At 34.2% G+C, this 143990-nt stretch overlaps 13 protein-coding genes and 2 long non-coding RNA genes across 18 annotated transcripts in view; 11 read left to right on the forward strand and 4 right to left on the reverse strand.

Annotated features, from left to right (window-relative positions):
• LOC141689598 (uncharacterized) overlaps positions 1-986 on the forward strand; it is an 8799-nt gene extending 7813 nt beyond the window's left edge. The window contains exon 4 of the mRNA XM_074493943.1: positions 103-986. Within this exon, the coding sequence (XP_074350044.1) occupies positions 103-771 (669 nt within the window). The 3' untranslated portion in view covers positions 772-986. The remainder of the gene's footprint in view (positions 1-102) is intronic.
• A 1587-nt stretch (positions 987-2573) lies between these two features.
• On the forward strand, positions 2574-3692 carry LOC141689599 (putative membrane-associated kinase regulator 6). Its single transcript, XM_074493944.1, has one exon. The coding sequence runs from the start codon at positions 2868-2870 to the stop codon at positions 3525-3527; it is 660 nt and encodes a 219-aa protein (XP_074350045.1). The 5' UTR covers positions 2574-2867; the 3' UTR covers positions 3528-3692.
• Positions 3693-10073: 6381 nt separating this feature from the next.
• On the reverse strand, positions 10074-14628 carry LOC141690031 (S-type anion channel SLAH2-like). The gene is made up of 6 exons (XM_074494605.1): positions 14483-14628; positions 13544-13716; positions 12267-12773; positions 11132-11902; positions 11003-11034; positions 10074-10909 (listed from the first exon to the last, which is right to left on the reverse strand). The coding sequence occupies exons 2-6, from the start codon at positions 13694-13696 to the stop codon at positions 10519-10521; spliced, it is 1854 nt and encodes a 617-aa protein (XP_074350706.1). The 5' UTR covers positions 13697-13716; positions 14483-14628; the 3' UTR covers positions 10074-10518.
• Positions 14629-27544: 12916 nt separating this feature from the next.
• On the forward strand, positions 27545-34482 carry LOC141689925 (uncharacterized). Its single transcript, XM_074494452.1, has 16 exons — positions 27545-27954; positions 28718-28839; positions 28939-29027; positions 29114-29149; positions 29375-29459; positions 29728-29770; positions 29845-29942; positions 30383-30447; positions 30529-31025; positions 31126-31213; positions 31326-31460; positions 31891-32456; positions 32995-33130; positions 33212-33280; positions 33394-33519; positions 33968-34482. The coding sequence occupies exons 1-16, from the start codon at positions 27548-27550 to the stop codon at positions 34079-34081; spliced, it is 2676 nt and encodes an 891-aa protein (XP_074350553.1). The 5' UTR covers positions 27545-27547; the 3' UTR covers positions 34082-34482.
• A 7125-nt stretch (positions 34483-41607) lies between these two features.
• On the forward strand, positions 41608-46117 carry LOC141689926 (F-box protein At5g52880). Its single transcript, XM_074494453.1, has 6 exons — positions 41608-41804; positions 42401-42555; positions 42845-42932; positions 43156-43355; positions 45270-45415; positions 45586-46117. Exons 1-6 carry the CDS (start codon positions 41608-41610, stop codon positions 45718-45720), a joined length of 921 nt encoding a protein of 306 aa, XP_074350554.1. The 3' UTR covers positions 45721-46117.
• Positions 46118-47466: 1349 nt separating this feature from the next.
• Positions 47467-49996, reverse strand: LOC141690004 (reticulon-like protein B2). The gene is made up of 5 exons (XM_074494566.1): positions 49693-49996; positions 48505-48685; positions 48281-48422; positions 48037-48106; positions 47467-47915 (listed from the first exon to the last, which is right to left on the reverse strand). Exons 1-5 carry the CDS (start codon positions 49904-49906, stop codon positions 47746-47748), a joined length of 777 nt encoding a protein of 258 aa, XP_074350667.1. The 5' UTR covers positions 49907-49996; the 3' UTR covers positions 47467-47745.
• A 9801-nt stretch (positions 49997-59797) lies between these two features.
• LOC141689346 (membrane-associated kinase regulator 5) lies at positions 59798-62001 on the forward strand. Its single transcript, XM_074493622.1, has 2 exons — positions 59798-61290; positions 61592-62001. Exons 1-2 carry the CDS (start codon positions 60390-60392, stop codon positions 61687-61689), a joined length of 999 nt encoding a protein of 332 aa, XP_074349723.1. The 5' UTR covers positions 59798-60389; the 3' UTR covers positions 61690-62001.
• An 8984-nt stretch (positions 62002-70985) lies between these two features.
• Positions 70986-72030, forward strand: LOC141689468 (uncharacterized). Its single transcript, XR_012562392.1, has 3 exons — positions 70986-71293; positions 71682-71764; positions 71887-72030. It is a non-coding gene; the product is annotated as an uncharacterized LOC141689468 (long non-coding RNA).
• A 97-nt stretch (positions 72031-72127) lies between these two features.
• LOC141693625 (uncharacterized) lies at positions 72128-75578 on the forward strand. Its single transcript, XM_074498777.1, has 11 exons — positions 72128-72279; positions 72373-72576; positions 72666-72749; positions 72832-72954; positions 73072-73194; positions 73282-73500; positions 73575-73631; positions 73752-73842; positions 73932-73988; positions 74226-75137; positions 75234-75578. The coding sequence occupies exons 8-10, from the start codon at positions 73800-73802 to the stop codon at positions 74636-74638; spliced, it is 513 nt and encodes a 170-aa protein (XP_074354878.1). The 5' UTR covers positions 72128-72279; positions 72373-72576; positions 72666-72749; positions 72832-72954; positions 73072-73194; positions 73282-73500; positions 73575-73631; positions 73752-73799; the 3' UTR covers positions 74639-75137; positions 75234-75578.
• An 8077-nt stretch (positions 75579-83655) lies between these two features.
• On the reverse strand, positions 83656-84420 carry LOC141691969 (late embryogenesis abundant protein At1g64065-like). Its single transcript, XM_074496717.1, has one exon. It carries the CDS (start codon positions 84418-84420, stop codon positions 83656-83658), a length of 765 nt encoding a protein of 254 aa, XP_074352818.1.
• A 3660-nt stretch (positions 84421-88080) lies between these two features.
• Positions 88081-88410, forward strand: LOC141691970 (uncharacterized). Its single transcript, XM_074496718.1, has one exon. The coding sequence runs from the start codon at positions 88081-88083 to the stop codon at positions 88408-88410; it is 330 nt and encodes a 109-aa protein (XP_074352819.1).
• Positions 88411-91335: 2925 nt separating this feature from the next.
• On the forward strand, positions 91336-93102 carry LOC141691971 (uncharacterized). Its single transcript, XM_074496719.1, has 2 exons — positions 91336-91945; positions 92003-93102. The coding sequence occupies exons 1-2, from the start codon at positions 91336-91338 to the stop codon at positions 93100-93102; spliced, it is 1710 nt and encodes a 569-aa protein (XP_074352820.1).
• A 26188-nt stretch (positions 93103-119290) lies between these two features.
• On the forward strand, positions 119291-120961 carry LOC141691972 (uncharacterized). Its single transcript, XM_074496720.1, has one exon. It carries the CDS (start codon positions 119291-119293, stop codon positions 120959-120961), a length of 1671 nt encoding a protein of 556 aa, XP_074352821.1.
• A 7276-nt stretch (positions 120962-128237) lies between these two features.
• LOC141691973 (polygalacturonase-like) lies at positions 128238-129387 on the reverse strand. The gene has a single exon (XM_074496721.1). The coding sequence runs from the start codon at positions 129162-129164 to the stop codon at positions 128238-128240; it is 927 nt and encodes a 308-aa protein (XP_074352822.1). The 5' UTR covers positions 129165-129387.
• Positions 129388-133299: 3912 nt separating this feature from the next.
• LOC141693783 (uncharacterized) lies at positions 133300-138902 on the forward strand. Of its 4 annotated transcripts, none has more exons than XR_012563248.1 (4): positions 133300-133736; positions 135102-135167; positions 135296-138438; positions 138560-138902. It is a non-coding gene; the product is annotated as an uncharacterized LOC141693783 (long non-coding RNA). The 4 variants fall into 4 exon arrangements; XR_012563249.1 differs by having other exon boundaries at positions 138573-138902; XR_012563250.1 differs by having other exon boundaries at positions 135296-135726; positions 136941-138902.
• The last annotated feature ends 5088 nt before the right edge of the window (positions 138903-143990 follow it).

Raw genomic sequence — 143990 nt, forward strand, 5'->3', positions numbered from 1 at the left:
TTGTATATTTTTATCTAAATAAAGCCAGATATTTTCTTGAGACTAAAGTGAAGGGAAAGCAAGAAACTTTTAAGAATAGAAATTACATCTCTGATGTTGCAGGTAATGTTCCTCTGGGTTACCACTTTCTGGTTGGTTGGCTCGTGGGTAATTCCATTTCTAGCTCATACATCAGGTTTCAGAAAGGACTCCCTAACATACAGAGGTCAAGCATTATACAGTTTCCTGACGGATTTAGTTGAAGGTGTTGCTGGTATTGCGATCCTCCGCCACTGCCTGGCACGCTTTTGTCCGCTTCCGTCAGACTGGTTTCGATTTAGTCTACGAGGAAAGTGGTTGTTTGAAGTAGGCTTGGGCTGCTTGATGTTCCCCCTAGTCAATCGGCTCTCGCAGGTCAACTTAAGTTTGTTGCCGATGCTTCCTTCTACGCCGGTCACTGTATCTAACGTCGAGCAATCAATTTTTGCTCGGGATCCAGTGGCGATGGTCCTTTACTTCGCAGTAGTCTCAGTCTGTGCCCCCGTCTGGGAGGAGATTGTTTTTCGTGGCTTTCTTCTCCCTTCATTGACCAAGTACATGCCTGTATGGTGCTCAATCTTAGTCAGTTCGGTGGCTTTTGCCTTGGCACATTTTAGTGTGCAAAGAATGCTACCACTTGTATTCCTTGGGGTGGTACTCGGTGCAGTTTTTGCAAGATCGCGGAATCTATTAACATCTATGCTTTTGCATAGTCTTTGGAATGCCTTTGTATTTATAGATTTGATGAAGTAACATTGTGATGTATTTTATAATTAATATAGTATCAATTTCTGTTATTCTAGTCCTTCAACCATTTTATATAGAGATATAGTGCATCTGTAGGAAATCACAGTGGCTGATGTGTGGCCCATATTTCTTTTTGCAGTTTATGTTAGGAAATATTTGACTCGAGTATCTACTAAATTTTTAGAACTCTCGGTTGTCAAGGTCTTACATTTTTTTGGCTATTATAGTCTAAATCAGGTTAGCAGCACTAAGTAAATTTCATTTAATATTGAGGCCTGTTAGTGCCAATGATATTTCAGGCTGTTTGCGGTGCATATGGTTTTTTTTCTTTTTTGTTTTTTGGTATCGTCAATCACAACAATTTAATACTCATTTACCTCTAGTCAGGCTTGTCACCCCCCACAAGAGAGGGTATCCTCTGGGCAAAGTCTTAGGGTTTATGGCGTGTTAGAACTGACACTTTAGTGCCATATAAAGCCGGTCTTTAACGTTCCAGTTAAGTTACACTTAATTATCGCGTGGTTCTGCCGTTGCTAATGTAAAACTAAAATCATTGTGTAAATGTTCACGTTACCTGTGATTAGTTAATATATTGTATACAATTATCTTTGTAATTCTTAGTTTGTTATATTTATTCTTTTCTTCAAATTTTTTATCATTCTGTTAAATCTGTGTTATTATCTTGCTTATTCCGTTAAACCTGTGTTATTATCTTGCAACTTTCTGCATGACCTAATAAGTTGTTGCACAATCTATACATTCTGTGTACAAGCTAATGAGTTATTGCACATTAGAAAACATGTTGATTACACCCCTAAAAGTTACTGCACAGTAGAAAATATTCTCTCTGCAACCTAGTTAGTTATTCCTCAATAGAATAATTTTCTGTTTGAAATGAATTTTTGAATACTTTACATTTGTTTAAGTCTTTGAGGGGACATTGGGGAGGACCATTTGGTTGCTAGTCATTTTCCTGTTTTGGTGTTTGCTCCTGGAACCTATGCTGATGTCCGTATCTTTCTCCGACAACAATGGGACCAATGTCTTCTACTTTCGTTTCTTTAGATTGTTCTGCAGATAAAAGATAATTTATACTTCAGAATGAAAATGAGATAACTTTGTTTGAGATTTAACGTGAATAGAGTTCAGCTTGCCACCACTAAGATAGTTCGTGGATGCAAATGCCTGAAGTTTCCTTACCAAGCAAAGACTGATATTTTTTTGTTAGATTTCAGACTTCTCGACTTTTACTAATTGTGCTTGTCATTGATAGTTTTATATGAAGGTTGTGATGCTAATGTCCATCCGCGTTCTCTTATACCAATTGTACCTGTCATTAGTTGTACATGGAGTGAAAATAAGATATGTGAGTAGAAACTGAATATACCGTTTTATGAGTGTTAGGTTATCTTGAATTCTTCATCTTCTGGCATTCAAATTGGCCATGCGAGGAACTAAAAAAACAGTGCACGTGATAATTGCTCATTGAATATGAACACCTATACAGGGTTGAATTATTTCAAGCTGCGTAAAGTTCTTCCCCTTGCCCATATTATATTTGTCTCGTACCTTCTCCATGCTGGTGAATGCTGCATTTTTGCACCTATTGCTTAAAATTCCAAGGCCAAAAAAAGGTATGAAAGCACAGGACTAAATTCTAATTATCAACCTTTTTTTATATTTTAAAAGTAGCTTGGATTGTATCAAACTTTTGTTATAATGTTGTTTCATGAAGTACAAAGAAACACTACTTCTATTGGGTATTTTTTTTACAGGTATGAGAAGGATACTGAGTTAAACTGAAGATGTAACAATACATGAGAGGGTTTGTGGGGTTCACATTTCTCTTTCTGTTTAGCTTTTTCTTTTATTGGCAATTGTTTATTATTGTTGTCTGTATTCATGCAACCACATACATGATTGCTAGGGAGGATAGCAATGCAAATGTAGATAGATTCCCAGATCTATTTGTATATAAATAAGAGAAATATGCTCTTAGAGGAATGCATTCTCTTATTCCTATTACCCACCCTTCTTTACATCTAAACTAGAGAAACTCTTGCACCCTCTCCTCAAATCTTTGAATAGAATATACTGACATCATGGAAACATCTCAAACTCTGTCTATTGAGAGCTTTTCATATAGTTGGTTAGCAAACTTGAAGCCATCTTTGGATAGCCCGGGACATTCTTTCCGGGCTTCACTTGATATATATGATGAAACTTTATTCATTGAGATAGACCCAAATTTGTCTTCCTCAAATAGGTTCATTAGAGTTTCTCAGGAATTTAATTTTCCTATATCACAGGCTCCCACAACTCTTGTTCATGCTGATGAGATGATTTCTAATGGTCTGCTAATGCCTTTTTTTGTCAGACAGTTAAAGGCAGATGCATATGATCATGGTTCTGATTCAGCTAAAACTTTACCATGTCCTTCGTTTTCCCCAGAAAAGTTTAATTCAGGTAACAGAATTCGTTGTTCATCACTGAGGAAGTGCCGGAAGTTAACAAAGAAAATATTTCAGAAGTACATGGATTTTCTTAGGCCACTTTGCCAAAGAGTGAGAGGACGAAGATCAGGCTCTAGAGTTGGAATTTTTTCTTCAAGGATGCATGGAGAAAGAAATTGGGACTGTTCAGCTTCAACATCTCCACGAGTAAGTGTAGCTTACTCAGCTGATAATTGGCGGATGTCCTGTGACTCCGAGAGTTCCATTCATGAAGCTGTACTCCATTGCAAAAGAACAGTTGGTATGTAGGTTAGAGTATTTCTTGTTGTTGAGGAGATATAGAAGTGGTCACAAATTGGAATCTGTGTGTTTCAAGTTGTTTTGTTTTTCTTGTCTGTTTCAAATTTTTTAAGGAAAATCTATCTACTCTCACCTTGACGAAAGTTGGTTGTTTTAATATATAATCTTTTAAAAGCTTGTGGAAATTAGTTTATTTATGTTCAACTTTCTGGTTCTGAATTGGCAGCATCAGATATCATATCCAGCATCTAGCTTGCCAATCATGCATGCCAGTAAAATTGATAGATAATCATGAGGATCTGCATGATTATTTATAGCTTTTAAGTAATGTTTGTGAAACTGAAACACAGGGGTACTTTTACTGTTGCTTTTGTTTGTTCTGATCAAGTATGTTTAGTTTCCAATTGTCTCAATTATATTTGAGCACTGATTGAAGAAACTACTGAATGAACCAGCCAAAAGACAACTTTTTTCATGTTTCAAGAGTTCAATTTACTTTATGATTGAAAGTTTCTGTTAAGTGTAGAAAGATTAGCTTACATTTAGTCCAAGCAATGTATGAAATCTTTTACCATCTGCTTTTGTGTGGAAACAAACAAAATTTACCGGCTTTTGGCAAATGGAATCAGAAGTGAGTTTGAAACAAGTTGTTTGATGGACGAGTTTGAGACAACTGAAGTTGTGATAAAGGACCACCAAACCATGTTAATCAGCCGGCGAGAGGATTGTTCTTAAATTTTAGCTACGATCGTAATCCGAGTCGTACATGTCTGAATGCGATTTGGTAAAAATTTAAACTCAGACTCGTACTCAACGAATACAGCTTCAAACAAAAATAGTTTAGTTCCACCCTTCCATATAATTTTGAATACAACTCCACTATTTTGGTTTGACAAGTCAACTTCTATATTGAAAAACCTGAGTTTCTTAACTCATTATATTAGTTTTTGAGATTTATATTATCAATTTCACTTAACAATTCACTCGACTCGGCTCGATTCAATTTACGCGAACACGTGTGAATTGAATGCGGTATAAATTTGAAAACAGTGGTGTGTCGTCACACTTACTATACAATCACCGAGGATAGTTTGACCTAAGAAAAACATCAATAAACATGAGCATAAAATTCCAGGTAAGCTGTGATTAGTACACTCAAATCTTGTTCAGTAATAATGTGCATAGCTGTAAACTGTAGAGCGTAGTGAAGCTAGCTAGTAGTGTTAATCTATTAAGACAGGGGTGTTGGATCCCTAATCTAGGTTTTGTTGGTCCTGTAGTATAGTATAGTAGTAATCATGTTGTGTTAAGAGACATGAGAAGCTTAAAAAGGCGTATTAATTTACAGAAAAAGAGGGGGACAAAAGATAACGAATGAAATGAATAGATAGTATAAGTTAAAGGCTGAAGGGGTTGCATGTAATAGAAGGCTATATATATCTCATCACGTCAAATTGAAAACATCCCCCTGCTACAGGACCACCATGTGATCTCCCCAATCCCTGCTATTTTCGAACAGTATGGGATATCCCTTATCCCTTGTCCGTTAAATCATGCTCTCTCATTATTCACCTTCCCACTTTTTCCTTCTTACAATGTACTATCACATTCACATCAGTTCTTGCAAAATTCACTTCCTAGTGCAACATGCAAAAGCTTAACAAAATAATATTATATTTCCAAATTATATTTCATGTTTCAAACTAGACAGAATTGCATTTTGCACCCCTTAAAAAATTAATTTTGTATATTTATTTTTAGAAATTGCAGTTCGCATCCCTCTACTTTGAAATTCGATTCAACATGCATCATTTTTGCCTAAATTTTTAGTCTTAATTGTTGTCTTCTACAATATATCTCGTCTTTTCTCTTCATAAATAGATTATATATGTTATTAAAGACAAAAATTTGGTTTAAAAAATTGACAAAATTTGACAAAAACGATGCAACATGAATCAGGTTTCAAAGAAGGGAATGCAAACTATAATTTCTAAAAAAAGTATATAAAATTAATTTTTAGTCAAATTTAAGGGTGCAAAATGCAATTCTCTTCCAACTATCATAACTATCATTCACTATACATGGTGAGCACCATCAATCATTCATAAAATTTGAATTTTTGATTTCTAGCATAAAAAGGGGAGTGGTAATCGTTGAACCGCTCTCGACTCTCGCATAAAGAGATGAATACCCCCTGTTGAATCGGTCGGTAAAACAATTATGTTTGAACTTATTTAACAATTTGTTTGGTAAACTTTCAATTAATGTGTTAACAACTAATGTGTCTGCGCCCATAGCCCATAGCCACTTCATCTAACAACAAATTCAGCTGACTTACAATTAGGGGTGACTTACAAACACGGGTCAGATCGAATTGATTTTGGGGTAAAAGTTGAATCAAATTATGAACAACGGTTTTAAAAAATTGTCATCTACAGCCGCAACCGCAAATGCGGCTGCGGTTAACCGCGTCAATTGCGGTTGTGAATTTACGGTTATTGCGGATCGGTTTGCGGTTCAACTACTTATTTTAAAATGATTAATAATTTGCAAAAAAAAAAAATTGGGAATATTAATAAATTCAAGTTTAAGAATAAATTTACATTTAAAAATAAAATACAAACTAATGCTCCATGTGGAGTCAAGATATTAAAAACATACAAAAATATGGAGGCGAGAGAATATAAAAAAGAAAAGGATTAAAAAAATTCCATGTTGATTACATTTTTCATTTGTTTAGTTATATATCTTATAATGATTGTGAATCTTATGAACGAAGTCTTAACATGAACCTAAAATTAGTTAATAAATATGTATATTAATTAATATATATGATATCAACTACATTTTTGGAAATATATTTTATTATAAATATATGTTGCGAGTTACGGTTGCGATTTTATGATTTTCAAGAATTTAAAACCGCATCCAAACCGCGAATGAACGGTTTTTAAAATTTAAATCCGCAACCAACCTGCGTTCCGCGATTATCCACAAAATGTGGTTCGGTTACGAGTGGTTGAGCGGTTCGTCTGTAGACCTATATTTACGATATTAGACTTACATTTAAAATTAATTATGTCACACCTTGACGTGTAGTTGTACACTATACTACTGTACCTCCTTTTTATTTGTCAATAAGTGAACACAGACAGATACCGAATTGTATATCTCCAGACATATTTACTTAAATTCAGGCAGCTTAATTTACGTTTTTTCAGGAGTACCTTGCTTTGATTCATGAATCTTGACCAATTTAATGTTGGTCATACACCACCTAATTCATAATTACACTGTTCATAACAAAATTGGAACAAAAATTCATTTTAGAAAAAATATCGTTAATGTTCATCCTAGACTTTATATCATCATAAAGAAATTATCATTTTATAAAATATTTATTTACAAGGTTCTACTCTTAGTCCCATGATTATAGAAATCGGCCGCTATTTTCAAAATGGCTGATAAATTCAGAACAATGCAGTTAAAAATATTTAACCAATACCAATAAATCACAAATTGGTATTTTGATTGTTTAATTTTATTTTTGAAATATGGAATCATGATACATTCAATAATGAAAGAAATTGAGCAAACAAATTGGATTTGCCATGCATATTGGGGCCAAACATAAGGCGTACATAAATGAAATGACCCAGCAAATGTACAAGTCCAAGTAGAACGGTGTTTAAGTGAATCAACCAACCCATGTTATTCAATCATATCATAATTAAACAGTGTATTTAGAGCTCCCAGCTACGTGATAAGATTTTAAGTTTGTCACCATTTAATTCCGGAGACAAAAAGACAATACGTACAATCACATTACTCTTATAATTTAAGCACTTGTCTTCTCATTATATACTTCTTTTTGTTCTTTCATTTTTGTCTTTCATTTATACTTGAATATGTAACATTACTTGTGTGTCTATTATTTTCCTTAACCTTGTTGCTTTTAGCTGCGTGTATAAATACAAAATGTCCTCTCAAATATTCTACCAATCACGTTACATACGACTGTATTATACCCTATGAAGCGACTACTTAAATAGTACCCCCTCCGTTTTATTTGGGGTAACGAGTGAGTTCTGTTTGAAAAATAGGTCAAATTTCACTTTCAAATTCAAAACAAATCAAAATATTTTGGTTCAAATGTAATTAATGAGAGTACTTGTGACATTTTCTGCATATTAAGTGAATAGCTCGTAATAAGATCAGTTAACTTTGATTCTCATTCGATTCTCATCCGGATCTATATTATAAGAATAACGTTATTAATTTTCGTGTTCTTGTCTTTGATTACTTGAAATATCAAATTTTGGAGAATTGATTTTGATATGTATTGATTAAAGAAATATAATTTTTTTTTATTTAATGAATTAGCCTATAATTCACTAGCGAAGAGTATATTAACACATACTTATCGGAATGAATCATAATTTGTTGATACATTATGCAAAAAAATAGGGATACAGGCAATGACTAAAATATTGCCAAAGATTAAAATATTTAATATTCACCTCAAATGGCTATATTTAATCACATATGCTTGGAATGGCCGAACTTATTAATATTGCGCCATAAGGCTTTATCAACTATCCAAAAATAGGCCGAACCCGATCCGATGAACAACCCACAAACTGATTCCATTGCTTAAGGCGGTCAAAAATTATTATTGTATCGAAAACTTTTTTTAAGAAGAATCTGAATTCATGAAAGTACTTGCTCCCAAATAAATAGAGCATAGGATGAGCTTAATTGTAGAAGAAATGTAACCCTAAATTTTAAGAGAAATCCCAAAAATTCCAACTTTTTAAATGTATTTATGTAATTACATCTTTTTTATCATCTCTATTCAAATACTCAAAAAAAATTCAAACGTGAAGTTTAGTATTTGACGAAAATCGGCTTCAACGTTAACCCTAATTATGTTTATATATTTACATATTTATTCTTATTATTTCTATCTAAATACCCAAAAATAAATTTAATCTTGAAATTTAAATCTTTGCTGAAAATCTGCTTCGGCAATATGAATCGTATTCTATTTTTGAATTTAAAATTAACTCCAGAAATCACAAAACATGTTGATAAATTTAGTAGGAATATTCGTACCAAACAAAATATCTTAATATTTTTGACGTCGAACTTACACTTTATATTATTTTACTTAAATAATTTTGATTATATATGGAATAACATGTTTTGAATTTTTTTTTATCGGATCATATATCAATTGCAAAATTATGTTCGCGGTAAAACAAAATTATCAATTGATGGACGAAAATAATGTAAAGGACACTGATCATATGATCCAAATTTGTTTAGATCTGCCATGAATCGGAAACGATAATACACACACATCATTTCAATAATCTCACCCAGATGTCACAAAATATCTTATAAAAAAACAATGAATCTAGATTGATACAAAGGACATGAGCTGTAAGCCTTGTAACACACAAACGCAAAAAACGAACTTAAAACAAGAGCAAGATGGACTGAATGTGGATGATAAATATCGCACGAATGCGGGTAAGAAAATAAATGAAAATGAAAATGGAATGTTTGAAAAATGAGGAACAGTACGAGACCCCAGACAAACGCCCCTTCAATTATGCCGTTCCTTAAGTTGAAGCAAACACTTGGCATTTACATATAACAACAAGCCTCATTCTACAAACAAGACAGGGGAACAGTTACGGGGTCTTTCCACATTTATTTCGACAACACAATTTGTAGTTTCATTACATATTCTTAGTACCAACATTTTCTTGATTGTCTATTTCAACGCGTTTCTTAGGCCTTTTTGTCTTGTGGCTACATACATGCATTGTACAAGGAAGGGTTTATGATTATCAACACATTCTCCAGACAAAAAGAAACCTATTGTATGGGAGGAGGAAGAAGATATGAAAAGGTGTATATGAGTGTGGGCCTTTGGCATCAAGATTTGTGAACTATATTCAGGGTAAAAAGAAGAATATGATTGAACGACGTAGAGTTCGTTATAAAGTTGTGAGTACGTATATAAAGTTGTGAGTACGTGTGGATCTGGATATTCAGCGGATAATTGTTACAGCATATCTTAGTGCATTTTTTTGTTAGCAAGATTGAGTTACACTTGTTTTTATGTGAATCCCGAGGCACATTCATCCTTACAAAAGTGTTTGTGACAGAGTTTTAGTGATTTAATCTTACAGTACTTATTATGCGCAGAAAGTATGTAGCACAATCCCTAAATACACAGCTTGTCAGCTTGAAGATATAGTAATAGAAAACTAAGCTCGGCGCTCTCATGATAGAAACTTAAGTTTACATGTTTTGTTCAAAGATTTGCATCTCCTTAAATGTTATGATGATCTCAAACAAGATTTAGTAGAATCTTTTTGCATGCAACTTATGATTCTTGTTGTCTGATGGAGTGGCTATAATTTGTTTGTATAATGGCTGAATATACATAATTTATGTCCTGGAGGGACAAGATTGACAAGCAATGGAGGATACTATAATGATGTAAGACCATTGTTCAACCAAATTTGCAATCTCAGTAAGTAAACAAAAACATAATTATGTTCCACATATATAAATTGATGAGGGCTATGATATTATAATCTGTAGGCTGCTATAATTGTGGCTCAACATAACATTTCATTAGACACTCGAAATGCTCAAATCAACAAACAACAACCTTCTTCAATACACACAGGCTTACATTTCAAGTTCTGAACTCTTATTATTCTGATAGATTATAGATTAAAGGTAGGTTTTACTCAAAAACCTACTCCGGGGACACTGAACTCTTAAGGTTCTCAGTGAACAATTTTCGCATTCTATACGCCAGTTTACAACGTCATTGGAACTTCAAGAACCGTAAAATCAAGTTCCTCTCTTGTCTTAGCAGTAAGATGTTTTAACACCATATTTTTCCTCGTCATATGGTTGTGAAGATTATATCAATCTTCTTTGGGATGCACTGGATTGCTATGAGATTATTTTTCTAGAAAGGTGTAACCGTTGTATTCTCCTCATTTGTATCAGGACTCGAAGATTTTACACAAGCCTCAATATCTTTGCCATTTGAGTCTGTGAACTTGAGGTAGTGTTCTACATTATCCGAGCTCCCAGTTCTCCGATGGTACCATTTTCGGATTGCTTTTGGCCTTTTGTCACTAATAGCAATTGCAATGTCATTAGGGAAAAGGTCTCGGCGCACAAAAGCGTGGAAAATTGTTGTCATGAGCAGGGCAGTCACTGTGGTTGTTGAGATGATACAAAGTATGATAGACAATGATTTAGTTGCCACAGTTGGGACCTCAATTGAGTACCGAAGGGTTGCAATGGCAGCACCAGTCATTGGGAAAGTGTATGCCCACCAAGCCAATGAAAACCTATATATAACAATCGAATTTAAGCTTAGACATTGGAATTATAAGACTAATATAGATTATATGAATTTAATAGAGTTCAGAGAGTTAAGTTACCTGAATCCTCTAAAGAAATTAACTCGAACAGCCTGCATATTAGAAATAAAATAAGAACTATGAGTCATCAGGCTTCAAGTAATATTAAGGTAAGCAGAGGATTATATTTAAACTGCCAAGAGAACTAACCAGTGAGAAGTAAAGGAACAAAGCAATGAAGAATGCAATTCTTGCCCCAAAATCAAATGATCCCTGTATTTTTGCCCATGCCATAGAAGCAACACTAGGTGCAGCAACAAAAAGGAAGAACACGGGGTGGAGTTCCTTTGGGAGTGTTTCATTTGTTGGAAGCCTCTGGTAAAGTGTAACAAACAGGACTGTGTAGTGAGCCAGTCCAACAGCGAAAAAGAAAATTGGGCCTTCTTTTAGCCCCATCGATGCACCCAGTAATGCACCCACAAAATTCCCAACAACTGACAGATGGTTTGAGGGATTGGCCACCTTTGAAAGTCGTCTCTGTCCTCCTGACATCCATTGTCCATATATCTTAAGCTCGAGGATTAAGATAGGCGTCATTAAGGCATACCACAAAGCAGCATGCAGGTCTTTTGTTACAGAAGGCGGAACTCCAAGCGCTAAGAACAACAAGGCTATCCATGGAGCAAAAAAGAAGTTCACACGTATGGGATGGTAGTACTCACGACGAACAGCCTCAAAGTAGAATACAATCTTCAGGATGTAGATGAAAGCAACTACGCAAAATACAGCAATTGATAAGATCCACAGAATGAGGTTTACTTTCAGGCTCACATTGAGGAATTCCATAGAAGTACTTGTGGCTAAATTTTTCCACATTATGGCCTGGCTGCTGATACCAAGGCATAACCCAAATGAAGAAATTGGATAACGAAGAAGAAATGGCCATAGTTTATCCTCTGGGAGCAGTATCTCCTCTGAAGGCTGTACATTAAAAGAAAGTTCAAATAACACATTATCAGTTTCTTAATATGATTGGAACTATATGATTTTCAATATCTTTACGGGGCAAGAGCCCACTTATTCACCAATTCAATTATGTCCAGCAAAGGATAATGCTTCATCCTACTAAGAATTTGCTATCATTTCTTTGTGTAGGTTACAATCGCATGACAGATCATGAAGGTTATAAATCCTCATAAAAGAAAAACAATATTATTTGGTCCATGTATAAAGTTTTTATGTTGGAATTTGGCAAGTAGATCTTGAAATTGTGGCATGCAAAATGTCCACTATATTGAGTGGGCATGAATGACTTGGAAAAATATCAGCAAAAAATTCTATGTACCTTCAAAGTATCCAACTCTGGTCCTTCCAAGGCATCAAAGTATCGGTGCACAGGTACATTCTCCTTCCTAGTAGTTTGTGGAAGGTCTGTCTCTGTCTCATCCACCCTTCCGCGCAATTGGGACAATTGTCTTTCAAGTTTTCCAGACCATGTTTTGAAAGAATTGTATCTGTCATCTGTTAAATTCCTGCCCACAGGATATTTAAGGGAATGAACTGGTCGGGCAGGTAATTTCCCACTTGCAACTGCATCATTTATTGCGGTGCCTTTGGGTAATGGCTGGGAATGAAATTTTGGATGTTTAGGGTGGTGATCACTGGTTGAAAGTGGAGAATGCGAAACACCACTGCTGGAAATAGTTTCACAATCATCTTTGAAGAAAACTCTTTTCTTTCCCTCTAAGTGGACTGCAGTAGGAGAAAGTGGCATGCTGATGGAAATTGAATGCGTTCTCTGGTGGGACTCAACACCACTGTTCTGAAGCTCGACTGCATCTATCTTGGTTTCCTAGTGCAATCAAACACAAATTATCAATCCAACATGCAAAGTTTCCTCAGTGGTGAAAAGCATATAAGAGAACAGTTTTACACTATCCACATAGATGCTACCAGCAATTTTAGGATATTGTATTTATATCAGATACAAAACACCAGAAGTCGTAAAGTTGCAAGAAAAATACTTAATCACATTATAAGTTAAAAACAAATTTGAGATGTCAACTTGGATTTAAAGAAAAAAATTTACCAGGAAAGACTTTTTAGTTGGATTGCGAAGTTCAGGGCAAATAAGATGTTCTATGTTATAGGCTTATAGCATCCATGATTTTACCAGCTTACGGAACATGTATGTTGACATATATGTTAATGGAAACAGTATATGACTATCAAAGATAAGCAAAATTTTAAGTTTGATGACATTACGATGGTTTTTCTGCAGAGATTCTAGCAGTTTAAAATTTTTAATTTTGTATTTTCACTACAATATCCCTCCAAGGTCAATATTCCCGCATTCTTAACTATAGCTAATAAACATAGATAAATTTAACTCACTCTTCGCGTATGTCCCTTAACTAAACAAGTTTATTGTTGAAGCAGTGGAGGAATGATTATGATACTAGAGTTTAGCAAACAGGCCATTGAAGGTTAAATTAACAAGATTACATGAAACAATTGACATGAATTTTAAGAGGCAACAATGAATTAATACAAAAATGCCTGTAAATATTTAGTATAGATGAAGAATGAACCAAATTTTAATTAGAGAACATGTTGACTTACAGTGAGTGAGGGGCTGACTAGAATAGTTTCTAACGCAATGTCTCGATTTACAGTATCGAAACAGTCCAAATCTTGAGAAGATATCCGCTGAATGAGTGATGGAAGTGGTTCAGAAGAGTCCTTTGCCAAACTCAGATGTTTATTGTCTTCCATTGTGCACCTTAATTATATTCCTGCAGGTGAACATGTTCTCATACTAATTACTTGCAGTAACTAACCCAAATGTTAATACTTTAAATTGAAGGAAATTGAAAACTAATGTTAAATACATAAGATTATTCCCTTTGTGAGGGAATTTTTCTATAGCTTACTAACACAGAGAGGATATCAAAGGACAGAATGCAAGATTTCTCGCGAAGTGGATGAAAAGGTTACTCTTTGCAAGAAACACAACCAGGTGATATTATCGATTTTGTCAGTTTATTCATCAGCTCAAAAGTTTGCAGTTAAGTTGATGTATACAAATTGAAAAGTAATAGGTAGAGATTAAATATCTCAAATCCTTCAATCTACCTTAAACTATGAACTTACAACACTCTAATATCAAAAACGAAACTCTTTGAGTTTTGAGCCTGACAATTCAATAAACGTGAGGTCGTACTCTGTACACAAGACTCTTGCGTCCAAAAAAAGCCTCACCCTTAGCACAAGGCCCTTAAATCTATCATATACATATATAATTAACTTTTTCCCCCTTTTTCTGGCAGTTCATCATTTATCAGGCATGTTTGATGCTTGAAAGGGAAAAGCTAAATAAAAACACAACCCCATGACATATAAAAGTATAAATCATAAACAACACAAGTTCTGAAAGAAACCAACATCATATCATCTCATAATAAAGTTAAAATGAATTGCATGAAAATGAGCACTATAAATTAAGAAAACATGGACAAAAAAAATCAGCAATCAATGCAAAAAATGTGAAACAATTCGTACCTTGAAGAAGTTGAATGAGCAGAGGCAGGGTTTAAAAAAGATAAACCCTGTTTTGGGGGGGGGGTAATGAAGAGGAAATGTACAGGGAGAAAAAGAGAGTAGAATTTAGTTGTTTTGCTGTATAAACACCGCAAAATAGGAATGAAACAAAGAATGTAGAGGTGTATGTGTATTTATAGGGAATATCATGTACATAAAAAGACAGTGCATGTACATTCATGGACAAATTGCAGCTGCATTGTGTGAGAATGACTCGCACCAGTCAACACACAACTTGCCCTATTACAATTATTATTATATACTTTTACCAACATCTAACTCGTTTCTTCTTCTTCTTATCGATTATTCTGAGCTGTTTTTTTTAATTTTCGGAATTGTTTTTTTAATTTATTGAAAAATACTAGTTGTATTAGTATATGATTGTAAAATTAGATATTCAAAATTTATGTTTTTTGACAGGACAAAACAAAACCTATAATATTAACTAAATATAAGCTGGTTAAATATGTTTATTTCTTTATATTTATTTGGAGCCACAAACTGGGAAACAGCTGGCACATGTCCTATTTATATGGGTCAACGACGTATGAGAATTCTCATCTACAACTTGACCATATCTATTTTTAAATTGTTTTTCTGGAATTATATATTTATTTTATTTTGTCTATTTTCCGATATGTCCTTTTTGTACAGCTTCAGTATGATTAAAATAGTAGTAATAGCTTGCCTTAATTAAAAGCCTTTATTATAAATTATTAGTCATATTAAGCTGTCAAAACTTATGTTGGCTACGACAAAACCGCAGCCATTTCGCCCACAGTGCATTTGCATTTTTCAGAAATTAATGATTTTCATTAATTTTATATAAAAATAAGTTAAACTTGTCATTAATGAGAATTGAGTGAATATCAAAAAAGATCGCGCAGAAAAAAAGGAGATAGAGAAAGCTACGGTGCCCAGAGTTTTGCTGAAAATAAAAGATGGGGGCGTGTAATAAAAGGGACAGCTGACAGCTATGTATGGAAACAAGACAAGAAGATTAGGTAAAGCACGGCAGCGTTGATCGAATTCGAACCTACCCACACAAGAAATTTATGCATGTGCGAGAGAGACGCACAACCATATTAGACAATAGTCAATACTAGCTCCATGGTTTATTCTATACAATTACCTGCAATTTGCACTCTTAGCTTTGTTACAAAACTAAATATATGTACTATAAAATTTTAGAGAAATATATTACGCCCCTTAATTTATATTTTCATATTCATTATACACCCTTTATGGTTTTTTCATTAAATTAAATATGCGTAAAATCGGAATTTCAGCAAAAAATTGTTTAAATTATTATATATATTTTTTAAATAATATTTAAAATTAAATTTTGATACAAATGGTAAATTTTAAATTTTGAATAATTTTAATAATTTTTATTTTATTTTCATTCCGTAATATTAATGTCAGTATTTTATATTTCTACTAAAAAATAATAATTAATTTTGATTAGTTATATACTTAAACTAAATTTTAGTGGAGTTATAAAATTTTAAAATTAGTCTATAAAAATGAACAACGAAACTGATGTTGATAACAAAATTTGAAAGTTTAAAACTTATTATTATATATTGGGTATAAAAATTTTAATTTTTAATATTATTTAAAAATATGTATTTTTTTGCCCAATTCAATAAAACTATGATAAACGGTCTACAATGAATGCAAGTTTGAAGTTGCAACTGAGTTTCCCAAATTTATGGTATAGATTTATTTCTTAAAAAAATAAAAGAGTGCATAGTGTCTTTAATTCTATTTTATAATAAATACTGGACCAAAATTATATTTCTCATACATTTGTTTAGATTGACCATTTTTTTATTAAAAATTAAAGTTGTCTATAAATTATTTCTTAAATCTGAAAGTTATATTTTATTATAAATTAAATATACTTTTGAACAATAAATTTTTTATTGCTTTTTTTTATGTAAAGTTAGTGCAAGTACGGTAAAATTTAGGGACCGAGGAAGTTAAAAGTATCTGTGAAGAAAGGCAAGTAACTGAATGAATTCATTGAATTGATACAGTTGAAGACGAATGAAAATTATGAGTGCCATCCTAATCTATCAGAAACGAGTTTGATAATAATGACTTTGCATGCCCTTGTGATCCTGCTAAATGCTGGATTAGGATTCAGATTATAGTTGTTTTTTTTACACATAAAAGTTTCTTTGATATGTGTTTGGCAAGTTTTTAACTTGATTTAATTTACTAACATTAGGTACAAATAGTCTACAAAATTACATTAGGTACAAATGGTCTACAAAATAGAGGAAATTCTGAGTTGAAAAAGATAACAATATTGCCCTACATTTTCTGTTTTTATACTTTTCTTTTGAGTTGGGATGACAGAAACAATGTAACTGGCTTGTTAATATTATAATTGAACCTTAATTAAGTAATAATCGTTAAAGTAATAATTTTGTAAAATAATATTATTTTTTTCAGTGTCAATATAATAAACACAATATATTTTTACTCCCGATAAAATAATAAATTCGTTAAAATAATATTTTTCTCAGTCCCAAACCTATCATTTTAAAGATGTTTAACTGTATTATTAGTTTTTATGGTATTATTTCCTAAATTTTATTGAAGTTAATAAAAATTAAATATTTATTAAATTAAATTACTTCTAATTAAAATTTCAAATAATAAATGTAATATATTACTGATTATTCAATTAAACAATCCAATTATTGGATTAATAGCTGAAAATTACCTTTATCCAATAATATATTTAAAAACAGTGGTAATTGTGTATCACTCCCCGCTAATAAATCAAATACAGTACTGGAGAACATACACGCACAACACACAGCACCCACCTAAACAACGATGGGAGGAGTACAAGTACTGATGTCTGATAATAATTACATGTACGGGCAAATGTTACCCATATATCACGATGATTTAAATGGATGTCAATGTTGTGTCTGTGGGGGCCACCACGAAGGTTCCGATTTTTGTCGACTTGCAACGCAACACCAAAGCATGGGATGGATTATGGAGTAGGAACATCTACAACACTTTGTTAACGCACAAATAGGCCCTATAGAACCGTGTGTATCGAGTTACTTGTTCTAATATTAGTTGAACTTAAATAATTTGTTAACATGTATTGTTTATTTTAATAATTTAGAGAATATAAATTTTTTGTTAAGTTTTAATCAAAAAAAGTTATATGATTAAGTCACTACTCTTTTCTCAAAAAAAAGTCACTATTCTAAAATCCTTCACCCTTATCAAAATATGGTTTTATTTGAATGTAACTTAAAAGTTACCTAAAAAATTATCTGTAGATCATAAATGCATTCATTTTAATATTTTAAATTTCTTTTTTATATTTCGTCATGATGTGCAATGTAGATATCATACAATGAAATTTAAATTTCGTCGGTGCAACAGCAACCATATTTCCAAATCAAGGTAACGAAACTGTAAATTAATTATTCTTATTGTCTGGTCTAATAACTTTAAAATGGTGTGGAAAATACGGGTACAGATGCACAAAGGTCAAAAATCGGACCGGACCGGATACCGATTTTTTTTAAAACTAAGGACCTAGGACCGGACCCGTTCTATCCGGTCGGGGAACCGGACCGGATCGGAAAAACCCGAACCGGCTTGGACCGGTTTAATTAATATTTATCTATAAAAAATTATTTATATAATTTTATTTTTAATTTTTATTTCAAATTTATTGAGATTAAAAAGTTTCTTACTTGGTACGTCAATTAAAATTTAAAAGTAAGTGCATATTTTATTATTTTAAAAGTAAATATTAATTTTTAAGTATATGAATATCGTTGTTTTATCACATGAATTATGAAATTATTAATTTAAAGTGTAGTATCGATTTATTTTATTATATTAATTTATTATCTATTAGTTTGGATCAATAAAATATGATATGGGTAAATACTTAATATTTTTGTATGATCTTATAAGAAATAAAGTAAAGATAAATAATTATATATATAAATTCAGGTCCATTCAGGTTTGTACCGGATTTTTTCAAATCTTGGATCGGACCGGACCAAAGACCGGATTTTTTTAATTATAAGGATCGGGGACCGGACCGGGTATGTTTGGTCCGGGTCTTGGACAGGTAGACCCGGTCCGGTCCAGGTTACAGGTCCAGACCGGAATTCTGTGCAAACCGTAAATAAGGGAGCTCGTCTCCAATCCACCTCTATTTAGGCAAACCCGTACGTTCAAATGGGAATGGGGCAGTTAGCGGGACTAAATTTTCGCTTCACATATATATAATGGGACGGATCTGATATTTATGGTGAAAATCCGCTCTGCCATATATATATATATATATATATATATATATATATATATGTTACAATAAAATAATTATTTATTTATAATTTTCAAATTATTTTGTAAATATTTTAAAAGATATTATAAATTTTCAAAACTAATATTATATTTAGTAATTACTTGTAAAGTGCAAACTTTTAATAAAAATTTATATATTGACTAAATAAAAATTTATTAGTAAATAATTTATTAGTTAAAAAATTTTTATTAAATGGGGGGGCTAAACGGACGGAGTAAAAATAAATATCACTACGGAGTGAAATTTTTTGGCTCAATTTAGCTTGAGTTTTTTTCAAATTTTGTTGAAAATAAAATTAGTTTGATTCGGTTATATTGGTAGAGCATTGCTTCAATTTTATTCAAATTCATCGAATTATTTGTACACGTATATCTGTAAATTATATTTTATAAAGAATTTTGTAAATATTAAACAAAACATGACGAGATTACCCAAGTAAATCAATCTATATTATATACTCCCTCCGTTCCTAAAAATATTTCATAAAAGTATTTTCTCTTTGTGTTAAACATGTTTGCCAATACACACTTTTAATTGTTAATATCTTTAATTTTTTTATTAATATTAAATATAAACTTTATTGTATTAAAGTACTTATAAATACGAATCCAACAAAATCATGACTATGTTTGATCTTATATATTAGACGTTAATTAATAATCAATCGCTTACCATGAACTGTACAAAAAGTCAAAATGGGAAAAATAATTTGGGACGGAGGGAGTATTAAACATTTGGTTGTTGGTCCTTGATCACTTAATTCAGAGCCGCCAGACCATCACTTAATTCAGAGCAGCCAGACCAAATTAATTAGAACCGTTAGATATAATCTTAAAATTATTATACAAAAAATTTAAGGTCGAATCCTAACGGTAATATATTAAAATTATAATGATAAAAATAACTGTGATGTATTGTAAAATTATTATAATATGGGTGTAAGCTTCGAATCTCAACAACAATATATAAAAATTATATTTTAAAATTTATAATGATAAAACAACCATGTATCACACATATTTTGTACTATTATCTTAAATATAGACTCTCATGAATTTGTACCATTCTACTCCCTCTATCCTATTTTGATTGTCACGTTTACTTTTATCGAAGTCAAATTGATTAATTTTTTACAAAAAATTAAACATTAATCATATATTATTTCAAAGAACTAAAAATTATATATTAAAGCAGATGAAATCTATTTTCAGGTGATATAATTTTTTATTTTGTTTAATTATAAAATATTAATAAATTTATGTTAAATTTTAGTTAATTTAACTGGATCAAAATCAAATATGACAATTAAAATGAGATAATAAGAGTATTAAATATAGACTTTTGAATACTAAATGATTGTTCGATCATGAATATGCCATGTATGCTCGAGTTTTATTACCGACACATTCACATACAAACTTTTTGCCTTGCTACTTAACGTTTTCCAAATTTGAACGCGATGTAGAAACTTGCGGAAGCAGGGGAGGAACTACGAGGGGACCAAATGGACCCCGTTCCCGTCAACTCTGAAATTACGATAATGTTTTGTGTCATTTACAAATATTTCGTATACTTTCGTATTTTCGTATTTTAAATCTTAAATCCGAACCCGATCAGGATTTACATTTATATATCAATTTGATGACATCGACCCATAACGGATATATTTGTGTTTATTCGTTTCAGTACACTAAAATAAAATATACGGATTATATACAAAAAATATTAATTGTTAAAAAATCCAATAGATAATTAAATGGTGAAATATTCACTCACGTAGTTAAGGAATAATAAAATATATTTTAATATTTATAATTATATATATGTTATTTAAAATAGGTAAAATTCACATTTTAAATCCAAGAAGAAACAAACTATTTACGAAAATGAAATACAATCAACTCGTACTGATACCTCGGTTGAAGTCACCGGAGATGGAGACCATGTATTCGAGCCTCAAATTTTTGCCCGGACAAACAACAACTCTGAACAACATGATGTTAATAAAGGTATTGACTTTTAGAATATTTATGAAAATATTGATTTTAGTTTATTGATACGTGATCCTGGTTTGTGAAAACGAATTGAAACTTATGATCCAAATAAAAAAATTAGTTAAGAGGATATATATTGATCTTGGTCCATATCAAACTGTGCAACTTTATTTTTTCTCGAGTCCAGGATATTTTAAATGTTATGCATCTGGTTTCCACTACAAAGATGTTGATTCAAAACTTGAGAAATGATGGTTGGGAGAGTCTTTTAGAGAGCGTGAAATTATTTTGTGAGCGGTATACTATCTTGATTACAGACATGAATGTTCCTTGCTTTAATGTGCTTAAATCTCTTTGTCGGTAAGGAAAACAAAAGTAAATGGTGACAAAGGAATATCATTACAAAGTAGAAATTTTTACGGCTGCCATGAATCAACAATTACAGGAGTTAAATAATAGTTTCAGCGAGCAAATGACAGAGCTTCTTATTTTAAGTGTATCACTAAATTCTATAGATGGTTACAAGTCTTTTAATATAGAAAATGTTTGCAAGTTAGCTGGAATATTTTATCCTATCAGATTTTTTGAGAGATGAAAAAATCCCTTGAACTACAACATTATGGCTTAGATGTTCTTATTCGTCCAGATTTGAAGAATTTGTCTACTCTTGGTGATTTATGTCATGGATTGGTAACTACGAGAAAAACTGACATATATCCATTAGTTGATAGACTATTAAGGCTTGTTTTGACTCTTCATGCATCTATTGCAACATTTGAACGAGTTTTTTCAGCTATGAAAAATTGTGAAAACATGTATTTGAAATCGAATGGAAGATGAGTTTTTCAGAGATAATTTGTTATTATATATTGAAAATGAGATTGCGGAGAATATTTATATTGACGAGATCATTATTTAATTTTATTTAATAAAAGAAAGACGCGCACATCTCAAATCGATTATATTTTTTATTTGATTTTGATTTCTTACAATATTTCGATTCAATTCAGTTCGGTTGCGATTAAAATTTTTAATTTTAATTTTCGGTACAATTCGATCAGAGACCGAACTGATCAAAGTATCGATTCTAGTTAAACTTTTCATGATCTATAATTGTATATGTTGTTTTTGTGTCATTATCTCATAAATTTTGTTTACCACGCCTAAGTATTATGTTTTATAACTTCATATTCAAATTAAAATCGCATATATCCAGGCATTTTAACAAGCTGAGATTGAATTTATTTCATATTCAAATTTGAATAATTTTTCGGATTTAATTATCAGGTCACAAAAATAAGACGGTCTTTCAAAAATTAGTTGAGGTAGATATAACATGACTCGAATAAGCAGTTAAGAAAAATAAAATCGCAATAGCGATGGAACGAAACTCGATTTATAACCAAGTACACATTGTGCATTGTGGTTCACATATAAAAATATAAAAAAAAGTTGAAACTTAAAGCGGAGTTGCCCACATCTCAATATCACACAACCAAAATATTTATAAACACGTAATGATAGATACCTAACATTGGTGGATGTGCAGGACGCAGGACCGCCTCAATCCATGATCATGACATACTTCAAAGTCGTGACCAATTTCTTTTTCAAGTCGGAGATGAAATGATTTGCCAAAGAAAATCTAAAAATTATCACAAGCCTTAAAATTAGGTACCAAAGAGTGAGAGTGGACGTGACTAGATCGCAACCTTTTGTGACTGAGGGAGAAGCTATTGTTTTCTTTTTGTCAAGTGAAAAGTTAATCAAGTAAGAACCTAATTTGTATCCACTTTTTTATTATTTCATTCTAGGCTTTTTCGCACTTTCGAAACTTTACAGTGCATGACCTAACTTGGACTTCGATTTTGATTTGATTTTCAAAAGCCGAGTAGATATCATTTTGTAATGGGTGCCGGGTGGTGGAGTTAAACAACATTAGTGAGTAAGTTGAGTATTTTTAGAATGAATGATTAATTTGATATATTTGAATTAGACTTGACAATTTTAGATATGATACGAAATTATATAAAAATTTAATATTTATATTTATTTTTTTAATACATGATATTGATAAAATATGACAGACATTAAAATACACGAAAACCACCAACACACGGCCGAGAATTTTCTGTTTACAAAATATTATACACGTGGCGTAATTACTAGGATATAATGGTGCAATTATTGTTGGTCATAATTTTCCAAATTTGTAAATTATAATTTTGTCAAATACCATAAGTCTGGAGTCGACCAAAGTTGAATAGTTAAAGCTCGTATCATATAATTTCAAAAAAATCGTGATAGGAAAGTAGATTTTATAGATTCCTAGGAAAATATCACTAGCGGAGCTGAGTGCGAGGCTGCGAGCAAAGTGATAACGTGAATATCCACTTCAATCTTGTTTCTTGTGTTTGAGGATGACGACGATGATGTCTCGCTACTTTTGTAAGTTGCTAGAAAAATGATCACAGTCAAGAATAGGGGCTTCACACTTTGGTTTGGATGAATATAAGATAACGATCTCGATTTATTAGGTTATAGTTATTTATACTAGCTTGATCTTAATATATATGATAATCTTGTTCCATTTTTCCACAAAAAACACCCTTAAGGAATAATAAACAACATTACACAATCATACATAAAAATACATTTAAATTCTAATTTTCACACCAATTTTATTTTATGAATAAAGATGAGATTTAAGAAATAATTATGATCAAATATAATATTACTATGCATATTTTCGTTGTTACAAAAATATATAAAATAATCTATAATAAGTTCTGCATTGGATTTTATATTACACTTAATTATTAGTTTTAGATGAGATTAAATTTTATATTCGATATGTTAAATTTAATGGATATTAAATATTTTGATTCTAATATTAATAAATTATTTTTTATAAAAATAAAGTATTTTGATGGTATTCTCTATTGTTACTTGAGAAAAATATTTATTAGATTACTTTATTAAACTTTCCAGAGATACAAGTATATTTTAATATAAAAATTTAATGATATTATAATAGATGTGTATAAAATCATGTTATTACTATAATAAATACACTTGTATATTAATATGAGATTTATTTTTAATTTTGGAAAATATATTTAAAATAATCTCAAGGAACCTTTTTTTCAACTAAAAGTGAAAACTTTCGCTAAGAAAATATATCACCCACGATACTTTTCACTCATGCATCACGAACAGACCACCCTACCGAAAATACGATCAACCCTTTACAAGCTCATGAGCAGCAGTATACAGATATTTACAAAAAATCCATCAGTCCGGACTTTATCCGAACTTTAAAAATTTTGTTTTTATAAAATGGATCGAAAAATCGGACCGAGCTTTATTAAAACGCTTCGTTAAAATCGTTCGATTCGTTCAAGTTTGAGTTCGAGTTCAATAAACGCGCCAGATAAGTTTATCGAACTCGAGTTCGAACAACATTTTTTGTTCGATAATCTTAACGAATCGAACCGAACTTTTAAGATGTTCGACTCGAGTTTGGTTCGTGTTAGGTTCGAGTTCGGTTCGAAGAAAATAACATATTTATAATATTATATGTATTTTTAATAACATATATTAATTATATTTTATAGTTATTTTAAATAAATATTTTATATGTGAAAAAATATTTCATTAATAGTTTTATACAATTTTTTACTTAAAACAATATTTATTTATTTAGAAAAAAATTACAAATGATTGTGAACAATTCGTTTTCATCGTGTACGGTTCGATTCGATATGTTCGCGAACAGTTCGTGTTTGGTTCGAATATTACCGAACTCGAGTTTGGGCAGGAAAATTTTGTCCGAAAGCTTATCGAACAATGTTCGCTTCGTTAAGAATTTGTCCGAGTTCGTTAAAAGTCCGTACGAGGTTGTCCAAGTTTAGTTCGTTATTTATTCACGTGTAGATTACTGTTAAAGATCTAAATTCGGAAAAATATTATTTTAACAATTTTATTGTTTAATCGAGAGTAAAAGTATAATATTTCCAATATGAGACTATAAAAAAATATTATCTTACATATTACTCTCTCCATCTCATTTTAATTATCACATTTTTTTTATAGAAGTCAAATTGACCATATTTTGACCAAATATTAAATATTATGCTTATATTATTTAAAAAAACTTAAAATTATATATTAAAGTAGATTAAATCTACTTTCCGGTGATATAATTTTTTTATTTTGTTCAATTATAATTATTAATAAATTTTGGTCAAAATTTTATCAATTTAATTAGGTTAAAATCAAACGTGACAAGTAAAATGAGATAAAAATGAAATAAAGGTAGTATAATTTTAACGGTCATTATTTTAATCCAGGTTCAACCATACTTTTAGATGTTTTCTGAGAATGACATAATATTTTTATATGCAGAAATCAAAGATCGGAGTCCGTCAGTTTGTTTAATTTTAAAATCAAAATACAAACCTTGCTATCTGATTTTGACAAAAAATTATATTATAATATAGCATAAGGTTTTGAATGCGAAAGTATTTGAAAATACTATTTGCTTGGAGCTAGACACAGGAGGTAAATTTTAAAAAAATGTTATTTTCGGTTTCGTTTAAGTTTAGTTATTATTTCGTATAAATTGTATTCTTTGAAGCGATCTTGTATGAATTTAATGACATATAAAGTATATATCTACCTTATACTAAACAAAGTACAGCTAACATCATATTACCTTGAGGTCGTTTGATTCAGAAAATTTGGGTTTTATGAGTTTTATTCATTCCAAACTTATATGTGATATTTGGTTCATGATTTGTATTTTCACTTGAAATCAGATTTGATATTTTAGGGGAGAGGTGTATGAAAAAGGGATATGAGATATCAGATTTACTTTAATTATTTATTTTTATTTTTATGATTAAATACAATTTATGTACACATATTTTAAATTTGATATATTATTTAATTTTAAATAAAATTATAATATAAATTCAGTAATGCTAATTTGTAAGATTTAATTTATTAAATTATTATTTAATTGGATAAATTATATTTTACTAATCATATATTTTTTTAATAAATTTTTATTTATAAATTGTGTAAGAATTTAATCTCAATGTACAATGTATACTTTCATATAATATTAGAATTAAAATTGAAATATCGATTATATTTAAAATAAAACAAATTCATTACAACCCTGAACCAAACATATAATATTAGGAATCAATTCTCATCCCCATACCAGTCTATCCTGATTCCTGATTCCAAAACTATATCAAACGACCCCTTATTATGTGTCAAACTTTTTTTTAAGCGCTTATATCATCAAATCATATGTGTCAAGTTCTCATTAATTTTGCTGATATCATATTACACTAATAATTCTCTCATCATTTAATTTAATTTCAATCTCTCTCTCTCTCTTTCATTTATTATCTACGCGAATTCTCTCATTTACCCATTTATCATTCTCTCTTACTCATTTCTCATTCTCTTTTTTTTCTCTTTTTTCTATTCTTAAATTAATAACTTTTAATAGTTTCATTTTCTTCACTAATTTTATCTTATTTAAAATTAATTTTAATTACATAAAATATTAATTATTATGGTTTTTGTATTTAATAAAAGTTAATAATCAATATTTGTAATTTCGGCCATGTCATTTTTAAAATTTTTAAATTTATATTTTATTCTATTCTTATTAGTACATAATAAAAATATTGTATTAATATATATTATTCAAATTAAGCTAATTCAAAATAAATTTTTAAAAAATAATAATAATATAACCCCCAAAACTAATTTAGTAAATATCAATAGCAACTTGACGACTAACCAAATAATTGTTCGGAAACCGAGAAATAGCCGATACTACTGACCGGTTAATATATTATCTCTGATTCTCCGTCCTTATATGTGTGTATTTTGAGTTTTGATGGTCAATTTGATCAAACTCTGACCGAAATTTACATGAACTATATGATCGAGAAAAATAATAAAAAAATAACATTGAAAAGTATATTTAGTCTATTTGAAAATATAAGTATCAGATTTTAGAAAAAAATAATCAAAACTTTCTAATGAAGAGTAAAAAGTTGATCAAGCATAATCTTTTTAAATGTAAGTATTTCTCCATAAAAAACTAAAAAGAATAAAAAATATGAGGCCCTTCCTGTTTGTTTGAGGGAGCTTCATGTAGAAGACGGTGCTTCAAAAGGCTGATGGGTTACATTTTCTCAACATCGTTTTATTATGAGCCCGTTCTTTCTGCAACTGGCCCATATTCTTGAACAAAAATTCATTTCTTGATTTATTTCATTTTGTCAGTAATGTTCTAAAGCTAGTGTATTTATTATAAAAAATACTAATAGATCTGAGATTTTTTCTTTTATTACTAATCCTAGCATTTACTCAAGTGCTTCATATTAGTTATGATTCATGTTCACGATTTTTACCATGTGCCCGTTAGTAAAGTTAATAACTATATAAAAACGTGTACCAAACAATTTTAGCCTACGTTAACACAAATAACATTTGAATTATATTATGTTAATAGAGAAAAAAAGAATCTAAACTAAAACTCAAATTATAGCTCCCCCTCTATATATAGATAGATTAATAGATTAAAGATGCATGAGAAAACAGGGTTTGATGCTCTCCAAAAAAGCAGACCAACAAATGTTCTCAACCTGTCCGTGTCGTTCGGAACCAATCCACATTTCTCTCTGTCTCCAATACAACCCACAATTCTTCACCTTTAACTTTCAAGTCTTAATTATTCATTTTTTCAGAAAAAAAACATATAATTTATATAGGCTAGGCACAGGCACAGCTATCTACATACATGCAGAGAGAAGACAAGGGAAAGATATGGAGAATAAGCATATTCTTATATCAGCATTGAGCGTAGGTGTAGGGGTAGGTCTTGGTTTGGCCTCAGGACAAACTGTGAGTAAATGGGCAGGAGGAGCTAATGCTCCCCTCCCTGGAGTTACTGCTGATCAGATTGAGCAGGAGCTTTCTCGGTTAGTTCAAGATGGTAAAGAGAGCAATGTCACCTTTGAGGACTTCCCTTATTATCTCAGGTTCTACTTCTAACGATGTTCGCCTTTCGTAAATGGTTCATCTTAAACCTTAAGGTGTCACCTGACCCCGAAAAGATCTTTATCTATGACCAAACATATAACAATACCAACAACAAATATTTAGATTAAACCGGTAGGAACACTAAATCTGAGACATTCCCTAAACCGAGTTCTTATACCATATCAGGTAACCAGTCAATCTAAGACCTTAAGGTGTTTTAGGAAGGTTCCATGATATTATGTTATACAACAGTTTGCATAGTTTAGCTTTAATAGGATTGTTAATCTTGCTATGAAATTATAGGCAGTGGCGAAACCAGAGGGCAGGGCTGGTCCTGAGATTCGAGGGGCCCTAGTCGAAATCAGTTTATGGGGCCCTAATATAAATATATCATGGAAATTCATATATATTTACTTGAAAAAGTTAGAAATTTTTGGGCCCCTTGAGTGTCGGGGCCCTAGGCGCAAGTCTTGCTCGCCTATAGTCAGGCCACCCCAGCCAGAGGGGGTGCTTGAGATCCCCTTACCTCGGAGAAACAGTAACAAAAAATATATTTATACTTAATTACTTAGCAGCACCCTGTGAAAAAAAAAATGGATTCCATATAAAAAAATAAGCACCCCGTAATTTTTTGTCCTGGTTCCGTCACTGATTAATGATTATAGGTCATTTGATGCAAAGTAATTATAGGTCCTTTGATGCAAAGCATTCATGTTGTATACGAATAATATTCTGATGTTGTTTTGTTGATGGAATTGACAGTGAGCGGACACGAATGTTGCTAACAAGTGCAGCATATGTTCATCTCAAACACCTGGATGTTTCTAGGCACACCAGGAATCTCTCCCCTGCCAGTAGGGCCATATTGCTGACAGGGACTGCTGGTATGCTACTATGCTATATGATTCTGTAATCAATCTTTACAAAATTAACAATTTTTCGCCTGATTTGGTTTTATTGCTTGATTATGTCTTCTATCGTAGAAATTTACCAGCAAATGCTTGCAAAAGCGCTGTCACATTATTTTGAAGCAAAGTTGTTATTGTTAGATGTGCCTGACTTCTCTATGAAGGTATATATAGTAGCCTAATAGTTGTCTGCAGGTTCGGTTTTTTAACATATGATTACTCTAATTCTTATAATGGAATCTATCTGCAGATGCAGAGCAAGTATGGTTGTTCTAAGAAAGAAGCTGTAAGTGATGTTCCAGTACCCATAATTACTTTTCTGCATTCAGTTCAAAAATTTGAAAAGCCAAAATGAATCTCAGAGCTCTGTTGTAGAGTAGATAAAATGATCAGGACATACTTACTGGAAGATTAATTGCTTTTATTTGCGGATGTTGCATTTTACCTACTAAATAATAGTTGAAGTATTGTCTTGAGTGAATACATTTGAATCATCTTATGTTCTTTGCAGCCCTTAAAGAGATCCATCTCAGATGTGGCTTTGGAGCAAATGTCCAGTTTGTTTGGTTCCTTCTCAAAATCTCCAGCAAAGGAAGGTACCCTATTCGACATGTTTCCTGGATTTAATATTAATTCTGCTTTTCGATAAATTAAAGGTTCTCTCAAGTAAAAATTAGAAATTACACAATATTACTCCGGTATGATTCATTGCAATTGTCAAATCATTTTACTAGAAAATCTTTTATGTCTCTGCCGAAGGAATTCCTTTGTAGTTTATGTAATTAATTCTCTTCAAATTTTCTTTCTTCCACTTGAAACTTTTCCCAACAATCTTATGTAAAGTGTTCATAAATTCTGCTGCAGGAACACTGAGTAGACAAGGGAGTAACCTGGAAGCTAAACTGCGGTACAGTAAACTGGTCTCTTTTTTTCGGACCATTAACATTCAGCTATTCAACTTAGATTCCTTTTAATTTCCAGGAGTATGGAAGGCAGTCAAGGTCCTCCAAGACATCGTAGGAATGCCTCTGGATCTTCGGATTGGAGTAGCTTTAGTTCCCAGTCTTCTGTAAATCCAGGTACTTTGTTTTGACATGTTTCATTAGTTGATAACAAAATAAAAAACTAATCTAATAACCTACTTCTCATTTTGATATAAAAGGCTACATCATGTAGACCATAATGTGTACTTAAGTTGCTCCAACAAGGAATTAATCATTTCTCTTATTTCATGTGCACACTTTATTGTATCTGTTAGAATACTACTAATATAAGATCCCAGAAAGGGCCTTCCCCTAAAACCTCAAGGTATTAGAGGAAGGCCCTTTCCAGGATCTTATGTTAGTAGTATTCTAACAGTATCTACAAATCAATTGATGAAAACCTCAGGTGCTTTGTGCACAAATTGGACTTATCTTACCTTTTGACGATCTAATAACAAATAATCCTTGAAAGAATATTGGATAGTTTTTTATGAGAGAAACTAATATACTGATCCTTGAAAGTTATTTACATTTAGGTGCTTCAAAGCGCATCAGCACCTTGTCCTTTGACGAAAAAGTTTTCTTACAGTCTCTTTACAAGGTTTACATCAGTTATTTTAATCATTGATTGCTTATATCAGCTTATCTCTTTGAAATGCTGACAAACAGTGTCTCTTTACAGGTTTTGGTTTCTGTTTCTCAAAATAGAGCCGTAATTCTTTATATCAGGGATGTCGAGAAGCTTCTTCTTCAGTCTCCGAGGCTTTACAACTTGTTTGATAAAATGTTGAAAAAGTTATCTGTACCAGTCTTACTTCTGGGTTCTAAGATGTTGGAGTCAGATGATGATTTCAGCGAAATTGATGAACGACTAAACTATTTGTTCCCTTACACCATTGACATAAAGCCGCCTGAAGATGAGAATCGCCTTGTAAGCTGGAAAACACAATTAGAAGAAGACATAAAGACAATTCAGTCTCAAGATAACAGGAATCATATTGCGGAGGTACTTGCTGCAAATGATCTTGAATGTGATGACCTAAATACAATCTGCCATGCAGATGCAATGGTTCTCGGTAACTACATTGAAGAAATTGTGGTGTCAGCAATATCTTACCATTTGATGAGTGTTAAAGAGCCAGACTATCGAAATGGAAAGCTCGTTATATCATCACAGAGGTAGATACCAATTTTTCTGTCATTGAACACTTGTACTGTTTTAATTATTTTATTTGTTGATCCTACTAATTCATAACTTACCCTTTCTTCCGTCGTAAAGTTTGTCACACGGATTGAGTTTCTTCCAGGAGGGAAAGGTCAGTGGCAATGATACTCTCAAGTTGGAGACAAATGCTGAAGCTAAGAAGGTGCCAATTCTTATTCTGTTTTAATGTTTCCTTTCTGTACTATACAATCTCACTATATACTGAGTTTTTGAGTAGATCAAGTCACTTATGCGCATTTGTTTTTCAACTTTAGAGACTTTTAGTGGAAGAAATAATGGGGTCTATGCCTGAACCTAAGTCTGACAACCCAACAACAACTGAAAGTAAAACTGAGGTGGACAAATCCAATCCTGCACCAAAGAACGAAAATCCTGCTCCACCGAAGATGGTAAGTCGTATTTATAAGTATTTAACAACAGAGTAGGATGAATATATTTTGATTCAATTGGAAGAGACAAGTGCGGCACTGGTTGCACAATGAGTCCAAGCCTTGGTAAGTTGAAGAAAAAAAATCATGTAATGTCTTTAGTTGCAAAACAATATGATATATTGTCTTCAGTTGCATCATTTTCTGTTAGTAAGCTCATAGTTCTTTATTTTTCTTGCTTGGCTGTTTTTTCTTGTGAAAATTTGAAAAGGAAGTTTGTAAATTAATATTTTAAATCAGTTTGGTGGAAAAATTGTGAATACTTTACTTCTCTAGTATTATCTATCGCATTTTACCACAACGAGAGCACGATTGCAGAAACATGACAATAGATGGTGTAAACTTGTAGTTATAATTTGTTAAACTCTAAACATGTCATGTGTGCTACCAGGAAGTTCCTGACAATGAATTTGAAAAGCGTATAAGGCCAGAGGTGATTCCAGCAAATGAAATTGGGGTGACATTTGCAGATGTTGGTTCCTTGGATGAAACTAAAGAATCGTTGCAGGAGCTGGTCATGCTTCCTCTTCGAAGACCAGACCTATTCAATGGAGGGCTCCTCAAGCCTTGTCGAGGCATATTACTATTTGGGCCTCCTGGCACTGGAAAAACTATGATGGCCAAAGCCATTGCCAGGGAAGCTGGAGCAAGTTTTATCAATGTGTCAATGTCAACCATCACTTCAAAATGGTTTGGGGAAGATGAAAAGAATGTCAGAGCGCTGTTTACACTTGCAGCAAAAGTCTCACCTACTATTATATTTGTGGATGAAGTCGATAGCATGCTTGGGCAGCGAACAAGAGTTGGTGAGCATGAGGCTATGCGAAAAATTAAGAATGAATTCATGACACATTGGGATGGGCTCCTATCAAAGTCTGGCGAGCGCATTCTTGTTCTTGCTGCTACTAACAGGCCATTTGACCTTGATGAAGCAATTATTAGGCGGTTTGAGCGAAGGTATGTGTCATGATTTTACCACAATAATGTCACCAGCAAAAGTTCCAATATCTAGAAAATAATTGCTTGTCCCTGTTTCAGTTTAACTTTGTCTATGCTCCAAATCACATTTAACTTCAATTTACTAGCCCTCAGACCCTGCATCATCTCCCACCTCAGTAGCCCTCGGCTCATGTGTCATCTTTAAGCATAACTGAACGAAGATACTGAAATAGTGATCTTTTTTGTTTAAATTATGGTCTCTCATATCATTGTTCATCCTCAAGCTTAAATATTCTGAAAGTGATTCGAAATAGATTCTATTAGATATTTAATATTTTCATTAACCATCATTTATGGCTGCTCGTAGTTACAGCGTTGATAAAATTTTACCTTTACCATCAAGGGAATTTCTGGAAGTTTGGACTTTTTGCAATTGCAATTTTCATCTACCTACTCTTCCTTTTCTAGCCTCTTAAAAATAAGACAGCAGGACTATTTTACAGATGAATATAGATTTTTCTAAGCATTTAATTTTCATTGTTTTTATTGTGAACAGAATCATGGTTGGTCTTCCATCTGCGGAGAGCAGGGAAAAGATACTGAGAACACTTTTATCAAAAGAGAAGGTGGAAGGCCTTGACTTTAAAGAGCTTGCAACTATGACAGACGGATACAGTGGAAGCGATCTTAAGGTTTGTGTACTTCGACATTATTTATAAGTGTGATTTTCACAATCTATATATAAGAGACCTGACATTAACTATTAAAAACAGAATTTTTGTTCAACAGCCGCTTATAGACCCGTGAGGGAGCTGATAAAGCAAGAGAGAGAGAAGGATATGGTAAAGTTTATTAATCTGAGCTCTTGACATTCTCTCTGTCTTTCTTTTATTTTTTGGTTGGTCTTTTCTTGTTGATCCTTATTAAATTGTCACAAAAACAATTGCATCTATAGGAAAGAAAGCGGAGAGCAGAAGAAGAGAAGAATTCTGAGCATTCTTCAGAGGCAAGGGAAGAAACTGAAAGAGTAATCACTCTGAGGCCTTTGAACATGGAAGACATGAAAGAAGCAAAGAAGCAGGTAACTATTGAGGTTCAGTTATTCACAGGATAAAAAAAGAAGAAGAGGTCATGTGTTTCATTAATCCTGTTATATAGCAACTGAAGACTGTGGGAAAGTGAATGAATGATCCCTGCACTGAGTTTGGTTGTTGTCAGCGTTCTAAAAACAGTAATCAGATTCAGACCATAAAGGGCATCGATTTATATTAAGCGCGTGATTGAGCATTTTTTAGGCCACTTAGCGGTCAAGGAGATGCTACGCTGATATATTTTACCTCTGAATTAGTAATGATAATAATAACTAAAAATTGAATATACCTAATCCCCTTACTTAGCTTACTCCCCAGAGTCACGCTCTCGCTCAGGTCGATTAGTGCTTTGTAGAGCACTAATCGTCGTTTAAGACCTGCTATTTAAAATATACTGGCCGTGACTTTAATAAATGGCTTACATACCTTTCTTTACAGGTTGCTGCAAGCTATTCTTCCGGGGGAGCATCAATGGGAGAGTTGCAGCAGTGGAATAATTTATACGGAGAGGGAGGTTCGAGGAAGAAGGAACAACTAAGTTACTTTCTTTAACTTGTTTACGAGTGTTGACAATGCCATATATGCATTGGCATTTTGTAGGAGAAGTGACATTTCTGAGAATCTGGAAGCCTTACAGGGAACCTGAGCCCTGCGAAAGCTCGATGACTCTGCATCTGCTACTAATACACATGTCATATTAAACTAATTATATGGTGTTTTTATGTGGTGCTAGAAAGATGTACATAAAATTAAATACTAGGGAGAAACCATATGCTACTGTTGTGTTATTAAAATTTGTATCATTTGGTTGCTGGGAAGCTGGATATACAAATTAGAGATATCTATCTCGCATACTTATGTAGCATTATGTATAAATTATAATCAGAGGAATAGCTTGATTTGATACTGTTGTATATGTTGTTTGCTTATGGTGTCCTTGTAAATTATAAAAAGTTCAGTTACTGCAATGTATGCATATGTTCAGTAGTATATGTAGTAATCAATAACTTGAAATGAAACTATGTTTAGATTGTGGTTGCGGATAACTGTGTTTTGAGATGATCAAATCCAAGAATCTTTCAACTGAAACAGGACTAAGAATTTTAAAACACTAGGTCGACATGAATTACACATGACATGTTAGCTTACAAAATCAGCACAATCTCTGCTGGAAAGAAAACATAACTTTGATTATCACAGTCGCTATACAAACCACCTTTACAAAACTTAACATAAGCGGCACAAAGTTTGTTAATTATACTAATTAAGGGCTCTGTCTGATAGTGTTGTTGAAAACTGCTGGGATGTGAGAAAAATTGTTGGTGAAAAAAGTGTAAAATTAGATGACTGTTTAGTATTTTTTTTTTAATTTATGCATATTTTGAGATATAAAATATAAAAATAATATTTTTGAGAATGTTTGATGTCGAAACCGATAACTACTTCCTACAAAAGCTGAAAACATATTTTTCATGCAAAAGCTGAAAACAACTTTTCCAAAAGCAGGAGGGGCATGTTTTTTTTGCTAACATCAATTTTTACACCAACAACTTTTTTTTCGACAACATTTTTTAAAATTTACCAAACATTTTTTTAATAATTTTTCAGCAAAAAACTGTTATACATATTTGCAACAGCAATACCTTAAATTATATGTCGTATTTAATATTTCATAAGAGATAATTATTATTATTTTATATCATTTCTATGTCATAGCAAAGCGGGCAATATTGACAAGTAAAAATTATTTGTTGAACTATTATTTGAATTAAAAATAAATTACAGTCTTACTTTATTTTATTTCTAACGTGTTTAATTTTGTAACTCCAATACGAATTAGATAAGATTAATGTGATCATTAACATGTGTAAGTTACATTTTAGTTTACTCGAATACGAGGAGACTTTGTCTTCTTTGATTTCTATACAAAAAATCCCTTAAACATTTGCATAGTTTGTTTTTAGTCCAAGTTTTGTGAGATAGAAGGCCTAGTTATTTCAGGTATTTAAAATCATCTCAATTTATTATATTATGGGAGATGGAAGTCAATATGTATTCAACCACTGACATCACGAGATAATGCAAAATAGAAAGAGATTTAGATATAAGAGAAAGTTTAGAAAAAGAAATAAAACAAAAATAGCAGATTGTAAATGTTGGAATTGTAATGAAAAAGGACATTATGCAAATAAGTGTCCTAAATTACAACAAAAAAAATAAAATACATAAATACTACCGAATTAATAATGAAATTAGAATATATAAGAGAAGATAATAATAACTGGTATGATAAAGAGGTATTCTATATAAGTGAAACAAAATCAGAAGAAATAAATTATATAAATGAAAATGACAGTGATGATGAAAGTTTAACTATTTAATATAATAAAATGGTAGCGATATATATTGAAACACAGGTAAAATATAAACCTACTAAATATATAAAACAAAAGATATTTATAGATAGTGGAGCAGATATTTGTTTAGCTAAAGAAGAAGTATTTACCCAACACAAATGAAAACATACTAAAAATAGAATAATAGTAACAGAATTCAATAACCATAAAAAAAAGATAGATATAATAGCAGAAAATGTAAGATTTATATTAGGAAAAATAAGATTTAGGTTACCTATAATATACCAAGAAAATAATATGAAACAACAAATGTTACTTGGAAATAACTTTTTAGATTCTTTTAAAACTCAAATAATAAAACAAGATAGGATAAGTTTGTTAACACCTTGCGAAAATGGATAGTATTAAAAAGAATAATACATGTAAAATCAATAGAAATAAGTAATATTAAAGCAGAAAGAAAAACTAATTTAGAACTATTAAAACAAAAATATTTAAAAAACTTAGAAATAAATTTTAGAAAACATCCAATGAAGCTATGGGAAAAAGAAAAAATATACGCTGAAATAAAACTGATAAAGCCTAATGATATAATTAGAAACAGACCAATAAGATATAGTCCAACAGACCAAAAGGAGTTAGAAGTTCAAATAAAAGAATTATTAAATTTGGGACTAATACAAGAAAGTAAAAGTCTGCATAGTAGCACAGCATTTTTAGTAATAGTTATCGAGAACTAATTAAAAAGACTATATTTGATGGATATTTCCTACCATATAAAAGAAATTTAATAAACCAAACAAGTAATAAAAAATGGTTTAGTAAATTTGATTGTAAAAACAGATACTGGCAAATAAAATTAACTAAGAAATCTAGATGTTTAACAACATTTAGCGTACCACAAGGACATTATGAATGGATAGTACTACCATTTGGATTAAGAACAGCCCCACAAATATTCCAAAGAAGAATGGATAAAATATTTAGAGAAATGAATAATTTTATTCTAGTATATATAGATGATATATTAATATTTAGTGACAATTTAACAGATCATTCAAAACATCTTGATATATTTATTCACACTATTAGAAAACATGGAATCCTATTATCATAAAAGAAATCAGAAATATTTAAACACAAAATAGAATATTTAGGATATATTATAGATTTTGAAGGAATTCAATTACAAGAACATATATCAACAAAAATAAAGAATTTTAAAGAAACTTTAGAAAACAAAAAAGAAGTACAACAATTCTTAGGAATACTAAACTACGCTTCAGATTATATAAAAGACCTACCAAAATCAAGAAAACCACTACAAGATTTAATAAAGAAAAATAAAACTTTTGAGTGGAAAGAAGATCATACAAATGCAATAAGAGTACTAAAAATAAAGGTAGAAAATTTACCTAAACTACGATTACCCAAAGATACTGATCAATTAGAATTATATACAGATGCTAGTGATATATGATGGAGAGCAGTATTAGTAGCTTTTAAAAAAGATGATATTGATAAAGAAAACCCTTTAATATGTGGATATGCAAATGGAACTTGGAAACCAAATGAAAAGAATTATCATATTAATGAAAGGAGTTATTAGCGGTAAAATTAGGAATTAAAAGATTTCATTATCATTTACTACCTGTAAAATTTGTTGTAAGAACATATAACACTCAAGTAAGATCATTTATATTCAATAAAATTGACCCTTTACCGGAATTAAATAAGAGAAGAAATTGGCAAACATTATTTAGTTGTTATGATTTTATTATTAAAAATATATCAGGTACTAAAAATGTTCTTGCAGATTTTCTTAGTAGAGAAAATGGACAGGGATAACAAGAATATTCAACCGATGAAAATGATACTAGAAGAAATCAAGAGGAAAAATGAACAAATTGCAACCTTGACCCAAGAAGTTAATAACCTTATAAAAAATCTTGAAGGAGCTATAAAGCTTACCAAAAATATTACACCCCAAACTTTTGTATCAAGACTAGCTACAACTCCTACAATATCAACCCTTACCCAAACAGTATTATCCAAACCAGAACAACCAAAACCTCAAGTTTCTCATATCACACAGAATTACATATCCAAAAGAGTATATAGAAGCCTTTGAAAAGATAACAAAATTCTATGACTCCAAGTCCAATAATACCATCCTCAGAACTGGAAAATTTAGTAAATATCCAAGGTATATTTGCAAAGAAGACGATGATCCTAAAGTGGTAGAAAACTTATTAATGTTGGGATTTATTGACAAAATCATGGTTGATGAAACATTAAGAAGTATATCAAAACTTCCACCACTAATAGTTGAAAGCGTTAGTGCAATGATGCAATCATATGGACCAGGAGGAATATATAGAGTACAGGTATTTGATGCTTGTACCAACTTTGTAGGAAAACCAATAATAATATGTCAGATATTCAAGTATGGTAGGAATACTATTATAGAAGGCGATAATACTAGTCTCAAGTCTCCTATGCCATGCACAATAGAAGGATTTCAAGAATGGATGTCAGATAAAAGAGCAATTGGATTATCAGTTCTAAAATCCAAACTTGAAGATCTTATAAAAGGGAGGAAGACATGTATATTAGGAACAGGTATGAAGGGAGACGTAGAAGAAATACTAATATTATATTATAATAATGATGTTTTGAAAACAGATACAAGTGATTTAGCAGGTATGCATAACAGGATAACAGGTGGAAATTACAATCATGCACCAAAAATCAATGAGTTTTTCAAGGATATTATTACAGGACAAAGAAAGAAGACTGTAGTAGTTTTAAAACCCTTAGTAAAGGAAGGAGCATGTTCTAATCCTTTCGAGTAAGATTGTAATAATTCCTGTTATTTCAACATGTAATATTAAAGTAATTTTACGGCCCAAACAAAGTTTGGTGACCATAACATATTAGAAAATGTTTTTACGACCCAATAAAAATTGGTGACTGTAATATATGATTCTACGGCCCAATGAAAATTGGTGACTGTAATATATGATTTTACGGCCCAATAAAAATTGGTGACTGTAATATATGATTATACGGCCCAATGAAAATTGGTGACTGTAAAAACAACCAAAAATTATGGAATTCCAGACAAAGACAAAAGACAGAAGGCATCAAAAGGAGTGAACAAAATAAAAAGAGAAAGCAGGAAGAATAAAAGCACAGAAGAAAAGTTGCAAAGTTGAAAAAGAAAGGCAGAATAATTCCGAAGAAATGGACACAAGAGAAAGCAGGACAGAAGAAAAAATTGCAAAGTTGAAAAAGACGACAGAAGAAAAAGTTGCAAAAGTTGAAAAAGTTGACAGAAGAAAAAGTCAGAAAAGTGGAAAAAGATAGAAAAGTGGAAAAAGAAGACGGAAGAAAAGGAAAAGGAAGAGATGAAAGAAAAAGAAGAAAAAAGAAAGAATATTATGTCGGAAAAGGATATCATGTAATAGAAATCTCTACCTATATAAAAGATGAGAATTATAACAAAAGAAGTATCAGTGTTTTTATCAGTTTAAAAAATCCATCACTTGCTTAGTTATTTTCTCTCTGAGTTTTTTATACAAATTTCTTTTTTATATACATTTATGGCAAGCTAAAAACCTCACCTCTGCAATCTATAACAATATAACATACAGTTTATATATATATATATATATATATATATATATATATATATATTTAAGCTGAATTTCATACAGATCAAGTACCCAATAAACATCTACTATTATAATAATTATAAAGATGAAGAAGTAAAGAACGGTAGATAGTTCGTTGAGACGCCTGAAGTTGCAAAACCCAAGATGACAGGGAAGTCGATAAGGGCATAGCATTCACCAGGGACTCCGGTGAACTGTTCTTGATTCATCAACTTTATAATTGTTTAAATGGTTTTGTTTATTTGGTATGCGATTAATATGGTAGGATGCTTAAATATATAGAAATAACTGTCATGTTAAAATTGTTATGGATTGTAGAGAAATTATAAAAATATGTTTTATGATTTATATATCTGTGTGCCTTCCCTCTTTAGGGTTATCAGATATAGAAAATGATCCCCAATCAATCTGGATATAGAAAACGATCCCCAAACAATCTGGTAAATTTTTATAAAAAAAGTAATCATAAAAACACATTTGTATTATCTTAATTTTCTTTTAACGCTATATTATCTTAAATTGACGCAAAAAAATTTAACATATGCTTACAAACAACATAAAAATTCAAAAGTAGATTTCAACCCAAGGCCTAACGAAAATAGGAATGGCATTGGGGTCGTCCTTCGTATTTCAAATGGCAGCATGCTTAACTGTATAGAATGAGTCATCCCACACCTCACTTTCTTTGGTTGTCAGCTCTGGGCTATCTTCATTGGCCTGAAACGAGAATATATTGAGGGGGTGTTCAATGTCATTCCGGAAACAAACAACCTAGAAGCTTTTGGTGCTATCCAGTTTGCAAACCAAAACAACCATCATGTGTACATAAATTTGATTCAACAAATCCTAATAAGGAGTTGTGACCCGTTTTGGAGCTGCTCTTTCAGGTTCGTTTTTCCAGAAAGGAACCGAGCCCCGACATACCTGGCCCTTCTTGGCGGTGAACTGTTCACTAGACTTTATATCTTTTATGAGCCTATTGGTGCTCTTGAGCAGATTCTCGAGCTTGACATCGGTCTTGGTCCTCATGATGATCAATTCTTTGAAGCCTCCATGGTTCAAGAGTAAGCCGAGGCCTTGAATGAGGCTCTTGAGGAAGGATGGATGAGTTAGCAGATCAGTTCATGCAGAATCTGGGCTCAAACAATGATGATCTTCAGTTACATGATGTGGTTCATGAGGATGAATTGGACTGGGATGATGATCATTTCGACATGTTCTGAGCAATGTCAAACCTATCAGTGGGCTTATGTTACCTTGGGCTTAAGAGTATTATTCTGATGCCCTTCTCCAATACTTTCTTAATAAAATTCATTTGTTATTAAAAAAAAGTTGATTTCAAATTACATGCCACTAACTTGTAAACGGGATCATCAACTTTACAAACTAATATTATGGCAAACAAATAAATACACCGATGAAATCACCTTAAACAATTCATGTTCCAAACCCTTAAACCCTTACTCCTATTTTCTTGTTCACAACAAACACTCTATTTTTACATCCCAAAATTTATAAGTTATTATCATTTTCCTTTTTCAACTTTTGGGATGACAGGTATAAACTCATTATTTTCTTTTTCTAGTAATTGTCCTTATTATTCTTTCTTGAATTGACAACTACGCCAATTGTATTTTCGTTTCAAAATCTTTACAAATTATGGTAAATTTCAATATTTTACAAAATTGGGTACTCGATCTGTGTATTCTCAAAGTTGAGTGGTTAACATTTACTTTTAAAATTGAGTGATTAATATTTAAATTTTTATCATCTGCATAATTTTAAAATTGAGTGATTAATTCTAATAAAAATAAAATTTAGTAATTAATGTTTACTTCTCTGCAAACTTCGATGACTAAAGTATAATTAAGCCTCAATAGAACACTTCCTCAATTTGGGCATAAGACCACAGGGACACAACAATATTCCATGGCTATGTTCTAAAAACGAACCCTAATAAATCAGCGCCAGCACATATCCAATTATAATCTCAAATTCCCGCCAGTTTTTCTAATTTCTGATATCTTGAATTATTTGTGAAAAAATGATGATGAGAGAATCAGGAATTGTAAATAGATACAAGAAATTAGAGCTACAAGAATCAATGGCTAGATTCCACCAATACCCTTTAGCTTGTAAAGAACTCTCTTCTATTATCAGGCTCGCTTTCTCTAAACTCCCCAAATTTCTTCAGCATCTCATCTTCGACGACGTCGTTTTCGCCTTTCGAACCCTCCCCCTGTAAGTCCCCCTTTTATCCCTTCCGCTTTATCCTTTTTTTTTGTATTAAGTTGATGATCGTTTTGTTTATTGATTTAGATTTGGTGATTTTACTGTGTATTTTTGGTTGATATTGTGCCGATACGGTTACGATTATTGAATAGAAACAACTGAATTATGCTCATTTACGCAAAGATAGGCTTAGTTCTGCTAGATTGGTTGGCGGATTAGTAAGTAAGGTCTGCGCGTGCCACTCACTTGACACTCCCTATCAACTACTCTACTTACTAGTGGAATTCACGGTGTGTCTTTGGTTTGGTTTGGTTTGGTTTAGTTGAACCTCGATTAAGTAATAATCGTTAAAGTAATAACCTCGTTAAAGTAATAACCTCGTTAAAATAATATTTTTTTTCTGGTGGCATCATAGATAAAGTAATAAACTCGCTAAAGTAATATTTTTTCTCGGTCCCAACCTATTACTTTAAAGAGGTTTAACTGTACAAAGCAGGGGGCTTTTGATTTGGAATATATTTTTTTAATAGTTTCTGCCCCAAACATTCTTGTGTGAACATAGAAATGGCACAGAAAAACAAATGTAACATCTTCTGATGTTACAGAATGGAGGCGTCATCTGCTGTTGAAGCAGCTAATCTCCTCCTTCAGGCTGCAGAGTCTGTACTGCCAAAGCAAAAGAAGGGTATGGCTGCAAAGGAGTTTAAGCTTGCGATGGTAGCTCATAAGAGGCGCTGGAAAGCAAGGAAGCATGGAGAAGGTTCTCTTTTTCATTCTTTAGTAGGAGTATTTTATTTTCTTCAAGTATAATGTGTTTTTGTTGCTGAATTGTACACGAATAATCACCTAATAGCTCTGCTTTCTAGATTTTAGAAAGTATTCTCTCTCTTTTTTAAAGTGATTGTTTAATTTCATCAAGAATGAAGCATGAGATGATATGACGGTTTTCTGTAGCTTGATGTTAACTACAACTCTAACTTAGGATAAAGAATTTTTTTCCGGTTAAAGTTTTGCTTCAACCTAGTATGTATTGTATGGCTCTATTTCAGGTACAACCCAGCTTCCTGAAGATGTGCTTATCCACATATTTAGTTTCTTAGATTTGCGATCTTTAGTTGCAGCTGCGTCAGTCAGCAGGTATTTCCTTCTCTTCAGCATTCACTGTTTAAAAACTATCTTGTTCACGGTTGCAGTATTTTCCACAGTATGGTGTTGTAGTTGTCACCTGTTTTTTTCTTATGTAATGCTAGATAACATCCACAGAGTAGTATCAAAACAATGCTCTGGACTACTACATGACCAAAACAATACCGGACTACTTTGTTGCCTGCATAACACACTACATATATTTTATTTGTAGATCCTGGAACCTGGCCACAAGCGATAATAGATTATGGCAGTTGCAACATTCTATTTACTTTGCTGATTCTGATACTCTTTATGAGATTAAGATACTTCAAACACAAACAGGACATGCTGAGACGAAGCTTATATATGTACAGAGTGATGTTAACAGAGTTGACTTTGATTGGAGAGAAGCATTTAAAAGAGATTGTAAAGGTAATTTTAGTTCTTTTTAATAAATGGATTAGTTCTGCCTTTTCTTTTTCATGCATATCACGGCAAGGGCCTCACTTAGCGCAAGGCAACTGGAAAGAGGCCTGCGCTTCACCTGCTGAGGAATAGGCGACGTCTCATCAAAGTGAAGCCCATTTTTGCCTGCTTATTATTATTTTTTTCATAAGTTTGGAGCCGTTTCAATTGTCAAAATCCAGTGGCTGTTGTAATAACTCTCTCATTCTTCCTCCTTTCTTCTTCTAATATGATTACTTCTTTTCAATGAATGGTATGTCGATTATGACTTATGAGTTATTATTATCAAAATAGATCATATTTAATTTACTGCACGCATGCAGTTTAGATACTCATGTTGTGTAGCCGCCTATGTTACCTGGAGTCGAGTACGGGCGTGGATCCAAGTGTCAGACTCTTAGTCCTAAAAAAAATTAGGATATGGATCCGAAATTGGACATGGGTGCGGGGATTCGGCATATAACCTTCACATAAGTTAATTTTTACCTACTTTTTAATTTCTTGGAGTTAAAGTGTCGGTTTCCGTATGAATGACCGGATTCAGATCCTAGACCCACGCCCATGTCATGTCCAGTCAACATGGGTATGAGGGCAAAATTGAAGAGCCCGGGTAACGTAGAGTAGCCCCCAATTTTTTTGTTGATAATATATCCTGATAGAAATCTATGGCCATGTTTGTTTAATGGGATTATAATCCCGGGATAATAATCTCGGGATAACTAATCCCATCAAAATTAGTCCTATGGATTAAATAATCTTATCCTAAGTTTGTTTGGAAGGATTAAGTATAGGATTGAAATATAATCCTTTAAAACTTTATCCTATGTTTGTTTTGTGGGATGTACTTGGGATTGGAATATAGCCCTTTAAATTTTCCAATCCTATGTTTGTTTCATATGGGATAACAATGAGGGGATTATAATCTTTTAAAAAATGACTTGTAGGAGGGGATAAAACAATACCTCCTCCCACCAAGTATTAGATGGGATAATAGTCTTATCCTCTACTCCAGCAAAACAAACATGGGATAGGATAATTTAAAGGATTATAATCCTTGGATAACTCTTCACTAATTTTTTACAAAACAAACATGGGATTGGAAAATTTAAAGGATAATAATCATATCCCTGCTTAATACCATTAAACAAACATGGCCTATGGGTAAAAGAGGACTACATATTTTACTTTAGTTTGAATACTTTTTAGCAGGAACTCATAATTATTCTTTGTTAATTTTTTACCTTGAATTTTATATTCGGTTTATGTTCTCTCTGTCTTTATTAATATAATATTTTAAATCTAAATTTATACATTATGCTTATAATACACTCTTTTCTTCCCTTAAAGTTGTTTATGTTCATAAAAGTAACTTGTTAACCTGTCTCATTTAGTACTCGTTGAATTTAGATGATTATTTATTTGCATGTGTAATTCTATATATAATGTATTGTTAATCCTGCGCCTGTTATCAAAGAGACGCTCCGCCTCGCACCTAGATCTTTGGGAACCTTTGCCCTCCTCGCCATTAATAACACTACTTGATACACATTCCGGTCACTTCAAGCTGGTAATCTTTAATATTATCATACTTTTTTCCAATTGTGCATCATCAGTGCTGGTTTACTGTAGCAACTTAGGGTGCATTTGGATTGTTAGTTGGAATGAGATACGAGAATGGGAATGGGGGTTAATGGGAATGGGAATGGGAATGACTTGGCATCCCCGCAACAGTCTAATACCTAAAGAGGAAGATGTTATCTCGCATAGACAGATTATTTTCTTTCAACTAAGGAATGCTGTTTCCCCTTGTTTACTGGGTATGAATTTACTTTTACTAAATATTTCTTGTCCTTATGATGTCGTTGATAATTTTTTTCCCAGGCTTCTTCTCAAAGATATTTAGCGCATCTTTAAGAGGTTACTGCAAGCGTTGCAGTACTATAATGTGGCTTAATGACCAGTGTACTAATAAACGTTGTAGACCAAGTTGTGCAAATCACCTAATAAAGCCCATACCAACTCAGAAGGTAACTCATATTCTTGTGTAAGAACTTGGGGCGCTATAAAATTCGTTACTCTGGTTTTCTCATGGTTGCTTTCTTTGTTTCAAAACATGATATAAGTTTTTCATTTTAATTTTGGCCCAACTGAATGTCTGTCTGTCAAATACGCTGACCTTTGTATTTGATTTTTCCAGATTGTCAAATTGGTAATGGAGGGCTCTCTGGAGGGCGCTAATTTGTGGATGTCTTCTTCAGACAGTGATAGTGATTCAGAAGAAGGGTCTCCCTCTGGGCTATGGGCTTATCCTTTGTGTACAGAAACCTTGTAAAAAGTTCAGTGTGTTTTATTATCACTTATCAGGATTGTTTTACTTGATGCCTGCTCGGAGGAAATCAATCCGCTCCCTACCCAAACTTTGGTGTCAGTGGCTTTATGATATAGGTTAACTTTAGCGAAGGGATTGGCAGAATTGTCTTGTGCCTGTTCTGCAGCTTTACCTGTTCACTCCGATATGTTAAAAGCATAAAAGAGAAAAAAGAACAAAAGAAAATGCAGTTGAGGACCTAAGATCAAATATCCTTCACATGATTTGTTACTAATAATGTGCATTGTGCAGAAAAATACTAGTTTTCATTCTCAGACGCATTGAGACTTGCTGTGTAGCATAATTGTTTTGGTGACCTTGTTTGGTGATCTTGTTTTAATGTGTACATACTTGTCACTAATTCCCTTTAAAGAGTAAGTTGTGCGATGCACGGGCTGATTATAATATTTGCAAATTGCTTATTATATAAAAATATATTATAAAAAATAATAATTAGGTATTATTGAAATTAAAGAAGTTAATTTTTTTATGTATGGTTGGATCTAAAATATGAATAAAAAATATGAATTATTTTCTAATATTAAAATTAAGTTTGGAAGAATTTGGTTTTCTGGACAAGAGATGGGATGAAGTTTAGGAAAATTAGAACTTAAGTTGAATTGTTTCAAAAATTTTGTAATTATATTAGATACCTGATTTAATATATTTAAATAAATTGAAAACAAATGTTTTAGTAATGCGTTAACCAACCGATTAAATGAAATATTGTTTCGTTTATAATAGTATAGTATAGATATATATAGGGTTTTGGTCCGCAATCCCGGGTGGCCGTAGTAACCACCCGGTACCCAGCATTAGTTCATTGCGGGGTGCGCGTTGGTTCAAGTAATAGTTTGTTAAAATAAAGAATTTTTAATAGAAATATATAAATACAAAATAAAAATATAACAACCAGATAATAAATAAATTAGGAATTTCAACATCAATTAAAATTATTTATATATTTATTATCAATTATTTTACAAAAATTTCAGCAATGAAGCAAAGCAATGTATTTAGTATTCACATGATAAGGTTTTATTTAACACAGTTAGCATTGGACTGCGTTGGTAACGAATTCATGATACTCTAATATGAAACCTGTAGCTTTGTAAATTTTCTTCCGGGGAAGGGTGTAGTCCATTTTAAGGAATCTTTAAGATATTGTCTCGCAGGATCGTACTTCCAAACAAAAGCAATCTATTTATACTTAACTATAATAATCAGAAAAGAGTATAATTTAATTTAACAAAATAATTATTTCGTTAAATTTAAATATTAAAATAATGAACTAAGTGTCTACCCATCTGAATCTCTCCAACAAACCTACATTAATAACAAACATCACATATATTAATATTGCAAATTAAAATATAAATATTTAACAAGAACCCATGCATTACATTCATATTCTTCGATCATTTTTTCGATCATTTTTCCTGAATGGTTTTTGCATAATAAAAATAGATAACTTGTTAATGTTTTACCAGCACAATATGAAAGTATCAACTAAACTGGTTACAAAGAACACCTGCTGAAAAACCTAGCCAAATAAATACTCCTTGGTGGGTTTAAGGTTATCATACCACGTCCGTAAATTTATTCCTTACTAAAACGTGTTTGATGTTTACGACACTGCAGGCAACACAGCTGATCAAGCCTCAAAAGATGAAAAGAGCCCTTTGATTCCATAATCAAATAACAACCTAGTTCACATATAAATATAACTTATATTGATGCGCCATTCAAAGGATATGCTAGCACAGCCAATTATATCAAACTATCACCACAGCTGAGGAATGTTCAGTAATAAATTAATATCTAAAACTTAACCACCTCGTAAAACACCATGATCATGTCGTAAAATACAGGACCCAAACAAATTACCATCGGACTAGTAAAAACAGGGTCCAAGCTGATGAAAAGAGAGGCAGCAACTTAGGTCACTATGCTACCACTCATCAACGTAACTAAAGAAGGCGTCTGCCTCTACAAAAACTTTTTGTCTTTCAATGGCCCTAGAGGAATCTTGCTTAAAACCTTCACATTGAATACAGCATACTGCTTCTTGATCTCAGTCTCAGCCTTTTCAGCGAAAGCATCAACCTTGTCTTCGTACTTCTCATAAAGCAGCGGGACAGTATGTAGCAACACAAAAGCTGTTCACAAAACAAGGAAAATGTTAATAATAAAGATTAAAGAGCAAATATTAACAGGGGTCAACAAACACTGCAACTTCTTCAATTAGCTTTCAACATATATTCAAAGTATTTTTCTTACATATGTAGAACAAGGTCAAGAAATTCCAGCAACTCCCAAGGATCGAAAAGAACCATAAACCGGCAATCACCTGATGTGAAACCATAATTAGCATAAAATATACATTTGCATCTTTGCAAAGCTGACTATTCTAAAATGAAAAGTGCAACGCACATTCTTGTAATTGTTGTTCAGTAAATAACATACTATTCTGACCAAATATTGGTATCTTAAATAAATAGAACAGAAAAAAAGTAGGGCATACAGCAAGAAACTTCTTCAAATCTTTCCCTGCTGCAATGTCACGAAGTATTGCAAGAGCTCTGTTAACTTCAATTCTAAGGGCACCTGCCACACCCAAGACAAGATCCTCAGGAAGAGCAGCTTCAGGAAATTTAGGGGGAGACCTGATGAAGAAGAATAGTTATTATCAAAGAGTAATTTTGCATTTATTTAGAACAAAACAGCTAAATACAGCTTACAGCTTACTTGTTGATGAAGGCAGATGCATTTGACCAAAGAAAAAGGACCGCCAAAGCCAATATAAGGACATGACATACTAATGTTAGCAAATGATACTCCAGCAATTCAAAAAACACCCAGATAGCAGTGGCAAAACCAAGCACCCCAGCAGAAATCTTCTTGTTTCTCCATAAGAATATATCAGCAGCTGTATATGTGGTATCTCGGTAAATGAAGGCAGAAAAAAAAGGGTTTGCAATTACAAACTCAAATACAAATTCCATATTACACAAAAGCACATTACATTAAGTATTCCTGTTTCTCCACAGGAAAATATTAGCAGCTGTATATTTGGTATCTCAGAATAAAACAAGCAATAGTGGTCTCCATTATTTTACACAACTCGAGGTTTTCAATAACAAACAGCTTGAATAAATCAGATCAGATACTTAAAAAGTCCAACCGAAGAATAAGTACCAATATTTCCACCCCGTAGAGGACCATGAAACAGAGCATAGACTATCACTAGCATTAGTCATTTTGTTTTATCAAATCCAATAATATATAGTGAACTCCCAGACTCAGTTAATGAGGAAAGACATCCACTACCACGGACATTTTTTCCCCAATTCACCATGTCACAGAGATCTGTCATTTACACTTTGCAAATAAGGCCCAATATCTCTTATAAATAATGACAAATCATTACCATACCAAAAATAGTGTATCACACTCAAATGATAGATATAGGCATACCATAACCTCTACTAGAAGAAGTAAATGTTGTTTACGCATATATACAACGGCACACAATTTTCTAACAGTTAAATACAAATTTTTAACAGTTAAATATTACTAGTGATTACTAACAAATCAATTTAGCACTCGAAAAACATCTTCCTTTCTAAGGTTAAATAGTAGTGATTAATAATTAATCAGAGCTTATCAACAAATCATTTTAGCAAATCCAAAACAACATTTTTCCTCTAAAGAAAAAATACCAATTCAAAAATAGATCTAACAAAATGATCATACTAATATACTAACAATTCATAACAAGCAAACAATCTATCTCACATTCTATAAACATCACTTAATCACAAAATCTACTAATTCAATTCAAATCCACGTAGATCTACAATTAATCACTCAAAATGCATATAAAACATACATACAGTAGAGAGAGAGAGAGGGAGAGAGAGAGAGAGAGAGTACGTTTGCCGCCACCAAGGACCTTATGAATAGGCTTCTCACGACCGAGAATACGATACACTTTGTTCTCAATCGCCTCCAAAGTTGACACCTTATCACCGCTCTTCTTATCGTCATCGGAATCTGACGTGGACGAATCGTCGCCGTGCAACTTCTCGGTGATCTTCTCCATTACCGATTCAACCTTCGGTTCCGATTCAACGGCGTGATCTGCCATCGAAATCTTCGATTTAGTCTCGCGAGTTTCGAGGTGAGATTATAGTGACGGCGTTTGTGAGTAAAAAGACTGGCGTAGAGTGAGTGAGTGAGGGTTTGTTTGGGGGTTATATTAGTGTAGGTATAGACGGAAAGTTCTAGAATTGACGGCGTTTAACACCGTAACATTTGTCAATGACTTTTGTGTGACGGGTTTGTTTTACACGTGGCAGGAAGAGATTGGTGAAGGTTAACTGCAGTGGGCCGTAAAATGGATGCAAATCATGCAATTGTGGTGTGACAATTGGTGCTGTTTGGGCCGGTCTTTTCTAATTAGACGGAACTATTATCTTCTTCTGTTTTTTTGGTTTTATTTTATTTATTTTTATTATGAGAGATATTTTCCATATCTGAAATATGAATCCGGACAAGTAAAATTCAAATGTGACATGTTGGTTTAGAATTCAAATTTAGTCCGTTAAAAAAATTGATTCTGATTGTTATTGTTCATTAGGTTACATGTCCATTTTATTTTCTTAGGAATCAAATTGATCAATTTTTGAGTTAATATTAAAAATTATTGATTAATTATTTTCCAAATATAAAAGTTACTTTTTAAAATAGACTAAATATAATTTTCAATGATACTCCCAAAATTTGTCAATTATATAGTGGGTGTAAATTTTAGTCAAAATTTGGTGAAGTTGACTAGTCAAAAATCAAAATAGACATGTATTTAGGGACAGTTAGAGTAATATTTCTGGGAATTTATCAAAAATACTTATATTTCCAAACTTATTTTTTTAAATACGGTAAAAATTGCATATAAAAATACATAGATAGGAACTTGATCGAAGTTGCATATGAATATGTGATTGTAAATGCTGTATTTAATGTTGGATATAAGATTGCATCGTATTTTAAAAAAAAAAAATCTACAACGTAATTTTTTTTTATTTTTTTATTCATTTCATAACTACTTTAAGAATGTATCTTTTATTATTACATTTCAAAAATATCCCAAAATTCTTTTAGAATAATAAGATATATAAATCTAATTATTAAAAAAACACATAAGAAGACGAGCTCATATATAAGTATAATTTAATAGTTTGATGGAGTGAAGATGGGATCTGGCATCTAGAATCAAAAGTAAGGAAAGCAGAACCTACACAGATGGAAAATGTTGGGCACGAGCAGCGTGAGGATGACCCTAACTTTTTCTCTACCTGCCGCCCATGTCCTCTACTGTATTGCCCACCTTTTTACTCACTTCCATAACCACATCCAATCGCTCAACCACTTGCAACCGAACCGCATTTGCGGATAATCACGAAACGCGGGTTGGTTGTGGATTTAAATTTTAAAAACCGCTCATTCACGATTTGGATGCGGTTTTAAATTCTTGAAAATCGCAAAATCACAACCGTAACTCGCAATATATATTTATAATAAAATATATTTTCAAAAATGTAGTTGATATCATATAAATTAATAAGTATACACATTTATCAACTAATCTTAGGTTAATGTTAAGATTTCATTAGTAAAATTCACTATCATTATAACATATATAACCAAACAGATGAAAAATATAATCAAACATGTAATTTTTATTATTATTTTTTCTCGCCTCCACATTTTTGTATGTTTTTAATATACTTACTCCACATGGAGCATTAGTTTATATTAGTTGATATCATATAAATTAATAAGTATACACATTTATCAACTAATCTTATGTTAATGTTAAGATTTCATTAGTAAAATTCACTATCATTATAACATATATAACCAAACAGATGAAACATATAATCAAACATGTAATTTTTTTTATTATTTTCTCTCGCCTCCACGTTTTTGTATGTTTTTAATATTCTTACTCCACACGGAGCATTAGTTTATATTTTATTTTTGAATGTAATTTATCACGTAACTTAAACTTCAATTTATTAATATTTTGAATTTATTTTTTTACAAATTATTAATTATTTTAAAATAAGTGGTTGAACTGCAAACCGATCCGCAATAACCGCAAATTCGCAACCGCAAATGACGCGGTTAACCGCAATCGCATTTGCGGTTGCGGATGATAATTTTTTAAAACCGCTATTCGCGATTTGGTTCGACTTTTACCCCAAAATCGATCTGATTCGAACTGCGTACACCCCCCACCCCTCATGTCCTCTTATTTGTTTATATTGGATTTGGGCTAATAAATTAAGAAGAATAATAAAATAATTATAAAAAGTTAAAAAAATGAATAGAATGATGAGAGCCATTAATATTTTATATATAAAATAGGTATAGTAACGATAAGTAATGAATGTGATTATTGTTTATATTATAAAAACTTCACATTTTTTAGAAAAAAATTAAAATTTAAGAATTAGAAAGAACATCCAAAAAAAGTACAAAGACATGATTGGGAGGGAGAGATATTTACTACTCCCTCTGTTCCTAAAAACGTTTCATATTTGTGTTGGACACGTTTGCTAATACATATTTTTTATTTTTAATATTTGTGGTTTCGTATTAGTGTTAAATATAAAAACTTCATTATATTAAAGTACTCATAAATACTAATTCAACAAAATCACTCGACTACATTTGATCTTATAAATTAGACGTAAATTAATAGTCAATCGTAGTTTACGATGAATAGTGCCAAAAGTCAAAATAGGAAACTTATTATGAAATGGAGGGAGTACTAATATGCATATTCACATCAGAGTATCACACTTTTTAAAAATCACTTAGGGGTCGTTTGGTATGAGGTATTCAACAAATGGTAAGGGAAAAAATTAGACTCATTCCCTTTGTTGATGTTTGTTTAGTAAAAACAATCATTATCTTTCCCCTTTTTTAGTGGTAGGTTTACCCTAAATTCCTCTAACTCCATTCCCCACCTCCCACTGGTTATTTGAACTCCCTTTCCCACTTTTGGTTTTCTTATTTCAATTATAATTTAAATCTTGGACCTAAAAAATAGATCAGTATGTAAAATTAATTTTAAAATTTTAAAATGATTTATAATTTAGTTTTTATAACTTAAAAATAAATTTGATATAAATTTATATGTTAATTTATTAAAAAAATTAATGGTTCTATTAAATAATTAAATATGTTGGTTTATTATAATGCTAATATATTATATTATTGTAATATAAATATATTTGACTATATTGAAATTGCTTAATATTAAAAAAATAAAAAATAAATATAATCGTGTAAATTTTCATTCCGTTTCGAGATCTGAACCAAACACGTACACCAATTCTGGGTCATTACTTTCCTTTCTCCTCCTTTCCTTTTCTCAATTCCATTTCGTTTCGCCCACATGAACCAAACGTCCCCTTTCTAGTATCAAATTTGTAATAATAATAATAATAATAATATATGATTAAATATTGAGGTGTGAGTTGTGACATGCTATTAGTGTCTAAATTTCAGACCGCAAGGACCCGTGTCCAAAAAGGGTACTTGTTAAGTATAAGTGACATCACCAGTAGGATATTGAATTGTTTTTTAGCAAAGATACCAAATCTGAGAGAGGTTAAACAAACTATTTCTTATTAAAAATGCCATGACGACACCCTAAAAGTATACCTAGATCTGAGTAGCACATGACTCTGACGTTGTGTTTGGTCCCAAACAATGAAATTGTTTGAAATGGAATGAAATGATAAAAATTGATAAAAAGTAATTGAAAGAAATATGAAAGAAACAGATCATTTGAGTAAAAATGAGTTATAAGTGCAAATTTATTACGGTGACAATGGTGAAAAATGGGTATGGCAAGGAATTGAGATGAGCATTTCTTATAAATTTCTAATCAAGTTTAAGGATTATGAAGTTTATAAATTATATTCGGACGATTAAGTTAGCAAAATTGAATTCGAGATTTTTCACCACTTTTCAATGAGTTGAGCTCAAATTTGAGATAGAACTTTATATATATATATATATTAGTATTTTTATTATGTATAAGTATCAAGATCATCATTTGTTTGTTCTGTCATTCAAATATATCAATTAGGCCACTTAAAGCAAAAACAGTTCAAATTTGTCATAAAGTTGGACATTTTTTTATTAATTTAGTCATCAAAAAGTTGAAAATTTACATCAATTCGGTCATTTCCATTTGTTAGATCCAAATTTTCAATTCAATGATTTAGTCATTTTATGATGAGCGGTTAACTTGATATAGTTAGATGAAATGAGTGATATCTTTGATGCCCTACTCAATTTAAATGATCAAATTCGCTAAACTGCATTGAATTTCAGCCGAAATCATTAAAAACTAGAATCGATTAACTGTTTAAATTCACAATCAAAATTAAGGGGTGTGTCTATTTTATAAGACGAGTTTGAAATTACTCGATTCAAGTTACACTCTTAAAAAATTAATATTTTCAGGATCTCGTCCAAAATTAATTGACATTATTAAAACATAATAATAAATTTATAATAGATCATTAACATATTAATTGAAATTATGAACAATCGACATTCTTATTTAATCCTACTATTATTTTCGGTTCTCTTTAACAATTCAAGCGTACATTTTTAAGCACCTCGGAAATGGTATAAGTTACTAATCAATCAAATTATTTATAAATTATTATTATATTTTTTGACAGATTATTTATTTTACTTTTTATTAATGGGTATGTTTCGCTTGCGCATAAAAACCAATTTATTCACTTATAAATTCGTAAGTACTTATCGACGACTGTTTGTCGACCCAACTTATAAGTTGGGTTTATAACTTATAAGCAGATAAGTTGAATGTTGCTAATGACGTACTTTTTCCCAACTTATATTGATTTTTTTACTTTTTTATTAACTTTAATTTTGAAATATGTTTTTAAATATTTTTTTTTAATTTTAAATTCACAAATTAAGTTAATTATATTTAAAAAATTATTTATATTAATTTATTTAAGTGAAATAATTCTGAATTTTAAGTAAAATTATCTAGACACTTATATAACTTATAAATATTTATTTACCAATCACTTGTAAGTCACTTATTCATTTTAAGTTATAAATTACTTATTTTAAGATTTTCAAGACGGGCACAATATCTTAATCAAGAATTTTCATATGTTTAAAAATTCGTAAAAAGGTTAAACTTAGGAAGCTTAGTTAAATTTATAACTTCGGGAATGATATATCATTATTTACGATAATATATTATTAGTATTTGATATATTAAACTCATGGGACGGTAATCTTAGTTGTACTCTAGAGTTTGAAAATGGAGAGAAGAGAAGAGAATGAAAAATTTTAAAAATTTTCTTTCGAGTCGTGCTCCCGAGTTTTTTGACGAGAGAAGAGAAATGATCGGAACAGAAAGTTTCCTGTAACTTTTCCCAAAAACTTTTTTCCCAAAAATGGGAAGATTTGGAATGATCCCCTCGCATTACCTTTTTTTTGTCACTTTCTTTAATTTTTTGCATAAACGGAAGAGCAGACGACTGATTTATTTTCTTTTATTGTTTCTCTTCTCTTTTCTTTTCCTCCCATTTTTTATCTCCCAAAAAATCTCAGGAGCACATAAGTGTTGATAAGTGGATGACCGGGAAGGGTATTCAAGTATGGGCCGAGGCTTGGTAAGCGAGGAACTTAATTTCAATGCATAATATATACTTACACATAATATTAAAATTAAAATTAAAACTGAGCTATCTATTATATTTAAAATTAAACGAATTAACTGAACCAAATACATATATGAGGAATCATTCCTAATCCCTGTGATTCTAAATTGATATCAACTTCTGAACCAAACGAGCTGTTATTAAATAAAAATATGTTATATTTACACTTATCCCCACTTATCTTAATTCTTTCTAAAAAACTTGCGAGTAATGCGTAAAAGAAGTTCTCATACTACTATTACGAGAGGGAGGGAGGGTATCGAAATTTACTTTTCTCTAGAATTTTGCATAACTAATAGTAATTAGGAACAAGGCAGTGATCATATGGAGGTTTGTAATGACATGGACATGACATAAGTATACAGTATAGAAGAGAAGATTGGAAGATTACCGTGGAATTAGCAGAGTCGAAAATCTGAGGTAGTAGTGTAAGATGAGAGAAGGGGCAAGTAGCAAGCATGTTAAACAGTGATATTCAGGAACGAACAAGAAGCTCCGTGGTAAAATTTATGATATGAAAGCCTTTACATCTTTCGACTAGTTTGTGAAATATTATTATTATGTTTTGTGGCTGCACATAAACACCAGTCACCACACAATGGTACAACTTTAAGTTGATGCTAATAGAGATGAGATATTACAGGAATATGCTTCTATATAATCCAAATATCCTCTCTTATGCACCCTATCACCTACTACTATCAAAGTCAATTATATCCAACATGCTAATATAATTTTTTTTATTTTATTACACAAGTTATTCTCATATAAATTATATTTTAAATATATATGGACCTTCGGTTATCCAAAAATAAGACCTAATTTTATTGGTTTCATATTGTATTTATAAATTTGCATATTATATTCTGCACTAAAACAGTTTAAAATAATTAAATCTTTGATTAATCTGGCCATAGAGTGAACTATTGTACACATCTGCAGAAGTTCTGATCGGGCTTTTTGTGGCCCATTCTCATCTCACATTTCTTCAATAGTTCTTTTTTGGGCTGACGTAATTTGGCCCAGAATATATTGGGCTTTCTCTGAAAAAGAACTCAGAAAACTAGACTATCCGGACTGAACGAATTGTGTACAACTTAAACTTGGCATTTCTCACTACAAGTAGAGCCGGCCCGGATGTCAAATTTTATATACTAACGGATGGGTATAGAAAAAATTAAATTTTCAAGGGTATATTTTTTTATAAACATGAAGTAACAAAAAAAATATTAAAAAATTTATAAACAAAATAAATATTAAAGGCGCATATTTTTAATTTTTATTCTAAAGGATCACAAAAAATTAATAGATATATCTAGTTTTTTTTTTTTTTTTTTTTTTTTGCTAAATAATAGATATATCTAGTTTAGTTGTATTAACATAAATATTATTTATATATCATTTCCTTATACTTTTTTCAATTTTTCGTTGGGTATATTTTTTTTTTTATTGGATTTTTATATATCTTAAGACTGCCCCCGATCACATTGTATCATTCACGAGGCATCAAATTAAAATTGTTATTATTTTGATAAGCGGAATCAAATGGTTTCTTAAAAAATGTAGTTCTTGTTGAATTTTAAAATTTATACATCTAAATCTCTGACCGGTGTGCTTGGGTTACATTTACAACTCGAGTAAGCCCAGAATATAATATGTAAAATCACTTTTATTTTCCGGTCAATGAAAAATAAGCACGTGACAGAGTAAAGCTCTGTTTGATTCTGCTACCAAACTCAACTTTTCCAGAACCAAAAAATTTAAAATAACAAAACTTTAAAGGCAGTTTGGTCATTTTCTTTGTGGCTGAAGAAAAGAGAAAGGTGGTGTGCATGGTCCCGATATTTTAAGATGAAAATTAACACAATACTATCATGTTATGAAATGAGAAATCTTTAGTTCCACTTACCTCCCCTTTTCTTCTTTTTATTTTTCCTTTTAAAAAAGCTCATTTTGTATGTTTTCCCCTTTGACTCGATGCTTTGCAAATAAAATGCAAAAGCATTACTTTAAAATAAAATTATTTAAATGTGTAGAATACATTGAAAGTACATTATATTTATTAATAATGTTTGTAATTTAATGAAAACTTACGACCAGGCAGCTTGTCACATTGTAACGAATTCAGCTCCAAAATTAGGAGGGTAGCAGATTAGTAGGTAATGGTGAACAGCAATTATGTTTAAAATAAGATCAATTTACGTTCACAAAGTATTGCAAGGGGGTCGCCTGAACCCTTCTTGCTCGTGTAGGGCTGTAATTCGAAACTCGTCCGGCTCAAACTCGTTTAAGTGGGTTTGACTCGGTTTGTTTAGTTAAACGAGCCGAGTTCGGGCAGAAATTTCAGCTCGTTTAATTATGTGAGCTGAGTCGATTTGTCTCGTGAAATTAAACGCGACGGCTCGCCCGACTTTTTAAAATCGGCCCATTTAGCTAAACGAGCCGGCTTGACTCGACTCGTGAAATTAAACGAGTCGAGTTCGGGCAGAAGTTTAGACTCGATTAGTTAAACGAGCCGACTCGGCTCGACCCGATTAATCTCGATTCGAATTACGCTGGACTCGAAATTTGGCTCTATCGGCCCGAATTACAGCCCTATATGCTTGTGTTAGAATCGGCCAACGTGTACCTAATTTTTTTTAGATAATAAGAGGAATTCAAGGAATCGGCCTATGTTGTAATGTACATGATTTCTTTAGGTTTATTTGACAGGAACTTGAGATGCAACTTATCATGTGCATAATTTTGTTTAGCTCATCATATTCGTTTCTGTAGTTATAACAAGGACAACTTGCTAAGTGAAAATGTTTGGGGAGTTTTTTTTTTTTTGTTGGTAATTAAATTTTGGGGGAGCTTGAAGAGATGAGTAGGTATGAAGTCAAAACTTGATGTGGAGGGGACTGTGTAAAAGGGGAGGTGAGATAGTCCATAAAAACAGAAAACAAGCGTGCCCACAACTGCAAACACTGAAGCAACCCAATGGGTTAGGCGTTTTGTAAAGTAAAAAATAAAGATGGGGGAGTATGGAAAAGAAGAGAACCCAATGTCAGCTCAGTTTTTAAGATTTTACATTTTACACAAAGATAAAGAAACTAGAGCTAAGTCACTAACACTAAAGACCTCACCTTTGTCCCTCTAGCTTTGCCCTCTTTTTGGCTCTTTTCCCTTTTTCTTTTCTTTCCTTATCCCTTTTTTGGAAGTTTCTTGTCAACCTCCTGTTTTCCACAAGTTAAAATAAATATAACACACAAAATTAAATTACTTCTTATTTAAGATTTTTTTTTTATTTTTAATTAAGATGTTATTTAAAATAAATATATTTTTGATTATTAAAGTCAAGAAGTTATCAGGATATTGTGTTTAAAGTGGATTATTATATTTTGTCCGAGTATATATATATATATATATAATTTATTAAAAAAATTATAATAATATTTTAATTATAAAATCCATCAATTTTCCCTCTACCATTAATCCCCTATTTGAGATTAATCCTATAACTCAGCCTATAAGGTTCTATTCCCGGTTTTTACAGCTTTTATACATCAATTTGCTCCTGATGGTTTCCCTCTCCTAATATATACTGTAATAAAGTTCAAGTAATTTAGGATTTCAAATACTAGGACAGAGTTGATCTTTGTGTTTGTCTTTCCTCCACAGTTGTTACTGTTTATTTATATATTCTTTTTCAAATATTGAATATATCATTTCCAAACATCATTTTCTTTGACCAGTCACATACTCTACTTGAGTTCACGGTCTATCAGATTGTATTAGCATCCTCATCTAATTTGCAAATTGTTTGAAATATATAAAATATTTGCAACTAGTTTCATCTGGTTCAGTTTAAATGATTTAATTATTTGTTCACTATACAAGTCCACACCTCATCCTAAAATTTTTGCGCAGTAAAACAAACCAGTACAGCTGAATCACATGAAAAACAAAAACAAACTGGAATCTGAAATCACATGATTTAACCAATTCGGACTAGTAAATTAACAGGTTCAGGGTTTTTACTTTTCCAGGACAATGTAGTTAAAGAAACAATTAGCTAAAGTAGTTTGCTAATTAGAATCACAAGTGCCACAAGTTTCATGGTACCGTTTGCATGAGTATAAATGAATGGTCAGTCATTGTCATGATAGTATAAAAAATGGACCATAAAATTGGTAATGTAAGTTTCAATTGAATTCAAAAGACTGAACCACGACTGGCTCTGACTCTGCTCCACCTGGTAGCTACTCTGTCCAAGCCACTGTCTACTACTCTAGCGTCATTATCTCTTTGTAGTATTGCAGCAACATAAATTTACATTTGTATCTATTTCAACCAACAATATCAACACGACAAAGATGTGATGTATACACTAGCCTAGCCTCCCCTCCTCTCACATGATCTCTACTTTTCCTTTTCTTCTACGTATGTGACGCCACCTATATATTTCTTTCTAATAAAACAAATCTCCCTCTGCCTGCTCTCTGTAAAAACATGCGTGTTTAACTATTCCCCTCCCTCGCTCGATTCCCCAATCTCTCTCTCTCTCTCTCTCTCTCTCTCTCTCGTTTTAGAACCCGTGTATTCTCTCTCTCTCTCTCTCTCCCTCTAATCTCTCTCGTTTTAAAACCCCTGTGTAGAGGTACATTTGTTAACTAAAGCTCACTTGAATACTATATTAGTATAATGTAGAAAAATATATCTCAAGTACTTATAAACCTATTGGATTTCACTCATTTCTTTCACATTTTGCTCACTCTCACACACAATAACAACACACGCACATTGTGCCTTCCAAACAAACAAGTACTAGTACAACATTTTGTTCTGGCTTTTCCAACAATGGAAGTGTTCAGCTTGCTCAAATTCTGGCGAAGTCCTGCCGCCGACTTAGATATTCGCAATCGAGCTCCGGACATCGACGACGAAACCGAAGATTTCTTCGATTTAGTCTTCACCGGAGCCGATTGCGAGTTTAAACAACAAAACAAAACCTCTATATCGTCATCCACTACAACAAAAGTCCACATTGACAACAACAATCCAAAATCAAAACAAACAATTCTAAACAAACACAAATCTCCAAAATTACAAGCCGGCGAGACTAAATCAAGCTCAATTCGAAAAATACTCCCAATCGAAACACACTCGAAGCCTCAATCTCCTATCTCATTGCTCAAAAGTCCGTACAAATTTCGCGTTTTTATGTTCGGATTAAGAGATAAAGCTGAGTCATCTCCGTCGCGTATCGCCTCGAGTAAGCGATACATGACGGAGGAAGTTGAAATACCGATGAATGCCTATCTAAACAGAGATAACAGCTTACGAAGCAAAATGCGATGGGAAATCATGGAAGATTCATCACCTGCTTTTGAATTAGGTAAAAAAAATACACGAGTTCAAAAATATATTAAACTTATCAGGCCTTTTTATGTTAAGGCTTCGAAGATAAAAATGTTTGATATCTCGCCGTCGGCGACGCCGTCGTTTACGGCTAGTGTAAGTTCGCCGAGAAAGTTAGTTGACGAAAAAAGCGGAGGCCGAGCTGTGGTGTCTCGTGGAGCTTATAAAAGTTTGTTGAGAAACCGGTGGAGTTCGTCATCTGTCGGAGCTGCTCCGTCACCGTCGCCGGTGAGCCGACGAGATGACTCTGTGATGCAGCAGCAAGATGGAATCCAAGGCGCGATTCTCCATTGTAAGAGGTCGTTTAGTTCGTCTTCGTGCTCATCAACGAGGTCACAAGGTATTACGATGTTTTTTCGATATTATTTATTTATTTATCGAAATTATTTATTTATCACAAGTTGTTGCTAGTGTTTTTTTTTACCGTCTTGGTCGCACACATTAGTCACTAACTCCAATAAAAATGAGTTTTTTTATTGGTGAAATTGATGTGAATGCAGGCGCCATTAACATTTATTATTCAACAACCAATAAAAAAAGCTAATTTTTACGGGAGTGATTATTGTTTGCCCTTAGGCACACCGTAGAAAATCTTTTTTCTTATGTTTGTTAAGATGTTTGTAATATGATTTTTGTAACAGAATGTACTGTGCTATCGAGATCTGCTAGCGATTCATCGCATCAAAAAGCAATTAATGCAGCACGGATATCGGTTGAGGAAAAGAGAAGTAGCATTTGAATAAGGCTGTGTTTGTTTTGTTACTGAAGTTGATAATATTACCAAAAATGTAGAGCAGAAAATCCAACTATAATTTCATATGCCAATCCTGTGTCCTGTGTTACCTCTGGTGTCACCAAACACGTTTTCTATATATGTCTGTGGAGGGATTTTGGGTTCGTGTAATTAAAAATCTATGAATTCGAAAACAGAGGTTGATGTTAAAGAGGAAGTGTGTGTACTGTAGTAGCTAAATCCTGTAATTTATGGTCTACGGATGGCATGAGCAATCCTACCAAGTAGTCAAGTACAAGGGAATACACATTATTTTGATTTATTATTAATATTACAAAATCAACAAAAATATTAATTTAACTCTGACAAAGTGTACTTAGCTGCTTTTAAAATAAATAATTAAGTAGTTCCTGTTACAATTATTTTAGCTTTCTGCCACTTGTTTACAACTTACACATAAAATATGAAACATATGATATTTTTATAATTTCGTTTACAAAAAAAATACTATTTCTTTTCCTCTCATTTCTTTACAATTTTTTTCACATGCTTGACATGTATTTGAATGCAATTATAAAATATTTACGTAATTTATTTTTAAAATTTTCTTTTTTTTATAAAAGTTTAAAAATTATATTTTAATTTAGAAGAAAAAAAATGTTAAAAAAATTGTACAACTATATTTCATAAGAGAATTAAAGAGTGTGCTGAGTCCCGTCTCCCAATATAAAAAATTGAGCAGGACGGACGAGTATATATTTACAATCTAATAATGTACATGATACATTTTGAAGAAGAGATCTGAGCAACCTTAAATTGTACTCCATTTGAATTACGAAATCTCAATCTTTAAATTCTGAAATGTAAATAACTTTATCCGTAATACATTTCAAGCTGCCCTGAAACAGAAGACCATGCGCATCATCTATATTTCATTGTAAATTTTGTAAGACATACTTATTAAACCTCGGTTATCTCCAGCTGAACTTAGAAGTCACTACTATCCTAAATTTAATATCAGTGAATATATTTTTTTAAAGTTAAATTTTCAAACTTACTGTAAGTTTAGACTGTTCTCTGAAAAAAAAATCAGTGATAAGATTTTTCATTCCAGTCTTGTACGAATTCCTCTATTCATCCCACATATCCTTGTACGAATACATAAAACTCGAATGGTCATGTATTGCCGTATTGGAAGAGTATGTTTTTTTATTTTCATTTGGAACACATGGTGAAGGCGTTTGGACCGCTCACCACTCACCAGTGCTACAAATTAACCTTGGAACAACTTGGTTCGGTTCAATTTTAAAATGAACTTGATTTTAAACATGAAAATAAACTTGGATGAGTAAATAAGTCAAGTCGGACATTTAATAGTTTTATCTCGGAGCTCATTGAATGAGTTCGAATTTAGCCGACTAAACTCTGCTCCGATAAAGTTTTAATATATTATAAATAATAAATTATTACTCATTATATATTGTAATTATATTTTTTGTCATTTATAGAAAATTTTGTTCATATTTTCTAAATTAAAACTTACTTTTTCGTAAGGAAATTATGAAATATTATCATCACATTCTATTCGTCTCAAATTCTTCAAATTTTCATAAAAAGCATTAAATAAATCGTAATTTACAAAAAACAAATTTAAATAAAATATCAAAAAAAAAATATTTTGACATCAACAATTAAAAAATAATGTAGGAATTCAAAAGTTATGAATGTCTCAATAATTTAAAAAATAAAATTCGATATATTTTTAAAAGTCGACTTGAAAATTAAAATGATATAGATTAAAAAAATAAGTGTATAATTTGACTGTATACATAATTATAAGATAAAATTAGTATTTGATCATTATATAAATATATAATTATAAATTATATTTTAATATTGGTGGAGTAAAATATATGTGCTAAATAATTTTAAATAACTCAACTCCGTCAGAATTCGGCTCAAATTCAGCTCAGCATAATTGCTTGTATGCAAATTCTGTTCTGATTCTTCTACTGACGAGCTGTTTTTAAATATCACTTTAGGTTCGTTTGCTCAACTTATATCAAAAAATTAGGTATAGGGCCTGTTCGACAAACCTCACGAACAAACCTCAATAGCCGGCTTATTGACTTATAACCCCCAGCTTATTAACTAGTGTTTTTCGACCCGACTTATAAGTTGAATTTTAAAACTTATAAGTTGATAAGTTGAATGTTGACAACGACGTACTTTTTCTCAACTTATTTTTTATCTTTTTTTTATCAATTTTAGTTTTGAAATATATTTTTAAAATGTTAATCTAACTTAAAATATAAGAATTCAGATAATTATATTTAAAAATTATTTATTTTAGTTCTTTTAAATAAACAAATTCTGACTTATAAATTAAATTATCCAAACACTTGAATAACTGAAAACATTTATCAATTTATAACTTATCAATCACTTCTTCAGTTTAAGTCATAAATTACTTATTTTAAAATTTCCCAAACGAGCACATAATCTCCGCTAGATTCAGACTTAACTCGGTTTATAAGGGGCCTGTTTAGGCACACCTTATAAGTGAGCTTATCACTTATAAGCCCGCAATAAATTATTGATTAGTGTTTGTCGTCCTAATTTAAAAGTTGAATTTATAACTTATAAGCTGATAAGTTGAATGTTAATACCGACGTATTTTTTCTCAACTTATTTTGATTTTTTTAATTCTTTTATTAACTTAAATTTTAAAATATATGTTTCTAAATACCAATATAATCTAAAATTTACGAATTAATATTATTATATTTAAAAATTATTATTTTTTGTTTATTTAAGTAAAAAATTATGACTTATAAGTAAAATTATTCAAATACTTATATAACTTATAAAAATTTATATACTTATCATTTATAAATAACTTATTAATTTTAAATAATAAATTATTTATTTTAAGATTTTACATGCAGACGACGTGATGTTTATCTGCACCTTCGTCACTCATGTAAACGGTGTGATGTTCAATCTAATTTTTTTTTAAAAATAGAAAGAGAACAGATAAAGGAGAGTTTGTAATAATTACAGTAGTTGTCAGTCATGCATGCAGTCAGTGAGTAGATATAGGTATTGCAATATATAGTGGCGAATGCATGAGATTTGACTTGTTTGACTGTTTACCTCGTTTATCTATCTCCTGTTCTCCCCCCAACGACTCCGTTAATTAGTTCATTCATCCGTCTTTAAAAACTTTTCCTATTTGTGTTAGCACTTTGTCAATGCACATTTTTTTGTTAATATTTTTAATTTCATATTAATATTAAATATAAAAATTTTATTATATTAAAATATTCATAAATACGTATTCAACAAGATCAGTCATGACTATATTTGATCGTATGGATTGGACGTAAATTAATAGTTAATTGCTTATAATAAATAGTGTCAGGAATCAAAATAAGAAACGTATAATGGGACGTAGGGAGTACTTTATGTCCCATTAATTTCTATATATTTTATTTTTTTTGATGTCACATTCAATTCTATACATTTCAAACTTACAAAAAATAATAAAAAATTAATAATATAAAAATTAACTACATCCACTATTTTCTCCCAATATACTCACTTTATCAATTATTTATTGGCTCTACCTCCTTTTTTTTATGAAGAGAATGAATTTTTTGATCGAATGATCATAAAAAAATGGGTCCGGATCTCCTGGCGGAAATGATTTGGAAGATCCAAAAAAAAAAATGGTATTTGCTAGCAACAACCTAATGGAGGCAGTCAATCAATATAGATTGATCCGAAATCTGATTCAAATTAAATATTGATTGGTTCAACCACTTTACCCAACTTCATACTTTCTTCTCTCTAAATTATACTTTTTCCTTCTAACTCATTCCACTATCTTACTAAAATTACCAAAAGTAACATTATCTTCCTACTATGTCTTGTCCTCCGTGCCAAAACCATTTGTATACAAATGGCTCAGATGAAGGGAGTACTTGGGTTCCGTAAATAATTACTCCATCTTCGATGAACCCACATTTTTTCGAGTTTTTGCGTTTTTTTCTATGTTATTCAAACTATTCATTTTATATTCGAGCATTTGTGTCGGACACTCGACACCTAAATAAAACAGTTGAATTTCGGCACTTAAAACACATTTTTATAAAATATTTTCGAATCGAATACTTGGACAAGTATACACGTGAACACTTTTTAGTTCAATGTAGGTTTTTTCTAATTCTATAGGTTCCCTTCCCATTTCTGAGGTTTTGGACAGGCAGGTGAAATGTAGAAATCGAGAAAGATTACAAAATCTAGTGTTAAATCCATAACAGAGAATGCGATGGATAAGAGGCAAAATACAAAACGACTACCGGTACACACAAATATAATGAACCACCTGCAGATAGGAGTCCTGAAGGAACCAAGTATAGACAACATTTCTGCATTCACGGGTGTTCCCCTAATTTTAAATTATAGACACTCAAATTACGTCTCTGTGTGGTTAATCTCAAGTCATAAGCGTCTTAACAAATGGCGTCAAAATTTGGGCATGTTGCCTCCTATTTTGGAGTTGATCAAACAATTTTTAACATGTTCCCTCCCCCCTGGGTGTTCGGATGAACAACATTTCCATTTTAAACCTTGATTCTATAGTTTGCAGTCAACTGTCTACTCTCCCAAAACAACGAATTGATATCACAAAAACATTGCGTATTTATTCCGTCACCATTTCGGTCGATACAAATTGTTTGCTTGAGAAATTGCGAATAAAGTTGTACTTGCAAATTGCAATATACACGGAGGTATTAAAACATGCAACAAAAAATTGACTCCAAAAATAATGGAGCCACTAAAAAATGTGTTCCTACTTCCTAATAGTCTATCCGTCCCACTAGATTCATTACATACTTTTACCTCATACTTGACACGAATTTTAAGGCTACTATAAAATATAGTTCTATAATTTTTTTTAGAATTTTCTTTTTCTGTATAAAAGTTTAAATATTATATTTTTATTTAAAAGAAAAAAATATTTAAAAATATTTGGGGCACCATGTTTTACGGGAGTTTTAAAATACGTGCCGATCCTCCGTCTCCCAATGTAAACAACGTCCGAGGACTGAGGGAGTACTATTTACTCAGTATATATATATATAAACCTAAGTATACAAGATTTTTGATAAATGCTGGTGGGGAGGACATAGGTTGCAGACTTACGGGAGACAAGAATTAGCCCCGTACATTCTAATTCCTTGTCAATTGTCAAAAATTATCAAAATTTTAAAGTAAAATTTTGAACAATATTGAGTCCCTGTGAGCTATATTTTCAGTTCCGTCCTTGGATTGCATGTAACAATTTGTATATTAAAAAAGGTAAAGAAGATAGGCTGGTATGGTATGTGCAGTGTGCGGAATTTGAACTTGTGAATAAATATAAAGGGTAATAATAATGGGGCATATCAATCAAAAGAAAAACAAATTGAAATATGTAGGGGAGAGTAATGCCTTGAGAAGAAAGAACAACCTCGTGATGGAGGCGAGGATAATTATGAAGAGAGGCCTACGGAGGGGTTAATTTGATGTCATCATAATGCAAAAACTGACCATCAAATATAATTACAAGGAGGGCCAAAAAATATAAACATAATGATGGTATGATATGAGCCCCCTGACAATCCATTTATATAATTATACAGGTTGTTGGTAAGGTGGTGCCGTATACCTACCGGCCAGCCTTGGTAGACCAAAGTATAAAAATATTTACGTACGTCATCCTAGGTGTACGCTCTACAATATTCCCCCGGTCACTTCATCCCATCAAATACAAACATTTAACAGTCACGTTAATCCCCTATCTCCTGTTTTTTTTTTTACATTTCTCATGCGTCAGTATCTTTCTTCTTCTTTTTTTACAGTTTGAAAAAAGGAGAGAAAAGAAGGTTAATGAAGAAAGTGATGCCATGAACCCGGACATACCACAACTGTAGTGTTAAATACTCCCTCCGTCCCGTTAAACGTTTCCTCTTTTGATTTTCGGTACTGTTCACGATAAGTGATTGACTACTAATTTACGTCTAATCTATAATATCAAATATAGTCAAGAGTGATCTCGTTGGATTCGTATTTATCAGTACTTTAATACAGTGAAATTTTTATATTTAATACTAATACGAATTTAAAGATATTAACGATCAAAAGTGTGCATTGACAAACGTGTCCAACACAAAAAAAGAAACGTTTTTAGGGACGGAGGGAGTATCTTTCTTCTTCTTTTTTTACAGTTTGAAAAAAGGAGAGAAAAGAAGGTTAATGAAGAAAGTGATGCCATGAACCCGGACATACCACAACTGTAGTGTTAAATACTCCCTCCGTCCCGTTAAACATTTCCTCTTTTGATTTTCGGTACTGTTCACGATAAGTGATTGACTACTAATTTACGTCTAATCTATAATATCAAATATAGTCAAGAGTGATCTCGTTGGATTCGTATTTATCAGTACTTTAATACAGTGAAATTTTTATATTTAATACTAATACGAATTTAAAGATATTAACAATCAAAAGTGTGCATTGGCAAACGTATCCAACACAAATAGGAAACGTTTTTAGGGACGAAGGGAGTAATAAACATGAGACATTGTTGAGTTGTTCAAGATCTTTTAGATTTTGCTCTGTCCCCATCGGTAGATCCTGTGTTTCAATTGTTCCATCCACACTTGCATCATCATTACTACATTACTCAACTCCTGATTACAAAGCGGATTAGTAAGTAGTTTAGTGGTATTTTAAGTTTTTGAATGAAAACTATACAAGAGCTAGGCCTGCATCAATGTATCCGATACATATTGGTACTGCTCTCAGCGTCCCAATTTACTTTAATTAAAAAAAAATTGAAAAATAAATCTTAAATTAAGTGCAAAAATTTATCCGGACACGTAAAATGGAATGGATTGGGCTGTACCGGTGACCAATGCATTTCTATTTACTTCTAAATAAACAGAACAAGGAGCTACTATAATTAAGTTTGGGAAGACGAGATCCCATAAAAGCCCGTTGCAATTATCCAATTAGCCCAAGCAAGATGTCCGAATAGTGCACGATATGTTGTCTTTCCCAACCAGCCCATGCAATAATACTGGCAAATTAATGAAAAAATACTGAATAAACACTGATGCAATTCGTTCGTGTCGTGTACATCCGTGTTTCGTGTCATGAATGTCTAATCCAAACCCGAATCGTTAAGTATTCGTTTCGTGTTCGTGTGCCTTCATTTCGTGCACGTTTCGTGTAATTTTAAAAGTAATAATAAAAATAAAGATAAATAAAATATATATATATTTAAATATTAAGTTTTTACTAGTCGAATCTTAAGTCAATAAGTTATAAAGACTCATGTGCAGACAAGTATTATGAAATTTAAATTTGAATCTATTTTGTATCTATATTCTGTAAATATTATATGTAAAATATTATTGTAATATATATATATTCATATAATTTTAATAAATTTATTTAAATATTTATTTATTTCGTGTATTTTTGTTTCGTGTACCGAAGTGTAAACCCAAAACCGACACTAAATCCATCTGTGTACTTTCGTGTTCGTGTACCAAAAATGTCAAACAAAACCTGTTATTTTCGTATCGTTTTCGTGTCGTGTTACCGTGTCGTGTACGGAATTGTCGGCTCTAATCAACTGATCAAGTACAGGCTTGGCTCTTTCGGGTTCCCAGACCGGACCGGACCGAACTGATTTATACCAGCCTGAAAACCGGATTTTATTGAAATTGTGGACGGAAGACAAGAACTATTATGAGCCCGTTTGAGATTAACTTTTACTAGTATATAACCGTGCGATGCACGTTTGTTTTGATGTAAATTCTAATTTTGATTATACGTCTTAAAAAATAATAATTTTTTTATAATTTTAATATGTTTCCGACAAGATTCGAACCTTATACCTCTTAAATAATACTATTTATTAAGAATATATCTAACGGTCAACAACGACCGACAACCAAACTTTCAATTTTTCGTCTTTAATATAATAGTATAGATAGAAATATAATATAAGTGTCCTATTTTAAATATAATATAATTGATAGACGATTATTTTAGGTGTCCTATTTTAAATATAATATTAAGTGTCATAATATAAGTGTCTTATTTTAAATATAATAGAATTGATAGGCGAGAAATTTTAGGTGTCTTATTTTAAATATAATATTAAGTGTTCTATTTTTAATATAATAGAACGACCAACAACCAACAAAAAATTACCAAAATACCTCTTTTTAGATGTACTTTTGCCTGAAATACCCATTCTGAAAAAAGATGCCAAAAATACCCACCAGATACTCAACTGATACTAGAGTATCAGATGATACTCAACTTTCCATGGAGTATCAGGATGATACTCCACGATACTCCTTTGTGAGTAGAGTATCATGGCTGATACTCCTCTGTGAGTGGAGTATCAGTCCTGATACTCATTTCCCAGTGAAGTATCACTTTTAAATTTTTTTGAAATATTTAAAACATGAATAAAAGTAAAATTTAATAACATTAAAATTTTAGATGATACTCCACTGACAAATGAGTATATCACATGTTACTCTACTAACAAAGGAGTATATGGGTCGATACTCCACCGACAAAGGAGTATTATCCTGATACTTCTATGCAGTGGAGTATCAAGCTGATGCTCCATTGAAAACGGAGTATCTGGTGGGTATTTTGGGCAGCTTAAAATTCTTGTGGGTATTTTGAGCGATTGTTATTTAAAAATGGTTATTTAAGTTTTTCACCCACAACCAACAACCAAACTTTGAATGTTTCGTCTTTAATATAATAATATAGATTTTAAGTTGAAAATGTATATAAGTTATTTAGATGTTTGGATAATCTTATTTATAAGTATGAGATGTGTTTGGTAAGTGAAAATTTTATTTATTTAATGTTATAATTTATATTTTTAAGTTATAAATATGTTGTTTCTCTTATGCTCGGGTCGGAAAATTTTATTTGTTTTACAATTTTACTCATTGAGAAAATTGGTCCCAAGTAGGGGGAGTTATACTAGGATATAGTATATTTTAATTATATCAATAATTTTTTAATCAAGTTGTGTAATTACCTACATAGCCCTCGCGTATTCATATTAAAAATATTTTGTACCCACCTATCCCTTTAATATATAAAGCCTGAAGGCTTATTACACAGCTTATTACTTTAATACCCTCCTAAAACCTCTGTAATAACAATTTCAACTCAGCCTTATCACCTTACTTCTCCTTACTAACCTATGTTTCTTTGAAAAACATACACTGCCCTTTACCAAAATACAAAACCTGTGCTTCCGGTTACCACACTTCAATTATCCTCTTCTTTTCTCCACTCCCGGTTCTTTGTTCTTGGTTGATAACACTACCCGGTTTCTCTACTGTTTGTCCCGGTCATTAAAGGCCTTAGGAGTGTTTTCTGTAGCTTTAGTCAAATCTGAAGTTCAAATTTGAAATCAAAATCAATATCAATACTTCAATACTTACTTTTAGTTTTTACCCGCCTTTCGTACCCTTCCTCTTCCGCTTCTAAGCTTTTCCGGCGATATCCTAGGGTATGAGTTTTCCCCTTCAATTTTCCTTTGTTAATTTAATTCTCAGATCTGCTGCTGTGTTAATTTGATTCTCAGATCTTCTGGTATTGTTTAATATTTCAATGATTTAAGAATCAAGTCCGTGTTTAATGTTTCAATGATTGAACATACAAGTTATTTAATGTTAGGTTGCATAATAAATATACCTCCTCTATTATTGAATACCCAGAACATCATAAATGCCCGATAATAAATTAGGAAAGTTTTGATTTTACTTATTTTTTTAGTCTTTAAAATTTACCTTCTTCGTCTTTTAATTTGTAATATTTTTATTTTTTTGTAATTTCTGATCTTACCCGATTTACTGAGTTTTGACTAAAGTAGAATTAATATTATGAATTGTAAGCAGATTTGATGTCCTTTTGCTTGAAAGAATGGAACAAATTCGTAATAATAAGTGACTTCAACCCGAGAATATTGTTCAAGCAGTAGGTCAGTTTTTGCTTTTTACTTTGCATATCTTTAATGTGTAAATGTGTGTTTCAAGGATGATCTTACTATATGATACTAAACTATAGCTACTTACTTGCTTCTTACTAAATAATATGATTAAGGTGGTTTTACGACAAATGCAACTTCTCAATCTGCCAATGAAGTGTCCAAGAAAGCACGAACAAATCACGGGGTTTCTCTTTCCCCAAGCCAGGGAAGCTGTTTTGGAAACTATCAATCTCAAAACCATATTCCCATTACACCAAATGGTAATTTTAGATTTTTAAGTAGATGATACAAGAAAGTTTGCCCTTCTAATAACATTATTATAATTTGATTCATTGACAGTTAGAGACTGTGTAAACAATGTGGAGTCCGTTACCCCATTGTCGCCTTTATCATCAAATTTGAGGTTTTTATATAATACCACATTTCCTGAGAAGTCTGATCTTCGGGCGGACATAACTGTATTATTATCACCATATTTTTACGCAAGCATGATGAATGTATTAAGCGTAAGTATTCACATTATTAAACAAATTCATTCTGTAATTTTAGTATACGTCAAATATTGTGAAAACATAATAAATTTTGTGGTCTTATTTCAGTTAAATCTCGGATTGTATCCAAGGAGAATGTCCCTCCACATAGTAAACAGAGTGTGCAACCTGTTTTCCCAACTTCCAGAATTACCCCACTGTCGCCTTTATCTTCATTAGGTGCAAGAAACTCTGCGAAGTCTGAATTTGTCAAGGAAACAGTTGTTCTCGGGAAATCAAACTTTGTACGGAAGCATGCTGAATGTATTGAACGTAAGTGTTCACGTTGTTGAACCAACTCATGTTGTATTACTACATGTCACATGTCTAACAAAAATTTCAAAGTTTTTGTCATATTGCAGGTAGATCACATGTGGTACCCAAGGAGAATGTTCCTCCATAAAAAACACATATTGCGCAACCTTCTGTACCAACTTCCCCATTTAGTAAGTTACTTTATAGAAAATAATAACCAAGACAAATATGACATGTTCATTCAACTGCTTAATCTGAGTTAATTGTTTCCAGGTGGAAGAAATTGTGATACGAGGAATGAGAAGAGGATCGATGGGGCTTATACAAAACCAAATGTGACCTCCAGAAATAGGAAAACATCCAGAACTCTGCCTACAATTACTAAAGAAAATAATGGTAATTAAGCTCTCCCTCTAAGCATCATATATTAATGGGATAATATTTTAACATTTTTAGTTTCTAAGTGAAATGGCACATTAGTTCAACTGATTGATGTGAGTTAATTGTTTCCAGTTGGAAGAAATTGTGATACGAGGAATAAAAAGAGGATTGATGGGGCTCATAAAAAATCGAATTTGACCTACAGAAATAGGAAAACATCCAGAACTTTTCCTATAAGTACTAAAGAAAATCATGGTAATTTATCTCTCCCTCTAAGCACCATATATTAAATATAGTATTTGAACATTTTTGTTTCTAAATGAAATGGCACATTACTAATAGGCGTGAAGAACGTACCAATGGCCACAACAAGCATACCAAATTTTAGCACGAGTATAACACTGCCTTTTGCAAAAACAAGAGGTACACAGAGAATTAAAATAACCCGATGTACAGATGATAAACGTACCATCGAAGAAAGGTGTGTTCATCCTCAGAGTAGTCAGTTAACATTTGTTGACAAAGGGAAGATGCCTATTCAGTTAGAATCAGATGTGATAGGTAACATAAATTGTATAATTGCATGTTTCAGCATAGTTGATGCAAACTAAAAAATCATATTCCCGGTTTTGCAGATTTTCACGAAATGTCTGACATGGACAGTGATAATAGTGATGTGTTCTCCGACCTAGGTAATATGATTTGGAGTTAATTTCTCATTTGTGTAACATCTAAAATGTTACCATTAATTGTAGTTAATTTGTTAATGCGCATATGATGTCGAACATTTCAGTTTTGAATCCTTTGAACAGAGTACAGATCGACTTAAATGCCCACCACATAAATTACATTTTAATGAGATGGAGGTTCATGACGAAAGCTATGATCTCAATAATGACAATGGTATGTCAGTGATATGTAATAACTTAAATTGAGTTTTATACATAAAAAAATGCTGCTATTAAGTAACCTCTCCATTGAATTTGTTTCAGAGTTCTCCTATGTTGCCGGAATGCATAGTGATCAGTCTGATGGCGAATCGGAGGAAGGTATTTATATTGATATAATTGTAGGCAGTATTTATTCAGGAACTTCATATGATTCATGAGCTTATGTGGTCAAATTGAAATGGTTGCAAATTACGAGGAAGATATCAATTGTGCCTCCTACGAGGAAATGAAACTTCCTACTGGATATAAGATGAGGCCATTATACACAGCCTAATCAAATACCCTTCCTGAAATTTTTTTATGTAATGTAAACTTTTATGGACTTTTTGCATGCAGTTATAATGGAGTACGCTACACTAGGCCCTCCCAATGTCCGTTGTAGCAAGTGTGAATCATGGATGTGGAAGGAAGAACGTGTTAACAAAAGCGTTACCTGCGGAATACCTAGTTTTTCCCTGTGTTGTGCCAAAGGTCAAATCAAACTACCCAAAGAAAAACCAACTCCTTCTTTCATTTGGCAGCTGCATAACGATAAAGCATACTCTCAGAGATTTACCGATGGTATGCGTTTGTATAATTGTATATTTGTATTCACGTCCACTGGTGGGAAGGTTGATAATTCAATCAATAACGGTGGGGGGCCTTACATCTGTAGACTAAATGGACAAAACCTCCATTTATTTGGTTCTTTAATACCCAAACATGGTGAAGACCCCAAATTCCGTCAGTTATATATCTATGACACGTAGAATGAAATTAGTAATCATCTAAAATGGGTTAATATTGATGGGGGTGATCCACTTGATGTTGATATAGTGGCTGGATTATCAAAAATGTTAGATGAGACAAATGAGTTAGTCAAAGAATTTCACACAGCTCGCGACAGATTTGAGAAAGATGGGGTGCAAGATTTAGAAATTAGACTAAAGGTCTGTCGATCTGAAAGTGGTCGTGAGAATCATGTCGGGCCATCTGATGAGGTAGCTGGTATAATGGTTGGGGACATGGATGATACTGATGGTTCTCGTGATATTGTTATAGATTCTCATGTTAAAGTTTTGGAGCGAATTAGTGACATTCTTCCAAAACTGATAGCGTTACAATACCCTTTATTGTTTCCTCATGGTTCAGATGGTTTTCACAAAAATATTCCATATGGAAAGGTTGATGATAAATCAAGCAAAAAAAGAGAATATATAACGCAGAAAGACTATTATTCTTACAAATTCCAAGTTCGCACCATTGAAGGTAATCTATAATCCCATTGCTTTAGTAAAGAAGTAATTAATTTTTTTTTGAAACTGTACTCAGATTCCAGTGTAACTAATAAAAATTTGTTGGCAGCAATTACTCCACGTCTTAGACTTTACCAGCAATATGTTGTTGACGCATTATCCACTATTGAGCAAGCCCGTCTATGGTGGTTTCGTATGAACCAAACCACTTTGCGTTCAGAGCTGTATACTAACATTCAAAGGAATTTGAATGAGGGTACCTCTGGTACATCAAATATGGGTAAAGGTTTTATATTTCCTGCTGGATTTGTTTGTTCACGTAGATACATGCAACAAAACTTTCAGGATGCCCTAGCCGTTTGTTGGCATATTGGTCACCCTGACATTTTCCTTACCATGACAACAAATCCCTTATGGGATGAAGTCATACAGATGATGAAACTGCTCCCTCATTGCCTACCAAAAAATTCACCAGATGTCATGGCTCGTGTCTTTAGACTCAAGTTAGACCAGCTGATTGATGATATCAAGAAAAAGAACTATTTTGGAACTTGCCTTGGTGGTAATGTTCAGATTGTCATGAAATTTTTTTTGCAATAACCTTTGTTATAAGAAATGTGGAAGTACTTACCTACTTTTCTATTTGTTTGACATTTATGTATGTATGAGAGTTCCAGTAGCGCGGTCTCCCGTATGTGCACATGCTTATATGGCCGGACAGTGCTTCGAAGTTGAACTTGCAAGCAAATGTTGACAAGTTTGTTTCCGCAGAGATTCCAAATCCTGAAACTGACCCTTTGGGGTATGTCACTGTCAATGCTTTCATGGTACATGGTGTGGCGCCCTCCAAACCCGGGTCAGAAGTTGGGGTCCACAACACATACACAATATATAAACCTGTATATGAAATATTCTTTGCAATGACCCTGGTTTACATAACCACGGATCGCAACAGGTTAAAGTATGAAAAAAGCCACAACCTTAACTTTTATTACAACGTACCAAATCCCAACTAATTTAACTTACAACTGATAATGAAACTATTCTTACAATCTTATTATTTCACTACCATATGAAGCTTCTGCTAGCTCGATCCAACTCAAACTGGAATCCTATATCGCACTTTGGACCGAGGAACTTCACTATCATCCACATCATTTTTAACTATAAAATATATAAAAAAAATCACAATAGTGAGCTAACTAGCTCAACAAGTCATAACAGGGATAAATGAGGTTAAACAATGTTCAAATGGGATGATTCAGAAGAATCAAGTTTATTGTTAAATAATCGTTAGAATTGGATATTAATTTTAAGTTTTAAAACCAAAGTTAGGCTGCTGATCAATCACGCACTAACCCCGAGCAAGGCACGCAGCTCTGCTCTAATTACTAGATCCAAGGCACACATTGACCTACCTCGACCACGAATCTGGTCCACATAAGAAAACTATCCAATTCTAAAACAGTTCAGTATGATAAAGAATATATTTCAATAAGACAAGATCATAATCAATGAGGATAAAATACTTGAATAAAAGCGTATTGCAATTCGTGGGTATCACAAGGGTATATCAGGGTATGTATGAGAAACAGTTTTCAGCCTGTAAAAGGATTAGGTATTAGACGAATAATGATTTTTAAAGGTTTAGTTCTTTGATGTTATAAAGAATGGTTGGGGTATAAAAGTTTATGTGTTTCCAAACAATTCTCTTCCAGTGTTTGGTGTTTGGTAGGTATACATTTGGGGAGTAGTAACATATTTGTGTGGTTTGGTATTTGAAAATCAACAAAGGGTGGTTTACCAAGAATAAGGCTTATGGCTCAAAGATCAAATGATGCGGCTCATGTTCAAGGCTGAAGGATTCAAAGTACTTACAACATAAAACAAAGCTATTTATACTAATATTTGAATGCCTGGATCTTAAATGAAATTAAAATGCAATTTCCTAGCAGATTATTTGATCAAATCCTGAATTTCAAATGAAATCCAGTTTTTTAAACGGTTATTAGGTATTTAGAAAGACTGTTTTAGTGACCAAGCTTCTTAAGCTTCTTGGCTAATTATTGTTGTAAATTTCAATAACAAATATTGCAACATAGAGGCAAGTATATATAAAATTTAGCAAGTCCATGCCAAGACCACAGTTAACAAAACAAAGTATGCATGTAAACAAAATCAGTAACAGAAATAACGAAGAGAAAAATGAAGATGTACCCGAAATCATAGCTTTCAAACGTGTCTAAAAATAATGGTGCACAGATACAAAACGCCAAGAAAATACGATCACAGCTGACTCCCCAGGCCTTGCTCGAAGCCCTGGCTATTCTTGAAGAGAATATTGCCCCTACCTGCTGCGTTTGAGATGCGTGCAATATCTCCACCAGGATAAAACAGCTCGGAGTTTGTGTTAACAGCAGCAACAAAACCTCCACCTCGACTTGCACCTCAGTCGCCGGAAAACTAAAGTAACAACACTTCGAACTTGTGTTTTTGGGAGAGAAATGCAGAGAGGAAGAAGAGAAGATAATGTTGTGTGGTATAAAAATTACATTCACTTTAACCTCTATTTATAGGAGAGGAAAAGTGAAACTGCCCACACAATTAATATATGAATTAAACTGCTCCATTAATAAATAAAATCAAAACTGATCAGATTTTGAATTTAAAATATTTGTAACAGTTTTTTCACTTAACACCCACATTATTATCAGATTTATATTTTAATTCAATATATCAGTTACAGATCAGATTATATATATGCATGTCCAGGTTCAATGAATTAGACCAAGCCCACTAACAAAGTGATTTAGCCCAATTCAGTATCGAACCCAGCCCAACAATTATAATAATAATAATAATAATAATAATAATAATTCAGTCACTGATAAATAAATTTGAATTAAAATATTAATTCTCAAATGACTTGACCTCATTCAGAGTTTTAACACTCTTGCTTTTCTAGCTGTGTCAGTACCTTCTAGGTTTACAGGGGATTGACTCAGATACTATAGTATCATCTATGTAGCAAAGGTACTACTAATTCATCCTTACAGCTTGTTATTACCCATTGAATACACTTCGAGGGATCTCCTCTCATGTGTATTGAGTTCCCACTGTTGATGAATTATGATGGGTTGACAGTCCCATCCCCAACCTTGACTTCAGGACCACTGCAGGTTCCAGTCCTTGAGTAAGAGGATCGGCTGTATTATTCTGAGTTCCTATGAACTCTATAGCTATGATTCTATCAGTCACTAAACCCCTTATAGACTTGAGTCTAACGTGAATGTGTCTCTTAGTTTTAGCATTATGCTTTTTACTGCTAATCTTGTCGATAATTATTCGACTATCACAGTGAATAGCAATAGCAGGAAGCGGTCTGCTTATAACAGGTATCGCAGACATAAGTCCGTGTAACCATTCAGCCTCCGTCCCTGTGGAATCAAGTGCACACAACTCAGCATCAAAAGTAGACTGAGTAACTATAGTCTGTCTACTTGACTTCCAGGATATTGCTCCACCAGCCAGGGTGAACACGTATCCAGTCACTCCATTGGCACCAGACTTCTTAGCTATCCAACTTGCATCACTGTACCCTTCAAGCACACCAGGGAATCTCCTGTAGTGTAAACTAAGGTACATTTTTGCAAGCTCCCAATAATCTGATAATACCTTAACTGAGATACAGGCACTCCTGAAGTATTCTTGACAAGGGCAACTTTCGAATCATAGGGTGTACTAGCGATTCTACACTGTGAATAACCATATTTCTCAAGTATAGATTTCTCTATATAATGAGATTGAGTCAAGGTTATTCCTTCAGTGGACTAAATCAGTTTGATTTCAAGAATCACACTTGCCTCACCCATATCCTTAATTTCAATATGCCTTTTCAAGAATTCCTAAGTCTCGTTAATAATCTCAATATTGGTTCCAAACAGTAAAATGTCATCCACATATAGGCACAAAATAACACACTCATTACCTTTAACTTTAGTGAAGACACACTTATCACTTTCATTAATCTTATAACTGAAAGGCAATACAGTTTCATCAAACTTTTTATGGCAATCTCTGGGAGCTTGTTTCAAGCCATAGATGGACTTGATCAACTTACATACTTTTCTTTTATTGCCAGATGCAATAAATCCCTCAGGCTGATCCATATAAATCTCTTCTTCAAGTTCACCATGAAAAAAAGCCGTCTTTACATCCATTTGATGGATGATAAGACCATGGACTGAAGCCAATGCTATAAGCATTCAGATTGTTACCATTCTTGCAACCGGAGAGTATGTATCAAAGTAATCAATTCCTTCATTTTTCTTAAAACCCTTAGCTACCAGTCTAGCTTTGTACTTGTCTATTGAGCCGTCAGGGTTCAACTTCCTTTTAAAGACCCATTTGCACCCAATAGTAGAACACCCTGGAGGGAGATCAACCAACTCCCATGTTTCATTAGAAACAATAGAGTCAATTTCACTCTTTACAGCACCCTTCCAGTGCCTTGACTCAGAAGAATCCATAGCTTGTCGGAAAGTTAAAGGTTCGTCCTCGATATTGTAAGTGATGAAATCACCTCCAAAATCCTTGACTACCTTTGCACACATACTTCTCCTTGGTTCCTCTAGTTCCTTAGGAATAGAGCTACTACTAGGTTCCGCCCCCACATTTGTCATCTTTTCCACATGATCAGGAATAGAACTTGATGTGTGAGTAGGATCTTCCTCAGAAGTCGTTTCAAGTATTCCAGTCTTCATAGGGTAGACATCCTCAAAGAATGTCGCATCTCGAAATTCAACTATCGTGTTTACCACTATACCATCTATGTCAGATTTTAACACTAAAAATCTCATAGCTGTAGTGGTTTCAAGATATCCAAGAAAGATACAGTCAACAGTCTTTGGACCTAGTTTCTTTCTCTTGTGTTCATGAACAAGCACTTTAGCAAGGCACCCCCACACACGAAGATACTTAAGACTAGTCATCCTGCTTTTCCATAACTCCAAGGGTGTTTTATCCATGTGTTTCAGAGGGACTCTATTCAAAATATGGCAAGCCGTATTTAGAGCTTCTCCTCACATGTATTTAGGCAACCCAGAGTTAATAAGCATACTATTAATCATATCTTTAAATGTTCTGTTCTTTCGCTCAACAACCCCATTAGACTCAGGTGTGTATGGTGGAGTAACTTCATGAACTATACCATTGTTTGCATAAAATTCATTAAAAGCATTACTCGTATACTCACCACCTCTATCAGATCTCAACCTTTTAAGTAACTTACTAGTTTATTTTTCTACTTCAGTTTTATATATAATGAATTTACTAAGTGCTTCGTCCTTATGTCTAAGTAAATAAATAAAACAGTATCTACTACTATCATTAATAAAAGTAATGAAGTATCTAAACTGGTCCTTGGTTAACACACCACCAAATTCACAAATATCAGTGTGTACTAAATCTAACAAGTCTGAATCCCTAACAATGTTATGAAAAAGTTTCCTTATTTGTTTAGCAGACACACATACTTGACATTTATAATTCTTTTCTATGGTATGTTTTGGAATCAACTCTAAGTTCATCATGTTCTTAAGAGCACCAAAGTTTAAATGACCTAGTCTAGCATGCCATATATTAGAGGATTCAATACAGTTAACAGAAGGAATAACATTATTATTCAAATTTCCCAAAACGGGATCCGCATTAATAACAAATAAACCAATTGACAAGTAACCCTTGCCAAAGAATGTACCAGTGCGAATAAGAACTACTTTATTACATTTGAACGAAATTTCAAAACCACTGGAAACTAAACAGCTTCCACTTATTATATTTCTACGCATGTTGGGAACATGATGCACTCTCGTCAGAGATTGAATACGTCCTGAAGGGAACTTCAGATCCACGTTTTCAACTCCATGTACTTGAGCAGCACTAGCATTCCCCATCTTCACAGTCAGGCTATGACTCTGTAGATAAGATACAAATAAACTAATATCAGCACAAATATGTACATTAGCTCCAGTATCTATCAACCATTTATTTGACATATAGGTAGAAAATATTACAGGCTTGTAGGATACATACCGGTCAACGTCGGTTTCAGAAGTCGTAGCCTCACCAACGACCATGTTCACTACAGGCCCACTTGCGGTTCCAAGCACAACATTCGCTTGTGCTACCTCGGTTTTCTTCGCTTTCTTCGTAGGGCAGTCCTTACTCCAGTGCCCAACCTGCCCACGAGAACAGCATGGTTTGTTTGCCTTGGGTTTCTTGGCCTTGTCCTTGTCACTCTTAGGTTTATTACTATTAGCTTTCTTAGAAAAAGCCTTCCTCTTATGTCCTACAGTTGCTATGTTTACCTTCGAGGTACTGTGTTCAATTGGCATCACATGTCCCTGTTTGGACTTGTGTTGTTCTTGCACCGAGATGTCCAACATAAGGTTGGTCCAGGTGATCTCTCCTTTTCTGTTTTTTTTAGGGAGAGAGAGAACTCTTCCCAAGACTTCGGGAGCTTTTCAATCACACTCATCACCTTGAACTTCTCCGGGAGGTCCATTCCAGACTCCTTCAAAACATGCACTATCATCTCGAACTCATGCACCTGCTCAGTCATGGACTTATTGTCCACCAGCTTGAACTCGAGGAACCTTGCCTCATAATACTTTTCTAGACCTTGTGAGTCAGTATTATGTGTCTGGTCCAGCTTCTCCCATAAGAGTTTTGCGGAGTAGGCATCAGAAGAATAGACATCAAACAAAGTGTTTTTTAGTGCCGCCAGAATGGCCGCCCTAGCCACTCCATCCTTCTCAGCCCACTTCGCGAAAACCTTAACTGTGTCAGCCTTCTCATGATCCACTACTGGTTTCTCATATTCCACAACCGGCCAAAGACCCTTTATAGTCAGCCACAACTTCATCCTTTTCTGCCAGTGAGAAAAGCCAATGCCATCGTTGAATTTCTTCGGTAAACCGGTTAGTTCAACAGCTTGTGGGAAACTATAGGTGACCCAATCAATGGCCCCAGCAGTTGCACCCGAACCGCTACCACCACCAACGATAACCTCACTTTCATTAACCATTATGCTAAATTCTAAATAACTAATATCCTCTTCAAGAATGTTGTAAATTTCACTAACAAATATTGCAACATAGGAGCAGGTATATATAAAATTTAGCAAGTTCAGGGCAAGACCACAGTTAACAAAACAAAGCATTCATGTAAACAAAATCAGTAACTGAAATAACGAAGAGAAAAACGAAGATGTACCCGTAACCATAGTTTTCAAACGTGTCTGAAAATAATGGTGCACATATACAAAACGTCAAGAAAATACGATCACAGCTGAGTCACCAGGCCTTGCTCGAAGCCCTGACTGTTCTTGAAGAGAATATTGCCCCTACCTGCTGCGTTTGAGATGCGTGCAATATCTCCACCATGATAAAACAACTCGGAGTTTGTGTTAACAGCAACAACAAAACCTCCACCTCGACTTGCACCTCAGTCGTCGAAAAACTAAAGTAACAACACCTCGAATTTGTGTTTTTGGGAGAGAAATGCCGAGAGGAAGAAGAGAAGAGAATGTTGTGTGGTATAAAAATTACATTCACTTTAGCCTCTATTTATTGGAGAGGAAAAGTGAAACTGACCACACAATTAATATATGAATTAAACTGCTCCATTAATAAATAAAATCAAAACTGATCAGATTTTGAATTTAAAATATTTGTAACAGTTTTTTCACTTAACACCCACATTATTATCAGATTTATATTTTAATTCAATATATTAGTTACAGATCAGATTTTATATATGCATCTCCAGGTTCAATGAATTAGACCAAGCCCACTAACAAAGTATAATTTATTAATTGTTTTTTTGAAATCTAGTGCTACTTTTTATTAACAATGATTAGAAGGGAGAAGAGAAACAATACAACTTTCATTAGATTTGTGTGGTTACAACGTAGAACACATACTGCGAAAATGAATAATTAGAGGTTGGCTTTAATTTGTTGACTCGCGAAAAATGTTTGAAATTTGTTGATGTCTAGAGATATAAAGGGAATCTTGGCAAAAAAAATAAAAATATAAAGGGAATTAGATCTGAATGTGACCACCAGTGCTGTGGTTGGGGTGCGTCTTTAATGACTTGTGGAAATATAGGAGTATCAATCTAACATCTAATTCTAATTGTTAAGATTAGTTGACAATCTTTGAACTTTTTTATTAACAATCTGCGAAGTTACAAGGCCAAAGTAGATTCTTTCATTTTCGGTTAAATATTGAATGGATTTTCATACTTTCAATTTTAAAGTCGACCTATATGTTATTTAAAATATTCAGGAAACAAATGTGAAGCAACTTTATATACAAGCTAAAAGAGCAACATGAAAGAACAGCAAACAGTTTTAGAAAATATTAAATCTTGTGGCAATTTCATAAATTCGATCTTGTGACAAGTCCATAATTTTTTTTTTGGTAAATATCTTGCAGAAAAATCAAATTTATTTCTGAAAGTGCCACTCACTTGCACTTCAAGTTCCTCAGCTGTCTCTTCTTGACAACAACATCCATGTTACAATTCAAATTGGTTGCTCTGTCATTCTTTAAAAGCTTCAACACTGTGACTCTGCCTCTCAGTTTAGACTGCATGCTTATTGGCAGTACTCCAGCATTCAAATCTTGAAGAAATAGTATTGAACTTCTTGATACATATGAAGATGTCAACTTCACACTTATGTAGAACTTCCTGGTTGATCTTGCATCGACTCGAGACTTATGAATAAAAGCCCTTCCTACCCTCACATCCTCGTAATAGAAATATACAGTAGTGTTGTGATAGCTGAAATGACCGAAATTTCTGTTCTTCACATTGAATTCAGCTTTGAATGCAATGCTGAAATAAGGGTTGGATGTGTTGCCAACTCTTAAGGTCTGGACTGCTACTGCTCGAACGCGAAAATTTGGAGTTTTGAATTTGAGAACTGTCAGTGCAAAGAGTAGTATAATGCCTGTCTCAAGTGCAGTGAGTGCAACGATGAACAAGTAATATTTCAGGCGGTTTTTAAGCTTCGTTTGCTTCTCTGATGACGCGATCTCTTCTTCTAATCGTGCATGACAACTTGTGCAAGCCAATGGATGTGATGGCTGATGCTCCTCTTCCTTATCTTCCATGAGCTTTCTGCAAGCCAACGGCTGTGATGACTGATGCTCATCCTCCTTATCTTCGATAAGTTTACTGCAAGCCAAGGGATGTGATGGCTGATGCTCCTCCTCCTTATCTTCCATAACTTCTCTTTGCAGTCAGTGTTCGTGTGCTTGTATCGGATTTTAAGACTGCAATTGTGGGGATGGGGTGAGGGATAAAATGTAGATGGATATGCTTTAAGTTATAAAGAAAAAGTATGTTCTAGACTTGGAGTGTCATATGGGGCATCTTGTAGAAACTTTGCATGAGATAAATGTGATTCATCTAATTAGCATTTGACAAAAGTTAGAACTTTTCTGTTTTTCAATTTTCACTAAGCAATAGCATGGTTCTTGAGTCTAATATTGTGGGCTATTTGTGTTTTGTAGGGTGGATAGTGGATTCTATGAATTCAGTACAGTATGATGAGAGGATAATTACATAGATATAGTAGTTTCTGACAATAATTAGTGTTTTGGACCATGGAAGAAAGTTGTAGTAATCCTCCAGACTGGAAGTGCATCATTTTATTGAAAGCTATAGTTATCATTTCATTGTCTTATTAATGTTGTTGGAACCATATCTGTGGGTGTTAGTGTTACTGTTAGTGCTTTGGCCTTAGCTGCTTACAACTTGCAATTTCTTTGATCAGTCTTGTGGTTTAGGGCCTACATTTGCTCGGTGTCTATTCAGACTTTTATGTTTTGTGTAGCGTTGAGCCATGGAACAGGATAATTAGCTGGTGATAAGTGTGTGTTGTAGTTTGAATAATCAATGATAATACTCTGCAATGTATCATTATTTGTTTCACCATTACCATTAGCTATTCAAATCCTGGTTATGGTCAAGTGTCTATTTTTCATCAACAAGGCGAATAATATATTATTACAGTTTTTATATCGAGGCCAAGTGGCTTACAAAAATTAGGAACACCATTAGCTATATAGGTAGTTGGTATGGTCAAGTGTCTATTTGTTATCCACAAGACGAGTAAGATAACATTTGGTTTTCACTATATTGAGACTAGTGAAAGGAAGTCTCCAGGACGAGGATGTCGCCTGTACAGAAAATAGTTGAACTGTATCTGTACTTCCACGAATCTCAGAAGTACCAACGTGCTACAACAATGAGAACAAAACCTAATAGAAACATCAAACATGGAAAAATCAGTAACATGTTAATGCTTATGAGAGTAACAGCTTAACCTAATAGGTTTCTGAACACAAAAAACCAGTAACATGCTAATGATTGTGAAAGAGGGTTATGAAAAGGTTCACGGCTTGCTAACGGGCTAATGGAAAAGTTTTCTGTAAACAGTCATCACTTGAAGTTGTGGTAAAAGTGAAGAATAGCCCACATCTTTACCCCACCATAACATCAAGTAGTGTTGCAAATTGTAACATTGGACAATACTTGAGGTCTGACTTCAGAGGTATTGTCTATGGTCCCTTCCTTCCTGGACAGATGCAGATTGCTTCTTTTCCATGGGCATTTCTTCTTTAATTCCCTTGCACCAGGGGATCTTGTCTTAAACTTGACCACCACTTCCTCTGAATGTAGTACCGCCCATTCTATCTGTTCGACATGTCTTTTTCCAGATATTTATGGTTCTGTATAAGAAGATAAACTCAACCGCGCATTCACTACTCCTACCTCTTCCATTACAACTTAATATACTTATAAGGCGTCTTAATTATTCTACTGATTTTTTTTTGTTTTATATTCTCCCAAGCTATATTCATTCACCAATAAGTTTTTGTATCCAAATTAAGCGTGGATCAGTCTAAACTCTAAAGAGATCACCTAACTGCATTTGACACATGATGTGACTACACTTTTAGGACACCTAAAATGAGCTGTTTGGTAGTGTAAATGTTGGGCCTAAAATAAACCGTGGGCCGGATTTATGGCTTATAAAGGGAAATGGGCTTTATGGATGGCAAAGCAGGGGGATTGGACCCGAGTGTATTACTGTTGTATACGCAAGGTGGGGATTGCCCTACTGAAGGGGTATTAGCAAAGAAAGGCTGGAAGCATACTTAAAGGATGCCTAATACCCGAGGGTTTCTGGGGTATGCCTAATACCCTAGGGTTTCTGGGGTATGCCAAGACACTAGAGTCTTCAGGGTATGCTATTTAGCTGGTACTATACAGATGACGGTAAGAGGCCTACAGTGACAGTGTTGTAGTAAAAAACGGACTCTACAATGGGACAGTAAGAAGGGAACGATTCCTAGCAACTAACAACTACCTATAAACGGATTAACTTAATGCATGTATGGAATATACATATAAATGGTTGATAAATACAATAATTATATGGATAAGTAAAGGTTAGTGGTGTATTAGAAGTAGAACACTCTTATCTTAGCTTAAACCTAGCCGGATAAGGATCAAGAACAACCCTATGCCTGGGCAAAAACGTGGTTGGCAGATCTGATAAGGAGTCCTATAGCAACTAGAACTACATGGGGGCTTGATTCCTATAAATATAGGATATGTAGGCCATTTGCGGGGTTACACACATACACGTTTCTCTGCTAATAATTGAGAAGAAGCATTTTGTGAGATCTCTCGAGTACGTCTATGATTGAGTAGGAATTATTCAGTCACCACATCTCGGGAACCTTGCAAATTCAGTCCAAACGCAGCCTTGCTCGCCACCGGATTCCGGCGAGTTAGGAGTATACAGCTGTCACGAGTATGCCGTCGATCAGGCCTAAATCGAGGCGCGCTTCCCGTTATTTCAGCAATTTTCTCCAAAAAGTGTCGTACCATTTTCCTCTCACAACATTTCTGGCGCTAGAAGGAGGGGAGGGGGTGATATCATGCTTGAATTAATCTCTAGAGAGGAGAGATGTCGGGAAGTTCCGGTAATGAACGAACACTAAGTGAGAGTCATAATGACCGTGAAGAAGGAGATGGAGGAGTTACGAATTCGGAGCTCCTCGGGAAGATTGAACAGATGAGTCAAAATATTGTTTCCTTTGAGAAGAAGTCTCTAAGAATGAAAAGGTGGAGGCGAAAATATGATTGTAGTGGCCAAAAGGCTAAAAAGGCTCAAGTCTTTTCGGTTCGCCTTAACTTTGATGATGAAGAAGAGGACCTGGAAGACGATCAGAAGAAACCAACATTTTCTGATGTTAAAACTGATCAGGAAAATCCCGATTGGGATACCGATGAGGAGGACTATCGCGAGTCTGAGGGTTCCCCCACACGTAGCATCAACGTGTTTGATAGGATGAGGGAGAAGTTGAGTAACAAGGACCTGCGTTATAAGCTGATGGAGATGCGAGATAGAGATGAATGGCGAAAACAAACAGAGAAATCAGCCTCGAAGGGGTCTCAAAGAGAAAAAACAGTCTCTCGGGCTTCTCAGAGGGAGAAATCAGGTTCTCGGTCTCATACCCAGGACCGAAGATCCCGTTCAGTAAAGACCCCGGTTGTGGAAGAGGAGGAGCGCAGTGCTAGCTCTCATCATAATTCTGTGATACCCTCCAGTGGGGATTCCACTGATAATTCAGATGCTGAGGGTAGTCTCTTCTCGGATGGAGAAGACAAGTAATATAAGGTGAAGGACTTGAGGGTAGCCCTGAGAAGGTTAAAAGCCGAAAAGCATGCACACTCTAATTTGACTGTCACGTCCCCCTTTACCAGAAGAGTGAGAGACTCTCCTCTTCCGCATTCTTACGGGGGGTAGGGGACTTAAAGTTCAGTGGAATCACAGCCCCGTGGAATATTTGAGCCGCTTTAACACACAAATGGAGGTATACCAAATTAATGACTTGACTAAGTGCCGTCTACTGGCTGCTACACTAAGGGATAACGCTCACCAGTGGTTTAAGAGGCTTCCAGCTAATTCAATTAGGTCTTGGAGGCAGATGAGCGAAATGTTCCTGTCCCAATTCCGGGCATCGGTAGCATACACCCCACCCGCCAATACGCTGGCAAATATCAAACAAAAGGATAATGAGACTTTGAACGAGTACCTGAAGCGTTTTAACGATGAAGTACCCAAAGTAAGGAAAGCCTCAGAAGAGACTTATAAGAATTTTCTGATAGCCGGGGTTAAGCTAGGAACGGATTTCTGAAAAGAACTTCAGCGGCGAGAGCCAAGGACTCTAGCAGCCTTCTATGCCAAGGCAGAGCCCCACAAGGTGGTGGAGGAATCTCTGGCCAAACTCAAAAGGGACAATAACCCAGGAGGCTCGGAAAATTGGGGTAAAAATAAGAGGAATAGGTCCTATAACCCCAAAGGAAGGGGGTATGCTCGTAAGACCTCATACGGGATGACCACGTATAGTGGAAACCAGACGGAGAAGTCAGAAAAGGATGATAAGAAAGCCCCAATTATGGTGAATACCGCTGGCTCTCAAAGGAGCGCAAGTTATAAATATTCCGCCAAAAGAGAGGCTGCTAGGTATACAGAGTATACCCCCTTAACTGCCCCAATAGGGCATATCCTTGAAGTTGGGGACAAAAGTGGCATTTTCTGTAAACCATCCCGAAATGGGCCGCCTGGAAGGAAGGATATGGCTCGATATTGTGCTTTCCATGATACTAATGGACATGAGACGGCGGAATGTCGTCACTTGAAGGACCACATAGAGGATCTGATCAGAAACGGGTTTCTGACGGAATTTGTAGCTGAAGAAGCTAAAAGGTATAAGAAGATAAGGCGGGAAAGGAAGGGGAAAAAGGAAATCCCTTGAGACCCGTAAGGGCCAAAAGAATCCATACTATCATCGGAGGTCCTTATATTGGGGGCTCAAGCCGAAATGCCATGAAGAATTATGTTCACGAGGCAAGGGGGCCAATCCTCACTAATGTCTGTAATCTGTCAGAGAGGCCTCCCAAGTACTTTAAGGGGGAATCAGCCGACGTAACCTTCAGAGAGGCAGACGCCTAACACGTGCATCACCCCCACAACGATGCCTTAGTCGTAAATGCTTTAATTGGAGGAGCTAATGTATACAGAATATTGGTGGATAATGGAAGTTTCATCAACATCTTGGCCTATAACACCTACCAAAAAATGGGGCTAGTAGACAGTGAATTATTACCCTGCTATAATGATGTGTACGGATTTACCGGCCCCCTGTCCTGATGGTGGGGTGAATTAAATTGCCTGTTATCTTGGGGGAAGAGCCTCAGACAGCCACGCGAATCATCGAGTTCGTGGTGGTAAATGAAGATATCTCCTATAATGGGATTATTGGCAGACCCCTGCTAAGGGAAATGAGAATTATTATGTCTATTCATCACTTCTCTATAAAATTCCCTACCCCTAATGAAATTGGATGGGTAAAGGGCTGCCATACAGACTTTAGGGAATGTTACAGCAGAGCTCTGCATATGGCTATGCGAGCAAGTAGGCATCTGTTTGATGGGGGTTCAAGTGAAGAGTGTTGCCGATACTTAGAGCCGTCTAATGAGAAAAATGGAAATACCCCTCAAGAGTGGAAAGTAAAGTCAAAAAGAGAATCTTTCAATGCAATTATGATTGTGCAACATTCTGGTGAGGAGCCATACATAGATGTTGCCTCTTTTCAGGGGGTATGTACCCATAAAGAAGTACTCTTGTTGGAGGCCCCGAAAATTGGGAAAATCGCAGAAGTTATAGAACCCCTGGTGGAGGGGGTAGTTGAAGAGGTCAATGACAGTGATTTTGAAAACCTTGATGCCAATGATGTTTTACCCGAGAAAGAGAAAACTAAAGAGGCTCAACCTGGGGTGCAAATAGACCTTGATTCTTGAATGGTAGAATTGAGTGAAAAGGCAGGTGCAGCTGGAGACACCGTCTCGGTTATGGTAGATGATTTTGATCCGACAAAGGAACTCAAAATTGGAAAACAGCTAAGTGCCGAATTGCAAATAGCCCTGACATCGTTCTTGAAGAAGAACCTGGATATCTTTGCATGGAGTCATTCTGACATATGATAGGGGTGGATCCTAAAGTCATGTGTCACCATCTGAATATTGACCCCGATAAGAGGGCTGTAAGGCAGAAAAGAAGGGCTATGAGTGGGGAAAGGGCTTCAGCTCTGAAAAAAAGAAGTCGACCGACTATTAAAAGCCGGCCTAGTAAGGGAATCATTCTACCCCATGTAGCTGGAGAATCCTGTCTTGGTTAAGAAGCCTAATGGAAAATGGCGTACATGTGTGGACTTCACTGATTTGAATAAGGCCTTCCCAAAAGATAGTTTTCCATTACCTCGTATTGATCAACTAGTGGATTCAATGGCAGGTCACGCCTTTCTGAGCTTTATGGATGCGTACTTGGGGTATAATCAAATCCCTATGTATGAGCCGGATCAAGAACATACATCGTTCATTACTAACAGAGGGCTATATTGCTATATTGGAATGCCCTTTGGCCTGGTTAATGCTGGGGCTACATATCAAAGGCAAGTCAATATGATGTTCAAGAACCAAATTGGAAAAATCATGGAGGTATACGTGGAAGATATGTTAGTAAAGTCAAAGGTGGCAAGGGATCATGTAATACACCTTTCAGAAATGTTTGACATATTAAGACAATTCAGGATGAAGCTAAACCCCCAAAAGTGTGTATTCGGGGTAGAGTTGGGGAAATTCTTGGGATTCATAGTGAACCACAGGGGTATTGAGGCAAACCCCGCTAAAATCAAAGCGCTATTAAAAATGAGATCCCCTCGGAACGTTCGAGAGGTGCAGAGCCTTAGGGGGAGGATAGCGGCCTTAAACCGATTTGTCTCTAAATCATCGGACAAATGCAATGAGTTCTTCTCAGCTATCAAAAAGGGAAAGAACTTCGAGTGGACAGCCGAATGTGAAGAGGCCTTCACCAAAATCAAGGAACAGCTAGGGAATCCCCATTGTTGTCTAAACCCTTGGAGGGAGAAACCCTACTGCCGTACTTAGCTGTCTCAGACTATTTAATCAGTGCACTATTGGTCCGGGAAGATGAGCAGGTGCAATACCCTATCTATTACGTGAGCAAGAGACTATTGGACGCTGAGACCCGGTACACGAATATGGAAAAATTGGCCTATGCCCTAATTTTAGCCTCAAGGAAGTTGAGGCCGTATTTTCAAGCACATCGGGTGGAAGTCAGAACTTCATTTCCCCTAAGGCAGGTTATGCACAAACCTGAAGCTTCGGGAAGGATGATGAAATGGGCTGTCGAGCTGGGGCAATTTGATGTGGAGTATAAGCCCAGGACTGCTATTAAGGGGCAAGCTTTGGCCGATTTCTTCCTGGAATTCCCCTCTTCTTGTGAAGTAAATGGGGATGAATGTGTCACTGAATCAACACCTATGGAAATCCCCATGGAAAACTGCTCACCTTGGTGGACTTTGTATGTTGATGGGGCTGTGAATGGGAATGGAGCAGGCTCGGGTATAGTGCCGGTTAGCCCTGAAGGGCATAAACTCCAAAGTTCTATTCATTTTGGCTTCAAGGCAACCAATAACGATGCTGAATACGAGGCACTAATAGCAGGATTGAAGCTGGCCCTTGAGATGAAAGTTGAGAATCTAAATGTGTTTAGTGATTCGATGCTAGTAGTTGGACATATTAAAGGAGGCTTTCAGGCTAGAGGCCCCCGTACCGACCTATACATGAGGCATGCACAAGAGCTGATGGGTAAATTCAAGGAAGTTAACCTGAAACAAATTCCCTGCGTATAAAATGCGGATGCAGATGCCTTGGCTAAACTAGGATCTCAAAGGGAGGCTACACTGTTGGGGGTAATACCCCTGGAGATCAAAAAGCAGCCTAGTATCTTTCAGGCTGAGGTCATGGGGGTAGAAGTCCAAAGGGAAGAGTCATGGGTCACTCCCATTTTAGACTATATCACAAAAGGAACACTCCTTGTGGACAAAGATGAGGCTAGGAGGATTAAGTACAAGGAAACGAGGTATGTTATATACAATGAAAATCTGTACAAAAGGGGTTTTAACAGGCCTCTTTTAAGGTGTATAGCCGGAGACGAATGTGACTACATTATGCGGGAGGTACATGGGGGTATTTGCGGGAACCATGCCGGAGGAACTTCTCTTGCACATAAGATATTGAGACATGGATATTACTGGCCAACTCTACGGAAAGACGCCCATGAGTTTGCCCGCGCGTGTGATCGATGCCAAAGGTTTGCTAACCTAAATAGTAACCCTGCTGTACCTTTGAAGCCCCTAACTAGCCCTTGGCCCTTTGCTGTCTGGGGGATATACCTGATTGGGGAATTACCTAAAGGAAAAGGTTGGGTAAAGTACGCTGTAGTAGCCGTTGATTATTTTACCAAGTGGGCAGAGGCTGAGCCATTGGCTACCATCACTGCAGCCAAGTTGAAGGAATTCATTTTTCGGGCCATTGTGTGCAGATTCGGGGTCTCTTATAAGTTGATCTCGGACAATAGAAAGCAATTCGACAGTAAGGAAATACGACAACTTTGTGATGACTTAAAGATCCAGAAGGGTTTCTCTGCAGTCTGTCACCCTCAAAGCAATGGGCAAACTGAAGCGGTGAATAAGATAATCAAGCATAGCCTCAAGGCCAAGCTCGAGGAGAAGAAGGGATATTGGCCTGAAGAATTTCCCTTGGTGTTATGGTCTTATAATACTATGCCCAGGACGACCACCGGAGAATCCCCATTCACTTTGGCTTACGGATGTGAGGCTATGGTCCTAGTGGAGATAGGCTCTGGATCATTCAGGCGTGATAATTATAACCCCATGGATAATGAGGTTAATCATCGGCTATATTTAGAGCCCGACCGTTGCAGGTTGGGGACCTCGTTCTAAGGAAGGTATTGCCCAGCATGAGGGTTTCAGGACATGGAGCCTTTGGGGTAAATTGGGAAGGCCCGTATAAGATAAAAACTGTCTTGGGGGAAGGCACGTATCATCTGGAAAATTTGGACGGGAAGTTGCTTCTACGGGCGTGGAACGCTGAACTCTTGAAGAAGTACTATCAGTAAACTAATCAAGGTAATTTTCTCATAGGCCTCTTTCAGGCTATATGATAAATAAAGATAGCCTATTATTTAGGGCTATTATGTTTTAGGGATTATTCGTTCAGCTTATTAACCTGTTTCGGTAGACAGGCAGGAGGTAGTGCATGTACACCTTCGGGGGAAACACGTTCTGGCAATTTGCCTTAATAAATCATGACTTGTTTTTACTTTATTTACTTCTGGCATATCGACTATTGTTTTTGTTTTTGCATAATTATCGCAGTTAAGCCCATATGTTTAAAACAAATATAGCTTGATTACTTAGAATATAATTGCTCTAAGGAATGTGAATGTTTCTTGATATGATAATTCCTGCTTTAGTTCTTCACCATAAATATTATTGATGCTAAAGAACTCGGGGGGTAGTATCATACATGTACATGGGCATATACGTTTATCTTGTCTGGCCTTGAAATGGGATAATTTTAAGCAAAATTAATAACTTGGAATAAAAGTTTATATGCATATACACCTATTTTGAATAGCCTTGGAATAGGATGGTTGTAAGGAAAATAAAAAATTCGATGTTTTATTGAAAATGGAATATTATGAATGGATAAAAATGAATTTAACATGGATTATGTCGGAATGGATTCGGAAAACCTGGGGACACTAGGGCTATACGAATTTCGGATAATGGCTAAGGGCTGCATATGGCTTGGGAAAGCCGGGAAGCGTAAGACTCAAAATGAAGTAAGGATACTTCAAAACCTGTCTCTAACATGAAGTGGAATAACTTCAGGATCTGTTAATCAGGAAACCCAGGGGCTAGTGGGAAAACCCAAGGGGTATATGGGTACCTTGGAATTCTATAAAACAAATATAGATATATTGGTCACCCGGAAAACAGATAAGTGTGGAATACACTAAGGATGGCCATGGGAATATTGTAATAATACATGTTATGTGAAATCTGGTGAGACAGGTCATATACATGTTTAAGGCTCGGGGGGTATGTAAGATGGAAAAATGATTGCACAATATTACCCCCAAAGGTTGAGCTTATTTGTGGAGAATTATCCACAGGAAGGGTAAGGAATTTACTCATGGAAAGGTAAGGAATTTACCCATGGAAAGGTAAGGAAATTTACCCACAGAAAGGTAATGAATTTACCTACGGAAAGGTAAGGAAAATACTCTCAAAATATACTACAAGAAATCATAACTTAACAAAAATTTGGAGTGATATCATATAGTGATAACAAAATTCTAATTATGGTCTACGGACGTAAGATGCGGCTTAGGCTCGCTATGATAAGTGGAGGATGTATTCCTAAGGCAATATACCTAGGGGATATACGGGAATAAATACAGGTTATTAGCCCAAGATCATATAGCTAGGGTATGTGTAAGATTCTGATAGGATGGTTATTTTAAGACTTACCTAAAGGCATATATCACAAGTTGATGTTAGCCTACTAGGGAATACCCTAGAGTATGCATGGGAGCACTTAAGGAAAGATGGCATATCATGTAATTAGAAAAGCAACCAAGAAGTGGATCAAGTTGTTAAAACTTACAACTTGCGAGGCATTCGGAGGTGCCCGCACCCTCATCCAGGTAAAGACAAGTCTTGGCACAAAGGCCCGGGATAATGAAAATTAAGGAAACAAGAGAACCCACCCAATACTAGGGTATTAAAGTTCGTGGCTTATCCAGTGAGAAATTATAAAACATACTAACCCTTGTGAACAGGGGTAGCCTCAAATGCATCAGCCGCCGGGGAAGGCTCCTTCTCCTCGACGCTCTTTTCGGGAGATTCGCCGGCAGAGGGGTCAATGACCAAGGGCTTCACAACGGGGGTTTGCTCCATCACCTGGGGGTCTAAGGCTTCATCAGTGATATCTTTACTCACACCCTCAATAGGTCACCCTTCAAGGCAGGCCCCTCCATGACCTTCTGAGCCTTTACCCCTTCCAGAACTTCTGCGGCCTCCGGCCCTAGCTCGGCCCAAGGGATCTCAGAAAATTTCTCATACGCTGTTTTCACATAATCTTTAATACCTGCCTCACGGCCAATATTAAAAACCAGCTTTTCCCTGGCTACTCGAGCCTCACCAGATAGGCTCTCAACTTGAATACTCAAACTGTCAACCTGTTTGGATAAGCTTTTATTCTCTTTCTGACACACCAGTAGGGATTTGGATAGGGACCCCTTTTCCTTCATTAAGTTGGCCTCAGACAACTTCAATTTGGTCACAATCTCCTCAAGGCCTTTAACCTCGGTCTCTTTCCCTGACAAGCTGGTCTTAAGCTGCTTAATCTCTTTGTTAGGTATGAATACAACACAGAGGGGGGTGAATGTGTTTTGGCTTAAATGTTTACCTTTTGATCGACTTTGGCTTAAGAAGTTGGTTGTTATCAATGATTTAGTAGAATAGATGTTAAAACATATATAACAATGCAAATATGTAAAACAAAGATCTTCAAAACTCACTTAATTTTATATTAAAAATCAAGCAGTGTTTTGCTACAAAATCTCTAAGTTCTTGTTTTAGAACTTAGCTCCTTTCTTGAGAGAGAATACATGATTTGTCTATCTAGATTGTTTTTCTTAACTGACTAGAGGACCAGTGTTAACTTTATAACTCAGTTAACTGCTGGTTTATACAGAGGATAATAAACATGCTATTAGCTTTTCTAAATTGTCACTTGTCATTTCTATTTATAGAAAAGCAAATCTTCCATTTCTGGCTTAGCATATCTTTAGCATCCCGTGTTTACTTTAATCTCCTCTGTCAGTTAATCTTTGCCATTGATCTTGCACATCTCTCAAGCTACTTTTTGTAGACTTGTCAATCTAGCTATATGAATTGTTTGTTGATTTGCAACCTTGGATATTAAACTGTTCTGCAATTCTGTACTTAGAGAAATTTCTTCACTTCGAGATCTCCAATTAAGCTGTAGAGAACTCGACATCTTGATAGGCATGTTGGCTTGTCGATATCTCTGAAACTTCATTGTTGACTTGACTTATCGACAACTCTGAGTTCTCTAGTGAATTTTGGTTTATCGATAACTCAGAGTTCTGTAATGGACTTTGACTTATCGATAACTCAGAATTCTCTAATGAATGTATACTTGTCGATATCTCTGAGTTCTCGAATGAGTATCTGACTTATCGATATCTCCAATAGCATTTCCTGAGTTCTCGATAGACAATTCCTGAGTTCTCGATAGGCAATTTCTGAGTTCTCGAATGACTTCTCTATAACACTAATTCTGTGACTTGTAGAGATCTTGACTTAGAATGTTTTTCACCAAACAGAATTATTCAACTCCAAACTTCTTCATAATTCTTCTGATGCATGACCTTCTTGATCTTCTTCCAGATAGAATTCTTAGGCTTGACACTGTTTAGGGAAAAATACTCCAATCTGCTCCATTTTCATTTTACAGACATTAAGTGTTACAAGTATAAATTACAGATTAAGGTTACAGTACAACTAATCTTAGGGTTATCAGACTGACTTAGTGTGGCGCCCTCCAAACCCGGGTCAAAAGTTTGGGGTCCACATACACGCCTTATTTATAACCTGCTTATAAGAATAATAAAGATAATAATAATATGCAGTGACCCTATTTACCAACTACCACGGATCGCAACAGGTTAAAGTATGCACACAAGCCTCACATCTACTTATATTACATACCGTTCAAATCCCAACTATTCCAAACTTAAAACTGAGTATTAAACATTATTACAAACTTTTACAGACTTGAATTATCCCAAAAGAAGCCTATTAGCTCAGTTCAATCAACCTGAACCCCTAGCTCTCGCGTTGGACCGGGGATCCGCGGTACCAACTGGTTCCTTCTTAACTGGAAAAGAACAGAAACAATATCGCACAAATGTGCTAACTAGCTCAGCAAGTCACAATGACAAAACTGAGAATAATGATCATTAAGTGAACATGATTATGATATCAAGTGAACAATGGATTATGATTTAGAATTGAATATTATACTTTTATTTTAAAAACCAAGGTTAGGCTGCTGATCAGTCACGCACTAACCCCGAGTAAAGCACACAACACTGCTCTAACTACTGGATCCAAGGCACACATTGGCCTAACTTGACCATTATATGGTCTGACCACGAATCTGGTCCATAATTTTATAAAAATAATCCAATTCTAACATAATAGCAGAATAAGCGATAATAAACAATAACCAAAATCATTAATAATAATGAGTGTTTAACAATGAAAGGGTTTCAATCCTTGTAAGGATCAATAAGATAATTTCAAAGCTTGGATGCTGGGTAATGAAAGAATTGGATAACAAAGGAATCAATGTTTCAGGGTTTCAAAGATTTGGGCTTTCAAAGCATAAAATACAATGGTTTGAAGGTGTAAGCAATCTGGTTCAGTGTTTAATATTTAATGTGTATGTATTTGTGGAGGAGTATTGCATACATGAGGTTCGTGTTTGGGTATACAACAATCAATGGTATAGAAAGAATAAGGTTCATGGCTCAAGAACAATAACTGGAATCAGGGTTTGGGTTTCAGTGCTTCAAAGCACTTGCAATATTAACAAGATTATCAAGTACTACAATATCTCGAGAAAGTTCAGAACACTTGCCTGGTATTAGCTTACTATCCTGCACTCGCTTCCAATCACAATCGTCTTACTCCTCAACTACCTGTTTCCCTTTCCTACGTCTTGCCTCTTCTGCTCACATATCATAAACATCTATCAATAATCAACTCAAATGATTCTATTCAACACATACTTCTATCTACCCTTCGTTTCACCCAAATCCGATTAACGGATTGAAAGTTATGCAATAATTAAGTAAACGTCGAATATATAAACCGATAGTCAATCAACAAGTCACGTATAACACATAATACATCACGTAATCAATGACATATCGTTTATAAAGAAGTCTCGGGTCAAAAATAGGCTTTTGGGTATTTAAAATGATTTTTAAAATATTTTTCGGAATTAAAACGGGTCATTGGATCGATTTCAGGTTAATAAACAGGGTTCGGTTGGCCAATTATGGCTCCGAAACAATTTTAGAATAATTATCGAGCCTTAAAAATAATTTAGAATAATATTTTAAATCTCGAAACTATTTTTCAGAATTTTTAAATCATTTTTAAATAATTAAATCTAATTAAGTAATTAATTAAAATCAATTAATAATTAATTAAATCAATTAATCAATTAATTTTTGAATTAATTGACCAATTAATCAATTAGAAATTAACCGAAATTAATTAACTAATTAATTTAGATTTATTTTTGAATAAAAATAATTTTCACAATTAAAATACTAATTTTTGGACTTTTTTAGAAATTAAAAATGAATTTTTATAATAAAAATAAATAGGAAATATGATTTTTAAACATTTTTAAAACATGAATCCAATTTTTGCAAAGTCTGGAAACTGCAGGGACCAAACTGCATCGTTTTCAAAACTATATGTACTAAAATGTAATTTTCCAGCCCTGTCGCCGGAAAATACAGGGGTGGCCGGAGAACACGTTCCCGGCGTCCTCACCCCACCAACACCTCCAGATCACATCTATACTTTACCAGGAACTCAACCATGCCAACAAATCATTCTAATCATCCCTGAGTTGGCCGGAATTTGGCCGTGAAGTTTGCCAGTTTTCGGCGAACTTCGGAAAATTTCAAAAGACAACTCCCTTCTCTACAGACCTCGGTGATTCATGAAACTTATACGACTAGATTGCAAATTTCACAGAGAACACAATCCACTATATCACAACATCAATCTATTCCAGAATAAGAAACCCCCAAATTTCAAATTAAGAACATTCATACGGGTTATAAACCCTAATTTTGAAATTCGAAATCAAACTCAAATTTGAACATGTTATTGAACTCCAAATCAGACGTATAATATATCAAAATCATCAGGAAAACAAGCTCTATAACATGCAATCATCAAATCATACAAACAATCATCCGAACAAAAATTCATATTTTTCATAAAAATAATTCGAAAATAAATAAATTTCTAGAAATTAAACCTTTGATTCTGCAGTAAAACAGGTTATGGAATCTGATAGAGCCCTTCAAGACCTTCAAATCTGGTACTCGAGCTTTTCAAACAAAGATCAATAATACCTTCAAAAGTTGGTTTGATTCTTGGAACAGTTTATGAATATATGATTTTTCTCTGTAAAATTATATAATTATCTGTCTGCAAATGATTTTGATACGAAATAAAATACGGTAAAAGGCTATTTATATTTACGGAAAATTAGTATCCCGTTGGATCATTCCAGATATAAAACAGTACGTTTATTTATAAAAACTGATCCAAACGGTATCGGTTTTCGGGATAATTATCCAAATCAGTACAATTTGTACTGCGGTCTTGGTCTCAGCGCCTGGTTACACGTACTACGAAGTGATAATTGGGATAGTTTAATAAAAAGCTCCCGTTTATCGAAAATACGGGTTTTATTGATTTACCGAAATGAATATTGTATCGAAAATGTTGCGCCGGGACCCGCGCAGAACAAACTGTACGCCGGATCGAAAAAGTCGAAACATGGAATATGCCCGGAATATTACAATTAGGTTAGGAAGGAGTTCTCGGAAGAGTTTCAGGTTCCAAAAACGTAACAACGGGTGACGTCGGTTGGTTCCCGTTTTTATAAAATAGGTTTTAAGTACTCGGAAAAAGATTTTAGAAACTTCATATGATTCTTATAAATCCATAAATCAACATAAAAATAATTAGGAAGATATGACAATTATCTATATTTTATTTTGGACATATAAAGATTAAAATACTCAGTTAATATTATTTTTGAATATCCAAGTACAGATAACACTTAATAATTAACTCACAGAATAGATACTGAACACACATAATAATTATTTAATAGCAAAAATAATTACACGATATATCCCGGATATTACACTTAGTCTTGTTATGATACAGGCATGTCTTGCACAATACTCTTCCCATAGCTTCTTGTCGCTGCTAGCCACCTCCACGATCTGCTCCCCAAACTTCATATCCAAGAATAGAGCCTTTGCGCTAGCCAAACTTATCGACAACTCTGAGTTCTCTAGTGAATTTTGGTTTATCGATAACTCAGAGTTCTCTAATGGACTTTGACTTATCGATAACTCAGAGTTCTCTAATGAATGTATACTTGTCGATATCTCTGAGTTCTCGAATGGGTATCTGACTTATCGATATCTCCAATAGCATTTCCCGAGTTCTCGATAGACAATTCCTGAGTTCTCGATAGGCAATTTCTGAGTTCTCGAATGACTTCTCTATAACACTAATTCTGTGACTTGTAGAGATCTTGACTTAGAATGTTTTTCACCAAACAAAATTATTCAACTCCAAGCTTCTTCATAATTCTTCTGAGGCATGACCTTCTTGATCTTCTTTCAGATAGAATTCTTAGGCTTGACACTGTTTAGGGAAAATGCTCCAGTCTGCTCCATTTACATTTTACAGACATTAAGTGGTACAAGTATAAATTACAGATTAAGGTTACAGTACAACTAATCTTAGGGTTGTCAGACTGACTTAGTCTTGTTATGATACAGGCATTTCTTGCACAACACTCTTCCCTTAGCTTCTTGTCGCTGCTAGCCACCTCCGCGATCTGCTCCCCAAACTTCATATCCAAGAATAGAGCCTTTGCGCTAGCCAAGGACCGGTCACGAGCAGCCTCCACCAACCTCAGCTTGTCCCACTCCTCTACAGCGGCCTCTGGGATTTGATTCCCCACCATCTTGAAGAACTTCTGCTTTTTTGGGGAACTGTGGGATGGGGGATCTTTCAGAGAAGGCTTCAGCCTTTTTACGGATCGGGAACCAGAGCTTGCAGGGATATCGGCAGGAGGGCGAATACCTTTCTTGCTGGGAAGCCCTGATGAGTGATCTTTTGAAACCTGGAGAGGGGGAGCCTGTGTCCCGGGGGTAGCCCTCAAAGCAGCTTCAACCTTCATATCCTGTCCAAAAAGGTCGTCATAGCTTATGGGGTTCTTCATAAAATACATATCTGCAATGCAACTTAAACACGTTACCCATAATAGACAGGGAAATAAATGGCATGTAAAAGAGAAATGTGTTAAGCATGCATGTGGAGGAGGTACAAGAACATATATTTCTCAACAAGCATAAAAAATTAAGTAAAGAAAGGGCTATATGAGAAAGGGGTAGAGCCCCTTGGAAGAAGGGTCTCTCCAGCAAGAACGATACCTGGGTTAGGAGTCGCATGCTCCTTGGCTAAACCAAACTTTAACTCAAAAAAACTTTCTGGGATAAAAAGACCAGAATCATCCTTTAGGCCCTTATACTTCTCCAAAATACCCCGGGCTCTAGCTAATTCTTCTCATTCCAAGGGAGATTGAACAAGCATATAGGGGGAGTCATTGAAAGTCGTGCGATACGAGGGGCAATCATAACAATACCAAAACTGATTGGCCCAACCTGCCATTGTTTGTCTACAACCTGTCACGCACTTGCCATGATGAACATTCCACAAGGTAAGGTAGAAAAACCCACTAGACCTACCCGATGGCTTTAACTGGTAGAAGTAGCCTAATTCATATGTTGTCAAAGCCTCAGAATACTCTTGGTGATAAAGAATGTACATACTCGCAGCTGTGCGGTATGAGTTGGGTGTTAGCTGGTGAGAGGCTAGCCCATAAAAGTTTAGAATCTCAACAAAAAATGGGTGTAAGGGGAGAGAGAAGCCCTGCTTGAAGAACCGGGCCGATATCATTGCTTTCGGGACAAACTGATATGATTGAAGGTTGTCAAAATTCCGGCACCTTTCGTGGCGTTGGGGTACCACTAGAGTGCACCCCGGGACTATTTTGCTTGACAGGCTATCCAGGGTCACTAGAGTCATGGAAGGCTTCAAGAAATCATATGGTTTTGGGGCTATATAGAAATCGAGATTATCCCCATGGGAGTGGCCAGCAGCTAAAGCAATCTCATCATCAGAGGGCTCATCAGGAATCAAAGACTCAGTCTCTTCAGTAAAAAACTTTGTCTTACCTACAGGGGTATTCTTGTTATGAGAATCTACCTCCTCATCAGAGGAAGCGAGGTAAACAGGGCTATTACCTTTGTAAGAAGAGGCTTTTCTTATGGATATCTGAGCTCTTAGGGGGTCTAATTCCTTTACCTTAGAGCGAGTTCGACCACCTACGGTAGAGGCTGAAGATAGGAAGGCTTGAGACAAGTTAACAGGGATAAGGGCATCACTAGCAGTGTTTTCAGAGGAGGAGAATGCACCACCCACAACCGAATCCTTAGAGTTGCTAGAAGCCCCAGAGGTAGACATCTGCGAAAGAAAAAATAGAGTAAGTTATCCACTCTAAGATTTCTTACATGACGTAAAAAGGGGGCTTCCGTGTGACTAATGAGGGAAATAAAAAGGGGTATCAGAATTGGTAAGGATCCAAGAGAGCAGGCATGCATAATGGGTATAGACAGCAGGGTCCTAAGGGTCTAAAAGATATGAGTATACACCCGAATTAAGGGGTATTAAGGAAACATGTCTAACCCTGGGAGGGGTATACCCCTGATTACACCATGGACAAGGGACCTAGAGATCTATTGGTCAAACATCAACATAAGGTACAACGATCGGTCGAAGTTGTTTACACTTTCGGGCCTACGAGACACGAAATAGACGATTACGAGACCACAAACACAATCAATGGTCGATTTACCCATGCATGTTTAAAAAAAAGAAGAAGAGGGAGACATACATATGTATACTAAGAGATGGAGGCGGAGGAAGGTGAAGAGTCACCGGAAAATGGGGCCGATTCCGGCCAATATTCACTATATCAAAACAAATGGAGAAGCCAGTAATGACCTTACAGATTCAAGCATGCATATCACGTCTGTGGCGCCCTCCAAACCCGGGTCAGAAGTTTGGGGTCCACACATACAACTTATTTATAACCTGTTTATAACAATAATAAAAATAATAATAATATGCAGTGACCCTACTTACCAACTACCACGGACCACAACAGGTTAAAGTATGCACACAAGACAAACACACTAATATATTACATACCGATCAAATCCCATCTATTCAAACTCGAAACTGAGTATTAAACATTATTACAAACTTTTATAAACTTAAATTATCCCAAAAGAAACCTACTAGCTCAGCTTCCTCAACCTGAACCCCCAGCTCTCGCGCTGAACTGGGGATCCTCGCTACCAACTGGTTCCTTTTTAACTGGAAAGAATATAAACAACATCGCACAAATGAGCTAACTAGCTCAGCAAGTCACAATGACAAAACTGAGAATAATGATCATCAGGTAAATATGGTTATGATATCAAGTGAACAATGGATTATGATTTAGAATTGGATATTATATTTTCATTTTAAAAACCAAGGTTAGGTTGCCGATCAGTCACGCACTAACCCCGAGCAAAGCACACAACATTGCTCTAACTACTGGATCCAAGGCACACATTGGCCTAACTTGACCATTATATGGTCTAACCACGAATTTGGTCCACAATTTTATAAAAACAATCCAATTATAGCATAATAACAGAATAAACAATAATAAACAATAAACATAATCATTAACAACAGTGGATGTTTAATAGTGAAATAGTTTCAATCTTCATGGGGATCAATATGGCATTTCCAAAGCTTAGCTGTTGGGTAATGAAAGAATTGGATAACAAAGGAATCAGTATTTCAAAGTTTCAAGGATTTGGCCTTTCAAAGCATATGATACAATGGTTTGGGTATGTGGGTAATTCGATTCAGTGTTTGGTATTTAGTTTGTATGTATTTGTGGAGTAGTATCGTATATTTGTGGTTCATATTTGGGTGTACGACAATCAATGGTCTGGAAAGAATCAGGTTTACGGCTCAAGATCAAAACTGGAATCATGGTTAGGGTTCAGTGCTTGAAAGCACTTGCAATATTAACAAGACTACCAAGTACTGTAATATCTCAAGAAAGTTCAGAACACTTGCCTGGTATTAGCTTACTACACTGCACTCGCTTCCAATCACAATCGTCTTACTCCTCAACTACCTGTTTCCTTTTCCTACGTCTTGCCTCTTCTGCAATTTTCCAGCCCTTCGCCGGAAAACAGTCGAGTTCGCCGGAGAACTCAACTTCGGCATCCTTCCACCACCACAAACTCCAGATTTAATCTACAATTCACCAGGAATCTAACCATACCATCAAATCAACCTAACAATCCCTGGGTTGGCCGGAATTTGGCCGAAAAGTTCGCCGGTTTCCGGCGAACTCGACGTAAACTTCAAAACACAACTCCCTTCTCTACAGACCTCGTTGATTCATGAAACTTGTACGACTGGATTGCAAATTTCACAGAGAACACAACCCACTATACCACAACATCTATCTATTCCAAAATAAGAAACCCCCAAATTTCAATTAAGAACATTCATACGGGTTATAAACCCTAATTTTAAAATTCGAAAATCAAACTCAAATTTGAACATGTTATTGAACTCCAAATCAGACGTATAATATATCAAAATCATCAGGAAAACAAGCTCTACAACATGCAATCATCAAATCATACAAACAATCATCCGAACAAAAATTCATATTTTTACTAAAATTAATTCGAAAATAAATAAAATTATTGAAAAATAACCTTGATTTCTGCAGGTGTATGGATTACAGAATCTGGTAGAGCTCTTCAAGACCTTCAGATTGGTTACTCGAGCTTTCCAAACTGAATTCAATAACACTTCCAAAAGCTTGTTTGATTCTTTGAAAACAGTTTATGAATTTAGGGTTTTTCTCTGAAAATTATATAATTATCTGTCTGCAAATGATTTTTATACGAAATAAAATACGGTAAAAGGATATTTATAATTACGGAAAATTAGTATCCCGTTGGATCATTCCGGATATAAAATGGTACGTTTATTTAGAAAAACTGATCCAAACGGTATCGGTTTTCGGGATAATTATCCAAATCAGTACAATTTGTACTGCGGTCTTGGTCTCAGCGCCTGGTTACACGTATTACGAGGTGATAATTGTGATAGTTTAATAAAAAGCTCCAGTTTATCGAAAATACGAGTTTTATTGATTTACAGAAACGAATATTGTATCGCAAATGTTGCGCCGGGACCCGCGCAGGACAAACCGTACGCCGGATCGAAAAAGTCAAAACATGGAAAATGCTCGGAATATTACAGTTAGGTTAGAAAGGAGTTCTCGAAAGAGTTTCGGGTTTCAAAAACGTAACAACGGATGACGTAGGTTGGTTCCCGTTTTTATAAAATAGATTTTAAATACCCGGAAAAAGATTTTATAAATTTTATATAATTCTTATAAATTCATAAATCAACATAAAAATAATTAGGAAGATATGACAATTATCTATATTTTATTTTGGATATATAAAAATTAAAATACTCAATTAATATTATTTTTGATTATCCAAACACAGATAACACTTAACAATTAATTCACAGAATAAATACTGAACACACATATAATAATTATTTAATAGCAAAAATTATTACATGATATATCCCGTATATTACATCATTCCCCCCTTAAAAGGATTCTGTCCTCAGAATCTTCTAAGAAAACAAATGAGGGTACTTTTCTCTCATATCACTTTCTAACTCCCAGGTTGACTCTTCAACCTTTGGGTTTCTCCACAATACTCTTATTAACTTTACCACTTTATTTCTCAATACTTTCTCTCTTTCCTCTAGAATCTCTATCGGACTCTTTACATATGACAAATCTGCATGAAGCTCTATTGGCTCATATTCTATTACATGCCTGGAGTCTGGATTGTACTTCTTAAGCATTGATACGTGAAAAACATTGTGACTGTGCTCCATGTGCGGTGGTAGCGCCAACTCGTAAGCTACTTTGCCAACGCGTTTTAGGATCTCAAAAGGTCCGACATATCTTGGACTTAGCTTTCCTTTCTTCCCAAACCTCGTTAGTCCTTTCCATGGTGATACTTTCAGTAATACCAAGCTTCCTTCTTCAAATTCCATGTCTTTCCTTGACTGGTCTGCGTTTTTCCTTTGACGATCTTGTGCGGCTATTAATCTCTTCTGGATAATTTCAACAACTTCTTTTGTCTGCTGTACAAATTCAGGCCCAAGTATTTTGTGTTCTCCTACTTCGTCCCAATATACCGGAGATCTACATTTATGTCCATAAAGGGCTTCATAGGGTGGCATCCCAATGCTGGCGTGATAACTGTTGTTATAAGCAAACTCTACCAAAGGTAAATGCTCGTCCCAACTTCCTTTGAAATCAATAGCACAAACACGTAACATGTCCTCGATTGTCTGGATCGTTCTTTCACTTTGGCCGTCCGTCTGGGGGTGATAGGCCGTACTCATATTCAATCTCGTTCCCAAACATTCTTGAAATTTTTTCCAAAATCTTGAATTAAATCTTGGATCTCGATCAGATACGATAGACACAGGAACTCCATGACGAACTACGATTTCTTTCAGTTACATATGGACCAACTTGTCGAGCAAAAATCTTTCATTTATAGGCAGAAAATGAGCCGACTTGGTAAGTCTATCCACTATAAACCAAATGGCATCATGATTAGCCCTTGTCCTTGGTAATTCAACTATAAAATCCATGGCAATATGTTCCCACTTCCACTCTGAAATCTCCAATGGCTGTAGCAATCTGCTTGGTCTCTGATGCTCTGCTTTAAGTCTCTGACAGGTATAACATTTGCTAACCCATTCCGCAATTTTCCTCTTCATATCTGGCCACCAATAATTCTCCTTTAAATCCCTTTACATTTTGGTACTCCCCGGATGGATAGAATATCTTGAACTATGCGCTTCCTGTAAAATTTCATTCTTCAGCTCCGTTACTGGTGGAATCCAAATTCTAGAAGAAAACCTCAGAATACCTTGATCATCCTTTTGTGTGCATAATTCTTCACCTACCAAACGATTTATATCCTGATCCATTACATCTTCTTGACCTTTCTTAATTTTCTCCAACAACTCCGGCTGGAAAGTTATACTGTACACTTTCGCTTCCTCAGGCTTGCAAATTCTAATCTCCAATTCTAATTTCTGAAATTCCTTGTATATCTCTTCAGGTACTGATAACTTATTTAGCCTTTCCTTCCGACTCAATGCGTCTGCTACAACGTTCGCTTTACCGGGATGATAATTAATCGAGCAATCATAATCTTTGATCAATTCTAACCATCTCCTTTGCCTCATATTAAGTTCCTTCTGGGTGAATATATACTTCAAACTTTTGTGATCCGTATAAATCTCACACTTCTCTCCATAAAGGTAATGTCTCCAAATCTTCAAAGCAAACACTATGGCTGCTAGCTCCAAATCATGAGTAGGATACTTCTGTTCGTGTGGTTTCAATTGCCTTGACACATACGCAATCACCTTGTCGTGCTGCATTAGAACACATCCTAATCCTTTGTGAGAATCATCGCTATAAATTACGAAATTCCCTTGATCGTCTGGAAGTGACAAAACAGGTGTCGTGATTAATCTTCGCTTCAACTCCTGAAAACTTTCTTCGCATTTGTCATTCCATATAAACTTTTCATTCTTTCGTGTAAGCTTTGTCAATGGTGTTGCAATCCTTGAGAAATTCTGGATGAATCGTCGATAATATCCCGCCAATCCCAAGAAACTTCTTATCTCGGCGGGTGTTCTCGGTCTCTCCCAATTCGTAATTGCTTCGATCTTTGCCGGGTCCACTTTGATCTCTTCATTACTGACTATGTGTCCTTAGAACTGAACTTCCTGTAGCCAAAACTCACACTTCGAGAATTTAGCATATAACTTCTTTTTTCTTAAAATTTCCAAAGCTGTTCTCAAATGTTTCGCATGATCCTCTTCCGTCTTTGAATAAATTAAAAGATCGTCTATAAACACAATAACGAACTTGTCCAAATACTCCTTGAAAATTCTGTTCATCAGGTCCATAAACGCTGTCGGGGCATTGGTCAATCCAAAAGACATTACTAAAAATTCATAATGTCCATACCTTGTTCGGAAAGCTGTCTTTGGTATATCTTCTGGCTTGATCTTCAGTTGATGATATCCCGATCTTAAATGAATTTTGGAGAAATACTTGGCTCCCTTCAATTGGTCAAACAAGTCGTCAATTCTAGGTAATGGATACTTATTCTTAATTGTAAGCTTGTTGAGCTCCCTGTAGTCGATACACAGTCTCATGCTTCCATCTTTCTTCTTGACAAATAATATCGGTGCTCCCCACGGGGACACACTGGGTCTGATTACCCCTTTCTCTAACAGCTCTTGCAATTGCTTCGCTAACTCTTTCATCTCAACGGGCGCCATTCTGTACGGGGCCTTGGATACTGGTTCTGTTCCAGGTGCTAAGTCGATCGCAAATTCAATTTCTCTATCTGGAGGAAGTCCTGGTAATTCGTCGGGAAACACGTTTGGAAATTCATTCACTACTGGAATATCTTCAAGTTTTGCTGGCTCCTGACTTCTGTCGATCACATATACTATGAAATGCTTGCATCCTTGCCGTAATAATTTCTTAGCTTGAATCATTGTTAAGAACTTCTTTACTTGCTTCTGGCCCTTGAACGTTACTATCCTTTCGTCTGGCGTTTTCACCATTACTTTCTTATTTCGACAATCTATCTGGGCATCATGCTTAGATAACCAATCCATCCCTAATATAACGTCAAATTCTCCTAACTTAAATGGTATCAAATCTATACAAAACTTACTACCAGAAATCTCAATCTCACAATTCCCACAAACTTGATTAACAGATATACGTTCTTGATTTGCTAATTCCACAGTCATTATTTCATTTAAATACTCAATTGGACAATTTAGCTTACTAACAAAATCTTGTGAAATAAACGATCGAGTTGCTCCTGAATCTATTAACACTTTGGCACATAAAGAATTCACATTAAGCGTACCTGCCACGACATCTGTATCCTGATAGCATCCTTCACAGACATGTCAAAAACTCTAGCCCTGGGAGTCTCATTCACTGTTGGGGTAGATCCCATAATCCTCAATGCATTACTGACTGGGGCTGGTGTCTTGCAATCCCTGGCCATATGTCCTGGCTTTCCATATTTGAAGCACGTAAATCCAATGGCCGGAACCTTTACTGCTGGATTCCGGATAGGCTGATCCTTATTTGCTGGCTCTCTTGCTGGCTGATTTCGGCACTCCCTCGAATAGTGCCCTTTCTGGTTGTATTTGAAACATACCACATTTAACTTATTACAGACTCCTCCATGCTTCTTTCCACATACTTGACAATCTGGAAAAGTTAGTCTCAACTGACTCGGCTGATTCGTATTAACTGGACGGTTGCCCTGACCTCCGTCGCCTGCATTCTGTCTCTTGAGATTAAAATTTCTTCCCGGATGAAACTTGCCTTTCTTAACATTTGGAAACTTCCCTGGTTGTGATTGACCTTCATTCCCTTCAAATCTCCTTTTCTTGCTTTCCTTCTCCTTCTGTGACATCTCACTCTCTGTCTCCACGATCATGGCCTTCTGTATCACTCCAGCATAGGTCTCCAATTCAAAAATAGCTACCTTCCCTCTGATCCATGGCTTCAAGCCTTGCTGAAATCTCTTAGCTTTCTTTCTGTCACTATTCACGTACGACGGCACATACCTTGACAATTCCTCAAACTTACTCTCATAATCTGTCACCGACATATTCCCTTGCTTTAATTCTAAAAACTTCAGTTTCATCTGATCTTGAATAAACTGAGGAAAATACTTTTCTAGAAACAATTCCTTAAACCTCTCCCAAATAATAACATATGTACCTTCCAATGTCTTCACCATCTCCCACCAATAGGTGGCCTCATTCTTCAGATAGTAACTTGCAAACTCAACTTTCTGTTCCTCTTTCACTTTTACAAAGGCAAATGCCTTTTCTATTTCTTTTAACCAAACATTTGCTTCAATCGGCTCTAAGGAACCCTTGAATTCTGGTGGGTTTACTGCCTGAAAAGTTTTGAAAGTTACCTGGGGATTGGTATGCCTTTGTTGTTGTTGTGCCAGGTGAACTGTTTGTTGGGCCAAGATTTGAATAATCTGGGCTATTGTTCGGTCTATGGGTCCTAGGTTTGCATTCTGGTTTGGATCATTTTGGTTGTTATTGTTGTTGTTGTTGGTTTCTTCATTCTGGGTGTTGGTGCGGGTATTTCTTCTGGGAGGCATTTTCTGTAAAGAATCAAACAACTTATTTAGCTTTTGAATCAAATCCTTTGCATAAAAGAAAAGTTTTGTAAAACGGAAATATCTCTTTTTGAAAACAGTTGTAACTAAGTAGATTGCATGCTTCTTTACAGAATATAAACAGTTATGGAAAACAGGGTACATGGTATCACGGGGTATAACTGGTGCAATAAACAAGGTAAAGTGAAACAGGTGCAATAAAGTAAATGACAATAATAGAAAGGAAAAGGTACTGATATATATAGATCAAAAGTTTTAGGTAGTACAAGCGTAAAGACGCTTCAGAAGTAAAAGCAAAAGGGTACAACAACCTACTCACTATTCAGCATAGCTAGTCTATAAATACAACTCAAAAGTCTACTGATACACACTACACACTACTGTTCGTACTATATAACCATAACAACACTGCTCCGCATTTTTATCTCTGGATCTCTGACTCACGACAAGTCTGGACCTCCAATCTCCTCAAGCTCCTCTGGAACCCACTTAGCCCACTCCACTAAGAAATCAGGGGTGATGTCCTCATGTGTAGCCTCAATAATCCTCACTGCAGCTATTTTACGAAATGCCTGTAGCCTCTCTCTGATTCGCCTCTCACCACTCCCAACCTCTCTGGTACGCATAATATGTAGTAACTCCTGAATCTGACCCTGAAGGAATCGCTGCTCCATAAGGCAAGCCTCAAACTGATGATATGGGACAGGATAGGAAGAGAACTGGTCCTGTAACTGAATGACCAGTAAAGCCTGAATCAGCAGGTGGGGGTCCTCTGACAGGTGGCCTCATGCCTGGGGGTGGAATAGCCTGCAGTGGTACGGGCTGCAATACAGGTGGAGGTAGAATAGCCAATGCTGGTGGAATAACAGGACGTGGATCCGATGATGGCGCTCCAACTGAAAGCTCTGAGTGATCAGCTGATACGGGGATAAAAGAGTCGGCCATCGCTGCTATCTGAAATCATCGCAATATAAGAATCTCGAACCATGACGCGAATTATACTAATACCGGTTATACCGTAACACTCAACCTCTCAACGTTCTATCATTCTATTCCTTACTTCTAATCCTAACCCTCTACCCATTCCCGTCAACCTAGGCTTGTGTCAGTGACTTATAACCTGTAGCTCTGATACAAAACCTGTGGCGCCCTCCAAACCCGAGTCAGAAGTTTGAGGTCCACACACACACCTTATTTATAACCTATTTATAACAATAATAAAAAATAATATTGATATGCAGTGACCCTACTTACCAACTACCACGGACCGCAATAGGTTAAAGTATGCACACAAGCCAAACACACTAATATATTACATACCGATCAAATCCCATCTATTCAAACTCGAAACTGAGTATTAAACATTATTACAAACTTTTACAAACTTAAATTATTCCAAAAGAAACCTACTAGCTCAGCTTCCTCAATCTGAACCCCCAGCCCTCGCGCTGGACTGGGGATCCTCGCTACCAACTGGTTCCTTTTTAACTGGAAAGAATATAAACAACATCGCACAAATGAGCTAACTAGCTTAGCAAGTCACAATGACAAAACTGAGAATAATGATCATCAGGTAAATATGGTTATGATATCAAGTGAACAATGGATTATGATTTAGAATTGGATATTATATTTTTATTTTAAAAACCAAGGTTAGGCTGCAGATCAGTCACACACTAACCCCGAGCAAAGCACACAACATTGCTCTAACTACTGGATCCAAGGCACACATTGGCCTAACTTGACCATTATATGGTCTGACCACGAATCTGGTCCACAATTTTATAAAAATAATCCAATTATAGCATAATAACAGTATAAGCAATAATAAACAATAAACATAATCATTAACAACAGTGGATGTTTAATAGTGAAATAGTTTCAATCTTCATGGGGATCAATATGGCATTTCCAAAGCTTAGCTGTTGGGTAATGAAAGAATTGGATAACAAAGGAATCAGTGTTTCAAGGTTTCAAGGATTTGGCCTTTCAAAGCATATAATACAATGGTTTGGGTATGTGGGTAATTCGATTCAGTGTTTGGTATTTAGTTTGTATGTATTTGTGGAGTAGTAGTTCGTATATTTGTGGTTCATATTTGGGTGTACGACAATCAATGGTCTGGAAAGAATCAGGTTTACGGCTCAAGATCAAAACTGGAATCATGGTTAGGGTTCAGTGCTTGAAAGCACTTGCAATATTAACAAGACTACCAAGTACTGTAATATCTCAAGAAAGTTCAGAACACTTGCCTGGTATTAGCTTACTACACTGCACTCGCTTCCAATCACAATCGTCTTACTCCTCAACTATCTGTTTCCTTTTCCTACGTCTTGCCTCTTCTGCTCACATATCATAAGCATCTATCAATATTTAACACATACTTCTATCTACCCTTCGTTTCACCCAAATCCGATTAACGGATTGAAAGTTACACAATGAACAAGTTAACATCGAATATACAGACCGACAGTCATCCAACAAGTCACGTATAACACATAATATGTCACATAATCAATGATATATCATTTATAAAGAAGTTCCGGGTCATAAATAGGCTTTCTGGTATTTAAAATGATTTTTAAAACATTTTTCGTAATTAAAACGGGTTGTTGGATCAATTTTGAAGTAACAAACAGGGTTCGGTTGGCTAATTCTGGCTTCGAAACAATTTTATAATAATTATCGAGCCTTGGAAATAATTTAGAATAATATTTTAAAGCTCGAAACAATTTTTCGGAATTTTTAAATCATTTTTAAATAATTAAATCTAATTAAATAATTAATTAAAATCAATTAATAATTAATTAAATCAATTAATCAATTAATTTTCGAATTAATTGACCAATTAATCAATTAAAAATTAACTGAAATTAATTAACTAATTAATTCAGATTTATTTTTGAATTAAAAATAATTTTCGGAATTAAAATAATAATTTTTAGAATTTTCAGAAATTAAAATAAATTTTTATAATAAAAATAAATAGGAAATACGATTTTTAAATATTTTTAAAACAGGAATCCAACTTTTGCAAACTCTGGAAAGTTCAGGGACTGAACTTCATCATTTTCAAAAGTTGGGGTAGTAAACTGCAATTTTCCAGCCCTTCGCCGGAAAACAGTCGAGTTCGCCGGAGAATTCAACTCCGGCATCCTTCCACCACCACAAACTCCAGATTTAATCTACAATTCACCAGGAATCTGACCATACCATCAAATAAATCTAACAATCCCTGGGTTGGCCGGAATTTGGCCGAAAAGTTCGCCGGTTTCCGGCGAACTCGACGTAAACTTTAAAACACAACTCCCTTCTCTACAGACCTCGTTGATTCATGAAACTTGTACGACTGGATTGCAAATTTCACAGAGAAGACAACCCACTATACCACAACATCTATCTATTCCAAAATAAGAAACCCCCAAATTTCAATTAAGAACATTCATACGGGTTATAAACCCTAATTTTAAAATTCGAAAATCAAACTCAAATTTGAACATGTTATTGAACTCCAAATCAGACGTATATATATCAAAATCATCTGGAAAACAAGCTCTACAACATGCAATCATCAAATCATACAAACAATCATCCGAACAAAAATTCATATTTTTACTAAAATTAATTCGAAAATAAATAAAATTATTGAAAAATAACCTTGATTTCTGCAGGTGTATGGATTACAGAATCTGGTAGAGCTCTTCAAGACCTTCAGATTGGTTACTCGAGCTTTCCAAACTGAATTCAATAACACCTCCAAAAACTTGTTTGATTCTTTGAACAGTTTATGAATTTAGGGTTTTTTTCTGAAAATTAGATAATTATCTGTCTGCAAATGATTTTTATACGAAATAAAATACGGTAAAAGGCTATTTATAATTACGGAAAATTAGTATCCCGTTGGATCATTCCGGATATAAAACGGTACGTTTATTTACAAAAACTGATCCAAACGGTATCGATTTTGGGGATAATTATCCAAATCAGTACAATTTGTACCGCAGTCTTGGTCTCAGCGCCTGGTTACAGGTATTACGAGGTGATAATTGTGATAGTTTAATAAAAAGCTCCCGTTTATCGAAAATACGAGTTTTATTAATTTACCGAAATGAACCGTACGCCGGATCGAAAAAGTCAAAATATGGAAAATGCTCGGAATATTACAATTAGGTTAGGAAGGAGTTCTCGGAAGAGTTTCGGGTTTCAAAAACGTAACAACGGATGACGTCGGTTGGTTCCCGTTTTTATAAAATAGATTTTAAATACCCGAAAAAAGATTTTATAAATTTTATATGATTCTTATAAATTCATAAATTAACATAAAAATAATTAGGAAGATATGACAATTATCTATATTTTATTTTGGATATATAAAAATTAAAATACTCAATTAATATTATTTTTGAATATCCAAACATAGATAACAATTAACAACTAATTCACAGAAATAAATACTGAACACACATATAATAATTATTTAATAACAAAAATAATTACACGATATATCCCAGATATTACAAGGTCGGGTAACAAAACCGATATTAAGCATGTTAAAAGTTGGGATTTCAATCAAGCTAGGCAAATACATGGATATGTACAAACGTGCGTATATGGGCACGAAGGTGCATATGAGAATCGAAAGAAGGGATATGAAGGGTTTATACATTTCAAACGGAGAGGAAGGAGAGCTCGATTAGGGTATTGAAGCTTCGAACGGAGACCGACCTTCTTGTTGCGGAATGGAGATCAGATGTGTTTAAAGAAAAGCTTCTTGTCTCTGCACTCTCTCTCTCTCCTGCGTTGTTTTTGTGTTTGTGAAAGAAAAAGGGGGAGGGGGACGGATGGGTTATATATATATGAGAAGGTGGAGAGGTTAGCAAGAGTGGGGGAAATAACCACTTAAATAAATTGATTAGTTGATTACGTAAATCTAGATAGATTTTAAATCTCAATGTGGCTATTTTCTAGGAAAAAGAGTGGGATTGGGAGTGGTTTAAAGTGTTTTTTGATTTTTAAAATCAAGGATTTGAACTCTGTAAGGACTCTGCATTAAAAAGGATTATGAATCATCATGGACTTAAATTCAAATCCTATATTGAGGATAAAAGGGATAACATAGGGTTATCGGCTCTAGGCAGTATAGCTAGCAGAAGGTTTAGGGCATAGAGGATAAAGGAGGATTACCCCAAGGTCTCCTACCCCCAGGGTGTATGTAATGATACGCGGGGGACCCTAAAGTCTACACTATAATAGGGAATCAGGAAAGGGTCAAGTAACAATGATTTATGTTTTCTACCAGGAATATTGCCATGAACCCGTAAAGCTAGATATGGTGAATCTCAAGGGGGTCTAACGAGGAAAGGAGCTAGGTAATGAGAAGTGTTTTGGTTCCCCAAAGCATATAATGACTATGCGGAACCGGGGGGTAGTTGTTGTGCCTAAAATCAACCGTGGGCCGGATTTATGGCCCATAGAGGGAAATGGGCTTTGTGGATGGCAAAGCTGGGGGTATTGGACCCGAGTGTATTATTGTTGTATACGCAAGGTGGGGATTGCCCTACTGAAGGGGTATTTGCAAATGAAGGCTGGAAGCATACTTAAAGGATGCCTAATACCCGAGGGTTTCTGGGGTATGCCTAATACCCTAGGGTTTCTGGGGTATGCCAAGACACTAGGGTCTTCAGGGTATGCTATTTAGCTGGGACTATGCAGATGACGGTAAGAGGCCTGCAATGGCAGTGTTGTAGTAAAAAACGGACTCTACAATGGGACAGTAAGAAGGGAACGATTCCTAGCAACTTACAACTACCTATAAACGGATTAACTTAATGCATGTATGGAATATACATATATATGGTTGATAAATACAATTATTATATGGATAAGTAAAGGTTAGTGGTGTATTAGAAGTAGGACTCTCTTATCTTAGCTTAAACCTAGCCGGATAAGGATCAAGAACAGTCCTAGGCCTGGGCAAAAACGTGGTTGACAGATCTGATAAGGAGTCCTATAGCAATTATAACTACACGCGGACTTGATTTCTATAAATATAGGATATGTAGGCCATTTGTGGGGTTACACACATACACGTTTCTCTGCTAATAATTGAGTAGAAGTATTTTGTGAGATCTTTCGAGTACGTCTATGATTGAATAGGAATTATTCAGTCACCACATCTCGGGAACCTTGCAAATTCAGTCCAAACGCAGCCTTGCTCGCCACCGGATTCCTGCGAGTTAGGCGTATACAGCTGTCACGAATAGGCCGTCGATCAGGCCTAAATCGAGGCGCGCTTCCCGTTATTTCAGCGATTTCCTCCAAAAAGTGTTGTACCATTTTCCTCTCACAACAGTAAACAACACTGGATTGTGTTGTTTGGAAATGGACTCAGTCCTTAACTCAACTTAGAGAAGTAGGTTTATAGCTGTGAAACATGCACATATGATTATTTACAAATTTTTTGGTTGATGAGATCATAGTCTAGTGGCAAAGACCGATTCCGCCATATCATAGTAACCCCTCCTCATTTGTAATTTGTAAAATCCTTTTATGGTCCGTTTGGTTAATTGAATTTCATTTCAAATTCTGGATTTGATCAAATAAGCTGTTTGAAAATTTGGATTTAGATTTTATTTGGAATCAAGTACATTCAAATATTAGTATAAACATGAGAATTTGAAATGACAACTCAAATTTTGTTATTTGAAATCTCTCATTTAAAATGTAATGAAAGTTTCCAAACGCTCTCTTAAATAATTTACAAGTTTGAACTACGGTAATTTACAAGCTTGGACTACGGTCTACTTTCTGTTATTTCATTCTTATATTTACTTTCTTAAGAACTGGAAAAATGGAAAATGATCACAATTTAAATATAATTACAAGATGAATAAAATACATAGTACTCATTCAAACACCACTCGGTACACAAGCTTGAATCTAAATATGCCAGCAAACGTAGCATACTAAAATTAAATTAATATTTATGTGAAAAACAATGACTAGCCATGTATCCGCATTAACCTTTTTATCATTCAATGAATTGAACTGATTAAGAAGAATTACTCAACTAAAATTATCGTTGGAACAAATTAGAAGTAGCTTGTAAATGAGAGCTTTTAAGTATTATGCATTATTATTAATCTATATTCTACGGTACACACAAGATCGATCACTCGTGTTGTAACCCCTACTAGAAGAACAGGCCCAAACACAGAGTCACCCTTGTAATATGAAATTATAACTAATTCCTCAGCACGCCAAACTCTGGCCCTCCCTTCGGTTCCTAGTTCCTACGCCTAGAAAGGGGGAGCGAGGGCGTGTAGAGCGCAGAGCCCGTCAGAAAATTGCTGTCATGGCTCTTGGTCCCAACCTGTAGAACGAATTTGTTATAATTTAATACTCATATTTCACACTATTGCGGTCAAGCACATGCACCAGATGAAAATATGGGAGGTATACCTGGATACTGAACAAAAGTATTCAGATCTTTAAGAAATGTGGTAATCTTTTGGTGCATAGTTGGGAGATAAAGGAAGGCCGAAAGAGTGGAGGCTGCAGATACAATGAAGTAATAAGTTGGTATATTAAGCACCGAAGAAACTTCAGAAGCTGCATTGGAAAAGAAGTCCATAATGAAGGCTTTGATCTTATATTTTGTTGAGGAGATTGTTTGAAGGGCTTGAAGGACGTTAGCATTGTTAAATCTCTGGACCTCATAGTGTAAGGCATTGACAGAAGATTTGGAATTTGGTGGGAGAGGGGTGTGTTAGTCCGAAATTTCTGATGATGCATTATTCCTTGAAGAATTCTACACCAAATCAGATTGGTTAGATTGTTAGTTAGTTAGATAAGTATAAGAGTATTGTTTAATGTTAACTTAGTTAACCGGATAATCTTTGACTTGTCTTTTCTAAACAAACTCTATCTTGGATAAACTTCATCTATTTCAAATCTCCTTATCTTTATCAAGTTTATGTTCTCTTGTAACAAACTAACGGATTGTTTTTAACATACTTATTCAAATATTTTCAAACTTGAGCTTATCTAGTATTATCTTTAAAACAATTTGAAATACAATCCTATCCGTTAAGTTTTACTATATATAACCGACTTGATGTTTTTCCAGAAATACAACTCTATGCACTTTCCATCTTACTCTTTTCTGAGAAAAACACTCTCTTAATTAAATACATTGCTTATCCAGTTAATTAAGATATATAGTCGAGTTGTAATCTTTCACATTTTATTCTTTGTACTCGAAAGGTGTATTATATCACTTGTCCCGGGTTGTGGGAGGTTGATTACAAGAGCAAGACCAAGTAGCTGTGTGCTAGGTAGCTGTGTGCTAGGAAAAGGTTTATTTCAAGTGGGCCAAGTTTGTAATCAGGAAAAGTTTGTAAGTACTTTGTTTTAAGTGGATATAATACATTCTCTATGCTAGTTGGCAGAGGGACTTGGATGTAGGCCATAGACTAAGTATAGGGGCCGAACCAAGTGAAAAACTCTTGGTGTTCTTGCATTGTTTTATTTCCAGCATTGCACGTTTAATTTTCTGCAATTTATATTCTGTTATTAAATAGGGTCTGTCTCATTTAGATACAGTCTGTCTCATTTGCAATAGAGATTGTCCCATTTGTGAACAGTCATACCTTAACTGTAATTCGATTGTGCCTACGAATTTTATTTGGTATCAGAGCAGGTGCATTTAATCTGTCTTTTAGTGACTATTTTGCTAGCGATCCATGGCGCTATCCAGACGTGTGTCAATTAATATCCCTCCTATCTTAATTGGAGCTGAGAATTACAATGACGGGAAGTTTCGAATGAAGATCTTCCTTCAGCGAGATGCTTATGAATGGGATGCTGTTGAGAATGGCATAACTACTCCCATGAAAGATGGAAAGCCAAAGCCTCTAAAGGATCTGTCTCCTGAGGAAGTCAATGCCTTGAACTACAATGCTAAAGCCATGAATGTTCTTCTAAGTGGAATGGCTGCAACAGAACTATGCAAAGTTTCTGCATGTACTACAACTAAACAAATCTGGGATACTATCCGAGTTAGCCATGAAGGAACATCTAAGGTACGTGAAGTGAAACTTAGTATGTTAATAAGTGATTATGAAGCTTTCAGGTTGGAACGAGATGAAAGTGTCAAAGATGCTCAAGGAAGGTTTTTGACCTTGATGAATTCTATCTCACTACTCGACAAGATCATTCCTCAAGCTGAGATCAAGAGAAAAATCCTCAGAGCTATGTCTAAGAAGTTCTCCTCAAAGGTCACCATCCTTCAGGATTCTCCATCCATATCAACTATGGAAACTCTCACTCTATTCAGTGAATCAGAGGAATTCGAGAACCAGCTACGTAGATATGATGAGGAAGATGAAGCCCCCAGAAAAAAGACTCTAGCTCTTAATGCAGATGCAGGTGATTCTTCTGAAGATTCTGATGAGGAGATTGCACTTCTCACTAAGAAGTTCCACAAATTTTTGGCCAAAAAGAATGCATCTAAACGACCTACGAAGTCTTCATTTCCAAAGAAAGAATTCAGACTGAGTTCAAGCAAGGAAAGCAAAAATAATCAAAACAAGAATGCATGTTTTGAGTGTGGAAAGAAAGGTCATTTCAAGAAGGACTGCTACAAGCTCAAAGCCAAAAAGAAAGCTTTGCTCACATGGAGTGATGATGATTCTGAAGTGGAAATCGACTCAGAAGATGAATTAGCTCAACTATGTTTTGCTGGACTTGAATATGACTCCAGTGACAATGATGAGGTACATATTGTTCAAGTTAATAAAAATTCATATATATCTCAGGATGTACTAACCTTGCAGGCTCACAATAGAAAGTTAAAAGAAAAGAATGCTTATCTTAAACAAGCATTGAGTGAGGTTCTTAATGAGGTTGATGATTCTATCAAAGATGAATCCCTAGTAGATGAAAACAAGCTATTATCCGAGAAGGTCTCTGAGCTGAAAGAAGAAGTCAACTATCACAAGAATGAGATCGAGATGAAAGATGCATGTCTTGATGCACTAAAGAAGGAAACTTTTTCTGCTGAATCAAATACATCTTCTGATTCTATAGTTCCTGAACTCGAGCAAAAGGTTGCCCAGCTGGAAACTGATCTAGCCAAATGTTTCCATGGAGAAGGAACCCTGAATGCCTTACTTGCTCAACATAAATCTTCTCTTTATAAAGAAGGTTTGGGGTATGGATCAACCAAGAAGAAATTTTTTCAAAGTGGCTACAAAAGAACTCCTATGAAATACAAGATGCCTTATGAAAAATGTCAAGACTGTGGCATATCTGGTCACACTAATTCTGCATCTCGGTTATGTGGTATTAAGGGCCATAATCCTAACTCTGCAACTAGATCTAAATCTATGCATAAATCTGTTAATGTTGTTTAAATGTGGATTAAGAAATCTGACATGCATTTGTATAAGATTTATGATACTAACATTCAAGGACCCAAAGTCATGTGGGTACCTAAGAGATAATGGATCTTTTGTAGGTATGCTTTAAAGTCCATGTTTCTCGAAACAAGTGGATTATTGATAGCGGTTGCTCTCGTCACATGACTGGAGATAAATCAAAGTTTCTCTCATTAATCGCTAAAGAGGGAGGCTTAGTTACTCTTGGAGATTCCAATACCGTACGTATTGTAGGTAAAGGTACCATAGGTAACGATAAGTTTGCTATCAATAATGTTCGTTTAGTTGATGGTTTAAAGTATAATCTTATTAGTGTAAGTCAGTTAACTGATGCTGGTCATAGTGTTAAGTTTGATAAAGATGTTTGTTATATTGGTAATAAAGCTAACGAGTTTGCTTTAGTAGCCAAATGAAAGGGAAACATCTTTGTGTTAGATTTTGATGAGCAGCAAGAAGAAATCTGCCTAGCTACTGTTCAAGAACAACATAATCTGTGGAATAGGCATCTTAGTCATGTTCATATAGATCTACTTCGAAAGATATCTTCACATGAGTTAGTTCGAGGTTTACCAAAGCTGAAGTACAAGAAAACAAAACCATGTTCAGCTTGCCAACTTGGAAAACAGGTGAAAACTTCCTTTACCGCTAAGAATAAAGTATCAACTTATGTTCCTTTGCAGCTATTACACCTAGATCTCTTTGGTCCAGAAAGATATGTAAGTTTGGGAGGTAAGAATTATGCTTTCGTTATAGTAGATGATTACTCTCGTTTTACTTGGGTGTTATTCTTGCGTACTAAAGATGAAGCTTTTAATGAATTCAAAGATCTTATTACTAACCTTGAGACTAAGTATTCTTTAAAGCTCAAGACTATTCGTAGTGATCATGGAGGAGAATTTGAGAAAGATTTCGTAACTTTCTGCAAATCTAGAGGCATTACTCATGAATTTTCTGCCCCACGTAATCCTCAACAAAATGGAGTTATTGAACGCAACAGGAAACTGCTCGTACTCTACTTTATGAAAGTAACCTGCCACGTAAATTCTGGGCAGAAGCGGTAAACACTTCATGTTATGTATTAAATAGAGTGCTTATTCATCCTATCTTGCTTAAAACTCCTTATGAATTGCTTAAGAATAAAACTCCTAACATCAACAATTTTCGAGTATTTGGTTCAAAATGTTTTATCTTAGATACATAGAACACCCGAGGAAAATTTGATGCTAAGTCTACGGAAGGAATTTTCTTGGGATACTCTACTACAAGCAAGACTTATAGAGTTTATAATTCTATCAAGCACAAAGTTGAAGAATCTATCAACATTGCCTTCAATGAATATGCCTTGAAGATCTCTCAAATTGAACAAGATGTTGCTGATCAGCCGTCTCATTCTCAAATGAGACAGTCTCAATCTCAAAAGGGTCAAGCTTCTCAGGAAAAATCAGACAGTCCAAGAAATCCTGATTCATCTAACTCTTCTCGAAATATTCAAGACTTTCCTCAGACTCCTGATCAATGGTCAAATGATTCTTTCTCTTCTCAACAAGGAAATTCTATTCAAGAAGAAATGAGACACTCTCATTCCAAGTCTCAGTCTCAATCAAAAGAGACAACACATATTCCTTATCAAGCAGACAATTCTAATGTAGAGGAAATGAGTACTATCCAACTGCCAAAGTCTTCCAGAACAGTTAAGAATCATCCACCAGATAATCTTCTTACAGATTTGGATCAAGGAATCTCTACGCGAAGCAGACTTCATAATTTATGTGCATTCGGTGCCTTTGTTGCTGATTTTGAACCGAAAAATGCTCAAGAAGCTGTTACGGATGAGTGTTGGTCAGTTGCCATGCAAGAAGAATTAAACCAGTTTGAACGTTGTCAAGTCTAGGAACTTGTCCCACCTCCTTCTAATGCCAAAGTCATTGGTACTCGTTGGGTTTTCAAGAATAAGAATGATGAAGATGGTAACATCATTCGGAATAAAGCTCGTTGCTCAGGGATACAACCAAAATGAAGGAATTTATTTCGACGAGACATATGCCCCTGTAGCGTCTCGAAGCTATTCGAATTCTAATGGCATTTGCAGCTCACAAAGGATTCAAGCTTTATCAAATGGATGTTAAAAGCGCATTTTTAAATGGTCATCTTAAGGAAGAAGTTTATTTGAAGCAGCCCCCAGGTTTCATTCATGAAAAATATCCTCACTATGTCTACAAGCTCAAAAAGTCTGTCTATGGATTGAGACAGTCCCTTCGATGTTGGTATGAGCGTCTCAGTCAGTTTTTGCTAAAAAATAGTTTCACTCGTGGTACACTCGATCAAACCCTCTTTATTTTTCATAAACGTAATCATTTTCTATTAGTACAAGTTTATGTAGATGATATTGTGTTTGGATATACTGATGAATCTTTGTGTAAGTGGTTTTCTACATGCATAAAGAGTTTGATATGAGTTTAATGGGTGAATTGCAATATTTTCTAGGCTTGTAAATTAACCAATCTGTTGCAGGTATTTTCATACATCCGAGTAAGTATGTTAATGATTTGCTTAAGAGATTTACCTTAGAAAATATTTCTGCTAAAGCTACTCCGATGAGTACAACTGTCAAGCTCACTAAGGATGAACAAGGTACACCTGTAGACATTACTAAATATTGAGGTATGATTGGCTCGTTATTATATTTAACTGCTTCTCGTCCTGATATTATGTATAGTGTTTGTTTATATGCTCGTTTTCAATCTCAACCTAAAGAATCTCATCTGAATGCAGTTAAACGGATTTTCAAATATCTTAAGGGAACTAGTGATCTTGGAATATTTTATCCTAGTTCTACTTCTTTTGAGTTAATTGGTTTTTCAGATGTTGACTATGCAGGGTCACAGGTTGATTGAAAAAGTACAAGTGGTGCTTGTGAATATTTAGGTGATTGTTTGGTTGCGTGGCACAGTAAAAAGCAAACATCTGTAGCTCTTTCTACTGTTGAAAGATTGCAGCTGGTAGTTGATGTGCTCAAATTCTCTAGATGCAACAAACATTACAGGATTTTGGTATTTTCTATACAAATATTCCAATTTATTGTGATAATACCTCTGCTATTAATATTTCTAAAAATCCTGTTATGCATTCTCGTACTAAGCATATTGATGTTCGTCACCATTTTCTGCGAGATAATGTCTCAAAAGGTAATATTGAGTTCATTTATATCTCAACTGATAAGCAAAGAGCAGATATTTTCACCAAACCTTTAGGTGAAGATCGATTTTGTCTTATGAGACGTGAACTTGGTATGTGCACTATCTCTCATCAATTTATTTATTTTTACATCTGTGCATGCATACTATTTATTTTATTTATGTCAATTATTTGTATAATTCATCTATTTGACTAAAATTGCATAATTGGGTATTTAATTATTTGCTTAATTTAAATGTTGATTGCTCTATAGGATTTATTGATGTAATTTTGCGAATTAATTGTCGTGTTTGGTATAATTTAGTTTGCGTGTTTCAGTCTGTAAATATATAATTTATATGTATTTATTTGATGGGACGCTTGAACTTTGGAACTGAACCGAGTTGCATGCATTATCTTTCAAGTCTTTCAATTTGATTTGACTACTCAGTCTGTTTCTTCTCAATCTCTGTGCGTGTCTCCTTGTTTTTCGAGATACACTCCATCTCTTCACTTCTCATAACTTCTATCTCTTCATATTCTTCTCTTCTTCTATTTAATCTCAACTTCTTTTTCTTTTCCTCTTTCCAAACCTTTCTTTTCCTCCTCAACAATGTCGACCCCTAACACTCGCTCCAAAACTAAACCCGCTAAAAATCCTAACCCATCATCATCTTCTCTCAAACGTCAAAAGACCATTTCTGAAACCTCCACTCAAATGTCACCCGAGAAATCTTCTCAGCCCAGTTCGTCTAAAATCTTGTCCAAACCTATTCTCAAGGAACGTCTTTGTGATCTTGATTTGCTTCGACGAGTAGGCGTTGTTGATTTTTTTTCCTCTCTTGGTTGTGAATCTCTCTTATCTCCACCGGATATTATTTACCCTTCTCTGGTCCGGGAATTTTATTCTAATTTCACGATGATGAAGGAGAATATGGTTTATTCTGAGGTTCAAGGTGTATCAATCATTTTCAATGCTAATCTGTTGTCTCGAGTTTGTGGCGTCGCTTGCTCCGGTGTCTGTCCGTATACCACGCATACAGCTTTCATGGAGATTCCGGGACTGCAATATGAAGAACAGTTGAAAGTTGTTCTTGGCGAAAGTTTTGTTGGTAATTCTCTCAAGCCCATGGTACATGATCTTACTCCACTTGCTTTATTACTTTTTAAATTGTTTCACACCAATCTTTTGCCTCGTAAAAGTGGACGTGACCGCATCACTTATCAGGATGTTGTTTTAATTGTTGTTTTCATGACTCAAACACCCTGTGATATTGCTTCGTTGATTATCAAGTACATGAGTCATTGTGCGTCTTTGTTGACGAAGATATTTGGACATTTTTCTATTGTTTCTGAGGATGATGACACTGAGCCAGTGTCTACATGTTTGATCTGTCTATCTTGTCTGTTAATAATATTGAGGTTATTGAGTCTGGTGTTCTTATTTTTGGTGAGGGTCATAAGTCGTTTGGTTCATTTTCAGAATCTCCCCATTATGTTTCTGATCCTGATCAAGAAGACTCAGTTTTATTGAATTCGTTGTTGTCAAAAGTTTCTGGAAACAACAAACTTTTGGAATCTCTTAAAACTCAGTTTGCTTCTATTGAGTCTTTGGCATCCCTGACTTCACAAGTCAGTATGATGCGTGCTTCTTTTGAGATGTTTAATAAATCTGTCACTGCTTCTCTTGAGTCAATAAATGCAAAGTTGGAGATTTTACATGTCCATGATAAGAAGATGAGTAGGGCTATAGATTTTGAGTTTGGTGCGCTGCATGAGGGCATGGTTACCATTGCTAAGGCCTGGAAAGAAGAATTTGTCAAGCTTTTATATCAACTTGGTACAGAAACCAAGTACATATCTCAGCAGGTTTCTACTCGAAGCATGCCATGGCACCAGAAAAAGGACTGGCTTGGTGATTCGACTCTGGCCGAGATTACCTCCCCTTTGCCCATGCCTGCAGTTCCTCCACCTGAAGCTTTTGGGATGACTCGTGCTGTCTATCGCTCACATATCTTGGAATGGCTCCGCAAAAAGGGATGGGAAAGCTCCAGATGAAGGTCAGTTGGACAAGCTCTTCACTGAGTATGGTGCTCTGCCAGCCTATCACAACAAGAGAAAGAGAAAGACTCGAGATTCTGTTCCTGTCGAAGTTGATCATTCTGACTAGATTTTCTATCCACCTTTTATGCTGATGAGGGGGGGGGGAATTCATAGTTATTTATGAGTATTAATCAGTTTCTATCTCAGACGATTGCTTCACCTGTTTATGTTTTCTTTAAGACTCGGTTTTTGTTTGTGATGGTTTGATTGGGTAGCACTGGTTTATGTGCTGAATTATGTGATGGTTTATTTAATTTATTTAACTGTCTCATTTGATAATCCATAGGTTTCATTTGCATATTAATATGATTATCATTTGATTGTTGCACATATACACTATTATACACTGTTATTATCTAACATTGTGCAACTGGTGATTAAAGTATTTTTGATAGGGGGATCATATCATTTCTTTACCTTTGACATCATCATAAAAGGGGGAGAATGTTAGTCCGAGATTTCTGATGATGCATTATTCCTTGAAGAATTCTACAGCAAATCAGATTGGTTAGATTGTTAGTTAGTTAGATAAGTATTAAAGTTTTGTTTAATGTTAACTTAGTTAACTGGATACTCTTTGACTTATCTTTTCTAAACAAACTCTATCTTGGATAAACTTCATCTATTTCAAATCTCCTTATCTTTATCAAGTTTATCTTCTCTTGTGACAAACTAACAGATTGTTTTTAACATACTTATTCAAATATTTTCGAACTTGAGCTTATCTAGTATTATCTTTAAAACAGTTTGAAATACAATCCTATCTGTTAAGTTTTACTAGTTTTTCCAGAAATACAACTCTCTGCACTTTTCATCTTACTCTTTTCTGAGAAAAACACTCTCTTAATTAAATACATTGCTTATCTAGTTAATTAAGAGATATGGTCGAGTTGTAATTTTTCACATTTTATTCTTTGTACTCGAAAGGTGTATTGTATCACTTGTCCCGGGTTGTGGGAGGTTGATTACAAGAGAAAGGCCAAGTAGTTGTGTGCTAGGGAAATGTTTCTTTCAAGTGGGCCAATTTTGTAATCAAGGAAAGTTTGTAAGTACTTTGTTTTAAGTGGATATAATACATTCTCTATGTTAGTTGGCATGGGGACTTGGATGTAGGCCATAGACTAGGTATAGGGGCCGAACCAAGTGAAAAACTCTTGGTGTTTTTGCATTGTTTTATTTCCAGCATTGCAAGTTTAATTTTCTGCAATTTATATATTGTTGTTAAATAGGGTCTGTCTCATATAGATACAGTCTGTCTCATTTGCAATAGAGACTATCCCATTTATGAACAGTCATACCTTAACTACCTTAACTGTAATTCGAGTGTGACTACGAATTTCAGGGTGGTAGGGAGATGGTGGAAAGTGATGAAAGGAGTGGTAGCTGAGACACTGCTTATGTAGGCAGCAGTAGCACCAGTGTCCAGATGTGTGCAGTTGTGACGAGAATGATAATTTTGGAAAATTAGTTGGGATGATGACACATAATGAGCTTTTCGAGCTCCACCAGTGAGATCAAATGCCCAACTCTCCTAGAGATGGATCCAGACAACATTGAAAATTGAAAAGTGTTGCAACCAGATGTTGCAAAATTGAAAATTCCGAGCAACATTCCGTTAAATAGATGCAACGGAGCAACTTTTCTATTAAAATGTGAGACAAAATTAAGCCTATTTGAGTTTATCAAAATTGTACATGCTAACAACCCTTTGCTTCCAACACCGGAAAAATTGTTCCATTAGCCCCTTTGTGGCGCAGTGAAACTAAAATATATGTAATTGAATATTATTGAACCTCAAAAATGGGCGATTTTTAGAAGATTGAGTAGAAATAAACTGATCCAGATATGCACAAAAGAAATACATAGCAATAAATCATTACAACAAGTAAAAAAACTAAACTATGTTACAAGTAATAGTTTCGGTCTTAAAAAATAAAAACTTAGCGGGTATGTAATCTCTGGCTTTCTTTTACTGTCACTTTAAGGTGACTCGAGGAATCACTTCACCAATTACTTTCCCTTTGGCATTGCTGCAATAAGATGACGCTTTCTTCTTGTCACGGCTCAACCTCAAGTGCACATTATCGAACACTATATCTTCGCATGGCACCTTTTTGCTGCAGTCTATCTTCACTGCGGTCTCTTTTTTCGAAGTCCCCATCACATCCTTAAATCTTACCATACTCACCTTCACGGCTGAACTATGATCTACACATTTTTCATGGTCACAATAAAATTGATCAATGATGATCGGATTATCAGATTCTTGAATGAGTATATGCTCAAATCTTATGTTCCTAGCATATCCTTTTCCTCCCTGCCATGTCTTAATTCTAGCACCGTTGGTCGTGTTGACGAACACGACATGTTTTATTTCAACATCATCGACTTCATCATTATCTCCATGCTTCCCTAAACTCCCTACACTTATACCATGTCCTGGTCCGCATGTAATATTTCTGATTCTCAGATACTTAGATCCACCTCCAATCGATATACAATCATCCCCCGTTCCTATGTTACAATGCTCAATGTGGATATCACTAGACTCTCCAATATGTATGCCATCGGTGTTAGGGCTATGGCTTGGCGCCTCTATGTTTAAGCCAGAGATGTACGCAGATTTTACCCCATCCAGCACAACGTGCATCCGAGGATTGTCTTTAAATCTTAGTCCACTAAGTTGTACATTCTTAGAATTAGTAATCCTCAGGGCTGCAGGCTTGTGATTCCTCTTCATGTTCCACCATTTTTGGCCACGTCCAGAAATAATTCCCGAACCAGATATGTGAAGACCATCCAGGTGAGAGAAGTGTATCCAATTATCACAATTTTCAGAACCACACCTCCAATTTTTAGGTTCACTCGGTGCAGTTATTGTTCCATTGATCTCAACTCTCATAACTAGCGGTTTGCATGGGCCTTTAAAAAGCAGTGGATGTGTTAGAAACACACGATTTGGAGGAAAGTGCAGAGTTGCTGATGAAGAAGATGACCTGCATGTTGCTTCCCATGCTTTCAACAAACTTCGAGTGTCGTCTTTAAACCCATCTCCGATTCGGTTAAAGCTAATGGAAGAAAAATCAGTAAAATAAGAAGTTTAATGAAGATCATCATTATGTGATTTTAAGCTTTATATATCTCTCTGCATGTATCAAAGAATTGATAATGGAATATGAAAAATCGATAGAGCTTGAATTTATACAAGCTATCAGGGAATCAGAGATAGAATTCAGAGTTCTATGATGAGTAGTCATTCTAATTTCTATCATACTAGAAGTGGTCAACAGAGATAGAATTCACAGTTCTATGAAGAGTACTAGAGTAGTAATTCTAAAATTTCTATTGTAATAGAAGTGCCCTCTTAAAACACAAGCAGATGATTGTATATTTTGTTGTATTCTTCTATTTATACCGGTGCGCAATGCAAAGTTTTTTTTTAATTTTTGAATTAAACATTTGTATTATAATTTTAATTTTTTAAATACCCACTTTTAAAGTTGGAGAAAGTTTCTATTAAGCCGGAGAAGGAGAAGTTAACGTGTAATTTTAATAGACAGCGAAATGGTGTCGGAAGGTGAATTACTCTCGAGTCGGCGAAACACTGGACTCAAATATACAGTAGTATTTTATAGGATAACAAAACCAAGAAGTTATTTTGACCTGCTAACAAAACCAAGAAAGGCAAATGTACTGTTGTTAAAAATAAAATGTCATGAGCGGAGCCGCAAACGAACAGAGTCGAGCCGTCCGAGTCGAGTCGAACTTAGTTTATTTTTAAAACGAGCCTAGTCGAACCGAGTTTAATAACCGAGCGAAAAATGATGTTCAAACCCGGCTCGTTTATAAGAATCTTGTACAATAACTACAACCGAAGTAATTTATTTTACGCGAATCACCACTCACCTTGAATCTCGATTATATAATAATTGATAAAGTAATAAATTCGTTAAAATAATATTATTTTTTTTCAATTTTAACGTTATAATTTTACTTCCGACAAAATAAAAACTCGTTAAAGTAATAATATATTTTTAATACTAACCATTTTACTTTAATATGTTTAATTGTAGTATGAAGGAAATCAATTTTTGATGAAGTTTTTAACTTTCCTAAAATTTTGAAAATAAAAATATCAACTTTATTTACAATCTATTTCTAAAACCATGTTAAATCATTTGGAGCAAATTTGTCTTAATGCCAAATTAAATATTTTTTTTTAAAAAAAAGAGACTAAAGACAAGCGAATCAGTGAGTTCCCGAACAAAAAAATTTAAACGTAAATTTAAAAGTTTGAAATAAAAAATCAAACGCCAGGGGAAACAAATTAAAAAACGGATTTATTGGATTTCAAGATTTGAGTTTAATATTGAGATCTAGCCATAGTTATTTAAAACCCACGCCGAACTCATGGAATAATAACGATGCTTATAACAATATCAGTAAACCAAAACTATCAATATCTAAAATTTATTCTCTTAACATAACCCGTCACTAATTTCTCTCTGGCTTGAGAGAGTCGTCTGTCTTACCTTCACTTAATCCTAATTACCTAATCTTCTTTTTCACTCTTTTTATCTGTATTTATCTCAATATTCATCTTCATCTTCTCCTTTTGTTTATATTTCTTCAATAAAATCGAGATTTGTTTTACAAAACTTGAAAAATTCATTACAATTCTTCATTTTGGGTTTCAGATCTACTAAGGTAAGAGTTTGGATTTTATAATAAAATTCAGTTTTTGGATTCAAAATTTTTGGTCTAACAACATATTACAATTTGGTGTTATTCCGAGATTTTTGAATTTTGGGTTATTTTCGTATTATTATGTTTAAGTTATTATTTGTGTGTTTGATTGTCTCGCTTTATGCAATGTGTCTGTTTTGTGCGATGTGGTGGTTATGTTGCAAAAGAATTTGATGGTGTATTGGAAGATCTGGATATCTCGCATCAACAATACTTTCGGCATGTTTATAACTGGTGTCCGGCAGGTATATAGCTAGGGTGCGATTAGAACGATGGTGAAAATCACATGTACTCACCTCTCACAAAAAATATTTGTTCAAAACATGAGGCCTCTAAACTCAGTTGTTGTAACTGAGTCCTCTGAACATTGGACTATTAATCGAATTAATGTGAGAGTCAATTGTAAACTACTGTTTTCGGGGGAGATGCATACTGAATTGTTCGGGAAACTATTACCTTCATTTTTAATTTTCAGAATATTTGTATTCAGTTTGTTAAGCAACCCGAAAACAAAACGGCTAATTATTTAGCTCTATTTATTTTTCAACCTGGTTGTATGATCAGTTGGGGTTTGTCCCGATTGAGTCTCTTTCGAGTTATTAAAGAAATCTGTTTTTAATTTGGCAAAAAAAAAAGAAAGTAAACCACAATTATCGAGAAATTGAATAAAAAGAATTGTTACAAAGTTATATTAAAAATTATTTTTAATTTAGGATATATATTTATCTTTTATTTAGATCATTAAAAAAAATAACTTTTTTATACTAGATCCGACAATTCCAAAACAATTTATTTTAAGATCTAATTATTTTATTCATTTTTTTGTATTATACTAGGACGATAAATATTTCAAATAAGATCACGCAAATGCTTATTACATAAAAGGATATAATGACACGTAATACAAACACATATTTTCTTTGTCAACAAGTATGTAACACAATAACATATTTTAGAAATTAGAAAATATTCCATTATAAATTGAAAAATAAGTTTTATTTATATATATAAATAAAATAATGATATTATTAAAATTAGAATAGTTAAACATGTCTTAATTGATAAAAATGTGTTTGTCTAAAAATAAAATTAAATAAATTTAACACAACTCACACTTTTACTTGAACCCAACTTAGTTACTACTGGCACATATTTCTTGTAATGCGCAAGCTATTTTTTTCATAATTTATATTTTTTTGTTGTATTTATTTTAATTAAGATAAATTTTAAAATAAAATCACCATTAAAATTATTTTTAAAATTAGTAGGACCGTATTTAAATGAAATAATTATACGTGATTAAATAGTTATAAGTGATTTAATTTGAATGTCAATATATTTTGGATAATGTGTAATAATGTGTTTAAATAAGTTAATAAATTTTAGGGTCGAAATTAAGTACCTGATAATATACATATTGGTAACGATTTATTATTCTACGACGAACTGAAGATTTAACAACATTCTGACTGTGTATCGTCGTTGCCTGATGATGAGTAAGCTTCAAAAGAGTATAATTTAATTCTTTTTGAATATTTAGTAGCTAAAGGAGATCTCCACTTGGGATATCCATAAAACAAAAAATAATGTGGTTTAAAATTAAACTATTTTTATATGTAGTTGTGTGATGTTTCCTAGGTTTGAATCACTTTTAACTAATTTCTGGGTCTTTTCAAAACACGTCCCATATTTCTGAACACCTTCGTTTTTTCGTTACCACCTATTTTTAGAGATACAAGTCCTCTTTTGATGACATCATGATTTTCTTTTACATAATATTGCCGAATTGGATCCCAAAACGCACTAACCTTTTAATTTGTACCAACCAGTGGGTCAATTAATACGTTCAACCATACACTTATTAAAAGTTTATCTTCAACTCATTTTCACTGTCTGATATTTTCTCGAACATATTCGGTTTCCTCGTTATCATCATTAAGATCGATAAAATTTGCGTTATTAAAGGACGACACTTGTGAATCGGAGAAATTTATGTATGTGACACTTCACCATATATGACATGTACCAATATTTTTTTTGGTGTTACAGGTTAAAGTGTTACCATAAGTTACTAAATTTAATATAAGGTTACACTTTTTTAATGTTACAGTAGATGTATGACTAAATTTTTTACAGTAACACGAGATATAATGTTGCAATTTATAATTAAAAACATGTTACTAGAACTGAAAATCTAGGCGGCATTTCTATAATGTGCTTGGCTGTCAAATTTTAACCAAAATATTGAGCGGCCAATATCTATAATCTAACCCGCTCAATTACTTTTTTAAAATTCACTAACTAAAATTACTAATTCCCTCGCTCTTATCTTCACCGCTCTAAAATCTCTCTCTCTCTCTCCACTACTCTCTCTCACAAATCGTGTTCCAAAATCGGATAGTGAATTAGATATGGCCTTAGGTCATAATATGTTTGTGGCTTTAATCACATAGTTTCTACTGATTAGGGCTTGAATTGGGGATAATCAATAATATCTTTTCTTTTATCTTTTATTTCACCCTCTCACTCTTCACTATATATCATTCTTGGCTCTTCATTCACCAACAAAGAGGACAATGAGATTCTCTTCTGTTTAATTGAGTCTATCGGTTCAACAAGCAGATAACTTAGGGTTAATTTGTATTAGGGCTCTCAAAATTTATGGTTTCTTATTCTTCGATTCTTTTACAACAATTGGGCCTTTCAGCAATTAAAGTTTCTTCAACTGGTATGCTCCTTCTTGATACGTTTTATGAAATGTTGTCAATGTTTCTTAATTGCATTGTTTGATGCTAGTAGTTTTAGTCAGATAATTGGATCAATATATCATTTTCGCAACTACAATGTGTTAGTTTGGGAAAAAAATGATGTGATGCAAAAAATTATTTTATATTTCAATGTGATGTGATATATTTATTTACGAGAAATTAGAGAGAGTTTGAGGAACACTCCACTGTGCTCTTTCTGTAAGGTGAAGTTTTAAACACTTGCACATAATTAACAAACTAAGCCTAATGGCCTACGGGTATAGGTTGCTATTAGGTTAGAAAATCCTAGCCAAATTGCAGCTTGACATTGTTGAGATAATAGGGCTATTGTGGGAATTTAGATTAGCAACCATCTACTATTTCTATTGCTTTGTCTAAGTTAAGTATGTGAGACAACTACAATTTCTTGTTCAAAAAACTCACCATTTTAACAATCTGGCATGGAGAATGTATGATACGTTTTATGTATGTACCTGCACTTTAGCATTTACAGTCCTGTGTGATCAATCTATGTGAGTAATTCTCATCAAAATGTAGCCAACTTTCAAGCATTCACCTAGCTCTTTAGCCTTTGCAACTAGTATAGTTTATTTCTTTACGTTACTCGCTACTACTTCCAGAAGCTTGTCAGATTTTGTGCTTGTACAAAAGCCAATGGATCCTTTGCCTCTTACCCACGATCTTTTATAACTCATGCTAAATGCTGGATTGAATTGTAGACAGTCTTTTTGGCTGATGGATTGACATAATACACCTAAATATTTAATTTGGGTTATGATAATTTGGGTAATTTCTTAGCCTGTAATTATATTTATGTCAATAACTTGTTTATTAGCCTTTACTCTTGGATTGACAAAATACATTACCAGGTGTCACACCAACCCAGTGCCAGACCATTTTCATAACGTACCTACAAAGATTCTAAAATGCTCTTGTTTGCAACAAGGTTTCCTATATAGTTATCTCGAGATTTTTAAGAAATTCATTCCACGTGATTTTCAAGGGTTTCATAACATCTAATTCACCATTATAAGTTAATTGATAGCAGTTGCTGAATTTTTTAGACGTATCTCTTGTTGTTATGTATCAAATTGCAGGTCTAGAAACAACATAAAGGTAAACAAATATGTTTTCTCTAAATGCAGGTCTTCTTTTCTAAAGGAAAAAATATTTTTTTGCTTTTTCATATTGTGTCTCTTTAATATAATTTGCATGTCAAATTGTTTATGCATATTTTTACAACTTTTCCAACAAAATAATCAAAATCGATATTTTGTTTCATTGCTAAATTTTTTTTGACTCTCATTATTCTTGGTTTGATGTAGCAAACTTTGGACTCTGATCTTCGATAAAATATTAAATTTATTTAAAAGCTCCTCAATATTATCCAGGTAACCCCCCATATTCTCATTTTTTTCTTTTATTTGAAAGTTATATTAATTTAGTTGCAATACAATGATTCAAGATTGTTGCCTCTTTAGACTGTAGATCTTGTCTCCATAAATTCTTCCTTTTGTAGGCTAACTGCACGGACTTCTTGATTGGTGCAGCAAACTGTTGACGGAGGAATTTGGTAGCAATAAAATTTGAGCTTTGTAGTCGGAAACAAGATTTGCGACGGTGGTTCTTCGTCGAAAAATATGAACGTGTTTGGTGGTTGTGTTTAATGGTGGCTGAGATTGCTTAGGGTTAGTGATGACTTCTTTGCGCTCTCAACTTCTGACCCCTTATAATTTGCCTACGTATCCCTATTTATAGGGAATCAAGCCAACGTAGTTTTTGGTGAACACAAAATGTAATGGGCTTATATTTCTCATCCCGAGGTCCAGTAGGAAATATACTGGAAACCGTCTTCTACTAGCTTTAGGAATGTCCGCCGATCAGCCCCAACCACAAAGGCCCAAGGCTTGTCCATAGCTTCAATAGTTCGCGGATAAGTCATCTCCCTGGGTAAGGATAACCCTTCGCTACCAGCTGTTTCTCTAATCTATGGACGCAGGTATAGTCGTGGTTCACCCTAAATGTTGGACGCATCCTTGTCCCCCGGATAAGGAGCCCCTACCATATTATAGGACAAGCAATCCCAAGCTTTTGGGTGCAAAGTGCAGGATATATACTAATTGACTCCAGTAGGAGGCCTTCCGTCCAGGCATATCCCTGGAGGTCTGTAACCATGGATACCGTCTTTCTGTGGTTGCATTACAGAAAGGATTTTTTCAATAGAGTACCTGCAGCAAATATGTTAGTAGTAATAATAATTTTCTTCCTTCTTGAAGCGTCCAAAGAATTCATCCAAGCAATATGTTAAAGTCCTCTCCCAAGCCATTTTCTTCAATGAGGGTGTGCCCTAACATTCCTATGTGTTGGGGCCACCTCAAGAAATCAATCAAAATCCCTTTCCTATACAATCTGAGGGTGCGCCTTCTTTACAACACATAAGACGCGTCCTTGAGCTCCAGACTTCCTTTATTCTGAGGTCGCGCCTTGAGCCTTCAAAGTACTCCTGAGCCACACTGTATAGTGGGCGCTCTTTTACATTTCCAGGACTAGAGAGCTCGCCCTAATCTTCCTTGATTATAAGCATGAATGTCTTAACTTCATCTATTTGACCCGCTTTTAACCCGAATAATGTTTGAACCAAATTTTGGGCATAACACAAACAAAGCAAAACTCCCATCATTAGTAATCGGGCCTAGAGCTAAAAATAACTTGTTGAGCTGAATATCATTTTTTAAATTTTGATTTTTTTAACAGAAGTAGGATATATAAATCTTCTTGTATCATTTGTTTTACAATTTTTTTAGGTAAAGTAGAGGCTATTTTGCAAAGACCCCTGACTTTTCTCTTAATTTCTTGGGCCAAATGTTGCATTAAATTACGTTTGTGGATAGTCCTCATGTTTGATTCTGAATGATCTATTTATTGCTTATGATATTGTCAGAGCTCTTATTTAATATAGACTATGCAACAACAACTTTTACAGTGATTAACCTAGATTTTTATATTTCTTTTTTAATTTGACCTTTGGATTTTTAAATACGGTTCTCTAGGCAAGAAAACCCGTCATCAAGCACATATGTACTAAATAAAAATGTTGGTGCTAGTTAAAATGACATAGAGCATGATTATTTCTCTAATCTAGTTGTACCATTACATATTTACAGGTGGCTGACCTTATTCCAGTGTTTCTGAAAGTATACAAACCTAAACTATAGAAATTTTGGTTGATTACTATATGTACAAGAAAAGTAATAACCAGAATGAGAGGCTTAGGTTTGGAGGGATCCATATAGTGATCTACCTACAGAGTATTTGAAAGAGATATGTTCACAATTCAATCATGTATGAGGATTTAGGAATAACTTTTATGTAATCTGTTTTGATTTCATTGATATTAATAAAAGACTTATTTTGTTTTTATTGCGGGCTCTATCTATTTTAAGTGTTTAAATAAGATGTACCACAATTTAGAATAAAGCTTTTTATGGATTGTGATGAGATCATAATAATGAGACCTAAAAGATGATAACTCTAAACTTAAATAGTTCCTGGTCGTAGGATTACTAACTGGTAATTAATAATCCGCAAAGATCGGTACATACTATGGTTGCTTCATTATGAAGGATGTCCGTTCTCATAGACATTTGTGTGGTGACACTATAGCTAGTATGTAGGTGTTTATTATAGAATAAGTTCACTGAACATGACTCACGCAGCTGAACAACTGATGGAGTTCACTCACGTGTCAGCAATTGTTCACATAGTGATAGTTGTACAAGTATCCTTAGACTTGAGGTCATCATAGTCATCTTGTGTACACTGAAGTATGCTTTGGTTTAGTTATTAGTCTCCAGGGACAATTATAAGGGCTCTACTGGGTATAAGAATTTGTACACGAAGATAGTGTATGATCAATAAAGGATCTACCCCTTCCAGTGAAGTAGGGGAATGTTCAATGCTAATCTACTTATGCTAGTTCAGGATTCTCTGGCCAGAGTGAATGAAATTAGAAAGGAGTTTCTAATTTACATTAAATAGAACTAAGCATAGTGAATGAGAAAGCAAGTGATTAAATAAGATAGGCTTGACACAAGTTCCATGCCTTGTATTTAATCGTGATATTGCAGGGTAGAAGGAATTGATTGTACGGTAACTACTCACTGAATAGTTCTTGGTATTCTAAGCAGTGAATTCATATTATCCGGATAGTCGCGATATGCTGAGAAGTATCCCTCACGATGTAGAATAAATATGATTAATTAATTAATCATATTTAATAAATTAGAGAATTTATATAAATAATGATAAAATAGGTTTATTATTATTTATTTCTAAAGTGTTTAGAAATAGGATTAATAATTAAAAGGGGTTTTAATTATTAGTGAGAATAATAAAGGGTTAATAATAATAATATTTTATAGAAAATTTTCAGCTGAAAATTTTACCTATAAATATACTATTATAAATCCTATTTTTGCCTCAACCCAAAATTTTTACAAAACCCTAATTCTCTCCACCTCCTCCTTCTCCATTACATCGTTTTCTTGGTGGATACTGGTGGAGTGCTTCACACTTGAGGAGCAGCTTCTAAGGATCTCCGCTCATCGTTCTTGGATCGCTATTAAAGACCTCCATCTTTCCATTAACGTAAAGTTTCTTAAGGTAAACATACGGAACTACGAATTAAATATTATTTTTCGCATGGATCATGCGGAGGGTTTCAGTTTTTTTTTAAGATTTAAATTTACGTTTTCGTTGCGTTTATGTGCTAAAAACCCTTCAGTATTTTCCTCAAGGTCTGTGTCCACATTAACAAACAATCGATGCAAGGACCGGAGTTTATTTTAGTGGTAAGGACTGAATCGCAAGGATGGAAGCTGACCTCAAATCAGTTGAGCCCCTCACAGTGGAACTACAGAAAGCACATGAATTGTTTGTGGCAAGGCATGAACTTGTTAAAAGATAAATTTTATGTTAAAACTTAAGTTTTTTTTTTGTTTAATTAGAAATGTGGTCAATAGTTGTGGGTTTTGGATGAATTTGCAAACTTTGTTTATTTTTAGTTGACTTAAAACTTTGTATTATTGTGTTGTATATGAAATTTGGATTTGAGTTCTTAAGTTAAACATGTATTTAAGTTTTTAGTGTTACAAGTGTAATTAGTAAATATTTTTATGTTAGTATAAACATGAAAAAATGTTACAATAAATATGGAAGTGTTAAAAAAGAATGTTACAATAAGATATAAATATGTTACCAAAAGATTGAACTCGTTTATCATCCAGTATTACAATAGAAAATATGATGTTGCGAAAGAGTTTATTGCAAATTTTTTTTATATTACTAGATCTTTATGAGTGTTACAATAGAACTATGGTTACGCCTGTCTTCTGTAATTTAAGATGCTGAAAATGTAACCATAGGGGGTCTATTGTTACATTTTCAGCTATGTTACCAAAGATTCAAAATTTGTTAGCATAGACCCCTATTTTAGCACGATCAAATCCAACATCAAGAAATTTTCAAAAAGTGTAACCATAACGCAATTTTTGCTTTAGGTAACAATTTATGGCCATTTTTACACTTTTTTGGGTGTTACTAGAGGTCATATATTGTGTAGTGTGAATGTTGGGTTTCAAATTGTGAATTTTAAATTGGATGAAATGGAGCTCGCATGGATTGACTCAGTTCGTTAAAGAGGGGATAACTATCATTTTGGTCACATATTCGAATCCTACGGAAGGAGTATTTATGATTATGCCTCATGATCCAGAGGCTGTTGCTTAAATGCGGTTTACTTTAGTTCACGTGATTTGCAGGCTATTGCATGAGCCCGTGGGGTTTACCCAGTGCGCACCCGAAGGGTAGCGGCTGCGGGTTCCCTGCGATAATAAAGATTTACAATTGAAGAATAAATGAGACCATGAAAAATTAAAGAGATGTGAAAATGAAGAAGAAAGAAAATCTTCATTATACTAAAATAAAGTACAAGTTAAGCCAAATGTCACTCTCTACACCTGTCAATTTCACAATTAATCTAGATAGAGTTATAATTTAATTGTCATGCTAACATTAACAACAATCTTTATCTCTCATCTCACTATTTCTGTTTCTTCCTTCTTTTTCAATTTTGAAACCTTTTTTCAATAATTTTTCACTAATTCTCTTATTACAAAAACTTCAGAATGAGGTATCACATTAGATTAAACAACAACCTCTTATTACAAAAATCATATAAAAGTAGGTATCTCAACTTCTCAATTAAGTATAGAAATATAAGATTACAAGTGTACAATTAAATTCCGCAATACTCAAGTTGGAAAAATATTATACCGAATGTTATAATTTTGTAAAACTAAGATTTGTTTGATCTTTCGTATAATCCAAAATGACAAAATGCCATGTGAAATATACATGATAAAATATTATGTTTCGTATTTTTGCGAATTTTGATAATGAATATTGATTCACCCTCTCAGATTTCCGCAAACAGGACTTCACTATCATCTGCCAATCATGTTTGTGACGAAAGAGATCAACATATGTCATTAGGTTCGTTAGGCCTCACACTGTATTAGTATGTTATTGACACATTTATACAACTCTATATACAATTGTTACAATTTTAATATGTGTGTTTTAAACTTTCCGGTGCATACCAATTTCCCAAAATTTGCAGCATGCAATGTTGCTTCACCAACAGGTATGTCATCATTACTTTGTATATGATTCGTCACGATCTACTGTTATTTATTCTAACTATGTTCCAACTGTAGGAAAGATGCTAAAGCAGCATTACTCCCAATTTTCCCAGATTCAAAGTATGAGTCTAATTATACTTTCACATTTGTTTATTGGTTTAATTGTATATTCAAAATTAATTTCTAAGAATTAGTGTGTTTTCCATATCCATACGGTTTATATAAGTGATTTCTGTAAGAACATATATTGTGACATTTGTTAATCAATGGAAGTGATCTTGGTGCAGGGGAGAGACTCTACTTCTGGAACAACAAACATGGTTAATTTTCAAAATTTAGCACCTGAAAATGCTAGACTTAGAAAGAGAGCCGAAAAGAATAGGCAAATTACAGTTGATCAGGTTAATTTTATTATGTATTGAGAAGAGTTTTGTGATCACAAACTTGTGTATGACTATGTTTATTTTTAAGAAAATGATGATAAGCATGCTATTTTCGATTGAAAAAGTTCATATCTGCTGATTTCTATAGGAATGCCTCCCAAAGTTCAAAATCGATCCTACAAACACTTGCAATTTGGATACTCTTTTTTATTTATAAATTTTAATTTACAAGCCAAATTTATGAATATATTGTTGTTGTCTTGCTTTTTAAAAAAATTCAATTTCTTTTTGTTTCATATACATTGTTTATAGTATCTCATTACAAGAAATTTATTGTTTATTGTTTATAGGTGTCGCAGCACTTACTCTTCACCTCATGTTGTTATTTGGAGTGCTGTGACTGCCTCCTGTGTTTTTTTGGTCTTTTTGAAGCTCAAAATTAATGATAAAAGATAAAAGTGGAGAAATTGTTCAATATCATCCCCCATTAGGACCTGAAGAGGGTTACGGTACATCTGCACATAGGTGGAGAGATGATATGTTAGAGATTGATTTACCTATGATGCAGTTAAAAGAGTTCTTCAATGTTAATCACTTTATTGTGAGTTAAGCTAATACTCATATTGCTCCTTTAGTGAGGGTGAAGGAAATTGTGAGAGCATATGAAGATAACTTTGCTGAAGGTATTTCAGTATGATGTCTTTCATTGATTGATCGTATAAAAATTTACTTAGATGTGATAAATTCCATGCGACCATGTTAAAATATGCTCTAATGTTTCATTCCCCCTAAAAAAAGAGAACCTGATCTTGCAAACATAAGCCTGAAAAAGAACAAGAACTTGCGCAATAAAACATGTAAACATAAACTTCAACTGGACTCCATTTATTAAGATTACGTCTCAGACTTAAAATTTCACCTTGACTTCTGAAGTGTAGGATATCCACCTTTTCAAAATCCTGGACTTTGATGCTTTTTGTCAGTGTCAGTTTTTAATGTCTAGAATTATGCATTAATTAAGGTTCCAAACTTCATTTTTCAAGATTCGTAATAGATATCTATATCATTTCTGTAGAAAGACGTGTTTATATCTCTAATTAACAGAATACATAGAGCTGGAAACAGAAAAGAAGAGAATGTGATGATTAGGGTGAAATAGATGATAGTAGATTTGTTTATTAATTCTATCTATGCAGCTGCCGGGCTATATGCCCAAGAATGAGAATGTGATCTCACTGTGGTAATGCCAGCTACCATAGCTCAGGTATGTATATATGTATATATGTATGTATGTATGTATGTAGCATATTTTTCTATGCTTTCACATATTTAACTTATATGAAGTTCATACTTTCGTGTTTATAGTGACATTTGGAAATTGGTTTTGTAGCTTGATAATTCATATGATGTCTGGCCTATAGTTTGATAGGATTTGATGAAATTAATGCTTTAAATTGATAAATTTAATTATTTAATTATTTTATAGTTTCTTTCTTCACACTCTTACGCATATATTACACTACGTGTTTAACCTAATGGATAAATGATTTTATCTTTTATTTTTTTAAGTTACGGGTTTCAGGAAGTTCGGTTTTTAAATAATAGATTTAAGTGTTTTGTGCGGGTTTAACGTGTATTTTCTGTATGGTTGAAGAAGAAATCCGAGAACTAAAATTTATTATAACTATTGAAATGAGGTAGCATTTTTTAAAATGTTAGTGTTGTGTTTGTTTTTTAACCTATTAAAAATATATATAGTATTTTATTTATGATATATCGCTATGATAATATGGTCATGGTTGCAGATTAAGTGTTTTATATAAGTTGGATACAGTTCTTAGTTGATTATCTGTTTAAACTTTTTATTAATAACTATTATAATTTATGTATAAAGAAAATGAGTAGATATTGATAGCTGAAATAGAATACAAAGATAAAATTTGCTTAATGAACCTGTATGTAATAAAAATTTGTTTATTAGAATATTAGATTGATATTAGACATGTTGTTTATTTAGGTAACCATATTTTCTTACAATTTAAAGTGCCAATGAGATTCAATCTTGAACTTCTAGATTTGAATAGTTCAAAACAATCACATAAACTGGGAAGAAATTCATGAGTATATCAAGGCTCTTCAAATAAAACATGCTAAGTCCACTGTTGTTCGCTCTTAGGAAATAACCAGGATTTTCATGGTGTAGCCTCAATCATGTGTATTGGATAAGAAAGTGATATCTGGTAATTTTTTTTTCTAGTTAGTGTTGAATGGGAAGTGCTTAGTTAAGGATGCATTTAAACATTACATTAATTAGTTGTAAGAATCATAATGTTAAAAAGTAAAATCATCTGAGGAGTGTTTACTAAATTAAGTATTAGTTGTCATTATTTGGATTCTTATAAATGCTTTCCTTCAGATAAACAACCGTTTAATCAGAAAATCATTGAGGTGTAATTCTCCGGGCTTGACGCGTTCTTTAATTAATGCATGCAGGAAAAAGTGAAAGAGTTGTCTGAAGCACAAGTACATTCCATCCCAAGTTTTTATTCTATTACAGCAATGGATGGACAGAATGCTCAGCACCTTTAACAAGCTATATGCAAATATGCATGAAATGAGACAGTTACAGTAATGCGAGTTCTGCTGACTGTTACGGTCTAAGTTGCTCAGACTCGGTGACATGACACATATCCGGGCGTCGGATTCGGCATCTTAAAAAATATAGGACACGGGGACACCGTCCGAATTTTAAAAACGGGTACAGGGAATTATCAGTATGAGATGGAGAGCAAGTCTGTTGCAAATCTAATGATGCCAGAATCTAAATCTTGGAATGTCAGTAAGGTGCGTGCTCTGTTTGTAGAGGAGGATGCTGATCATATTCTGGCGACTCGAATCCCAACAAATAATGTAAGAGATCGCATTGCCTGGACTAATACCACTACGGGGCAGTATACGGTGAAATCAGGGTATCACTGGTGGCATGATTGTAATGAAGGGAATAATAATGTTATCCAGTCTGGAGGGTGGAGGAAGTTATGGAGATTGTTGATTCCTCACAAGATGAAAATCTTCCTATGGCGTTTTAGTAGGAATAACATTCCTATTCGGACAAGGTTAGCTTCAAAAG

The sequence above is a fragment of the Apium graveolens genome, chromosome 10, assembly GCF_009905375.1.
Source record: "Apium graveolens cultivar Ventura chromosome 10, ASM990537v1, whole genome shotgun sequence".
Taxonomy (NCBI): Eukaryota; Viridiplantae; Streptophyta; class Magnoliopsida; order Apiales; family Apiaceae; genus Apium; species Apium graveolens.

Bases quoted from the DNA above. Each gene is read 5' to 3' on its own strand.
- LOC141691971 (XM_074496719.1), top strand. From the start codon at position 91,336: ATGGAAAAATTGGCCTATGCCCTAATTTTAGCCTCAAGGAAGTTGAGG. The intron at 91,946-92,002 runs GTAAATTCAAGG...ATGCGGATGCAG, and splicing joins GCATGCACAAGAGCTGATGG to ATGCCTTGGCTAAACTAGGA.
- LOC141690031 (XM_074494605.1), bottom strand. From the start codon at position 13,696: ATGGAAGACAATAAACATCTGAGTTTGGCAAAGGACTCTTCTGAACCA. The intron at 11,903-12,266 runs GTACATAGAATT...TTTAATGTACAG, and splicing joins CAGAGTTGGATACTTTGAAG to CCTTCAGAGGAGATACTGCT. The intron at 10,910-11,002 runs GTAACTTAACTC...TGTTATATATAG, and splicing joins AATTTCTTTAGAGGATTCAG to GTTTTCATTGGCTTGGTGGG.
- LOC141689925 (XM_074494452.1), top strand. From the start codon at position 27,548: ATGTTCTCAACCTGTCCGTGTCGTTCGGAACCAATCCACATTTCTCTC. The intron at 29,028-29,113 runs GTATATATAGTA...ATCTATCTGCAG, and splicing joins TGCCTGACTTCTCTATGAAG to ATGCAGAGCAAGTATGGTTG. The intron at 33,520-33,967 runs GTAACTATTGAG...CTTTCTTTACAG, and splicing joins TGAAAGAAGCAAAGAAGCAG to GTTGCTGCAAGCTATTCTTC.
- LOC141689346 (XM_074493622.1), top strand. From the start codon at position 60,390: ATGGAAGTGTTCAGCTTGCTCAAATTCTGGCGAAGTCCTGCCGCCGAC. The intron at 61,291-61,591 runs GTATTACGATGT...TTTTTGTAACAG, and splicing joins CTCATCAACGAGGTCACAAG to AATGTACTGTGCTATCGAGA.
- LOC141689926 (XM_074494453.1), top strand. From the start codon at position 41,608: ATGATGATGAGAGAATCAGGAATTGTAAATAGATACAAGAAATTAGAG. The intron at 41,805-42,400 runs GTAAGTCCCCCT...CTGATGTTACAG, and splicing joins GCCTTTCGAACCCTCCCCCT to AATGGAGGCGTCATCTGCTG. The intron at 42,556-42,844 runs GTTCTCTTTTTC...GCTCTATTTCAG, and splicing joins AGCAAGGAAGCATGGAGAAG to GTACAACCCAGCTTCCTGAA.
- LOC141689599 (XM_074493944.1), top strand. From the start codon at position 2,868: ATGGAAACATCTCAAACTCTGTCTATTGAGAGCTTTTCATATAGTTGG.
- LOC141690004 (XM_074494566.1), bottom strand. From the start codon at position 49,906: ATGGCAGATCACGCCGTTGAATCGGAACCGAAGGTTGAATCGGTAATG. The intron at 48,107-48,280 runs GTATGCCCTACT...GTTTCACATCAG, and splicing joins ATTTGAAGAAGTTTCTTGCT to GTGATTGCCGGTTTATGGTT. The intron at 47,916-48,036 runs GTAAGAAAAATA...TTTTGTGAACAG, and splicing joins CTTGACCTTGTTCTACATAT to CTTTTGTGTTGCTACATACT.
- LOC141693625 (XM_074498777.1), top strand. From the start codon at position 73,800: ATGGAGGTTCATGACGAAAGCTATGATCTCAATAATGACAATG. The intron at 73,843-73,931 runs GTATGTCAGTGA...AATTTGTTTCAG, and splicing joins TGATCTCAATAATGACAATG to AGTTCTCCTATGTTGCCGGA. The intron at 73,989-74,225 runs GTATTTATATTG...TTTTGCATGCAG, and splicing joins TGATGGCGAATCGGAGGAAG to TTATAATGGAGTACGCTACA.
- LOC141691972 (XM_074496720.1), top strand. From the start codon at position 119,291: ATGGCGCTATCCAGACGTGTGTCAATTAATATCCCTCCTATCTTAATT.
- LOC141691969 (XM_074496717.1), bottom strand. From the start codon at position 84,420: ATGGAAGATAAGGAGGAGGAGCATCAGCCATCACATCCCTTGGCTTGC.
- LOC141691970 (XM_074496718.1), top strand. From the start codon at position 88,081: ATGGAGGTATACCAAATTAATGACTTGACTAAGTGCCGTCTACTGGCT.
- LOC141691973 (XM_074496721.1), bottom strand. From the start codon at position 129,164: ATGAGAGTTGAGATCAATGGAACAATAACTGCACCGAGTGAACCTAAA.